Source organism: Neolamprologus brichardi, chromosome 7 (genome assembly GCF_056152115.1).
Source record: "Neolamprologus brichardi isolate AB-2024 chromosome 7, ASM5615211v1, whole genome shotgun sequence".
Classification (NCBI taxonomy): Eukaryota; Metazoa; Chordata; class Actinopteri; order Cichliformes; family Cichlidae; genus Neolamprologus; species Neolamprologus brichardi.
The window spans coordinates 21,108,435-21,215,874 of record NC_142110.1 but is presented as its reverse complement, the minus strand read 5'-3'; the positions used below and the strand labels follow the sequence as shown (position 1 = coordinate 21,215,874).

Below are 107,440 nucleotides of genomic sequence, written 5' to 3'. Positions count from 1 at the left end.
TTACATGACTGGAAAGAGAGCTGCAACTTCACTGGTAACACAAAACCGCATGTATAGAATCAGTAAAATCTGCAAAAAAAAAAATTTCCTCTTCCTGGTTTCTTATCTTCTTTTTTTGCATATTTGTAATACATATTTCAGATCATCAAACAAATTTTAATAATAGACAAAGATAACCCGAGTAATTGCAAAGTGCAGTTTTTGAATGATGATTTCATTTCTTGGAGGAAAAAACTCTTTCCAGACCTACCTGGCCCTGTGTGAAAAAGTAATTGTCACCTTGTTAAATCGAGAATTTACTGAGATTAACCATGTTTTTCGGAAGGCCGAGTCATTTTCATTACATCTCTCAAAAACATCTTGATGGTCCCACAAGACTTTTAGGAAAATTTTCTAACGTCTGATCTGACAAAAGCTGAATTTCTTTGAAAGGTTTGCAACCGGTTACTTCGGGCATAAAACTAACACAGCATTTCATAAAAAGATTACACAAACAGTCAAACATGGTGGCGTTAGTGTGATGGTCTAGGACGTGGATGGCATGCTGTAACTGATGGAACCATGAATCCTGCTCTCTACCAGAAAACTCAGGAGGAGAACTTTTGACCTGAAGTCCTTGAGTTACACAGCAGGACAATAATCCAAAAAACACCAGCAAGTCCACCTCTGAATGGGTTAAAAAGTTTCTCATTCTTTTCTTTACTTCTCTTCTTTATAACACAATGTTTTTTTGTAGGTCGGCAGTTCACAGCCTCACTTTATAGTGCAAGGACCCTACATAATTAGAGAGAGAACCCCAGTGATCCCTAAGGAAGCACTTGGCAACAGTGGTGAGGAAGAAATCCCTTTTAGCAGGAAGAAACCTCCAACATGAAGGTGTAGGAATAAATTAATATATAAATAAATATAAATAAATATATTGTGAGTGAAAAAAGGGCAGTGGAGAAGGAGCGCTCAGTGCATCATGGAAAGTCTCGTCTTCCCACCTATAGAGGTCTGTGCAACTATAATTTTCCCCTTATAAAATGTAATATGAGCTTAAAATCCCATTGGGCAAACTCATCTGAGTGCTGACTAATGATGTACTGTTTCTGACAGCTCCAGAGTAGCTACCAGATGGAGCACAATGTCACATTATTTTGCAAAAAAGATACTGTAAATATTCATGCTGAATTCCCAACTCCAGAAATGTGTTAATGTTAATAAGTCAAAGATTCCACGTAAACAAAGAAACAAACTAACACTTATTATTTTGTGCTTTTAGTCCCAGTCATTTAAACCAACCTTGTCAGATACAACAAACATATAATATGAACTTCAAATCTTGACGGTAAAACAGGCGACTGAAGGCATTTTTGGAGTGAAGTGGCAAGAACTCTCAGACACTTCTAAAAACTCAGTTGCCTCTTTTATTAAAGAGATGCAAAAACATCCCATCATACCCCCGCCTTCCTCTCCTCACCCCTGCTTCTCATCATTAGCGCCGGCGCTTAGCAGAAACTCCAGAGAGACGCGTCTCTGTGTCTGATGCAGCGCTGAGGCAACAAGATTAAAGACCGAGCTGGGCCACAAGATAAGACCAGTCACACTGGAGCAAAGGCTTCCAAGCAAGCCTCTGTCATTCCACCTTCACTTATGCCACAGCTACACATTTAAAAGAGTCAACCGTTCACGGAGACATAAGAAGACATGGAGACATTTGTAAAGTTTTGGAAAATGCATTGAGGGTGTAAAAGAGAAATAGATGCGAGGTAGAAATGAAGAAAATAGTTTTCATGTGACTTGCTCCCCGGGTGCGTCATGTGGAGGAAGTGTTGGAACAAACAGACAGAGTTGAGTTGTGGTCACTTAATCTATCTGACCTTGTTTGCTTCACCACCCTTTCAAATCTGTTTCTCAAGTGATCTTTGGTGTGAAAAATAACCACCTGAACTACAAAGTCCAGGGAAAAAGGAAGGACAAGAAGAAGTAGTATTAATGGAAGCATATGATTATCATTGCTGAGGCAGTTAGATTGAAAAAAACCCCCCCAATCTGTATGAATTATGAAGAACAAAAGGGCGATGACCAGATTGTCAGACAGAAAGAATTAATAGCTGGTGAATTGATCCTTTTTTTTAAATGAAAGAATCTGTGTTATCTCCATATTTGTGCACTTTCTGGCAGGAGCAGGTAATATAGCTGCTGTCACTACATTGCTCATTTAGCATCATGACGGCCATCATCCTGGTCTCATGACAAAATGAAATAGTCAATAAAATGCAATCTGTTTGTGTACATTTCTTTCATTGCAGTCAGCAGTATTCTGACACTGATAGATTTTGATTAAGGGAATGTTTCATGTCTGCACCGCACATGTTACACAGACTCTGAGCGGACGCCTCGCCACGGGGATCGTGGCCTGTTACGTCCCTCTGCAGCCTCTAATCTGCTCAGTGTGTTCAGCTGTGGATAAAAGCATACCTGAGGCAAGCTTCCCAGGGAGCTCACTTGTCTTTGCCTTGGTGGCATCAGCCACTTTAGCCAACCTGGTTTTCCATTTTAAGATAAAACCTCTTCTCACCCATACTCTAGTATTCATCTCCTTGTTTATGTTGCGGCTTTTGAGCCGGGTTGTAACATGGCCAAAAACAATACGACTTCAATTCCAGAAAGTTGGAATGCTGTGTAACATATAAACAAAAACAGAATGATTTGGAGATCTCACAACCCCATATTTTATCCACAATAGAACAGAGAAAACATATTGAATGTTTAAACTAAGAAATTTTAATATTCTTTTGAAAAAAATATTCACTCATTTTAAATTTAATGGCTGCAACAGGTCTGAAAAAAATGGGGCAACAAAAGGCTGGGAAGACTTTAAATATCTCATTAGCTACAGTACAGGGTATCATAAAAATCTGGAGAAGTCTCTGTGAGCAAGGGGCAAGGCTTAAAATCAATACTGAATGACTGTGATCTTTGAGGACTCGGACACGATTCTGTCATGGAAATCACTGCAATCACTTTAAAGGCCAGCATCTCAGGTGGTAAGAGGGTACACGGCACATCTGGAAAGGCATCATATATGCTGAAAAGTCTATACGGGTTTTAGAGCAATATATGCTTCCATCCATCATGTTTTTCTCAGGCATATTTTAGCAATACAGTGCTACACCGCCTACAAAATCTATTACTGCAGCATGGCTTTGTATTTAAAACGTCAAAATGCTAAACTGGTCTGCCTGCAGTCCACATCTTTTACCAAACTGAAAACATCTGGCACACCATGAAACAAAAAATAAGACGAAGAAGACCCAGGACTGACTCAGGCAAGAATGGGACAACATTGCTCTCCCGGAAATCCAACATCTAGTTTTCTCAGTTCCCAGACATTTACGCACTGTTGCTAAAAAACAAAACAAAAGAGGGGATGCCACAGTTAAAAAAAAACCCCCCAAAACAACAACAACTAGCTGGTGAACAGAGAGCATTTTTCCATTCAGTAGTTCGCACACAGAACTCAAGTAGACCCACAATGAGTGATAGTGTAGTTCTGTAACTGTTGGATGTGTGATTAAGTAACTTTTTTTTTTACTCCTAACAAGTCTGTTTTCCCCAGACTGATACTGTTGGTTTAAACTTTCCTCTTTACATCTTTTACTTGAACTCTCTTTCCTCGTGTGATGGACTAAGGCTGAACGTTTTCCCCCAGAAAGGCTTCTTTCATGCTAAAAGCTTAAGGAAAAGAAAACGGGTTGACTAAAACAAATGCACCCATTCACAAAGGTTGGAGTCAATGGCCTGACTGTTTGAATAGGACAGTTAGATCAGTTATCTGAAAATATGAATGTGAAGTGACTGTGTTCAATTTCCTTTATTAATCAGGGTTTTCAAATCTTCTGCGTTAATAATAACTTTGCATTTGTTTTATTTAAACAACATTTCAATGAAGCTCAGTAGCTAGTTTACTGTTCACCGTGCACTACTAACATACAAAACTTTCTGCTAAAAAAACCATTTGAAAACTGCTACAAGACACTTCCCCTGAGCAGGTGCACGACACATAAGCCTATGGCCCAGGCCAAGAACGCTTCAGCCTTAGCACAGGGAAAATGTGTCACAGCCTCACCAGTGGTTGGAGGCCTTGGCGTGGACTACAGTCGTGTCCTTGGGGTGGATATGGAGAGAAAGTGGCACAACATCAAAAGACAAAAAGCAAATCTGTCTTTGTCCTTCACGGCTGCCAGGGATTAAAAGGTTGTCCTTTGAACAGTTGGACTCGCAAGGACTTACACAGCAGCACTGCTTCTGTTCCCATTCCTCAACGCCAAGACTGTGAGGACGAGTCCATGCCAGTCCTGCTTTTTGACCTGGTATCCGCTCAAAGAATGAATTTCCTCCTCAGTGCACCACAATGCACCGGGAAGCAAGGGCCAGGGCGCGCGCCTGCTGTGATGTTAATTTAATGACGAGCTGCTGTTCAGATGGCAGGTCCAAACAGCTGAATAAAGCAATTGTTGTCTTTTTGCTCCATTTTGTAAAGACTGGGGGGGCCCTCCGCCTCAAGGGGTGCTCTCTCCATTTTGGTGCCCAGAAGGGAGCAGCTCTTCTGGGCACCAAACAGTAGATCCTCTGTGAGTACACTGGAGTACAGCACTGCAAAGAAAATAAAAAGTTCCCCTCCTCTTCGCTGCTTGTTTATTGAAAGAGGCTCATTTGGATTTTTTTCCCCCCCACAATAAGCCTTTACACTAATTAGTTAATTAATCTTAAGTGAAATTCCACCAAGCCAACTGCTGAAATGTGACATAACAAACAACATTCAGATAATCAGACAGATTTAAGCTAGCTTGCAATCTAGTTGTAAATAATTATGAGAAACAGCAACATTATAAGTTAGAGATTTGACCAACAGTAATATTTATATAGTAAGTTATTTTCATGACTTTGTTAAAGGGTTAAAAGGTTGTAACCAATTCCTTTAATGAGTAATGCATAACTTTCTAACACAGTAGATATCCATTTTCATGTTATAAACAATTAACCCATCAATTGTCTCTTCGGTGTCTGGTGTTAATTGCAAAGCAAAGTGTTAATTGGTAAAAAGTAATTACAGCTACACCACAAGTTTTTAGAATTCACTAAATTTCATGCAAATCTAATTTATTGTCATGGTGACACAAAAAAAAATGCCAATAGTAGTAGAGGAATATACAGAGATTAACTTACTAAAAACAATTTATTCCCATTATTGTCAGAATTACTTATTGTGATCAGATTAGACATGTAATCTTCCCATCTCTGGAAAACCGACAATGAGCCAGCTAAACATTAGCTGCTTAAAAGCTAACATTACAAAATCACACTTTTCCCTTTGATAAACAGTTTTATTACAGTCTCACATCATATTAGAATTTATTCTCTTAGTGTCCGAATGCAGCAATGTTAGATGCACTTCAAAGAAAGTTTCAGGAACATGGGCTAACAGCAGCTAACAACGTCAGCAGCTAACCTCTGTTACAGCAGCTAACAGAGGCTAACAGCACTCACCAATAGAAAAGTTAAGGATATCCTCAACAATTCACCTTAGTGTTACTATCATCAGACAAAAGCAACTTTCTTTGACTCATACTGGACTCCATTTACAAAATTTTACAGCTTCCTTCAGAGTAAATAGATGTGGACTGACAGCATACTCTTGTTACAGATGAATGGCAGCTAGAGTTGTCTGTCCTATAGTAGCCACGTTAGCTAGGATTATGGACTTGAATTGAGAGACATAAGAAAACAGAACTCAGTTTAATGCAATCTGCCATCTACTCACTCTATTAGTGAGATTTTCACACCACCAAGAGTTAGATTACACTACCATAATGAAAAACTCCCTTGCAGTTAAGTAGTACATTTTGCTTATACGGTCAAAAGGGAGTGTAGCCTACTGTACACTTACCCTAAATCTACTAAATTTAACTAACTACATAGTGACTTGATATTTGTTGCATTTCCTGCACAAAATAACCAGCAACAAGCTTGTTAATACCCCTCTGAGTGACTTGATGACTTTAGCTTTAGCTAAAAGCTAAAGGGGCTTTGAAGCTGTAGGACAGGGATCCTTCTTCTTCCTCTTCTCCCTCATAGAGTCTCTTCACCAATGGTGTCTGCCAGCCTTTAAGGAAACTTAAAGGCTGGCAGACACTTCTTATCAGCCTGGCACAAAATATGAATACTTAACTGTAACTTTGCATTCAACAATCATATCCAAAGAGGACCACCTGTGGCTCCATCATGCTGGCAAAATGCTAACTCAAGGTTTTAAAATAATGTCATGGCTGTCATAAACGGTCAATAGTTTTTTTTTTTCACAACCCTAACAACCACAAAGCTTTGTCTTATGGACACTTGTACTGCATCTTTAAAACACCAGTGAATAGGAAAGCTGTGTCCAAAGGTACAGCTTTGTAACATCATGACTCAGCTAATTATGATAGAACAACTCTCGATTTAACAGAAAACACACATTTGTGCTGTTTTATTCACCCCTGGCAGATGGTGCTGACTAGCCTTCCGCTTTGGTGGTGTAAAAGGGTGTAACATTCAGCACCTTAACTCACACGTATTGGATATGAACACTGAGGGAGGATAGAAAAGGTCAAGTTCAACCAAGTGCGTGCATGCCGGTGGTTGGGTGTGGGGTGCGGGCGGCGAAGGGAGGGGAGGGGTGCTGTCACATTAAATTACCTAGTGTGCTTTTGTGCCGCTGACATCCTCAGTGACTCTCATCTTGTGATATATTTAGTCACGCTTAAGTCTCAATAAATGGCTTTCTCAGCGACACGCATGTATTTCAGCACGAACTCGGTCGGCACAGAGAGGAGAGGACAGGAACAAAAATGATGACACCGATAATAAAGAAAACCATTTATATTTCTGCCACTTGACTAACAGTCTCGCCCAGAGGCGAGGACGAGATTGCACCGGTGCTGTGGTCTGTGGTAAATAATAAATCGCCTTTAATTTCTGGCTTTGTTTCCAAACTTTCTTGCAGGCATTAATTTTTTACCAGGAAACATTTGGAGAAGCTTTCGGAACTGTTTCGCATTTGGTTGCGTTCACAGTGTCTGTGTCACTTTGATGTTAGAGTAATTTGCATGGAAGCTTGTACCAATTTGACAAATCTTTCTTAAAGTTGCATTCAAGAACACTCAGATGATTGAGAGCTACTGCTAAGCAGGACTTTTTTTCTGTCTAGATCCAGTTTATTTCACAGCTTGCTTGTCACAGCACTAATGTTTACTATTTATCTCCATGGTTTGACAGGATATTTTTTTTGTAGCAGACACTTAAATTGAGCACTACCCAAAAGAGTAATGTAAATAAATTTAGCATTTCGTGGAGCACTGCCAGGATTGAACATCTATTTTGTTTATTCTGATGCAGTTTGATCCTCCAAAACTGTGACTGAACAGCAATTTTTTTTTTTAAAAAAAGAAAAGAAGTGCTAACCAAAGTGTTCCCCTGATTATTTTGGGCAGAGCATCAGTAATACAGCTGTTCCCTGGAATCCTGGCAACAGTCACAAGATTTAATGTTTTAATAGGATTCAAAACACATGTCCCATTGGAAATGTTTTCGAGATTCTTCTTGTGAGAGACAGACGATGCTGACAGTCATTAGAAAAATTATTCTGTCATAACGCCACCCTTTCAGTTGTACATCATCAACAATAAAACAAATATTTCTTACATCAAATGAAAGTGCAGTTCACTTCCAAAGAAAAAGATTCAAGAAGATTCCTGCAGTGAATTAGTTTGCACCACAAGCAGCCAAGTACTGCGTGGTACCTTTGGAGCTAAAAATGCAGAGAAAACTGCAGTTCCTCTGGTGGCCACTGGTCGTTTCTTGGTTTTATCAAATAGTTTCCATCACTGTGCTTTACTTTGGTTACAGTCCGCACTTTTATTAGTCTGTTACTTCGACTTATTTAGCAGATCCGTGGACTCAAACTGTTTTGTTGTAGCTTGCTAACCAGGGGTTGACAGCCATAGATAGTGACATAGCCACCGCCTGGACAGTGTTGGGAAGGTTACTTTTAAAATGTATTCCATTACAGGATACAGAATACATGCCCCAAAATGTATTCTGTAACGTATTCCGTTACGTTACTCAATGAGAGTAACGTATTCTGAATACTTTGGATTACTTAATATATTATTATGCTGTTTACAACTACATGAATGTACTATTGCTGTGATTTATTACTGTTACTGAAGGTCCGCGGCTCCGAACCGTAGTAAAGGGACCTCTGGCTAATATGGTGGGTTCTGTGTCAGGCTCGTAGCCGAAAACTAGCTTTACTTTGTTGTCTGGGTCAACTTGCTAGCGAGAGACGGAGAGAGGCGTTGAAAGCCTGCTCCAACGGAACTTATTGTTTTTGGAGGAAAACACGAAAATGGTGTACAGTCGAGTCTTAATAGCTTACTTACAACTGGGCTCGTCAGGCACTCTTCTTGGCTGCAGTGGCTATTATTATATTTACATGCTTCCAGCTCCTGTTTTTGCTAGATGACAGCTCGTACTTTTCCTCTTTCTCCCTCCCTCGCTCACAGACACATAACGGGTATGGCAGTCCATTCTCCCTGCAGCACGGACTACACTGCCTATGATGCTACATTCTTTAGAGCTATACCTGTAGCATTCTGCCAATTAGCTTAGCACAACAACAACAAAAAGGCCTCTCTCACCCAGGAAACACGCAGAGAGAGAGCGTCACCCTGTAACCATGGCAACCGTAACGCTGCCGCCTGGAACAACAGAACGTAGCTGTCAAACAAAACCCAAACAGGCCTGACCCGCCACAATATGAAACAGGGAAGTACCGCAGTGTAATCCATTTATTTCAACAAAGTAACTGTATTCTAAATACCACCCTTTTAAACGGTAACTGTAACGGAATACAGTTACTCATATTTTGTATTTTAAATACGTAACGGCGGTACATGTATTCCGTTACTCCCCAACACTGCGCCTGGATTATCCAACTTTCAGACACTTAGACTGATCAAAATTTATGAAAAGGACTTAATGTTTTGTTGAATATAAAGACAAATGAGTGAGCCCATAAATCTGATCAGGAAAGAACTTGGAAGCGTGACGGCCATTTTTTTTAGGATGTAGGATTTTGTAACTACAGGTGCTGCCTTTTGGTGGCTATTACAAAAATACAGTGACCTTCTTGGCTTCAGCACCTTTTCTTAAAAAAGAAAAAAAAGTTAAAACAACTTGTTGGGAGTTTGTCTGTTAAGCACAGGAGCTCGCAGCGGTTATGCAAGAGTGCCGGACTCGGCTAATCCTTTTATGGAGGAGAGAGGAGCCTGCAGGGTAGAGCTTTCTCATCATTGAGACAAATCAGCCTATTAAGCAGATGTCTCAGCTGTGCATCCGCCGCCATACACAAAAATCCTCTTGCATACACAACATCCACCCGCAAAGTCACACAGACATATGGTCTGTGTGAAAAAAGTGATGAGTGCTTTGTGTTATTAATAGCAGCTCTGATTCGCGCTTCTTATTCTTTGAATCTGCCAAGGCCTCAAACCTTATAACTCAATCCAAAAATACTTCACCTATAACAAAAAGGTTTGGATAATCTATCTGTATGCAGCAATACCACAGGTCTTGTACACAGGGAAAACCGCCATCATGGAGACTGTGCTCCACTAAAATGTTCCCTCTCGCTGAAAGAGTAAAAAAAAAAAGCATTTTTAGACAATTAAAAGCCTCTCCACATACAAAAGAGACAAGCAGAAACGTATGAGGTCACTCTGAGCGAGTTAATTGCTCTGCATTGTGAGCGCCAAGGCTGCCAAGCACAGAGCACAATACAATCTCTGTGGCTGTGATAATAGGTTTGCTCTCAAGTCAGAAGTTGTGGAAGCGCTCATATTAGAGAGCTGTTGAAAGTTCAGGAGTGTAGCACTATATGGAAGTAATCACGCAGAAGAGCTTGGGTGGGTGGGTGGGGGTGTCCATTCCCCCCTCAGCTGGTGCTGCCTTTGAGGATCTCATTGTTAGAGCTGTTAGTGGGAGGCATGGAGGGCTCTGTTGGCATGTGTCAGCCTCACTCCTTGTCAGGGCCTCAACGCTATGGCAGCAAAGTGGGTGAAAGCTGAGTGTGTTTGTGTGTGTGAGTCTGAGTGGAAATGTTGTGAAAGGATCTGAAAGGGTTAGGGTACATTAAGTTTGGGGAGAGGCTTCGGGGCATTTTCAGTGATTTCTGTACAGTATGTGAGACCACCCACAGAGGCCTTTTCACCTAGAAGAACTCAGTGACCCGTACCTGAACTCGTCCTGGGTCCTTTTGTTTCTACTGTTCCTTGCCGGCTGTAAAGACAAGTCCTGCCTGCTAAACTTCAGCACCCTTCAGGGGTGAGACCAATACAAGTTCTGGGTACTTTCATTGCTTGCGATTTTCCAAAAGGATGTGTCATCATATTTAAATATTAGCAGCCTCTCTGTGGTTGTGTAAAAATAAGCCAATCACATGGCAGCATGTAGAGATGTTCAAGATAACCTTAGCACCAGAATTGGAAAGAAAGGAGATTTAAGCTAATTGTTGGTGCGAGGCGAGCTACTCTTAAATATTCCAGAAGCTTCTGATCTCCTGGGATTTTCCCACACAACCATCTTTAGAGTTCACAGAGAAGGGTGAGAAAAAGAGCAAATGTCCAGTGAGCAGAAGTTCTGTGGGAAAAAAATGCCAGGCTGATGCCAGATGTCAGAGGAAAATGGCCAGACTCAGCTAACTACTCATCACAATCAAGGTATGCATGTGAGCAGGTGCTAGTGAAGCACATCGGGTTGATCAGATAACTCATATGACATAAAGGTAATGCAAGGCCAGGGTTTGAAGATCAGCATCTCTGAGCGCCTCTCAAAGCCTGAAGCAGATGGGCCGCAAAGTCACACCAGGCACAAAGGGGGTCAAACTTACTACTAGCAAGGAGTAACTAATGAAGTGACCAGTGTATACTTTTGCTGCACTCCCTCTAATCTATCATATGAGCTAACACCAAATTGGACATCCACGCAGGAGCAGCAAATATTTTTTATCCAGTCAGTGGATTTGTATTTAAATCCACTGATCTTAACATGTTGCATTTTAGGGTCTAACAGTTTCTTTTTTTGTATTCTTCAGAGTTCATTGGATACCCGGCAGCATTGTGTAAAATGAATTCTGCCAGGTGACAATAATAAATAATATAAAATAAAAATGGTCATTTGATCTCCATAACAAAGAAATAACAAAGTATTCCTGTTGCTATTTTCTGCTTCTTAAATTCCTGCTCCTCTCAATTTCATGGTAACCTGAATGTTTGGCTTTTTAAATTTCAATCACTTAGGATTCTGTGTAATATCAGTTTCCAAACAACTGAGTACACCAGTATGAATCTTGTCAAATACAGACCTCAATCTTGTGAGTTTATCGTTTAACCTAAAATGTCTTTTCTCAGTAAAAGTGAGGCTCAAAGTCTAACACCTACTTCCTACTACATCCATCCTGCAAATTAACACAACACAGATAAATCAAAAGACATAAAACTCGACTTCATCTGTGAGGCTGCATAATAATTGTCCTTGTATACTCAACACAAGTGACCCCGGGATGCTGGTGGACAGGGTGAGGTCTCCCTCTGCAGGATTTTAGGAGAACTGACAGTTTCATGATGGTATTCTTAAACTATCCCATTGTGCTAATAATCATGCTAATACATCCTTAGAAAGACATTGTTATCTTGGCAGATGCAATTTAAAACAGCTTTCTTGCTCACTGTATAAAAGCACGCTGAAAGTCTGTGGAGACCTTCAGCCCTATTAACATATCATTTTCCCAGCACTTCCCAGAAGAGCATGGCAGTGGATTATAAAGATTCAATTAGCTACACAGTGCGACCTGGATGGGATAATAGAAGGGTAAATTAGCCAGTTTAAAAATAATTTAATTATTATTAAGTTAATTTGTTGGCTAAAATCTAAAACAGCCTATTATGAGACAGTGAGCTTCTTAGCTGCTGGATCTTTCAAAGAATCAGAGCATGACTCCCACCTGATCCACTCAGAAGTACATTACAAATGAGCTGAACCCATCTTTAGTTTAAGGAAGCCATGCAATTTTTCCTTTTTTCTTCATACCATCAAAATTTGAACATTTTAAGCACTCACTGTACAGCCTGCCACATTTAATATACGTCATTTTTCCAGCATTTTCTAACCCTCAGAACTTTTGTACAGGAGACAGTCACATGGAAGTGGACACAATTCAAAACCAAAGCCTTGCTCTCAAAGCAAAACATTTCTTTAGCCAACTTTAAGCTTCAAAAAAAGAAAAACTTTAAAATGTGCATTGTGTGTAAATGTTAATACCATGTAGGATAGATGCCCTGTGAGAATAAGTCACAGCATTTGAAAGGTCTAACTTTTCAAGCTTACTTCAATATCAGGCTCATCACATGCAGGTCAGGTTTTAACACTTGAATTTAGCTTTTTGCCTAATGGAGAAACAATTATGTTTACATATTCTGGATAATAGTTTGGACATTTCAGTGTGATGAAAGAACATATTTAGAGACTTTTCTGTTTGAGGTGCACTCTGCACTCTGATAGCGTTAAGTTCTTCGTCCACATGTATTCTCTTTCATAACGGGTCAGGAATACGTAACTTAAAAGGTAAAACTTCTTCTGCCTTTTTAAGATGCTGTGCAAAAAAAGGTCAGCTGATCTTACATAAGAAGATCCTGCTTTAGTTAGTGGTGTTTAAAGTGCTTCATTGAAATAGACTGAAAAGTTCCTGCAGCACATTCAGCAGCTGCAACGATCCTGATTTACACGGTGTAGGTACAAAACCTGCGACAGCTTCTCCTCCTCCAACACCGAGCTGCCCTGGTTATCCCTCATAGGTCAGTAACAAAAGTTCAAATGTGTGTGAACATAAAGATCATATACGCATACAAACTAATGCAGATGGGCTGTATTTGATTAAGGCGAGCTTTGATTCCAGGCAGTGTTTATATAGAAATAAAAAACTCCAGAGCACTGAGGAGCAACTGGCTGACTTGATTTGTTCAGCCAACTCAAAGGCAAACTGGGGGAGTTTGTAATTTTTGCTGTAGAAATCATTCTTCTTGGTCTTTTTTGTTTTACTTCTTACGGTGCAATACAGGTGATAACGTATTCAGAGCACGGGCTGTAAAGAAGTACTGAATTTTATGAACTTCCATAATATTTCCCACCAATAAAACTGCAAACCAGAGACTGAAAGATGAGAGGAAAGTTTGGAAAAAAAATAAATCACTCAACACAATAAAGATCTCTGTAGGCTACAAATGTCATTTTTATTATTACTTTAAATAATGTCTAAATAAAGGGACTAAAGACATGCTCATGTGACTTCTTCCATTATCAAAAATATGGTGTGGGGTGATGTTTGCAGCAGAAATCTATCCAGGGAGGAAAGCGTGCATCACAATGTGAGACTGTGGCGGAGTCCACTGAACTTTAAAATGAGTCCCACCATCACCACGCACAGTGTCGGCTGTCAAAAATCGGGGGCAGTGATTTTATTGAAAACAAATGTGACACTCAGAAAAGAAAAGATGTTTTTGTTTCAAATAAATGGAAAGACCTGGATACATTTCTACTCCCCTCCCCCACCCCCCATGTTTAACTACAGAAATTAAAAAGCAAAAGACATAAAGGAACACACAAAGGGGGCAAAAACAGCTATTTTAGAATAGACTCCCTTTGGTAAAAACGGTAATAAATGGTCTTGCATTTATCTTTTTCATATACATACTAACTTTAGCCATTTATCACTAAAGTCCACAGTAAGCTTGGAAAGTATTACTAGCACAACAACACAGATCTGTCATAAAAAAGTCTGGAGACTATATACACAGTGTATTTACAACATGAGGGCATGAGCAAGATGTGCATGTGTGTGTTTGTGTGTTTGTATTTGAGTGTGTTAAAGCTGGTGTATTGGCGGAGGGCATCTTAAAAAGGTTGACTTCCAGGGCGGCGAGGATTGTGTGTGTTAATAGAACTATATATAATATATATACACAACACATACACTGGAATACATGTCAGTATCTGACATTCACGAGCTATACAATTTTACAGTCTGAGACCAAACAGTGTTGTGAGGCCCCTTCATTTTTTTTTCTTTTTTTAAAACATTAGATGTAACAGTGCTTTTTTTCTACGTTAACCCGACAACGCGGTTTGGAGCCCAGGCACCGTTTCTAATAGTGCTGCCATGTGTTTTGGAAAAGAAACTGTAACCCTCTTTCCATCTGCTTGATGAGACATGATTGTGATTTGGCCGTAACACAGGAATGTCTGAACCAGATCTCTCAGACTTTACTGAGCTCCCCCCAAACCTTCAATCTGGGGAACAAAATTTCTGAACAGTTTCCCCCTTTTTTTCTAAATAAGTGCACTTGTCCATCATATTGTTCTCAGTGAATACTACAGAATAACACTTTCATAAATAAATCCCTGTGTATTTGATTTTGATGGAACTCAATTACTTGGATGGCTTCAGACTGTCTAAGGCTGAATTGAAACTCAGCCGTGATAAAGTAAAAAAAGCACCACACTCTCTTTTCTTATGTCGCTAAGCTCTGTCGTAAAGGCTTGAGGAAGTTTGTGACGTGGCTCCGAGTGCTGGTAAGAGCTCAGGTCTGCGACTGGAACATGACCATTCCTAAGTTTTGGCACCGAAGGCCCTGGGGAAAAATAAATTTAAAAACAAACAAAAAAAATGGGCCCAGCTAAAAACGCTGGTTAAAAAAAAAAAAGAAAAAAAAAAAAAGATTTCAGTAATCCTGCCGCCCCGGTCTCAACACACACGGCAGCTAGCTTAATTGTGCTCCCATGTCCGCTTTAAAAACACATTGACGACCCTTCGTCTCTACCTCTATTCCTGTTTGATATCAGACCTAAACCCCCCAAAAGTCAGTCTGCTTCCGTTTGTCCTCGTGGGTCTGGCTGGCTACGGTGCCTTGCTAGGTGTGCTGTATTTCACACGGTACTTGTTGATGTTCATGAAGTGAAGGACCTCTGGGTTACGGGTGGTGCTGCAGGGCAGTAGGCCTTCACGTCCCTCGCCCATCAGCCACTTGTTGGTCTCGGCGCTCATGTCGCGGGTGACGTGCTCTTTGACCCACGCCTCCACCCAGGCCTGGAAGCGTTTGTGTAGTCGCGTGCTCACCCTCTCGTGTGACTGAGGAAAAACAAGACTGATGTCACGAAACAGATTTTCTACTCACTGAACACAGAAACCTTAAACTAAGCCTAAGCCTTCCGCCCTCACTGACATCTTACAGAGCCAAGACTTGAAACAGAATGAATGAGAGGTCAAAGGTCACTCACTTTCCTCCCTTATGATAAATACAGGAACGCTGTAACCAAGAAATATTTCTGGCATAACAGCTAAATAACAATACTAGCTGGTAAATACCTGGTGAGCTCGCAGCAGGGCAGTGCGTCGGTACATGTAATCCTCAGACTTAAAGACGTAGACCATCTTGTATGAGTTTAGTTTGAACATGCACTCCATTTTCTCCTTATCCAGCGATTTCTTGCCACCCTCGCAGGCCTCCTTGTCCAGCTGCTCTCGGCCCTTCTGGTACTTCCTGATCCGTCTCAGATTCCTGGTTTAGACAAACGTGATGAAAGTGACTCATGACATCGAGCAGGAATATGTCAGGACAAGTCAATTAGGGTTGCTGTAATCATAAGCCCCCTGTTTGAATTTTACAGGGTGTGGCCCATCAGAGAGCGATGAAATGTGGAAAACGCACCTGGGAAGAAAAACTGGCTTCTGAGCGAGGTGTTCCCTCAGCTCAGGAGTTGTGGAATCTGGGTTTAAGTAGCGTCCCACATAATCAGACCAACGCTGCAAACAGAAAACAAGTACAAAACCCAAGTTTAACACACACACATTATGATTGTGAAAACACGAGCACTGCGCCAGTATTACCACAGGTTTGGCAACAGGTTCTTACTAGTATTTCCACACACTGGTTATCTTGATTACAGGCATTTAAATGACTAGTTTAAGTGAACTGAACTGTGTGTAATAAAATGCCACATTTCAGCAGTGTGGGAATAAAAGAAGAGCTGCTACTGCCATACAAATACTGTTATCAGTGTGAGTATTTAAACAACATTTGTGCAGCATTGTTGCCATTTTACAGTTGATTAGACATCACAGAGCCTGTTTATTTAAAGGGGACCTATTAAACATATATACATCATTTATATAATAGCCATGTTTTGTTTTTTTTAAATCCTTAATGTGAAGAAAAAACCCCCAAAAGATTAGATGGATTATTGGCTTAAAAATAGTTCCTGATGCTAATGGACCTTGACACTCGAGATTTACCGTTGTTTCTCTTACCTCGGCCTCCATGGGCTCGTCTGAATTCTCTTCCTCTGTGTCGAGCAGCTCTACCGTGAGCTGCACTTGTCCTCGGTTTCTCAAAAACATCACCTGAGAAAGCAACAGGACGGACAGTTTAAGACACTTTTCAAACGAAAAATAAGGACTCTTATGTCAACACAGAGGGAACACCAACGATCCCCTTTAAACCAGCACTCTGTGACAGTGGAGAGAAACAAGAAGGCTAAGCAGCGAAGAGAAAGTAAGGAGAGAAAGGAACATAGTCAGAAAGAGATGGGCTGATCTGATATTTGGATTTCGGCTAAAAACTGGCAAGTAGTTGGACTCAGTGTAGTGACAACAGACCATAGTCTATGATATTCTCTATCCAAGAGTAAGAAATAATTTAATGTGTCAGATTAAAAAAAATATCCTGAGGGCTCAGATTACAGGAAATACTGTAACATTTCACTCTTTTATTCCAGTTTTTAGATTTACTGAGCTTCAGATTTTTGAACACATTATAAAAAGAGTGGAAATGGATGTGTTCAGTGGAAGTTTCCATCTCTCTTTCGTAACAAGTCAGTTTGCAGTCAAAGTAAACAGGATGAATGGGTTTTAGGTATTCAACTAAAGCCAGTTGGGTAATTTCTGTTTTTAACAAAATGGGATAAATATTTAATTAAAGTGAAGCTTTAATGAAAGTGAAGTTGAAAGTAAAGCAAAAAGCAAATCTGCTCGCTGGTGACAGGTGGCTTTAGCAGCTTTAGTCAATGGAAGCAATAAATGAGTGCAAATGGTGAGGGAAAGACTGAACGATACTGCTTGTGTTTTAAAATGTGGAGATCATTTATTGACAGTGAACGCACCCAAAATACATAAAAAAGGGAACTCTCCAGTTAGTAAAAGTAGGACGTTCTTCACAGCAACAAATTAAGTTTGACATCTGGGCTGTGCAGGAAATTAAAATTAAAATTACTTTTAAGTACCTCTTCTAAACTTTAAATGAGCTAATTTCCATATTTCCAAAGCTTTAGCAAAAGGTTTAATCTGCCGTCATGCCATGGCTAGGTTTGAGAGCGAGCGGTAACTTTATTTACCTTAAAGCAGTTCTCGTCAGACATGAGCTGCTCGGCTTTCCGCTGATAGATCGTCTCTGCGGAGCTCCTGGAGGACTGTGTGGACAAGCTTCCTCCAGTGGCTCCGCTGGTGCTCTCTGCCAGGTAGAGGTCTGTTACCTGGACGCAGATCTCATCACTCACAATGTGCTGGAGCTGAAGGAAAGAGAGTTAGTGACTGGCTGGTAAACAACTACAGCAGCTCTTTCCTTGAGAAAACAGGCCAATACCTGTCGGACGATGCTTTGGATGAGCTTGTCCATCGTGAATGCGATGTAAGCGTGAATGGTGAACATTTCCCTCAGAGAGTCCTCGTACTGAGATGCTTCCATGTTGCCATCCAGCAAATTCCGAACCATCTCCAAGAAAGCAGAGTAGTAATCTTCCACCTCGATGTCCACTGGAGAGAAGAAATATTTAATAAAAACAGATCACTAAGTGGAACAGCATGAGGGGAAAAAACATTTCCACTTTTTGTTACAAAAACTACTGGTGAGTTTTTCTCAATGTATCTACATGTTACTGACATTTCACTGTTCCTACAGTCACAGCACTGACTTTAACATTTTACATGTTATATTTAAAGCTCTTCATGGCCTAGAGATATACTGGAAATGCAGTCCCTGCAACCAGAGCACAGCCTGCAGACTGTTTCCACCTCAAGCTAAAAGAAGGTGACCGAGAGATGCAGTCGTGGTCTGACTTGCCTGATAAACGGCAACTTGTTTCGTCAGTATCTTCTCTCAAATCACTTTTAAAGACTTCACGCCAAACTCTTGATACGACACTTAGGTCTTGTCATGCGTCTTCCATTTTAAAACATTATGCCAAGTGTTCTAAGATGTTTTCGTTTAATCTGGTTTTATCGTGTTTGCGGTGCGTTTAAGCACTTTACGAAGATAGCATTGATAGGACCTTTACAAACAGACATGGTACAAAAGTAACACAAAATCGGGGTATATGGGGTATATTGTTACTCACTGGGCTCCTTCAGTCTTAGCTGGATGGCTGGATTGTCATTTTTCTCCTTCTTGAGCCCCAGGACTTCCCTCTCCCAGTCCCGCTCTCTGACCTCCTCTTCGATCTGCCGCTCCGCCTGCTCGTACAGCCGCAGCAGACGTGAGCAGAGTGTCTGGTGAAGCCGCAGGAAGACATACCAGTTGTTGTTGACGAGGAAGAGGTTGTAGGCATCGTCGCAGCCGCGCAGCTTCTGCGCTGCCGTGTTGCTGAACAGCAGCTTGGACTTTGAGGGACTCCCGCTGCCCGGGACACCGTTGTGCTTTTTAGAAGCTCCTTCCTCCAGTTCCATCTCCTCTTCCTCCTCCTCCTCCTCTACATCTGAAAGCTCGCCCCGCTGAGAAAACAGCATGTCAGGGATGAAGTGATAGATGATCTGTTTGATTTTGTATTTGTCCTCCTTCTGAATGCTGGTCTGCCGCTTCACATGGTGGATGATGAGGGCTGCTGCGTCCTCGAGGATTTGGCTGTCCTCGTAGGACAGTGTCAGGTGGGGGCCTGTGACTGGTGTGGTGGTCTCCTCAGAGCCCTGCTCCTGACGCTGCAGAGCAAAAAAACAAAACTTCAGTAAAATATTTTTTTCTAAAGCAGTGTATAGTAAACCTTTATGCTTGCCAAGTGCTGAAAATGATCACAGAAAGAAAGAAAATGACCTCATCATAGATGCTTTCGATTTCATTGAGCAAGGACTTCGATCGAAGCACTTTGGTGTCATTTTGCTTGAAGTTAATGCCTTGATGGTCGAGAGACTTAAGGTAATACTTCTCGTTCTGCTCCCTCCAGATCTTGTTGAAGCCTCGCTGGGCTTCCCGCCACTCTTCCTCTTTTGTCTTTAACCTGTTTGAAAAGAAAAGTAATGTAAGAACTCCAAATCTGAATGACAATTGAAACAACAATCTGCATCTTTCAGCGCGTGACACAGAGGGAGGTGCCAGATCATTCTGTTTCACTTAATCCATTTTTGGATTAACCACTCCAACATGATATTTCTGCTCCCTTCCTTGTGTGGATTACTGTGTTTATAAATTGTGGGCCAACTCACAGAATGGATTCATGTTATTTTAATCTTCTAACCTCCACAGAGACCAAGCAACTGTGAAGAGTTAAAGACATACAGTAAATGATTCGGGCCTTGATTCAAGCTGTACCTTTTCAAAACGATGGGGACAGAAACAGCAGGGTTTTTCTTCAAGCCGTCAATGATGTCGGGCGCTTTGTCTCCGTATATCCTCTGGATGGCCTTGCGGTGAATGACCTCTGAGGAGCCACCCAGCATGTTGTCCAAGCGGAACTTGGCCTGTTCCTCCGCGGACATGCGGGACAACTTCCGCTGCACCGTCTCCAAGACTCTGATGGTAGCCAGATTGGTCTCTAATACAACATCCAGCTGTTTGAGAACAAGAGAGATGTTTTCAGTATAGCCAGTCAGTCATTATTCCAATTTAACTTCAAAATTGGAAAATTTCTGGAAAGGCAAAATAGCATCTACCACAATGTTTTTCCCCCTTCATGGATATCATCTTTTTGTTGTCATCATTAACACAAGTTACACGTATTAGCTCACCTCAAAACGTTCATCTTCACACCTGTAGATGTGCTCCTCATACTGAGTCTTCTTGGAGCTGACAAAAGTGGAGTCTTCAGACCAAGAGGGGAAGGAGACCCAAGTGTCGTTTAAGACCTGGACACAGCGGGAAAAAACACAAAAATTAATACAGACGTCAACTCAAACTACATTCATGAGGATGAGGTTGACTGTTAGCATTAAGCAAAAACGGATCCAACAAACTACAAAAATATGAAATTAACTTTGTTTTTTGCGAATCCAATTTTTTCTATACAATCTTCCAATATCACTCTATAAAGTATTAAAAAGATTTTTTTCTTATTTTCTGACAGCGTGGCATATTATATTCATATACATTATATCTACCAAGGGAAGAATTTTCAGCTCAGGTACAAGTTATCCCTGTGAGCCTAAAGGTTAAACTCAATGAGAGCAGAAAAGCTAAATAAGGGCTCTAATGCACACAGCTCAGGCTGTGAGTACAGAAGCCCCTCCCCTTCCTACTGTACAAATCCTGTTTGCAAGTGCGAACCAATCAACCAGGAAGAAATGACAAGTGAGTTTCAACAGCTACTTTCAGAAATGATAAACAAGATAAATCTAAATCAAAGCAGAAAAAAGGACAACTGCTGTTAAAGAACAACACAGTAGCTTTATGAGCGCCTGGATGTCCGCTCCTCTCTCACCTCTTTACAAAGTGGAGTTCTGCCTGTACACTTGGGCTGCTGGTAGCTTTTAGGCAGGGCTCTGTAACTGGAGCCTAGTCTCTTACAGGAAGCATAATCAATCTCCATGGCGATGCCCTCGGTAGCCCGCTCCTTGGGGTATGTTTCAATGTGGGACATTTCACGATACCCCAGGAAGTTTTTGAACCAGTTGAATAGCTCAGGGAATTTTCTGTTTAACAGAAAGATATAAAAAAAACAAAAAAAACAAAACAACCAAAAAATAAAATAAATAAATCTATCAAATTTACTGCAAAAGTTTTATTTTACGTGATCCGAGTTACTCACCCTAAAAACGGCAGCACCAGCTGCACCAGTTCAGCTCTGGAAATCACCTCCTGGTTAAAGATGACCAGACATCGCAAGAAGTTGTCGTAGGCCTCTGCACTTCGCAAGGCTTTGCGCACCTAAAATATAAAAATCTGCTGAAGTCTTGTGGCATAGGTCAAGTTTTTGAGAACAACAAGAACCACCAACACAAAGCCTGTGTTCTTCGGATAAACTAGCAAATAAAGTTAAGTTGCTCTGTGATTATGTTACACATTGTTTGGACAGGAGTGCAGAGGGGGAATAGTGCATATATTGGAACAAAGGCCGGAGAATATGGAGCTAACATGCAGGAGGAAAAGAGGAAGAATATAGAGAAGATTCATGGATGTAGTGAAGGAGGACATGCAGTGGGTTCGTGTGACAAAAGAGGAAGCTAGGGACAGGGTGGGATGGAGGAAGACGATCCACTTTTTAATTCCCCTTTCCTCTTATTCAAACTAAAAAACAAAATATAAACTCACCTTCTCAAAGAACAGAGATTCTGTGCCGACTCCATGCTTGCTGGCCTCTGCCACTGAGGAATCTTTCAAGTTCAGTAACTTCGGCTTCTTCTGCAGCATTCCCAAAACGACATTCAAGACACAGGTTCAATAATTTAAAAACCAAAACTTTCAAACACTTCACATAAAACATGGAAATAAAACCAAATTGGGCTTAGCAGTATGAGACTGCATGTACCTTGATAGGGGGCGTGGCCCCTGGCGTGGGATGGCGACGGATCTGGCAGCCGTTCTGATTGGGCCTCTGTTTGTTGTTGAGCTGAAGCTTTTTGGCAGTGCCACCGTGGTCGTTTCGTACAGACTCGGCCTTCTCAGCAGTGGTCTTATTTAATAGCTATGACGAATACAAAACACAGATTAAGACACGAGCGCATCAACATGACAGATCACAGACTATGGGGGGAACATTATTCTGAGAGGCTGATTTTAATGAATAAACATTACCTTTGTGTTTAAGGTGTCTCTAATAAATCTGAACTCATGAGTAGAATATGGTACATTAAATATATGGATTTTCTCACCACTGAACTGTTGGCATCAGGGAGAAACTGCCCAAACTCAGAGAGTAGATCCTCCTGATTCTTGAAGAGCCTGGCCACCTGAGCATAAACCTCCTGTTCAGTCAGAGCTGGTGTGTAGTTTCCTCCAGCCTCCTTCGCATTACGCTGCTCCTTCTGTGGGTGGAGGAACACAAACAAATTGAGTGATTAAAAGTCACTCTACTGGGCTTTTTTAATATTTTTCCTGTCATATATCTCATTACATGAATTGTGGCCGCTTCTGTGTACTCCATAGTAGAAGCCAGGCTAAATGACCAAGAGCAGCACTAACAAAAAACAGTAGCTTTTCCATACATTTTGACATTGCATGCAGGAACAGTACAGAGCTACAGCAAAAACAGTTGGAAATCAGCATAAAAGGTCCTCTTTAAAAGCTAATTTTAATGTAAATTCAAAATTTAAGCTCAGAAACACTTTAGAACTTCACTTTGGCTTTCATTTTGAGACACTGGCCTGGTAAGTATGGAGGATCTCCAGGAAGGCTTTGTAAATGTCAGGCTGGCCCTGGAAGCGGTTTTTGATCTTGTTGACGTAGTTGATGGCATGGTTGAATTCCACTGGCTGGTTGTTCTGCATGGGTGGGCCGGTGGGGGTCCCGCTGAGTGGTGGATGGAGCTGCATAGGTGGCGAGCGGGGAGAGGTGTAGGCAGGGATGGACGGATTGCTCTGGCTGCTTGGTGTTAACGCCTGGGGCTGAGGAGGCTGAAACAGGAAAGATTTTAAGTGTACTGAAACACATGCTTCACAGTAAAAATAAAAAAATGAAAACCCCACACAATATTCAGTTTCTACTCCACCACATTTTATTCTCACCTTGCTGGTCTTGGCAGGCGTGGGCTGTGTTAGAAGGGGCGGAGCAGTGGTGGTTGCAGAAGAGGGAAGCGGAGGCGGAGGTTGGGGAGCAGCTCCCGATATGGGGATGTTCTGGACTGAAATGCCATGTGGGGTGATGTGGTGGATCTGACCCGGTGTTGTCACATTGACTAGGTCATTGGTCTGGACCTCGATCTTGTAGCCCGGAGGCAAGAAAGTGTTGAAGCCCATGATGAGGTCAGGGTGACCTTTGAAGAGTTGTGACACTCTGCTGATCACTCCGGGAGTGTCAATACTGGAAACGCAAAAGCAGAAAGAATTTGAAAATTCAGTTATACCTGGGGAGATATCGAGTACATTTAAAACCTGGCAACATCTGAGGCATCAAGAGCAGTGTGTACTCTTAGGACTTTAAATTAAACCATATAAATGCATCTCTGTAGGTGCTAACTGTACAAGACTTGTTGCTTGTGGAAAAAATGCCAGCTCGTTTTATGTTGAAGGGGGAAAAGTAAAATAAACGACTGGTCAAAAACGTTTAATGTCTAGGTCCACGTTAGTGCCACGAATCATTTCGTCTACACAACATTTTATTGTTGTTGTTTACTTCGCTACGCGGCGGCCGCAGCGGCTGGCGAAAGTGCCAACCTAGCATGAAACAAGCTAACTCGAACAAAACTAAGCTATCTTAAGCTAAGCTATGCTAAGCAGCAGACTCGGAGGTACTTCACCCCTGAAATACCATTACCTTCTGTTTGTATGTTTGCAAAAGTGTTTGTTGCTTTTCTTCTACTTAACTGCAAACCGTGTCCAAACTCAAGTGACATGACTGAAAAGATCCGCTGACGCTTATTCTAGTTCGCTCAGGAACTTTTCCTCTCAATTTGTTCGCTCAGAGACGCAGTTTAGAAGCGAGAATGTCGCTGCTGTTGTTTAACACGTGTCGCGAAGCTTTTTATTGCAATTGTGCTCAATTGTGCTAATATAAGGCGTCGTCCTCAGCTCGTTAAAAAATATTATCATAATTTCACTCCAGTGCGACCGTCCGTGAGGTTATTGGATTCAGTATGGAGCCGCTACCATTCACGATGAACCGAAAAAAACTAATGTAAATAAATTAGATAAATAACCCCAATACTTTTTCCCACTGTGTTTAACTGCTCACTTTAATTGTACGCTAATACGATTCAAGCAAAAACCTGCATTGAATATTCGTCTGCTCCTGTAGGTAACACGATCAAATTTAAAATTTGCGCTAGAAAGTCGGTCAACTTTTAAGGGATCAATCTTTAATCAAAACCGTGGCCTCACCTTTGGGATTTGAACTCTTTCATTATGTCTAAAAAGTCGTTGTAGACCTGTGGCTGGTTGCCAAACTGCAGCTTCACTTGATCCAAGTAAGACAAAGCGTCTTCCACCTTAGGGAGAGAGAGAGAGAGAGGGAGAGAGGAAAGTCAGCTTTATGTGCCATGGTTTTTTTTCCAAAACACTGGTACCTGCATCCGCTATAAACTGAACTGAATTTCACAACTGATGTGTGATCTGCCTAAAAAGGGCAGATTTTCTCTACTACCACACATTTTAAATGTTTCAGTCTAAGGCATAATGAACCATCACTATGAATGGATCTTATTTGTTTTTACCATCACAGTGCAAATAAATAAAAGCTGTGTTTAAACTACCAAAAAACAACAAACTAAAAAACAAATGACTTAAAAATAAACTCATTTCCAGAGAAGTTCTAATAATGTAGCTTTGTTAATTTCCCCAAACCTCTTTAGCATTTTCAACTGTAAAAGTAAAATTAGATTTACAGACCTTGAGTCTCTGGAACTGCTGCTGGCCCTGTGCAGAGGCCTGAGGAGCAACTGTATGGGTGTGCCCTGACATCACCGAGGGCCCGTGGGACTGCACTGCCGGGCTGTGGTGGTGGGAGCCCCCATGGACAGCTGGGCTTGGAGTGTGCCCATGCCCGCCACTGTTCTGGGCCACTGTGGGAACCTGGGAAATCAGAGAGGTTTTATTAAAAGTATAGCAAATAGTACCATGTGAAAGTGACACATAGTGCCTTAAAATTAGACTGAGTTTTATTTAGGTAGTGCCAAATCACAACAACAGTCCCCTCAAGGCGATATAAACTGAGACACATAGACAGAATGTGCACAGCTGACAGGTGGGGAAGCCTGGAGCATGAGTTGTGAGTGCTTAGTAAAGAAAAGTTGCTATGTCCTCACTAAATGATAACTCTTCAAACAAAACGATCAAATAAATCTTGAGTGGGCCAACACGGTGTACCTGATATCCTTGTGGGACGGAGTACTGGACGCCTGCTGTGGGCTGCATGTTGTCAGACACGGCCTCGTACACAGCCGGAGCTGGAGCAGGGGCCAGGACACGATGCTGGAAAGCCTCCGCGTTGCCACCGAGGCGCCGCTGCGGGGACGCAAAAACCGTTTCCGGATCCTCCCCACGCCGCTTCATTATGTACGCATACTCGGGAGAGCTGCGAGATCTGTAAATACACAGCAACATATGGAGCCCATTTTAAACTGGCAGACCTCTGAGAAGTTATCTCAATCTATTACACCAAACTCACAATTTCATTCAAGAATTTGTGGGAATATATATTTTTTTGCTTGTACTGTGAATTTATAGACAAACAAACACACACACAGTGAACCACTTTTCTTGTTTGGCTGTGGCAGAAAATGATTGCATAACCATCTTCACAGTACGCAGATTTATTGAAACGTCTGATGCTTTCAGCACCAAAAAGAAGCCTCTACGTTTATCAAGGTCAATAAAATGTGACCATATTGATTCATTAACATGTGATTTGACTACTTTAACAGCATTTTTTTCTCATTAGAAACTATATCCAACTTTTATGCATGAATATGGAGCTTCCTGAACAGCTGTTCGGCCATGTGCACGTTTGGAGAATTCAAGAAAAGCTGGCAGGCAAAGGTGAACTACACACAGGATACAGCACCTGGGAGTCTTGAGTCCCCACTTCTTCTTTCTTTCTTTTTTTTTTTTTTGGGGGGGGGGGGGGGGGGGTCTTTTTGTTGTTTTGCATTGTGCACTTCTGCACCAGTGTTATCTGTACCCTCCCTCTTGCCCGCCGCAGCAAGAATGCCACAAAGTTACGTTTACTGCAGTTCCCATGTGAGGACGGGGCACATATTTTGTATTTAGTGAAGTTTCTATTTTGATTTTATTATGTGTGGGGGAAGCCTGGTTACTGATGTATGAATTTCCTTCTGATTAATAAAATTATAGAAGTTTTTTTTTCTTAAGTTAGTTTTACAATTATTCCTGTCCATATTTAGATTAAAAACATAACACATTTTAGCCAGTATTTTTCAAAGGGAAGAAGACAACTGTACAGGAGTATGGTAAAAATTAAAAAATGGTGTTTACCACTCCAGCAGTGCACATAAAAAACTGGCTAAAACAAGGACTTTAATCACAAATAATGTAGCGGATGAAGCTACAAAATGTGTGTACCATAATAATTTAATCATGGGTAATTCACTACTTTCTAATATTGCTCCGTGTACTTGCACTTTATTTAAGTACTTGCATGTTTTGCTGCTTTCAGCTTCTACTTTAGTGTATTTTGGATGGAAATACTAAACTTTAATTTTCGTCAGAGTTCTAGTTTCTTATTTTCTCATTATTTTGCAGTTTTCAAATGTATACATAATATACACAGGTAGCATTAGCTGTAATAATACGGCAGAATACAGGCAATTAAATCAGCTGCTACATTAAAGTAATAGCCACGTTAATGACTCGATGAATATGATTTAATTATACCCCCCCCCCCTCCCCTCCCTCAGCTACACGCAGGCGTTACTGATACACGTTTGGTTGAGCCAAAGTGTATTGTGTATTTTTCTGTATTTCTGGCTACGCCGCTGACAAAAATACATTTCTACGAGAACTTGTGGCTTGTCGCGGATCCCCTCTGCCTTGTCTTATCTGTCCCGTGTCTCTACGTGCTACATGGATGACAACGTTAGCATGAACTGAATGTACGACTCGCGCTCCGAGCAGCCAATGAGACACGCAGCCTACGTCACTGACAAACAGGTGCTGTGGGAACGTGGAAGTCGGTCTGCCATTCACAACTTCCTCAAGACGATGGCAACTCTCGGGCACTCGAAGGAATGGCGTACTTAAAAAAAGATAAAAGCGCTAAAGTCAGGCAGCTAATAAAATTCTACACGCGCGTGTCGAGCAAAAGTAACACAATGATAAACACGAGTGCTCGTGCGCTGCTGCTTCTGACGCTTCCTCTCTGCTCCCACCAGCAGCTGAGTTCCACCGTGCCAGCAAACGAGTCGTTCCGCACGGCCAAAGAAAGCCAGCCTGTGGTATTTACAGACAGAAGCGCAGTGTAGTAACGTTACAGTCCTCCAATATGAAAACGCGGTTGTGTCTATTACACGGTAACAGCCCCACAACCGCGGTTCTCCCGTCCCGTTTACAGGCCTTTACAAGCAGCGACCTCGAGTTACGCTTTCCCCACGCCCGCCATTTAGAGCGTGGCGCAGGAGTTCAGCGCGTTTACGCTCCATTTTCCAGCAGGTAAGAGCCAAGAGCAACTCGTACGCAAGGCACCCTGCTGAACGGTCAGGCTAAAATAAATGTATACTGTTTATTTTAATTAACTTTGCTGGGAACTTGTTCTGTCGACGGGAGTTGTTTGCTGTCTGCTAGCAGCTAGCTAATGTAAACAACATGAGTAGCCTGACACCGATCGCTGTCCGGGGCTAGGAGAAGGAAGCACATGCAGCTAAGCCATTAGCGATCTGGTGGGCTCTCGCTGAAACGGCGAATATTTGCTAACGATTTGCCACACTGATGGCTTTAGATCGACTTATGAGTGAACGGCATACAAAGAAGCATCGATCATCTACGTGATCTTGTTAAAACGTCTTCTGACCGGAGGGAGTTAGCTTGCCAACACTAGCTTGCTGAATGAACTCACCCCTCTCTCCCAAATAGCAAGCAGAAGTTCGGTGGTGATGGTACGATAATCCGTTCGCTTGTGGTGAAAGGCTACACCACTGACTGGAGAAGACAGAAACTCGGTGTATCTGCAAAAAGCAATTAATCTATGGCGTATTACTTGAAATAAACAATTCAAGCTACAAAGTGAGAATCTCCCCTACAAACGAAAACAATCTCCGTTCGGTTAGCTGGGGTGGGCGGGGCTTTCACCCTGGAGTGAAAAGCGGTCCTCCTTTTAGGAGCTATTGGTCAGCCTGTTCGAAGAACCCGGACAAGGGCGGGGCGACGAGTTTGGTTGTGAAATTGAACTGTCAATCAAAGATTTCTCGAGCAGTTACCAAGCACACCCTTTTGACTTGAAGCGCGATAATGCCAGCACAGAGCGGAGAGGCTCAGCTGCAGTATAAATGGGGAAAGCATAATAGCACCATGTTTAGAGACGAACGTAGAAAGCACAGCCCGTCCATTATTAAAGTATAACACGGTAACGGAGGTGTTAGATAAGGCGCCACATGAGTTTCATCAAGAGGAATAAGCATGTTACTGACCAGGGAAAAGTTTAAAGAGCATTTGAGAGTTTTTTTTTTTTATCTTGCTTTGAAGATGAATTTGAACATTAATATACAGACGGCAGTTACTGGGTTTTAAATAGCATCCACTGGTGATGTCAAACATAAGACCTGGAGGCCAGAATTGGCCCAGCCAAGACTCCAATCCTGCCCACTGGCCAGCTTTGAGAAGGAATGCATAGATTTTGAACTTTTAACTGTATTTTCATACGTTTTACAGGTTTTCCAACTATACCCATCACCTCCAGTTCCATTACTACTAAGCTAAAGTAATTAACTAATAGATAAACAGTTATATTACAGAAAAGTTCCCGTTTCTCCACTATGTACTGTAACAATTCTGTTTTGTTTTTTTGGATTCTGTTACATTGAGTCCATGGGGGTACAAGTACATTTTCTGTAAATTCATGAAAACATATTTTATAATTACAGGACAGTCTGGTCAAGGAATTGGCAGAACCTTTTCTGTATTTTATGTAAAAAATGTTTTTACTCATCCCACCCACTTATGATCAAAGTGTACAGTATGTTGTCTTCAGTGTAAAATGTGATTGACACCACTGGTTTAAATTGTAAGTCTTGTTCTTTTAACCTCATAACAACAGCGACACATCCACATATATTCCATGTCATTTACTGCACAACTGATGGATGTTCAATAAATAATAACTACTTAATAAATAAAGCACAAGTGTGATTATTGATATTTCTTTGTTTTTTGACTCAATGGACATAGTCACGGAATGATTGGTGCTCTATGGTATGGCTCTTCTAAGATGAAGTTTAATTGAAGTTTAGTTCACAGCACACACAAGGCATCAGCATCACATCATACCACATTGCAGCTTTTCTACATGCAAGATAATCTGCAGAATTTTAATGCAAAATATAATGTTTAGATGCAGGGTTCCTTTGGCGGTATTGTGTAAGAGTAGATTTACAGTTCAACTTCCCACAAAAAATGTTTCAAGGGGTTGTTTTACAAAAAATAAAAAGTTAGGACTTTTCTGCTGCAGCGGCTGCCATTGTCCAGCAACTATGCATTTAAAATGCTGTGATGGTTGGAGCTACCATAATATAAACATAAATAAATAAATATTTGGAATTTTCGGTCTTTCTGGTTTCTATTTTAAATTAGTTTTTGCATCTATGTATTAATTCTTTTTTTCTGCCCTGCTGTTTGCAATACTGCATTTTCCCTATTAACGTTCATTAAGTAATCTATCCATCCACCCAATCTTGAAAAACAATTAACTACTTCCTGGAGTTTTGAGGCACGTGACTTTTGTGGGCGGGCTATGCCATTAAGGCTTGTGTCCCTCCCACAGTAAGGGGGCGGGGAAGTGTGTGTGTGTGTGTGTGTGTGTGGGGGGGGGGGGGGGGGGGGGGCACTGCAGCCAATCGCTGCACGGATCCCGCATTACAAATCCCCTAAAAAGGTGGAACTTCCGAAATAAACCCTCGCCCACGACAGGCGGAGCTGCAACAGCAGCCCGGGATTCCTCCCTCCAGCCCAGGCAGAGGATTCAGCTGCGACCGTCGGCTGCAGCACACACATACACACGCACAGCTTCACTATCCCGAGTTGGTTTCCTCCCCCCCCCCCGTTATAATTACACCCATCTCCACGAACGCTCCAAGCCGAACACAGACGAACAAAAAGCGTGACATTAAAGTGCTCCCCTTTAAGTTCCCATCTGGATGAAACGCGGAGACAGCCCCAGCACCGAGGCGCACAGCTAGCAGGACCAGCCAGCCCCTCTGCACCGCGCACTCGCTCGGTCGACGCTGGCTGCGGAGTCCACAAACAAAAGGGTTCGCGGCACTAAAACACTCACTCACCGCTCACTCGCGGTTTGTTTTACGCGAGTACCGGTGGACTGGGAGATTCAGTGGGGCCTCGGCGGGCAGCACGGCGGCTTTTATGGACAGAAAGAGCCGATCCGGTCGTCCTTACTAAACAATGCCAAAGTCAAACGAAACGAGAACTACGGCGGAGCTGTGTGGCAATACCGGAGCCACGCCATTCTCCGCTTCCCCCCCTCTCCCTCTCTCGGGTCCGGCAGACGGGACCACCGCGCGTATTGCAGCTCTTTGTTTACTTCACTAGTCGGGAGTAAAAATGTCTAACCTGTCTCACCACAACAACTACACCCCCTCCCCTCCTTCCCCCTGCCGATCCATTACACGCTCACACAACGCTGCAGACAAAAATGCTTCGACTCGCAGACAGAGGGGATGCCTCAGATGGTGTCCACACAGCCCCGGGAGGCTGTTTACTGGCCGACATAATGCCATCCCGCACATTTAAGCAGCCAACACCTTATGAAGCTGGCTATTCTGCTGCCGTTTACTCTCGAAACAAGAGCCTCGCAATTCATTTACGCGCACAAAATATTAAGAATGTTAAAAAAAAGCCACCACTGACACCAGACCGCCCTCAGATCCTTCGCAACAATCACACGCATCGTAACGCAGCGACACTCTTGATATTATTTAGTTTAAGCAGCCGTTACATACCCAGTAAAAAGACTCCTTACTCCGGATTCGTGTTTGTAACAAAATAGTTGGACACGCCCCCTCTCCACTGGCATTGGCGCAAACTGGAAGACACGTCACTCTGCGTTTGAATATGACCCGCTAAAAACCGAGGTAGCAGCGCAGGGAAACAGCCTCTTCTCCAGCACGCACAAAACCTACAGTTCCGATACTGGTGGAGGATTACCGAGGGCGGCGGTTGGGGTGTCAAGCTCATTTTACACCGCGGGCCACACGAAGCTCTACCAGTGAAAGTCGGCTTTCTGTCAGTGTGAAGAACTGGACTTAATCACGGAGATATTTGAAGGAAGGAGAAAGAAATGCAGTGTCAACAATGCTCCTCTGGATTTCTGTATGATAAAGAAATGCTGCTTAAACTGTAAGAAATAAATGTGTGAAATTACTAAACAGTTCTGTAATTAAGCTTATTGCGCAGACTGTTCTGTAATTATAAAGGAAAAAATATTTTTTGTTTTAATACTGTCTACAATCACAATGCCTTTGTAGATAGTGAAAACAGCAACCCTCCTCTTATTTAATTTTCTGGTTATGGGGGAGCTCTTTATCAACAGGAAAGCTGTAACGCTTGTGAAAATACAGTTAAAACTCTCAAATTTATGTCCTCCTTCACATTTTCCAAAGTCGTCCTGACTAATCCTGCATTAGTTATTTCTGCACTTTGTAAGCCCCGTATCAATGCTATATAAATAAAGAGATCATATTGTCTCTACGATTGTATTTGTGGCAAGAAGCTACGTTTTTTAAAAGCTATGTTTGCTATTAGTTATTACCAATAAATGCGCAGGGAGAAAATCTGGGTCACTCTGAGGGATCGTTGCTATTTTTGGATAAAAAAAACAACAACTGATAAAATAACTGTGTTCAATTGGGTAAAGATTTGGTCACTGCTTAATTCACATGATTTTTCATATAGACTTAATAGACAGTTTTTTTTAGATACACTTGTTGAGAAACTGGACATGGTCAAGTTCAAACTGACATAATGGGGAAGAGAAGTGATTTAAGTGACTTTGGACGTGTCATGGATGGGCTGGTCCCAGTATTTTAGAGACTGCGGATCTTCTGGGATTTTCTCCATACACATACTAGCAAAGTGTAACTTTATGAGCTTCTTCAATAATGTATTCAGATACTTGACTTGCTTTAAAAAAATTAAGAGTGCTTTTTGAAGCTTCTGATAAATTACAACCAAACTTAAATATCAGTTTGCTCAAACTTGTGCGATTTGTTGCTTACAATGTAGAGGTCTCAAAAACTCGTATCAAATGATACATTTGGTATCAGAGGATTATACGATTGATTTATTACAGCAAAATGCAGCTGGTGGTTAGAGGCTCATCACTCTCTACAAATATGAAACTAGAGAAGTTGGGTATTGATAGTGATGAAAAAAAAATATCCCCAGAGCTTACAGGTGGATGCAGGCATGGTGAAGAGGTTGAAAGAACTTAAGCAGACCAAGAGATTGGAAGGGTTTTTGGTGTGAATTGAGAAGAGTGAGGCATGCTGGTGTGCACGATGCAATGCAGGTTGAGTTTTCTGCTTAAACTAGCCTGCAGGTTTTGCTCCAGTTAATGTACAGCAAGAAATTTTTTCCTCAAGAAGCTGAGCGCAGTGAACGGGAACCAAGTCAATAAAGTTGCCTTATGGGTTTGACAACAGCCGCATACCATTAAATCTGCAGCTTTCAAATCATTATTTAAAATCAGAAAAACTGATTCATGCGCACGATGTAAGAGACATCTTTTATTCCTAGCTTTACTTTGATAATTGTCATGTTTTCATTTATGTCATTGCATTAAGTACAAGACTGAAGCTGCGTTTGTCGACACAATGATACCATATTCAGTGAAGAACAGTAAAAGTGCAGCTTTGAAAGCCAAGAAACACACCGCCTGTACAAAGACACAGGTTGGCATAGGTTTTATTTTATTTAATACAGTATAACTTTAATCACTAGTCATACGAATGATAAACAGGTTATAACAGAACAAATATAAAATTAATGTAGATAATTGTATAATCCTAGCTAATCGTATGAAAACAGCTGTTGAATAATAGAAAAATAAAATAGCGCACATTTGTGTTCATCATTGAAAGGAAAAGTCTACAAAAAAAAAAAAAGTACACACAAGGATGGCAGACAGAAAAAAAACCCCAAACTTCACTACAAGCAAATTCAATATGAATTCTGTAGCAAAGAACAACCCCCCTCCCCCCTTCCCTGCCCCCAACGCATAAACATAACAGTTTTTGTACATGTACTCAATAATAATAATAATAATGGCAAGATACTGGGACCAAATGAAAGCACAGATTACATCCACAGTCTGGAGAACTGAAAGCAACAATAATAATGAAAATTATACTTAAGTTTATGATGCTCACATGGCCCAGAAGGACTTCATAAGGTGTAGGCACAGATTTGTGCTTAGTTCAACTATTCTACCCTCACTGTCTGGTTTTCCCAGTAAAAATCAGCTCGGTTTGTCCCAGTAAAGCACTATGCAGATTTGTATTCATTTTACAGTAAATGGTTTATATTTAAGCGTCACTAAATTTACAATAACAATCAAGTTATCCCAGCATCACGTGTAGAGCAAAAGAATTAAGTTTTTCCTCCTCCAATCCCGTTGCCATAACGACCAATCTCAGAGAATGTTGGGAATAGTTATTTCAAAGTGCTGAGACATGTTTTTGTTTTTTTAAAGAAAAAAGTATTGCACTACTCATGAGGTCTTAACTGATGTACAGATGCATGCTTAAATGGCATAGTAACTGCAGCATGGGCTGCTCTAAGCAAGTGTGTGAGGATGCATGTGGGGGGCTTAGGAATACATTCCCACAATAACGAAAGCTCAATGGCCCACCTCACTATAAGCGAAGCTGCCATGACTCCATATTTAGCAGAAAGGGTCCTTCTGCTAAATATCAAAGGGGGGGGGGGGAGACAAGAAAAAAAAAAAAGGCACGATCATGGACTGAAATGAATAATGCCATTTGGGATTTGAGAGGATTCATTTTGGATGTGCTTTACTTATTTGGGCTGGAGGAGAATACATTGATGAAACTGCTTCTATCCTGACTGTGGTTTCACTTCGTGTTTGGTATGACACTCCTGAGACTATGAAAAAGTAGCTCGTACCATCCATTGCTGTTTTCACCTACAACGTCTGCAGCCAAATTGGTCATTAGTCGGTCTTCAGCCTGCCGGCTCCCAATTAGAAAGTCGGTGAAAAAGCATAATCAGTTTTCCCGCTGCATTTACCTAAAGCACGCTCTGCATGCCTAAACCGCAGTTCCAGTGGTATAAGCACCCCCCCCCCCCCCCCCCCTCCCCTCAGGTCTACACGTGAGAAAGGACAGTGGTGGAAAAATATCCCAATCTGACTCTCCCAAAGCTCAAACATTTATCACGACACACTGTTACTCAACATAGACACGCTTCCAAAGTGAACAGCCATGGTAATGGTTCAAGCAATTTTACCCCAATTTTTCCCAACCGCACTGAGAACAATTTGTCCAAGAACACATGAAACAAGATAGCAGCCACAGTTCAGTCTCATCCGAGGTGGCATTTATTATGGCAAAGAAACACTTATGAAACACTACAGCAGCAGTTAAGGAAAATGAAAGAGCAGTTTTTTGGACTGTGTCCATGTTAAAAGGTTCAATGGGATAAACTACTTTTGGAAAAAAAGAAAAAAAAGAAAAGAAAAGAAAAAAAAGATGATCTTGGACCCGATCTCACGCATGCAACACCACTGTGCTGCGCTGAGCAGTTTCTCCACAATGACGTGCATTTTTGGAGACATGTTCAGCAAATAAACAAAAACGTCACATTGCCAGAAACGTCATCATTAAAAACACTATGTCAACAATCAAGCCTTTTATCATCACAGTCTTGGTCTGCCAAAAAGCTATGGCCTAGTTTTTATTTTTTATCTTTTGTAAAGACAGCATCTGTGAGGAAGTTACAGTTCCTGGGCTAACTGATCACAAAACATGGCTTGGAGCTAACAGACTTGACTGCAGGAATCACAGGGCTCATGGACTGGTTTGGAAGGTCATGGCTGAAGCTCACTGATTGGCTGGGATGAGGCCCTGTCTTTGGGCATGTTCCAAAATGGCATTGTAGCAGAAGTAGTACTGGTCTGGGGTTTGAATGCTGAAGGCCCTCTGTGTTCTCATGCGGTGCACTGTCTGGCACACGTTAAGTGAGCCTACGTCCTGTAGCTGAGACAGACAGATGTCCAGGGCACAGAAGGTACCTGCCGACAACAGCGGGTTAGTGGCAACACTTTAAGATTACAGACAATGAAACGCTATCATGTTGGTTAAAAGCCTTATTCTCATACAGTCTGATAAACATACTCATTCAGGAAAACAGAATATTCAGGTTACTCTTTGCAGGATGTTGCTGTACCAAAAAAACCTCCTTGTGATTCTTTTGGCTGCTAGCAGATTGCTGCAGCGACTCACAGTCTGCATCATCATGCAAACTTCTCTGAAAATACTTTGGAACTGCTTGCTCAGTGGTAAGAAATTTTGAAGCCATGCAACGCAAACTAGAAACAGAAGGTTTCCCATCAGAGTAAAGGTTGTGGCTTAGCACTGGAGTCAACACCTTTCAAAAGGCATGACTTTTATTTTGGAGACAAACCCCCTCTGGATGAGTGTCTGCAGACAGGTAGGCAAACCAGGACCAACCGCAACAATCTGCTAGTTACCAAAGTAAGGAGAATTTTTGGTGCAGTACTTGCTGTGTGGCTAGTTCACATGCTAACAGCCAGCAACCAGTCTCAAACCACTCAGGGAATATAGATTTTGTTTGCGCAACCTGTGGTTGGTGATGGGTTGCTAAGACTGTGTGACTGAGGCCTTAAAGCACAAGCACACCCATTGTGTTGGTCACTTTACATGCATCTATTCATGTAAGCCATGAAGGCGCAGGTACCTGCTACAGTATTCTCACCACTAAAGCAATCTTGCATCTTTTCAAATGAAAAGATGCAAGATTGTTGCTCCATCTAGCTCTGTATAATCTGTGAACGTGAGCTTCTGGATAACTACATCATTAAAATAGTGGTAAAAACTGACAGGAACAACACTTGTGTTCAACCCAGCTGCAGCGACAGCGGACATGTCAGTTTGACATCAACTTTGCTGTTGGGTGCAGTTTGTGAGGCACTGCACGGTGGGTATCAAACGGCCCGAAGCCCTAGAAGAAGGTTTTTATCCCTGCATCTCACCTGTTCTCCCAATCCCTGCACTACAGTGGACCACCATTGGCGGTCCCAGCGGGTGGCCTGTCCACTGAGATCCCAGAGCCTTGACCATTTTTCTCTGTTGTCTCTTCACAGCTCCCAGGAAGTCAATCAGAGTCACTGCTGAGGTGGGGACGCCATAGTCAGGCCAGCTGAGGTACTGGAAATGACTCACTTGTCTCTGTTCACATGTCTGGATACACAAATAAAATTTTACAGGTTATACGCTTTATGATAGAAAATATGTACAACAGAAAATGCATTCTGCTTGTTGAAAACCGTTCAACTGAACCAGGGAGTGGAGTACTTTGAACATTTTGGGGAATGCAAAGAATATGATGAGGATATCAATCCCACTCGGTTACTGGTGCTTTTCAGGCAATGCCAGATTTTTTGGCTGCAACATTAAGCAAAATGTTTCTCACCTCAGTGTTGTGCAGTTCAAGAGTGGTGTGGTTGTAGTGGCTGTGGCGGTCCACCCTCTGGTTCACTACTGCTATGTGGCCATAGACCTCCTGTCCACCTTCCTCCAGAGGCCAGTACTGCCCACACTTTCTCCGACTGCCTTCGTCAGTCCTGCGACAGAGGGTCAGGACGTATTTGACAAAATTAACACCGATTCAACTTCTAAAAATCAAAACAGATACTTGTAGTTCATCAACTCCATTACCTGGTTGTCATGACAATAACAAGGACATTTTGTTCCCAAACCATCCTCCAGAAATCACCGTAGGTCCTGTCTAGTGGTCCTGCACAATACAAACACCAAAGTTGAAGCAAATCAAAATTACAGTGAGTAAAAATAAATAAAATTAAAATCTGATTCCAGCGTAATGAGTCATACTCATTTAACTGCATGGAGTAGCTCCTTAATGAGATACATTAACCCACAATAAAGACAAACATTCAGCTCATTATGTAAGATTGCCAAATAATTTTGGTGGTCTTAGCAGTCGTTTCTGAATTATTGAATTACAGCAGTGAAATGTCATCAGAAATCAGGATGACATGATCATTTCTGAAAATAAACAGATTAACCTTGGGCATTTATACAAATCAGTTTCGTGTCACTTCATTTTTTTAAAGTCTAATTCAGGTTATTCCAAAGAACTGGTCTTCATACAGTCAGCAACTGTTAGTCCCAGAAGTGAGCAAAGGTTTTCCCAGCATTCTCAGAGGTGACGGCGTATTTATGGACACAAGCTTAAGTAAAATACCACAGATGTCTTCAAGTGCACGGTCATTAGTGTTACTGTTCTTCCCACTGATCTTACAAATGTTCCTAGAAGCCTAGGGATTCCTGTAGTGAGAGAAGAAATGTTGCACTGCAAGTAAAGTTTTGTGCAAGGTTGGGTGGTGAGTGCGTTTTGGTACATGTTGCAAAACCATCAGAAACTGTGGTCGTATCAGTGCATGAGTGATTATTCTCACTCCCGGCTGTTCAAATACAATTCTACCTGAACTACAGTGTTAAAAAGAAATTAAGGAAGGAGGAACACACTGAAAACACACGAGATCTTAATGTGGGGGAAAAAACAACAACAACAACAACAACAACAACAACTCTGTACTGTGGTTAGGAATGAAAGGGTGCTACATCATTGGCTGGAAATGATAATCAATCTACAGAGGGCTGAATTGAGAGAAAAAAAAAAAAAAAAACCCAAACAAAAAAAGTGATACAGTTTTTGATACAGCAGCTCAAGAGTACTCAGTAGTTTGTATGGCCTCCATGTGATTCTATGCATGCCTGATGACATCAGGTACTCACAGTGTTGGGAAGGTTACTTTTAAAATGTATTCCATTACAGAATACATGCCCTAAAATGTATTCTGTAACGTATTCCGTTACGTTACTCAATGAGAGTAACGTATTCTGAATACTTTGGATTACTTAATATATTATCATGCATTTTACAACTACATGAATGTACTATTGCTGTGATTTATTACTGTTACTGAAGGTCCGCGGCTCCGAACCGTAGTAAAGGGACCTCTGCCTAATACGGGTTCTGTGTCAGGCTTGTAGCCGAAAAATAGCTTTACTTTGTTGTGTGGGTCAACTCTGCTTGCGAGAGACAGAGAGAGGCGTTGAACAGCTGCTCCAAAGGAACTTATTGTTTTTGGAGGAAAACACGAACAAAGTGTACAGTCGAGTCTTAATAGCTTACTTACAACTGGGCTCGTCAGGCACTCTTCTTGGCTGCAGTGGTTATTATTATATTTACATGCTTCCAGCTCCCGTTTTTGCTCGATGACAACTCGTAGTTTTCGACTCTCTTTTTTCTCCCACCTCACGCTCACAGACACATAACGAGTATGGCAGTCCATTCTCCCTGCAGCACGGACTACACTGCCCATGATGCTACATTCTGCCTATTAGCTTAGCACAACAACAACAACAACAACAAAAAGGCGCTCTCTCGCCCAGGAAACACGCAGAGTGAGAGCGTCATCCTGTAACCATGGCAACCGCAACGCTGCCGCCTGGAACTACAGAACGTAGCTGTCAAACAAAACCGAAACTGTCCCAACCCACCACAATATCAAACAGGAAAGTACCGCCGTGTAATCCATTTATTTCAACAAAGTAACTGTATTCTAAATACCACCTTTTTAAACGGTAACTGTAACGGAATACAGTTACTCATATTTTGTATTTTAAATACGTAACGGCGGTACATGTATTCCGTTACTCCCCAACACTGGGTACTCACTACCAAACCAGTCACGGTGAACGATATTACAGGCAGCACAACATTCTCCCAATCTTCTCCACACCCTTTCATGTTTGTCACACGTGTTCAGGGTGAACATGCCTTGATCTGTAAAAAGCATGGGGTGTGATGGACCTGCCAATTCTGATATTCTGTGGTAAATGCCAATCGGGTTCCACGGTGCTAGGCACCTGTCAGGCTCTTATATCGCCCTCATGATGTCTGTTTCTGATTGTTTGGTCAGACATGTTCACACCAGTGGCCTATGTGAGGTCATTTTTTAATCACCAAGGGGCAGATACCAGTTCTGATGGGTTAAAGGCCTTCTTCAGCCCTGTCCAGCTCTCCTAGAGTATCTAGCCGTCTCCTGGAATCATCTCTGTGCTATTGAGACTGTGCTGGGGGACACAAACCTTCTGGCAATGGCACACATTGATGTGGAATCCTGGAGGAGCTGGACAACCTGCGCAACCTCTGTAGGGTTCAGGTATCACCTCATGTTACCAGTAGTGACACTGACATAATGCTTTGAGCAGTGTACATACCTCCTAGTAACATTTTTCTCCTTGTACTTTTACGTGTTTATATAAAACCTTACTCCAGAAGAGTTCCATTAATCAGAAATCTGCAGTAACTTACTGTAGAGTAATTAGAAATACACATTTCAAAGTATTAACTTCTGTTATTATAATATTTATTTTATTGGGCAACAAACTGTCCACCTATATGCTTCAGTTACATTTATTGCCATTTATGACACAGCAGTGGTAGTAACAGTGCCCACTTAGGCTGATGACCAAATGTCCTCATTTAAAAAGGTTCCCTTGTAGTCACACACTTATTTGGCTGTAGGTTCCACTTAACATTACTGATGATATCAGTTTAGCTCATTAACAGGACTGTAAAACTGGCATAACACTGCAAAACAGTCCTTTTAAATAAACTAACTTGTCGTACCTTGAGTACCAATGTAGGCATTCTTCTGTTTGTAGCCGTCCATGAAACTCGCATTGATGTAGTCTGATCTCTGTGAGAGCAACAAAACTCGGTCACAAAAGGTCAACAGAATGCCAAACACATCATGTCAGTTCAATTGTTGGAGCATTAGAGACTTTAGAGGAGAAAATCCAACAGTTTGGTTACACGTTTGCTTTATAAGCTAGGTGGTAGGTGTCCAGCTGAGTACTGGGAGTGCAGTAGCCAGTTAGCTTGACAGCTAAGAGTGACCATGAATGGAACTGATCAAATGAAATGCACATTTTTTAAAACAGCATTTACCTCATTCTTTCTGGGTTTCAAACGAACTCTCGTCTGATCAAGGCACAACACGTCGCCGTAGCGATTCTTCTCCTGATTGTAGGCTGCTCTGTAGACAAAATAAACGTTTACTGCTGCCGCCCAATGCGGTTTACAATTACAATAACAGTCGACACACACTGAACTAAAGTTTTGGTTTTCTGGTCATGTGCTACTTAGTTACATGTGACATTGATGTGAGGTCTATAATTTATAGAAGACTTGAAGAATTTATAGAAAACTAGAGGCTAAGTATGCAAAATGAGGAAAAAGATGCAGTCACCAAGCACAGCTATACATTCCACTTTATGCCAATAAGGAACAAAACAAAACATTCTGAAAATATTAGAAAGGTCATCTATTGAAGTCGGGGTTAAAGGACATGCTGTGGAATAGATTACATTACAATGCTACTAATTTTTGTCCTTCCCAGAATGCACGCTGCACCTACAGCATAAAAAGATTACAGGTATTAATAAACTAATCTTTCTGGCAGCTCTGCTCAGCCAGACAGAATCAGATTTTAAAGTGAGCACTGAATGTGCGCCTGCTGCTCTAAACTCACTGTGCACAGTGGAAGGTTCCGGGTGGTGCTTCTTTGCGTAGCTCCTCATACTCCTGATGGATGCCCGAGCGCTGTAGCCTGCCGAGGTGCGTCAGCAGCTCCTGCGGGCGCATGGACTCTGGTCCGGGGACGTGAATGGAGGCATCTTCAAAGGGGATGCCCACCAATTCATCCACAGGGTCTATTCTGCCATTCTGGCCCGCCAGCAGCTGCTGGTTCCAGCTGTACGCGTCCAGAGGCAGCAGGCCACCAAGGTGCTGAGGCAGACAGTCTCTGGGGAGGTGCTGGCGCAGCTCGGCCATTTTTACCATCTGAACCTGGAGTTAGGAGAGACATAGACTGAGATGGATTTGTTTTTACCCCCAAAGAAAACGGCATAAAAAGGTCAAAGGCACTCTGCCCGTGAGTTTAACCTGTTAGCACTACCATATCTTGAAGGCAGACTACAATAACTGGATCTCATATAGGGTTTTGTGCACTTTACATAAATGTGAAAATGCTGCAGTCTTTCTACAGCTGGCATGCAAATACTTGTGTCATCTCACTCACTTAGGAACCTGCGTATGTAAAATTGACTTCATGATATGGAACCAATTAAAAAAAAATGCAACAGGATACCATTTGTTTTAAGCCTGCTTTATCTTAAATATCAGTTTTTCTCCTACTCTTGGCATAAAAATAAATACATCCCGTGCACAGTGGCTCTTAAGAAATCCATGCTAATAAAATAATGACTGGTAATAATGTAGGAGGTATCCTGACACCAGTGATTCAACATCTCAGGCATGTGTGAGGCAGCAGGATAAGCAGTTAAAGAATCTCATAATCACATGCACAGTTGGTACACTGAATCACTCACTGCCTGCCATTTGAGAAGGAAAAAAAAGCAAAAAAAAAAAAAGCTTTTGCCCTTCCCTTACTTAATAAATTATCATAAAAATGAAGCTGAAGAGCTACGTTGAGAAGTAGTCAAAACATTTACCCTCTCCCTCAGTTTCTCCTTGAGAAGCAGGCTGAGCAGATTGTAGGGCACTCGAAACCACACCGGGGCACCTACGATCAGCACCTTCTTCAGTCTGGCAGGGAACGCCCCCTGGTGGACAAAGATGGTAAATTACAGTAAACCAAATTCTTTGTTTAGAACTCACATTTTAAATTTTATGCTTATTATATTTATTAATATATTGTAAATTAAGGGGAAACCTCTCCTGTGTTTAGAGTGTAAACACAGGAAATAGTGCCAAGTTTATCTTATGGTACCTGTGCATCTAAGTATTAAGTACACAGTATGTGTACTGTATGTGACTGAGGACGACAGCTGCTCCAGAGAGATCAATATGTGGGCACAGAATACATCCCGCTGCTGCTGATGTGACCACATAATAGTCGGTGTTATTGACTCCAGCGGACATACTGCTACATGTTTAAAGTGTAACTCACTTAAATGCAGGCAACTGCAAAAATAAGTACCACTGCCACTGCATATGGATTAAGTAATACTTTAAAGGCTATCAACTCACACAGTGAGCCACTCATTTGCCTTTTTGGACATTTACTTAAATCCTGGAAGACAAAACATCTATAAATAAATCAGATTACTACTTTCTAAGATGGAAATAAATGTGCAGTTAGCCGTTACTCTAGCCCTGGAAAGGAATGAAGACTTTCAGCTCCTTTAGATCAGTGAAAGTACTGTTTACATCTGGTCCTGTGAATAATCCGAGCATGTGCATCTCATTTTTGATGTTTACAGCACCTATTCACTATACTGCACTGAAATCCCAAACCTTGAGCAAGTTGAGAATCTTCTTGCTGAGGTCCAGCTCAAAGTTTGTGTAGTTGGAGCCTGCCATGTCATAGATGAACACTAAGCCATTCCTCTGAGTCTCGAAGCTGTGACACAAAAACAAAAAGGAAAAATCCGGTTTTTGATATCTTCATTAGGTCATTTAACTACTACCCTGTGCTGTCAAGTGGAACTTATTCCCCACACAGCTGATAAACGAAGTTCCAGTAAGACTGTGTTTTCATGTACAAAATTTGATTCATAGGATTCCTTCAAAGAAAAGAAACGCTTACCGATATAAAGCGAGTGATGTGTTTTGTAAGATGTTTAAAGGCTACAATGCCACACTATGCAGTATTTCAAGGAAAAACAAATACCCAGTACTTTAGCCGACACTCTCCAAAAATTCAAAACAAAATGTGACCATTTTGTTGCAGCTTCATTCACTTAAATCCACGTTCCTCACCTTTCCACAGCCCGATCCAGGAGGTAGAAGAGGGCCTGAAGCACCACATGGTTGCCTGTCTTGTTGGGGTGATGCAGTTTGGCTGTGTACAAGGCGATGGAGGCCCCTGAAGGGTCTCGTACACTCTGAAAATACACAAGCACACAATACTGGCAGGTTATTATTCAGCAGAGCAAAAGCAGTTTGTCACAATTTTCCAGGCAACTGCTGCCCCCCCACCCTGTACTGAATTGGGGATTGTTTATTAGTACTGGGTTCATTCTGTATTGTTTATATGGAGTTATGAGCAAGGCGGCAGAAAATAAGCAAGATGGACACACACACACATAGAAATACCAGCCTTATTCTGAATATCTTTATATCTAGCATTGAAGTTTCTCAAATGCATGAATTATGATGCCATTCTTAGAAACCGTGTGGTTTTTGAATGAGTTTACTAGAGCTAAGTGTGACAACAACACCCAAACAGAAGTGCAAAAATGAAGAATGGAAAAAGAAAAATGACCACAGGGGGGCACTTTGGTTCACATGCTGGCTGCTGGCAGGTTGCCAGCTCAGAGAAAGGGCTGTCAACAGTTCAACAGAATGAACAATTGTTGTCATTACTGATGCCGCGGGTCTTGGATCTCTTCATTTTCTTCGTGGGGTAGAGACAGAATGCATTTTCTGAGCCAAAGCTGAACTGTGCTGAGAATGGGGGTGCCCGGGGAACCGAGGCTCTTCACTCGAGTGGGGCTGGTGACCAGAGATCCTCCGGAAAAAGCTCCTTTGTAAGTAAATAAGCCTGTATTCTCTGGCACGAGGGCTAAAAATACACCAGACAGGATGTGAAGCCCGCTGCCGAGGCTGGAGAACTCCGACGTCAGGCGAGAGGATGTGCAGCATCAATGCCACAGTGGCACGTCAGCGGGGAAGGAAAAAAGGGAAACGCGGGGAAATGGGAATGTGTGCGCGCGTGTGATCGCATGTGTGCGCGGTGGAAGTCGGCATCTTTAACGGTTACAATTTGGCTGACAAAAGGCCAGATTTATCTCGCACAGGAAACACACTTGGAAAGTCAACAAATAGCCTGCACCCCAAAAAGCACATCAGGATGAGGGCTTAGTTTTTGAACATTCAATCTAAGGAATGAAGTGAAGTCATTGTTATTGTTGTTAACGCAGCAGCATTAGAAACCTGATGAAAAGACACACACATGCACACTAAACGTCACTGGAATCACTGGGATGAGGTACATTGTAGAAATTGACTAAACATATACACGCACAATATTAATACACAACATTTCCATGTGGGCACGTTACACATTACACCTTGAATGAATCTAAAAATGTGGAGGATATTTCAGGAACGCACTTACCAACACAGTGAACTTTCCACTGAGCAGCTCGGACCGCAGAGGCTCCTCCTGAGGCTGAAGTCTGACAATTCCTTCTTTAAGACGCGTTTCCTGAAGAAAACAGATCACAGCAGGTGAAGGCAAGCTGTGGGGCAGCTCTAACAGGCCGTCACTTTGAGGTGAATTCCTTTCTGAACAATAGTGAATCACCTGCCGGGAGGATTCCTCTCTGCTAGCCCCCCCTTCCACTTTCTGTGGAAAGTCTTAAACTTCAGCTTAGGTGTGTCTTTTCTATTATAGTTGATCTTACAGACTTATTGTGAACAATATTAAACTAGAGATACTTTGAGTTCCCGCTGTTGAAATTGGCCAAATTAAAATGCCTTCTTTAGTTTTAAATGAAGCCTTTCTACAGATTGACGGGAACTGCTGCAGCTCACCGATTTCTCTGCAACCCTTTTATTCCCTTTTATTCCTTTTAAGACTGTAAGCACTCGGGTCTTAATGGTAACGGATGTACAGATTCAGACTTCACTAGACTGCCATTACTCCATGAAATACGTCAGAAGGAAACTGTAGAGTTACATATTCGAACACTCCCTTTCCACAAAAAGCATTCTTGGTTAAACCGTACAGCTTTCCTGAAGTGCTTACTTGCCACTCTAAAGAGGATTGAAGATTTATTTATTTATAATTATTTATATAGCACCAACAACAACAGTTGCTTCATGGACTTTATACTTTAAGGTAAACACTTTAATTATACAGAGAAAATCCCAACAATCCGACAAACCCCTATGAGCAAGCACTTGGCAACAGTGGGAAGGAAAAACTCCCTTTTAACAGAAGAAACCTCCAACAGAGACAGACTCAGGGAGGGGCGGCCATCTGCCACGACTTGATCCAGCTCCAACTATATAATTTATCAAAAGGGAAAGTTTTAAAGCCTAATCTTAAAAGTAGAGAGAGTCTCTTCCCCAAATGGGTCTGAAATCTGCAGGCTCTGCATCCCAGTCTACTTTTAAATATTCCAGGGACCACAAGTAAACCTGCAGGGTGAGAATGAAGTGCTCTATCGGGGTGATATGGTGCTACGATGTCTTTAAGATAAGATGGAGCCTGATTATTCAAAACCTTGCATGTGAGAAGGTGTTTTTGTTTTGTTTTTTTAATTTCAATGAGCCATTGAAGAGAAGCTAATATGGGATAAATATGCTCTCTCTGCTCCCTGTCAGTGCTCCCACTACAGCATTTTGGATCAAATGAAGGCTTTTTAGGACATCCTGATAAAATGATTTATAATAGTTAAAGTGAAGCGAAGTCCTGTTTAAAACTGGCAGTATAGTGTACTCACATGTCCACATACAATAACTATAGCTGCCAATGTTTCTTTCTGAACATTGCCCTTAGGAATAAAGTAACAGCTGTTCCAATAATTGAAAAGGGACATGAAACACTACACATGGCTAATATGCACCATCGAGCCTCGCTCTCAAAAACTGACATAGAAGTAACACTGTAAAGCTGGATTTCAGAAATAAGTGCGTAAAGTCCTAAAAACATGTTTAGCGCCATCTTCTGTCAGTACTGAACGTGACGTCATGTGGTTGGTTGGGTCTAATAGACTTAACTAACATTAAAATTAAAAATCAGCCTAAGGGGGATCACTTTTGTTCTGTTCCTGACCAATGATTGGCTGTTCGGCTAGCTGTTAGTCGTAATGCTACTGTTTTTAAATGAGGACTGTGTGGAGGAGAGCCTTCTCTGTGGTTTCACGATTTTTTCATGATGTTTTATCAAGGAAGTGGAGTAATCTGAGATGCTCCGATATTCTGAATGAATCCCGTCAGACGTCTTGACAAAACTGATGCTCACCAGCCTCCTTAATGTAACACTTGGCTAGCTTATCTGAAGCTGGTCTACTTGTGGTTAAATAGCTTTTAGTAAAAATCGATACGCATGTTTCTTTAAGAAAATATACCAATTTTGCACTCCGTCATATAACAATCTGTGGCCTCAGACCGTAAACACAGGGGGTGATCTGTGAGGCGATTTTTTTTTTAAACCGGATACTTGCAAGATGCTACATTTTCTATGACCCACAACTATTAAACTTTATAGATAGTAACCCTGACAGCAAAAAGACTTCGGAAAATTTGTCGTGTCCCCATAATTAAACCCCGGCTCATAACCCCCTGCATACTGCATTGCATTTCCTGTTTATTATTTAACATCATCACAGGGAAAAACATGTTTTTGTGCATTTTAAAACCTCACAGTAGCATCTCAATGTAAAATAGGAAATGAACAAGTGGCAAATTGATCCTTGAGGTTTATCATTTGCCACGTTCGCGGCACTAAACCAGGTTAGATTCTCCATTTTATGGCAACACTTAAAGCCGACCTCTCATTTCTCTAACCCTCCAAACAAACAGCGCACTGGAAACTTTCCCTCCAAGCCCCCTCCCTTCCCCCATTCTCCTAACGAATGACTTGTCCCCAGCCTCGTCCTGGTGCTGACGCAGCATTAAGCTGTGTTAAATGAGCTGCAGCGTGGTAGGGGAGACTAATCCTTCTTAAAGTCACACCGAAGGCGGTCATGAGCGAGCCAGCTACTCACTGGTGAAAGCTACCTTGATGACTGAAATGACTTTACAAGAAAAGGACAGTGCCACAACTACAATCATGAAGAAGTTAGAATTTGTGTGAAACTTGCCTGGCAACTTTTTGTTTGTCGATTTGATAAATGCCATTCTGCATGTTCACATTTGGAGCAGTATTGACATTTAGAGGGTAACCCCCCAAAAAACAAAACCTGCAGTGGGACCTGATGCCCTGAAAGTTTCACCTTTATCAGTTTCTGGCTTGATAGTCATTTCACCAGATGTCCTTTCTGTGACACGTAGTGTCAGGCGAGTCCTCAGATTCACCTAATCGTTTTCTCATTTTGACTCTTTGGTGATCTCTCGATATCCCCGCACCAGAAGATTATACAGCCAGCATGCTACAGATATACTTTTTTCCACTGCATTTCTCCCCAGGGAGGTGGCTAAGAGCACAACAAGCAAACAGGAAGCAAAAAAGGAGAAGATCAGCCATGTCTATTTGACATGAATAGCTGTCATTTGCCTTTTATGCTTCAAAAAGGCTCCAAAATACAAAAGACAAGATCACCCCCACCCCACCCCCACAAAGTAAACTTAAAAAAAGTCACGTGCCATCTAGTTCACTTGACCTCTAACACAAAGTAGTTACATCCAGCACTATTTTTGTGTTAACATGGTTTAGCATGCACGCCCAACATGTGAAACTTCATGTTCCTCCTTTAGACTGACTTCATAACCTCAGCTGACCAAACCAGCCCCTATTTTGATTCGCAACAAGCTTTCTGGAAAGCTTGAAAAGCCTGAATACCGCTTCTTGAAATATCCCCCGATGTAAAATTAAAAAAATTAAAAAATAAAATAAGTGCGTGAGTTGGTGTGTGTGTCAGGCCCCGAGGTTTGTGATGCATCTGCTCAGGCCATCTCTTGCTTGGCAACAGCCTCTGAGGAAATACGCTCAATGAAAAAGGGCCTTGTGCTGCCATTTCTGGGCACAGTGAAGACACCCCACACTCGTCAACCAAGAGGGACGCTTGTTGTCAACTGCAGCAGATTTTATAAAAACTACACAGAAACCCAGAATATAGCACTAAGTGTACATTTTCTTTGGAACAAGTCAGTAAGCTGTAGTTATACGTCAGAAGCAACGTGTTACAGATTCATAACAGTCTGCTGCTCTCAGTTAGAAATCTAAATTTAGAGCAGCTATTAACTGGAAACCATCTTTTCACCAAAACAACTGCAATAAGCTTGAGATGAGTCAGGGCTTCAATTTGTTTTCCTCCTTTAAAGGAGCTAAACCTAACCTAACGCAGGGGGCTTGTTTGGTTGCAGTTTGACCCTGGCTGACGGAGGCGCAGCGTCACATATCACTAAGGTGTTCTTTCACCTGCTTGTGACCTTAAGCAAAGCAGAGGAGCAGCCTTATAAAAACAGCACCCATCTGCACAGCCCACAGTGACAACACTAATCCAATCTCTGCCTTTAGCTGATCTCACCATTATACCATAAGGATGTGTGCCTTTTTCAAATGTGGGATAAATTAGTTTCAGGATTTTTTCTTTTTTTTTTTTTAATATACCCACACTTTGAGATTTTGGAGTAGTCAAAGTGCGAATTAAAACTTGCCAACCACTTAAATTGTGTTTCAGGTGAGATCTGGGGAAGGGTTTTTTTTGGTTTTGGTTTTTAATATTGCTGGGAGGGAGAGAAAAAAGGGGGAAAAAAAAAACAGTTATACTGAATGTTATCTATTGCGTTTAGGTGTTTCGAGCTCTAGCCACTCCCGTGTGTATGACACAGCAAACTCAGGTGAAATGAAAGATAACATTGTTCGGTTATGTAAATGAAATCAAAACCTTGCCAGGACAAAGCCAAGAACAGCCTTGTATCAATGCACCCATTTAACAAGCTTAAACATACATGGCAGGTATGTTTTACACAACCGTAGCACTGTTGATACTGAACTGTATGTAGGACCTGTTTAAACACTATGTACTAAAAAACAAACAAAACCCCTCCAAAACTTCCAGCTTTATATTCAGTGTATCCTCAGATTTAATGGGGACTTGTAAACTTAGCTGTAGGCTGAAATTACAGTAGACTCCTTTAACTGAAGGTGATGAATCCACAGCAGCAGAGGGAGGACAGAGCAAAGGGCTGATAATGACTGATGTGAGTTTTTCCATTGTATTCTTATGTCAGCATTATCATTTTATAATTTAAGTTTTTTTAAAAAAAAGTGTTCCACTGGGACGTTACAAACTTTAAACAGTAACTCTGTGGCAATGAAACTGTATTCCAATTCTGTAATCTTGGGGGAAAAAACAAAACAAAACACAATTTCCATTTGGATTATGGGAAAATTAGAAAGCAGAATAGAAATGTAAAGATCATATGCATACTTCCACATTTGTATGATCATTGTAATATTAGCACGCATGGCAGATTTTCCCTCGTGTTGTGGAAGCTTGAAGAAAAAAAAAAAAGCCAGGACACGCCGCAAGGATGGAAAACTGCCGTTTTAGGTCGCTGAGCTGTTGACCTTGAATATTTGTATTTGTTCCAGAGTGCTGCAGCAGCATCGTCGTCTCCTGACGCCCTTACCCTGTAACTGTGGAACAGCTCGATGGCTCGGAGGACGTCAAACTTGCGAGCCATGAGGAACTTGACGGCCAATTCCCTGGACAGCGGAGACACTCCATGCTGACTGGTCCACTTGTTGATTTCCTCCAGAAACTGCCTGGTAGCCTGAAACACACACAGATGTTGTCAGAAAACTCTGCTGTCCCAAAATCTGAGGGTCAAGCAGGAAGGAAGTGAAACTGGGGGTTTGAACTTGATACATCCTCAAAGGAAGTGCTATCTACGGCCCCAGAGATTATTTGATGCAATGTTATGGCCTGCTGCAGTGGGGGATATGCTGCTGTATATCCTTGAGAATGAAGTAAAGAATGTAGCAACAAGCAGAAAGAAAATGAAGTAAACATTTACACCAAAATGAACACAAAAGTGGAGTGACACAAGCAAATGGACACATGTACATTACGGGGAGACATTTGTTGCTCGAAATAAAACTCGCAGCCTGAAGCATGAGCGGGGGAAGATAACCGAATCCTGCAAACTGGTGTTTATGACATGAAGCTGCTTTAATGACAAGGCTGCACAGACTTTTAATAGTACTTGGCAGTGAAATTACTTGTTTAGCTGTGGAGCACCAGCTTTTAAAAAAAAAAAAAAACCACACAACCAAAAAAACCCCCACACAACACGGGTAAAGTCGTGTGTCCTGAGCTTGCTCGAACTGAAAGGTGTGTTTGCCTTGTTCAAAGAAATTGAACTGCGTGTCAGCATTATTCTTTCAAGAGAAGGTGATTAATTGGCCATCAAACTCTGCATCTGAGGTGAAGATGAGAATTGGTTTCTTAGGAAATCTGGCTGCAACTACAGGAAAGAACCTCTAATGGACCGAAACAGAATGGCAAGAAGCGTGAAAACAGCAACTGATGTTATGATTACTGGGGGTTATCTGGCATTAATGCCCAATATTTGCTCCCCTTTTGTGGTCTCTGCTAACAGTAAGGGAAACATCTGGCTCTTTAGCTCCCAAACACTCCATATTTTCATTAGCCTTTTGTTAACTTTGTCTATGTGCCACATGGTGCTGAGCAGGTACAGCCAGCTGAAAACTGCTGCAGCCAAAAATGACACCATGAGTGATGAAAATGAGCCAAAACACGAACGCTGCATGCTCCAACTCCATAAAGCTCTGCACAGCTGCAGGGAACTGCAAACTCACGCACTCCTCTGTGGGATCGTCACATGTGATACCTATAAATATGTTTTTATAACTTCCTTAAGTAACAAAGTTTTCTCCCTTTTAAAAAGTGTGCTTTCAGCATTGTGATACCTTTAATGTCTTGCTGGCTTCATGCTGCACTTGTAATTTAGAAAAATGTGTTTAACTTCGAGGCCTTCAGCTCATCTTGGAAGTAACTTCTGCATTTAGCCTGCAGTCATTCAGGGGCTTCCTGCCTCTCCCCTCTTATTATATACACTCCCTCAGCCCCCCCCTCCCCTCCCCTCCCACTCTCTGCGTTAGCGAGTCAGCACCAAGTGAATCCTTCAAAAAGGCGACAGGAGGAGGCAATGAAAGCTCACGCTTTCAGAAAACACAGGGTTCCGCTTCTCTGCTCAGGCACGGCAGCAGTGGGGCACGCTCGGGAGACAGGAAGTCAAGTTCAGGGAATCCGCGGCTCTTCAGGAATACAGAACGATCCCTGATGAGCGCCGAGCCTGAAGACAGGATGCCACTGTCTCCCCTCGGCAGAGCTGGTGCTTTCAAAAGCAGGAGGGCCTGCAGCTTTTGCTCTGTTCAAGAGGCCTTAGCATGCAAGGGATGAGGGATGATTGCACCTGACAGGGCTGAGGCCTGTTGACATCCGATTCTCATGGGAAAAAAATGTGGAAGGGAAGCGGGGGGAGGGTATAATGAGTTATGAGGTTTTCACTGTAGAGAAGATACAATGTGTCATAAAATGTGGGAATGGCCAGCAGAGAAGAGCAAGGAAAATAAAAATCCTGGAATGAGCCATTAAGATACACCTACTGCGATACTTCAGAATGTATGTACTTCATGGTACTTTCTTCTGAGCAGCTGAGGAAAAGCTGCCAACACAAAATTACTGCAAACTCATTAATGTATCCTACACAGAGATGCAAACAAAAAGGGGCCATTAAGGGTCCATTCCTCTAAATGTTTGCCCCGCCACATGCCTGCCTGGAATTCCTGCCACGGAAAAGTGACAACCGTGTCTGCAGATTTCTCTTGTGAATCCAGTATGCCAGATTTCAAACAACAGGGTCTAGGGTTTAGAGAGATGGAAAACAAACAAACAAAAATATCTGTCCATTATTGGTCCAACAACCAGAAAAAAGCAAAACCAAAAAGGTCCTGTTTTGGACCACGGAGCTAGGTCCAGTTTACCCAGCGCCCTTCACAGATCTGTGCGATACACAAGCAGTGGACTTCGGACTAGTTTGTTTTGTTAGATATACCTCCATTAAAAAATACAATCTAACATACATGTGATGCGCAAGTGGGCTTGACGAGCGTAGTCCTCAGTCAAAGCAAACGCATTTGACGCAACTCGCAACTTTAAAGAAAATGATCCAGATTCATAACATTTATTGGCTTCTTCCTCTGGCCTCCACCTCTCCAGCACATTTCATGACATTGAACGTGGGATGTTTCCTTTGCTTTGGCTCCGAGTACAGCTATTTCCTAATATTACAAAATTCTAGTCTACAAATCTAAAAGTACAACAGGTATTTAATATGGGCCTTGTGCTCTTTGTTGTTGCTGCAACGTTAAGCGTTTGCGCTCTTTTGTTGGCCAAAGACAGCTTCCTGTCAGAATACCTTCAGGTACACTCAGGTTTCCAAAAACTTCAGCGGTCTGACAGCTGCTCTTAGCCTTTTAAGGACAGCCTGCCAACTCCAGGTGGTGACCCTGCGTTCCAGTAGAAGCCAGTCTTGTGTGGCTTTTCTGCACTGGGGCCATATCTGCCAAGAGTGGAATGTGAGGATGAACCAGTTTGTTTTCATGATAGCGCACCGGATTGCTGTGGAAGACTCACTGCAGAGGAGTGACTTATTCAATTCCTGGAGGATGCATAAATATTTGGCTGACTTGCCCCACTTCTGAAATAACTGGAGATTTTATTTTTTCCTTGAAGTTCAATTATTTAAAAAAAAAAAAACAACAAACAAAAAAAACCAAAACAAAAAACAACACACCACCAAAAAACACACCACTTGATTCGAGCTTATGTGTCCTGCCATAGCCAGAGGGGTTTCTGTGAGCACAGAATGAGTTTGTATCTAGTCACAAGTCATCCTGACTGCAGAGAGAAACATTTTCTGGCCTGACGTTACATAATCCTGTTTTTGTTGTGAGTGTTGTTCGCTGGTTGTGGCGGACGATGACAGACGATAACTAATTGATCAGATTTGCTGTGGTTGCGACCTGCTGTGTTGGGAGTTAACAGATGAAGTTGTGATTGATTATTAGCGCTAAAAGCAAAGATCCAGTTGTACAAACATGTTACAACACCCCACCCTAAAGGGGTCACTGCTACAGGAAATCACTACAGGAAGATGTCTGCTATAGGGAGAAAGGGGCTATAATCAGCAGCAGTCAGGAGTTAACAGATTCAAGACACTAATGAACCATGATATCACTTTCACACCTTTATAATGCTGCACTTTGCATTGTGGAAATCATTACTGATAGCAGCATACTGGCAATGCATTCATTTAGTCAGCATTTCCACTTTGACAACTGAAAGTTGATTAACATACATTATCCTCTACACTCCTATTTTCTGTGTGATCCAAATGTCATGCCACTCGACTATTATTATAGTACATTCCCTTACATTCATTGACAACCTTTATTCTATGCTGCTTCAACCCACGTTCTTCTTAGACTAAGGCTCCTGCCACAACTGCCCACCATGCTACTAGCATGCATGTTGGAAAAGTAGTTCATCAATAATGACTAAATAATTTTGCAATTTGTCTCCAAGGAACAATGTCGTGGTAAGCTGCAATTACCATCCAATACTGCTATACTTTTTATGTCAAGGTAACTCCAGGGTGACTATTTTGAGCAACAATGTTGCCAATCAGTTATCGAGATCACTTTCTATTCATTTTTGTGAATAAAACATCTCAGTCACATCTTCCTTGTGTCTGAGTTAAGATCCATGTGCAAAGGTTTTGTTCTGTCCAGTCACCAGTAGAAAAACTGTATTTAGTAAACCAGGATCAAAAACTCTTAACTGGACAGAAAAACAAAGCACTGTTTGCATAAACTTTGCCTGATGAGGGTCTGAGGCCCAACATGTTATAAGTAAAACAAGTCAATTCTTTCTGTGCATGTTTACTTAAAATAAGCTTACAGTAAACAATAATATTTGCTCCATATTGATATAATGGCATCAGAAAGTTGCTGCAGATTTGTCGACTGCACAACCATTATGTGAAGGTGCTCTATTGGATTGAGATCTGGTGATTGTGGAGGTCACCTGAGTTCAGTGTCACATTCAAGATCCAAGTTTTGTGACATGCTCTGTTATCCTGCTGAAAGCAGCCATAAGGAGACAGGGATGGACATGGTCAGCAACAAAATCTAGGCAACTTAAGGTGTCTAAAGGATGCTCAGTTGCCATTAAGAGAACTAAGTGTGTCAGGAAAGTATCCCTCACACTATTATACAACCAGCCTGAAACGGTAATACAAGGGAGATGGCTCCATTTTTTCACATTCTTTATGCAAAATTTTTCCAATTTTTTATTGTCCAATTTTGGTGAACAAGTATCATCTACTTCAAAGTTTAACATGTTGTGGGTTCAGAGATTCTGTTCTGCACACTGTGGATGTAATAAGTGGTTATCAGACAAGCCAACTCACCCTCACCTCAAATTTCTTCTGTTGTCCAATTAGCCTCAATTTCCCCTTTCTTAACTGACAGTTGTGACACCCATGTGGTCCCCTGCCACTGTAGGCCATCTGCTCCAACGTTCAATATGTTGTGGCTTCGGAGATGCTCTTCTGCACACCTCTTGTTGTAACAAGTAGCTATTGAGTCACTGTCGCCTTCCCTGATGCTCACTTTGAACTGCAACAGGTTCTTATTGATCAGTTCTTCATGCCTAAAATGCACCGAGTTGCTGCCATATGGCTGATTAGAAACTCTTATTATCCAGCAGTTAAATGGTACATAATGAAGCACCTGATTAATGTGCAAACTGGAATTTTCACATGTACCACAATGCTTGGTTATAAGAACTGGTCCTGAATGTCTCAGTACTGACATCAATAATCAGTCCACTGTATTTATAATCCGAGAAGGATTCGTGGTGACTGTATCAGTGTGTCACCTTATATTTCATGGAAGGATTACTGAAAACAGTGCTGCAGGGGTGTCTGCAGTGACATGCTTACACTTTGATCTTAGGAAGAAGGCTGATGCATTTCTTCATCATTCCTCCTCCTCCTCCCCCCCCCCCCCCGGGGTTCATGGCTGCCCTTCACATGGGTTTTCCAGCATTTATTTGATTACAGATGCCATGCTAATCTATTTACAAATGTAGGACTGCTGTTGCCAAGCGCCTTCGATTCACTTCACTGAGTCCCATTTGGCACGAGTCAATACCAAAACAGGAAGTCAATAACGTCACTATCTCCCTATTCCCACTTTCCCTCACTCTGCTGCTTCCGGGGAGTAGACTCTACTCAACACACACACTCTGTAACTCATAAAGTCCCCCCACCCCCCCACCCAGAGTCTAGTGGAAATACTTTTAACAGCTGCCTTTAGAATGAAGTACCACTAGACCAGTGTATACTCCCAAGAGAACACACACACACACACGGCTGCAGATGTAATGAGGCCGTCCGGTACCCTAGCAGGGGCCCTGGCTCACACAGGAAATGGAGCAGGCAGATAAGGAGCTTTCTGCTGGCCAGATGATGAGGAGTCGGTGGAAAGAGAAAGCACGAGCATGACTGGCACCGAGAAGTAGTATATATGAGAAATCGAGCTTCTGCAAACTCATTGTTATTCCACCACAGTAACTGCACTGCTCTGCTGACGCTGGATTTTGAAATAATTGGGTAAGCTTAACAGCGAGATAACTTCAACTGGTTATGTTTAAAGCAGAAGCTGATGAAATCTTACATAATCTAATACGACAGCCATACATAAACCCCTACCTTCATGAATGAGTTAGACTGCTGTTGATTCAACTTGAATTTATTTTTAGAGGCAGCAGTCTGTGGTGCTTTTTTTTTTTTTTTTTTTTTTTTTAACTGAATTATATTGAGAAATGTCCTCTACTATCTCGAGTATCATCAGTGACATCGATGAGGTGGAAAAAAAATACCAGAAACTGTACGACAACCCATAGAGGATCAAACACTGATTTCTGAGAACAGATGGTTATTCTAACTTTACATTTAACACCCCCCCCGCCCCCCAAAAAAAACAAACAAAAAAACAAAAAAAAAAAAACAACAACAACAACAAACAAAAACACAACTAATCTTTAAATGTAAATAAATGTGGAATGCATTTGTTTGCAAATCATATAAACTCTGTATGTAATTGAGAAAAGCACAAAGACAGTTTTGGGTCTTTGCATTTCATGATGCATGACCTATCTGGACTGCAGGCAGGCCACCTTAGCAGCCAGTCTTACTACTCAATCGTACTGCTACAACATGTGCAGAATGTGAATGACATTACAGTTCTTGAGTAAACAAAGCAGTCCCAGAAAGAAGGGACAACCTGTGTGGCAGTAAGTGTTTAAAAACCTGTTTATAACATTCATGTCGCCTTCACTGATCTCCAAGTTACCAATGTCAGTGGTCATCGCAGGCTGTATGTTGACAAATTATCCAGATAGCAGCATCCATGACTTCCAAATCAAAATTCCAAATTTTCATTCATCCACGACAGTTTTTCCACTTTGACCTCAGTCCATCTTTTATGAGCTGGGATCCTGAGAAGCTGATAGCATTTCTGGATCTCTCACATTGTGTTTTAACTCACATTTGTGAATGCAGTTTTTTGTACGTCTCCTATAGCCCACGCAGAAATTTTTTTTTAACTCAGAAGAGCATTTGTTTTTAAATCCAGAGCCGCCCCAGGGCCCAAAAAAGAAAAATCAGGGCCGATAAATATTGGTTTTTGGCCTCGTGTGCAGGGATTTCTCTGGATTCTCTGAATCTGTTAATGATACCATGTACCACAGATAATGAGAAGCCTAAACTTTTACTTTGAGAAACATCCTAGTTAAACTGTTGCCCATGCGGTCTTTTGCAGAGCGCTGAGCCTCTTCCCATCTTCTGACTGAAAAGCCTCACAGGGATGTTCTTTTTTATACCCAATCATATTACAAACTAACCTAATTATTTCTGAGATGTTCTGCCAGATTCCTCCCCCCACAGTACACAGACTTTACAGTCTTTCGTGGCCCCAGTCTCAGTTTATCTGATCATTCATCTCTGTGCCATTTTCAATTACATTTCTATTTACATTTTTACACACATGCTATTTTTTCCTGGAAACAGCCAATAGCAAATAGCACATCACAAACACTTTAGTTATCAAATCTGAGTCAGAGGCTCACTCATGTTGAGCAAACTTTTCAAAATAAGTTAAATAACAGTTTGCGAGGAGAAAGAAGAAACATGCACGACACTGGTTCAGTCTCTTAACCACATAGAGGAAGTCAACTAAATCATCAAGCACTTAAAGCAGCATTTTTCACTACAGAAAGTGGAAAATCCTTTCTGTAAGCTAGAGCATGTAGTCAGGACTGGATCATGTGACCCTGAATCCTCCCTTTGTTATGCTGCAATAGGTGTAGGCTGCTGAGGGATTCCCATGATGCATTGAGTATTTCTTCTTCAGTCACCTTTCTCCCACACTGTGTGTTAATAGACCTCTCTGCATTGAATCATTACTTGTTATTAATCTCTGGCTCTCTTCCACAGCGTGCATTTTGTCCCATTTTCCTCCCCTCACCCCAGCTGGTCGCGGCAGATAGCCTCCCTTCTCAGAGCCTGGTTCTGCTCGAGGTTTCTTCCTTCCCACTGTCGCCAAAGTGCTTGCTCATAGGGAGTCATGACTGTTGTAGGGGCTACCTTACAATATAAAGCGCCCTGAGGTGATTTGGTGCTATATAAATAAAATTGGGGACAAAAAACAACAAACAATAAACATAAATATGTTCTTTTGAGCATCTACTGACATTTTTAAGTATGCACACAAAGCTTCCATTAAATGCATGTAAAATTATCCATCCATCCATTCTCTTTCACTTATACTTATTAGGGTTGTGGGGAGGCTGGAGTCTATCCCAGCTGCCATAGGGCGAGAGGTGGGCTACACCCTGGACAGGTTGCGAGACTGTCACATGACTAACACAGACAGACAACCATTCAGACCTATGAACAGTTAAGAATCACCACTTAACATAATCCCACTGACTGCATGTGTTTACAGTGTGGGAGGAAGCCAGAGTACCTGGAGAGAACCCACCTAGACACTGAGTGAGAAAAAAAAAAAATCATTATCAAAGAATATAGGCAAAATGGAAGCAACACTCCCTTTATAATTTTGTTGACCTTGACTACAGGTTCACTCTTGCCTGTTTGTTTTCCTCTCTGCTGTCTTCATTGTGCTCGCTTCTGTTCTCTCCGACTTTGTGCTGTTACCCAAAAGTTCAACTGTAACAGCGAAGCAGAACTTACAAACCAATGAAAGGCATAAACTGCTCCTCATTTATAACAATATTCACACTGACTACAGGCTGCTACTGGATGTAAACTTCCTTTCGACTTGCTCTCACCTGGATCTGGAGCTGTACTGTAGACAAACAATGAAGCGCAGAACCGGAATAGAAATCTTTAACAAACTAAAAAGTGCACAAATAAAGTACATCAGCTCCTTTGCTGGTATATCACTAGTTGCCAGCAGACTAGTGGCTTGAAAAGCTAAAATTAGCAAATAATCTCTGGTGATTTGGGCTACATTAGCTAAGGTAATCACTGATTTGTGTCATGAAATTACCCCTGCATATTCTTTCTGGTGCAGCAACTCAAGTCTTATCTAGAGTATTAATGACAAACCACACTGCTGAAGCAGCAACGCCTCTGTGAGAGGCTGAATCATCATGGCACCAAGAACATTGGGCAGTTTTCTTTAGGGGTGGTGTGATGAAATTTAGGGACGCTTGAGCACCCCTAAACAGAGTCGCCTATGTAAGATACCGATACCAGCATCGGCATCGATACCATCGATATTTCGATCTGCCCGCCTCTACCATTCATGCATAACTCTACTACTACACTCTGTTTATAGCTAGGTCTGTAAAAGATTCCCATCCTCATATGATTAAATACTTGAAAATCGCAGGAATATTCAACTCAAAAATCACAAGTCAAAAAAAGAGCAAACAAGCAAATCTTTACACTTGAGGACCTGTTCAGACATTACCTCAAACAAACAAAAACAAAGGCTGGCTGCTTATTTGTCCATCATCTAAGGGATTTATCAAGCAAATCCTTCTGCTCCAATAATCAAGAGTCTCATCATTCCTAGAATAAACGCTCCGTTCTTCGGGCTCCGAGTTCTTGAAGCCTAGAATGAGCCAATAGGCCAATTCCTGTTCTTGGAATAGTTTTCTCAGAATTCTCCCACTTCTCACTACTTCCAAGCCTCCAAGTAGAAAAACAGGCCAATAATGTCGAAAACGATATGATGACTAAAAGCTGGTGTTTAAGAGTGTGGGGACAGAGTTTGCACGGCTATTTTTACTTAAAGCAAACAACAAAGTACTCAAATATTTGAGAGAAACGCACTTCCTCCATCCTTAACTAAGAAAGTGCGGCGATATGTGCGTTAAAATGTGCTCGGATGGCACGGCATGAGCATGCATGACTCTTTACGCTGAGCCAAGTTTCTACTGTGTACATTTTGTGAAAGACCGGCCAGCGTTTCCGACTCTCGCGGCCAAGCAGTTTCCCGTCAATACACCGTGTTTAACTACGACACACGAAACAAACATGCCCCCCTTCCCTTCCATTTTCTAGGGGGGCGATAAAGACAAGCTCGGCCTGTGCTGCAGCCCATCAGCTCAGCCGCTGACAGTGATGCAAAGAGAGTAGTAATGCGCCAGAAATCGATACAATATTTCCGCTCCGCATTCAGGACCGTTTCGGAGCACAGCCACCATTTGCGCACTCGCAGTACACAGGGCAAAAAAGCCTCCAGGTAGAGTCTCGAGACTGAAAGATTTTTATTTATTTATTTATTGTTAGCCAACATAACCCAGAAACGAAGAAGTGTAAAACACACGGACTCTCAGGGCCTACCTGCTCTTCCTCCGCTGATAAAGTAGCTGCCATGATTCCCGTCAAATCTTTGACCACTTCTTTTTTTTTTTGTTTCCTTCCCGACACTGGTCCGTTTCATACAGCAGAGGATGGCGGTGATGTCGGTGTGTCTGTCCCTCGTGTGAAAAAACGGGGTTTGGAGGAGGAGGTGGAAGAGGGGGGGGGGGGGGTTGTCCCTCTCGCTCACAAACTTGAAGGCATCTAAAAACGCCACAGTTTTCAGCCAAGTGTGCTCGTTCCTGATACCGCCTGCGATCGCGAAGCACGCGGGCCAATTAGCATAAATCTGCCAGTCTACAAACTCGAGCGAGCCGCTGATGTGTCAGATTTCACCGAGAAGGAAATTAGAAATGGAAAAGGGAAGGAGGGGGGGAAAAGCACGGCGCTCGGAACAGCCTAGACGAGGACTCGCTTCATTCAGCTCGGGTTCAGACCGTGTTCAGCACACGTCGGACTGCGGCTGCCCGCTGCCTCCTCCATTCCATGTATCGCAAGTTTTGAAGCTGTGAACCTCGCCTTTATGCTGTGAGACGGTGACACGCGCACGACCCTGAGCACCGCGAGAGACAGCAGGCTTTTCTCTCTGCGTATTGCTGCGCCCCCCCTAGTGGATAAGTCGAGAACATGACGAAAGCACACTGACCTCCGCCTTCATTCATAAAAATAGAAAACTAACAGGGAAAAAACGCCACTTAGTATCGGTTAAACATAAAAGGATGCTTTACTTGAAAAAGAACACGTGAAAAGTGCGTTCAGTGATATGTATTATTATAATATGTTTCCTGTAAGTACAAAATTTGAACTCCGTTAATCTCAATTGAGCTAATTAAGTGAGTAGTTTTGACTAGGGAGGCTATATTTCAAGTAAAATTTATAGTTTTTCAGCATTTATCCTAAAGCACCTGAAACTTTCTATTTTTATAATATTACTACTAATTCTAGCAAGTTTGAATGAACATTTAATGTTTTCTAGAGTTGGGCGGATCAATCCAAATATTTATAGTATCAATAGCAATGCTGGCTTTACTTTTTCTATCCTCTAAGTTCGATATGCAGTCCACTGGTAAATTATTCTTTTGGAAATGGAAAAAAATAAACCTCAAACATGCACTATGGTACATTTAAACCACATAAGTTGACCCAAAGTGCATTAGAAACCTGTCTCTGTCACAGTTATGAACATACATGAACAGGTTGAATGTGTGTTTTGTTGTATTAACTAAATATACTTTCCACGATTCTAGTAACACGTGTGTGTTACTAGAATCTTAGTAACACACACCTTGTTGAGTGTGAGGAGTTAGCTAAAACTGATGGCTATTTTATGTAAGTGCTAGTGCAATTAAATTGTTAGCTTAGCATATTTTAGCGTACAAGGTAGAGATTTGTTAGCCCATCTTCTCTCCTATGGTAAGAAAAAACAATAATTTGAAAGTCTGGAGGCACTGCTCATTTCTTTATATTTTGCTTCCAAGGGTGCACATTTTCTTTTTTGTTGTTGTTGTTGTTATTTTTTTTAAGTAGTATTGAGCAATAGTTATCCAGGCTGCCAAGTGTTTCTTTGGACATTGGCTGGTTTCTCATTCATTTTCAGTCCAGTCATGCTGTTCATACATGTAACAGACAACTTAGCAAAGAACCAATTTTAATTTCTTTCTCAAGCCACTTTGTTACGAGCACCCTGTTGCAAAACCATACCAGTTGTGGTACCAGAGGACATAAGAAGAAATAGTTCTCCCCCCAAAAAACTAAACAAAACCCCAGACAAACAAACAAACAAACAAAAAAACCTATCCACAGCAGCAAAGACCCGAGACAGGATCTGGCTCTGTAGTTGATCCATCCACTGTTCATCGAAACCTTGTCAGAAATGGTCTCAGTGGATCGGTGGCTGCCAAGAAGCCATTCTTAAAAAGAGAAAATGTGAAGAATACTCTGAGGAAAATACTGAAAATTAGTGGCAACATGTCTTACGAAGAGATGATTCCAGATTTGAACATTAAAAATGGTCATCAATAAGCACAGAAGAGGTCATGTAGAGGTACAACAGTGACTTTCTATAGACATTTGTGAAACACGGTGGAGGCGCTCTCTTAGTTTGATGCTGCATTTTAGCCAGTGGTGTTGGACATCTTGTCAAAACTGATAGAATTATAAACTCAGAACAGTACTGTCAGATTGCAGTACCATCTGGAAACCATATGATTGGCATCAGCTTCATTTTTCAACATGAAAACGATCCCAAACACACTGTAAAAACATATCTGGATATTAAAAAACAAACGCACAAAAGAATGGAATGCCATCATGGATTGGCCTCCCCAGAGCCTCGACCACAACATTATTGAAGCAGTGTGTGATGATCTTAACAGAAAACAGAACAACAGACAGCCAATATCCAAAGAAGAGCTTTGAATGTCCGTCAAGGAGCCTGGAGAACTATTCCTGAACATACTTAAAGAAATGACAAGAAAGCTGCCTCAGAGAGTTTAAGCTGTGTTGAGGATAAAGGTGGCCATACCAAATATTGACCCTCAAGCTTGTTAGAATTGTACTTACTTTATATACTTTATAAATTCCTAGTATTCCATGGATGTTTGCACATAATTCAATAAACTGCTCCACCTATTCCCCATTTTTCTTGCAAAATATAAAGAAATAAGAGGTGGCTCAAGACTTTTGCACAGTGCTGCAGCTAATTTGTTTGTTGGACTCCAAGCTTTATTCCTGATTCAAGAACTTTAAATCCTATTAATGAAGGGTTAACATTCCTTTTATTCTTTCCGCCATTGAGCTGGCACTGCGACCTCAAACAGCTTTTTCTCAGTTAAAAACACAATTATTCCAATGAACACCAGAATCACCATTAGCCAGTAAGCACCATAGGTAGGACTAACAGCAATGTCATGGTGTTTGTTGAGGTTGTCAAGCTGTGCATTGCAACTTTCTTAAAGGTACATGCAATCTGAAGCACAATGTTATTGTAATTTTCAGCCACTGTAATCTGCATTCATAGTGTGCAGCTTTGTGCACATTTTTCATCAGCTTTGAGTCTACAGCACAGCTGCACTCCCCAAACCAGCAGTTCGCATTATTAATGCATTACATAAAGTGGGAAGACACAAATAATAATATGAGCAGGCCCATCCATAATAGTTGGTTGCACTTATAGCAGTTTAATTAGTCAAACTCTCAACTCTTGCTTCCTCCTTGCTACATTATAATCTAGTAGAGTTTACAGGAAATGCATGACATCATAAGAATTAGAAAATGCCCAAGAGCACGATAAAGTCACTGTAACATGAGCCACAGACACAATACAGGTCTCCCTTGGAATATTATGGGCTGCTCATATAGTTCAGCAGGGAGGTTATTTCGAGCGCAGCCAGGAGATTGCATATACCACAAAGCTATTGAAGGCAATCATTTCACGCCTTTGGGTGTTTTAACGAGACTGCAAAGGTAAAATGATGCAAAACAAAGTGAGAGGCCGGGCTTATCTCAACATAGGTAGATAGAGAAGGAAGGAAAGATGGCAGTGTTTGTCAACGTGCTTCTGTAGGCCATCAAATAAAGGAACACTAAAATGCACGATTATTCCCCCCACAATAAGCAAACCTTAAATATTGAAGCGTGAGAAAGTCTGGCTTGAAAACCAAAGGGAAAAGGGAGTGGACAACAATAGACTTCCTGTGAAACCAGCTGACATCATCCTTTGGGAAAATGTGATTGGTAAACCTTTAGCTCTTCCCCCTCATAGTGTCAATCTGACTAAAAGGAGAAAAAAAAAAGGACGCAGTAAACCTGTGACAAATGAAGATTTCAAGAGTTGAAAACATCAATAAAAGCTAGAGAGGAAGATGAGGTTCTCTACAATTGTTGCCAAAAAAAAAATCAGTTCGCTACAAGATTGAAGTTGTTTTACGTAATGCGGGTTAATGACACTTCAGGCTTTATACATCAAGTCTAAAATGGGTGCTAAATGGATTTCGCAAACACACAAACACACTTAGCCAAAGTCTGTGAACCCAGTGCTGCATGAAGCTGTATGATGTTAGTGCTATGCGTGCGAACTGAGGAGATTTAATGACCTGAAGAGCAGTTTACACTCTTTTACTAACGTGGCACACAGATGAAGTTTGCTCTCACTGATAATACTGTCAGACGTGCACAGAGAGAGAGAGATGTGCAGAAGAAACACAAATCTGCTTCACTCCTTAAACGTCTTGTAACAAGGTTTTCGTAAAGATCAGAGCATTTGTGTGTGCGTGTGTGTGTGTGTGTGGTGTGTGTGTGGTGTGTGTGTGAGTGTGGGGGGAAGACTGACAGCACTATGAAAAGTGTATCTGTGAATTGGCAGGTGCTCGGTTCCTGGAAAGTACTGCTGAGTCATATCGGAATTCTTGCAGTAACCACACATCTCGCTTTGCTCTGTTTGACATGTCTCTCAGTACAGAGGTGAAAGAGGAAGTATCTGACTGTACTCGATGAACTGCATTTGTCAATTTGCTCTGGATTACACAAGGCGTATTCTTTAGATTTTTGCAGAAACCTTTAACCACAGATGCAAGAAAACTGGGGAATTAACTCTGCAAACACTTGCAGAAATGTTGCTTTTTTGCAGATTTTCCAAATTATGGTTCATTAAAGAAAAAAAAAATTAACTGATTCATCGTCACAAACCACATCATGCTTTCCAGGACTTATCGTGTGTAAATGTGGTATGCTGAACTTCTTTCAGCTGCATTGTACACTTGGTGATCTACGTTTCCCAGAATCAGTCTAAAGTGTTGAAACGTGTTGTTTTCACCTGTCAATGTTCCACGTAGGTGGCGAGAACAATAGTGATACCGCTGTAAGAGCAAGACAAGGAGAAAATTATGTTCTTTTTCCAGGTATAGAAAATGTGAGTGTTGATACAAATACATGACAGTTATGCTGGTCTATGGAGGCATCAGAGGGTGGATCTAAAAGTGCCATTTTTATAAGATAATTCAAAAAAACAAAACTATAACATGCTGTTTAAAAAAAAAAAAAAGATTAGCATGCCCTGTTTCAAAGTCTATTTTTGTTACCAAAGTTTTATGCCCCAGTATCCTGTCCCCCTCCAGTTTAACGCTCACTTATCATGCATCATCTCTCCCATTATTTGGGTCAACCCACATCACTATGCCAATACAGAGCTGCAGGACATCTTTTTCAGGTTATGTTTTTCAGGCTGGGTAACACAGGATGGTAGAACTTTTAGAACATCTATAGTAACACAGGACCTTGAAAAGGAAGAGCTCTGGGTAGAAACATATGGCACAGGACCATTTTTCATGTCTCAGTGTTGCATCAGGAAGGGCATCCAATGAAAATACTTGGCCAAAATCAAAAATGAAGACATTTTTGGAGGCTTGAGTCCTGTTTACAATTGACATATAATTAATAGCATTTGATAAAAAGAACATCAAACCAAGAGTCAAGCATAGTAGTGGTAGTGTGATGATTTGGGTCTGCTTTGCTGCTTCAGGACCTGGATGACTTGCCAGGTTATCTTTGTCTAATATTAACATTTATTTGATGTTCTTTGATCCGAAGCATGTAAGTGCGACAAATATGGAAAAAAGAAAGCGGGAAGTGAGGCAAATTGATTTTTCACAGCACTGAACATGAGACTGGACACTAAAGGCCGGGTCGAGAGATCGAGTTGAAAAGGACGGGCAAGAAGGCTAGAGTAGTTTAAGGACAGAAACTGAAATTTGCTAACAAGTGAAGTTACTGTGTTGGGAAGATGGAGTACTTTGAGGAACCGATAAGTGTAGAAAATGAGAGTCTGAGAAAGACGGATGGAGGACAGTTAGTATATCATGAAGTGTAGAGGATTAGTGAATGAAAACATGAGGGCAGCTACAAAGAGGATGAAGTGGTGAAGTGAAGACATGAGGAAAAGAGTGCAGGCAGGATGTGGTGGGTGTAGACGAGTGTCAGGGGTGATTTTTGACAGGAGGATACAGTGAAAGGAAAGGTTTACAAAGGGGTAACGAAACTTGTTATGATGTGTGGTTTGGACACAAACTGACAAAAAAAAAAGAAAAAACAGAAGGCCGAGCTGAGTTGAAGAGTTGACCACAGAGACGATTCATGTAGGTAGTAAAGCAGGACATGCGAAGGGTCGGTATGTCAGAAAAGGAGGCTGGAGATAGAGGTTGCCACAGCAGATCTCCCCCTAAAAGAAGCAGCCAAAAAAAGATTAAATAATAATAGAGTTTACATTTTTCGTTTAAACATTTTACCAAAAATATGAACATTAATGTAGGCCTATAGTAACAGTCAGCAGAACGGCTGTGTGTTTAGAAACCACAACTTGGAGATGGTTACAGACTATGAAAAATGATCTGCCCATCAAGGAAGTGTAGCAGTATTTCATGGGCTAAGTCTTTTTTTTTGCTGGTGGAAACAGAGAAAAGGTCAGGGCATTACTAAAGTATACAAGCTCCACCCTCACTGAATCATGACTGTGGATGACTACTAATTAAGCAACCTTAAATTTAATTTACAGAGAAATTATAGACGAATAATTGAAAACAGAATCGAGGTACTTAAAAAAATATTATGGGAGCAAAGGGTGAAAGGTATTCTTTCTTGGAAAGACACTATCAACATCAGACAGCCTAGATGTGGTAACCTCAGGCAATCGTCTGTGGCGTGCCTGCTCAGAGGATGTGCTGGCACAGGTTGCTGAAACATAACCCCAACAGACACTTTCACGTCTTTTCCTGTTGACAGTTTCCACCCTCCTCTTCACGGTTACGCAAATGGCTCAGTAAGCCAAATGTGGCTCAGCTCACAGGAGATGCTCATGAATTCTGCTAATGAGTGCTCTCTCATTATTACGAGTCATACACTGAAACATCACCTACTCAACACCTATACTGACAGAGCAATCAAGTCTGAACTGTCTGCCTAGGGCTTTTAAACACAACACATTTTATGTATCCACATTAACATGCATGTATATTTTTTAAGGTTATCAATGATGCCAGCTTTTCAGTAAAGGACTTATATTACAATGAAATATGTCATGTTTAACTTGCACTAATATTTTGACAAAATGTCTCAAATCAAACTGATTTAGTCTTTTAACAAAACTGCAAAAATCCAGCAGTCTGTGGTAACAAAGTGAATAGCAAAGCAAAGGCCGATAAAAAACATTTATTTAGAATACACACAGTTTAAAACATTTCCTAAGCAATTTCAAATTCAACATTACATTGTAAAAACCCATGTCCCTGTTGCTGATAAGCACTAACTAACAGGATGTGACCAGTCAGCATTACCGCGCCTTCCAAATTGCTGAGTGTTCATTTTGCAGACTCTGTAGCGTTTGCTCAGCTAATGAGCGAACTGCTCCAAAAAAATTCTGCAATAAACTGACAACAGTAAGGATGAGATGCTTCTTTTGCAAGACCCTGCTCAAGTGAAAAAAAGGGTAGATCACAACCTTCACTGTGCTGCACTCTGGCCATTTATGCCAACATGTTTCTCATTCTATTCTAACTGCAGCTGCAGACGAATGATGTTAGGAATATGCATGTGGTGAAATACTGTGTGAGGAAAGTCTTTTCAAGCTGGTACAGCCTGTAAGTGTCAGAATGTATTTTTTACAGCACAGGTCCAGTAATCTGCACTCTGAGGACGTCCCGAGCAGTGCCGGTTTAAAATTAGCCATGCTTTGTAATTGGTCAGATCTGCAGAACCATTCAGAAGACATTCTAAAGAACCATATATGGGCTTTCACCACCATTTAGAATTTGCATCTCGTTAAGCCTCCCACTCAGATCTCCATATATGCTTCTCGTATTGGGGTCTGTTTCAAAGAGTCCAGAGTGTCCTCACTGCCCTGGTTTGGAGTGGACAGGTACTCTAACTCATAACCTCCGCTTCTGTTGGCCGGGCGGACTTCACTTGATGTTTTCTTATGTTCCAGGATCTGCTGTAGCTGATGGCTGGCATATTCCGGCTTCTTGGTGAGAGGTCCTGCAGGAACTTCTATACCCAGGATGTCAGTGACCATGTAAGGGCGAAGCCAGCCGACCAGAGGGGTGCTGCCAGGGGTGTAGTGGGTCTGCCGATGGTAGAAGAGGAGACCATCCACCTGCAACCGGAAAACCAGAATTAAGGCAAACATGAAACACATTTAAAGAATAACTGGAGATAAATAATTCACAGTCTGCTCTTACACTGAAGCTGTACTCTGCTGCCAGGGCTGCCTTTATTGATTCTGCTGTGCAGTCTGTGCTCTGGAGCCCCACAAACCGGAACTGTGGGACCAAACAAAAATCAGAGAACCACACTGCTAGCTCAAAACACAATTTGCCCTCCTGTCACATGTGAGAATTTGCCTTCCAGTGACGAATCTACTCAGTAAGTACTGAACCTGATTTAGCAGATTTGGCAGTTTCACACAAACACTTAAGAATGAATAGATGGACCTTGAACTCAAGCTCTCTCAGGCCTCCACAAACATCCACAACCTTAAAGATGTGTCTCTTTAGGGCACATTTAATACAAAAAATTGGGGGACTGATTTTCTTTTTTCTCCTTGGCCTGAGGAGTTCCGCATTTAAGTTTGAGATTTTATTAAAACCATGTGTGGAAATAATCAGCAAGGCACAACAAACACAATGCAGACAATGTGTGACTGTGTAAACACGTTGCAGTGTCCCAATTAACAAACAATAAACTTGGAGGCACAAGGAAAAAGGCTTTGATTTGTGTTGCTGGTACTCACAGGGTTGCGTTTGGTGATCTCCGATAGGTTGTCGGTCTCCTGGACTTTGGACTGGAGCCAAAAGAAACGGAACTCGGTCTGTTGACGAGAAATCAAGCAGTGAAAACAAAAAACTGCTTTTCACCTTCTGAGCCAATGAACTGGACAACATGGCAACACAACCCCCCCAACATAAGGCACATCTGTGTCCCAGACTCTGCTACTTATGCAATTAGACAAGCATTCCTGGATTGCTGCAAGATTAGAAGACAATCTTACTGGGCAGTCATAGACCGGGTGGCCTCTCCAGCACATGACGTCCAGAATGTAGTAAGTTCTGTCCACCTCGCTGTAAATGCAGTCCAAGATTGTGTAGTCTGCATGGAACACATTAAAAAAACAGAAGATTTAAACTCTTATTACAACTTCATTCTCAATGAATAAAATCAAATAAGAAGGTATAACTTCATATTACAAAGGACCAGATATTCACTGCTGTGAAAAAGTAGTTACTCTTTTCTTGATTTCTTGTTGATTATTTTGCGTATTTGACAGACTTACATGCTTCAGATCATCAAACAAAATATAATATCAGATAAAGATAACCTGAATAAATACAAAATGCAGATTTTAAATAACTATTTCATTTATTAAGGGATTTAAGTTATCCAACCTACCTGACCATCTGTGACCCAGTAATTACCCCCTAATCCTAACAGCTTGTGCAACAACTGCAGCCAACTGTTTGCAATAACTCATAATAATAATTTTGTCTCACTCTTCAAAATTGTTTTCATTCAGTCACATTGGGGTTTTTTAAGCATGAATGGTCTGTAAAGTCCAGACTTTGACTAGGCCACTCCAAAACTTTCATTTAGTTTGTTATTCAGCCAGTCAGAGGTGGACTTGCTGGTGTATGGATCATTGTACAGCTGCATAATCCAACGATTTTTTAGACTCCACTAATTACAGCAAGTTGTTCAAGTCCTGAAGCAGCAAAGCAGCCCCAGTACACTACCACCACCATGTTTGAGTGTTGGTCTGATGTTCTCTTTATGAAATCCAGTGTTAGTTTTACACCAGATGTAACAGGACTCAAACCTTTCATTCTGTCAGCCCACTGAATGTTTTCCCAAAAGTCTTGGGGGAATCACAAAGATATTTGGTCAGCAGTGGTTTTCTCCTTTGAACTGTTTGCTCGGGCTCTTTGTTACAGCTTGGTCAGGTTTTTAAACTTGTCTCTTTACTGTAAATGCCCCCCTTGAAATCAGGTTTTCTCAGTAATTTCCGCTTTGGTAGTTTTAATCTGAGTAAAAATCTCTTCACAAGAAATGCAGTGTTGCCTAAACTAACGGAAATATCTGAAACTCACTTTCCATAGTTTTTTTTTCTTAAATGATAACATCGTCTAATCTAATGGAAATCATCTGCACTTGTACTTCATACACAAAACTCCAGCCTGTCAACTACTTGCCTAATTCCATGTAGTGAGCTGTACCGATTGTCCCACTAATATAGGTGGAGTTGAAAAGGATGTGAAAAAGCTTTGTGATTGTCACATACAAAAAAAGCCTGGAAGCTGTTTCGATGAGGCTGAAATGAAATAAACTCACAGGTGAATGGGAGAACCCGCTGTTTGCGGATCACTTCCTCGTGTTGTTAAAATGCCTAAGTGGCCCATTATAGAGATCCAAATACACAGTCGGACCCACCTACCTTTTCCCATAGCAGAGTTGTGTCTGTTCCCACCAGGCAGCAGGGAGGGGAAACGGTTCACACAATAGCCACTTTTGGTGTACGCTGCAGTGGAACCCTTTAGAAGAAAACCAGAAACAATACAGGAGGGAAGAAACCACTGTTATCATTTCATTTACATGTCTCCACAATTCTGTCAATGTGAGCATTAAAGAGCAGGAGTTAGAAACGGCTTTAACAATGTTTATGTTCAACTGTTAAAAGGGAGAAAAATAACTAGAGTGTATTTTCCCCTCATGGTTGTCCTTATTCTCTCCATACATCAAAGGCAGCTATCAGACAAGTGCAGTGCATTTAGAGCTCCGCATGTAAGGTCAGCTCATTGAAATCTAATCATAGGAGATAATAATTTACATTCACTGGCCACTTTATTAGGTTTACACTGAGCACAGCTACACTGCTTCAATCTGATTGGAAGGGAACAATAGCTCAAATTATGACTCGCTACAACCAAAATATGCAGAAGAGCATCTCTTCCGGTCAGCATGATGTTGAGCCTTGAAGCAGAAGGGCTACAGCAGCAGAAGAAGTGTGATGAATCTCAATTTGTGCTGTCACATTCAGTCGATGGTGTAAACACGAAAGCACAGATTCATCCTGCTTTGTATCAAGGGCTCAGGCTGCTGATGGTGGTGTAATAGTGTGGGGGATATTTGTGGCATCTGAGCATTGTTTGAGACACCACAGTTGACCCTTTATAACTACAGCGTAAAGGCAGGTCTGACGGCAGTAGCAAGGTGACGTAAAAAAGCAGCGAGTGTATCATCACTAAATGTGTCACAATATTGCATTTCCTTGCAAAATGCCTATGATCAAATTAACTGCTCGCCTCTGTGCAATAAATGAGGCAAAGCTCTTCACATAAGTGGAGCAAGAACTTTTATGACTCATGTTGTCAGTTTTTAATTGTAATGTAGTTGTAATCAGTCATATAACACACAGAGAGGTAATCATATAGAGAAGGAGCTCAGTTTTCACAGCACAGTTTCACCAACAGTATGAGGACCACAGTCTTAATCAAGCATGAATACTTAGTCTCATTCACCCTTCCTCGGGACATGGAAAACATCTTCATCTTAACCTGGTAACCTTTTTTTGTTTGTTTTTGGTGCTGATTCAGGGAATTCATTGACAGCGAGCTCGAGCCGTGATATAATGAACAAGGAACCAGATGACTGTAGATGCACAGTCATTATGATTTTCTCCATGGTTGCATCAGAGGGTGTGTGGTTTCAGTAACACTAGTACAACACCAGCTTCTGGGGGCAGTAAGAGGGAAAATGGGTGCAGTCCAGTTTCCTTGAATGCTTGGATAACATGAATCTCATCCAAGCATTTGACAGCCTTGCCATTACTCATGAACATCAACATCATCAGGTAAATTGCATATTTAAGGCTAAATCACATAAATAGCTGAGGAAAAAAAAACCCTCAAGTGCACTTTTTCACAAGAGGCTACGATAGCTGCTTTCACTTCCCTAAATTGATGTCTTGGTGACGATATTGAAATTTCTACAGAGGATATAAGATCTTAAAGGGTTTGTCTGCGGTTGGGTTTTTGACTTTCTCGTTTCTCATGAATCAACAGAAGTCGTCCTGGGGATCACCGCTCCCCCTGCCTCCACGCAACTCGACTCCAATTTTACTCGTCAATTTGGAGTTCTGTCACAGCACGGTTCATTCTCAGAACACCTTCTATTCGACATACTTTTCCTCACTGCTGGTTAATGAACTGCATCTTATTTCAGATGGTCTTTGCAAAACAAAATAATAAAGATGAAACACTTAGTGTGCTGTAATCACACTCCTGATTTTTTTCTTTTGTTTTAAAATGCTTAGTTGGTACAGCAGTGCAATCCTGCTCCCTCTTTAAAGCTCAAACTCACTATTTATTTGAGCTCTGACTAAATCATGCTGGTCGTCAACAAGACTTATCTAAAGAGGTGTAAAAAGGCATCCACAGGTGAACCTGCAACCTGCTTTTCTCACTGCTCCTTTTTAGGGTTAAAAAGGCACATTTTAAAGTTCACTTACCAAGTTTTCTAAACTTATTGAGCAATAGTTTTAATGTATATTGGGGATCCCAATATATACCACACTAATATTGTTTATGACTTCTGCTCTCCTTCTCCAATTTTTTTACAGCCTTGGTACAGCCAGGATTATATGCACAGCAGCAGAAGAACACAAGGGAAGAAAGAAGGGACAGAAAGAAAAACTTTGGATATTAATAATGAATATCAGGTATTTTATCTCCTCTGCACCTCTGAAGCTCCTGCTTTAAAACTCGCCCTGCTTTTTTATTGTTGGCAATAAGGATTGGACTTGATAAGAACTCAGTGATTCCAATTCTCTTATCGCTTCTCATTGGCTCAGTTTTGGCAGTTCCCACCATCGGTAAGCAGCATAAAGAAATTACATTCATGCAAATTAATTGCATGCTGTGGGTCAAATGTTTGTGCATGTTTGTTAAAGATATTTCCCCTCTTTGGTGTGATCAGTGTTGGAGTCATTACTCAAAAAAGTCATCATTAAACATATAACACAGAACGCCTTTCTTAAAATGCAGTACATTATTTAACTACTCCCAGGAAAAACAAATTTATTATACTGCAGGTTGCATTACTTTCACGCTACTCTGTAAAATAGCTGAAACACCGTTTCATGATCACTATTTAACAATATGAACCTGAGGCTACAACCACACACACCAACACAAATCCCTAATGAGGACACATCTCTAAGATCTTTCTCTTAGTACAATACAAAGCTGACCACACAGAGCGAAGATGAAGAAAAAAGTCATCACTACAGTGACTCTGCTTTAGAAACTGGAACAGGTAGCAAGAGAGGCTGCAGCCTGACTGCTCATCTGCTCGTTACCTGTTGAAGTTCAGGGTCTGGCTGCTGGGGTCGGCATTTGCTCAGCTTTCACTCTGGGTTCTTGGCTAGCTTAGCGTTAGCATACTGTCTGTGAAGATGCTTGCAAAGAACCGAAGTTGTGTAAGCAGCATAATGCAGTTGTTTCTATCCTTGGTGCAGTTTGCACTTTACCTTTATCTTGTCCTTTTGGGCAATAAAAATAATATGTCTATATCCATGCCATGGACTGCGTTGCTATTTCCCTCCTCTGACACATGAACTGAAATCAGCTGTGAGTGCAAGAACTGATAAGCAGGATCGATATGCAGACAAACAATTCCAAGGAATTGGACTACTGGGAAAGGGTTCTACAAGAATTGGTTCTCGATTCCCATCCCTAGTTGGCAAGTTAAATGAATGACAATGCAAACACAACACAGTCAGCTCAACTTGCAAATTGGGTGATGATAGATGGATGACCTGTGCCGATGACCTACTTGAGCTCAAAATCAGCACGCTGCCACAAGTTTAAAGAGGAAAACCACCAAAAAACGCTCAAGAAGATCCCTTCTGATTATTTTGTAGGTATTTTTTTTAGCTTTTAAACCAAATTCTTCGCTTTATTTTTTCACTTTCTAAATGGAGAAAAGTGGTATAAGGATGACACATATTAAAAACCTCCGTGTTGCTTTTTTTAATCATTTCTGGAGCACACAGTCATCTTTCTAATTTAATCTACTGATTCTAATCTATTGACTGTGACTCTTTATCGCAGCTCGAGGAAAATTCTCTCAAACTGTTTGCCCACATTATTAAGATATTGGGCAGTGTAGCTCTGACAAGGTGGCTCATTTCAAACACAGACACAATCCACATCGTCCTCTGCAATACCACAAAGGCAGCGTTGAAATAAAAAGCAACAGATGCAAAGTACAACAATCCTCTCCAAACACACTCACTTTAGCACTGCACTCAAACTGCAGGAAATACTGACTGCTGCTTTTCAAAGACTGATACAACTTTTGATCAGGACTGGAAGATGACAATCTGATGATTCAAACATTCAGAAATCAGTAAGCCTTCTGTTTCAGTCATCGCTGTGAATAGTGACTACAAAAAAGGAATGTTTAAAAAGATGACTTTAAAGTTACTCGCTAGATTCTGAAATTCAGAAACAGGCATCAACATGGAGGCAAAGAAAAGAGGAACGGCTCCTACCTTAGATGCAACAATCAGAGATCTTTTGCCCACAGGGGAGACCACCATCAGCCAATCAGTGTCCAGCTCTGATGGTATATCCACTAGCCACTCTGATAGCATGAGCTGAGGAGGAAAGGGGACATGTCACCTTCATCAAAACTTTATTTAAGCCTACAAGAATGACAATGACAATGAACACAACAGTGTGAGTTATTACAGAGTTTCATGTTTGGTGACCAGGAGCCCCACTTTATAATAGACTGTCATGCCACATTTTAGCTAGCTTTAGTATTCAGAAGTTAGTACACCAAAAAAGACACTTTTCTTTCAGACTCGGAAATAAAAACTTTCCCACACAAACAAACTCTTTGTTCCATGCTTTGTTTGTTGGGATCTGGCTGCTCTATTCTCCAGACCGGAGTTGTAACTTTAGGACTCAAGCGCCCTCTGCTGGAAAAGACAGGAATACAACAAAACTTCACACAGCAATGTCCATGCATCAAACACTGACCTGGTTTGCATAATGTTTTGGCAGCTTCCTCCTCTCGATCTCCATCTCCTCCTCTTCTGTGTTGCCATCTTGTGCTCGTTCTCCATCCTCCTGTTTCTCCATATCTTCCTCCCCATCACTGTCTGCCCCCGTCCAATCCCCATCAGCCAGACGCCGTGCATGGTTGACATAGTTTAACCTTTTACTAAAATAAGAAATGGAAAAAGAGTCACTGAGATGCTTTCGCATGGTGCAGTGTAAACATATAGTGTTTTACACCTGTTTAGCTTAAGAAGAAGAAAAGCCGTTCATGGTTTGGCTCTTTCCTACATCTCTGACCTCTTACAACCCTATTCAGCTCCCAGGTCCCTCTGGTGAGCTGATCAGATGCTTCGAAGTGTCCCACGCTTCACATTTACCAAAACAAGCCTTATAAATACATCTGAGTTGAGTTGGGGCTGTGATGGTATGGGGGATATTTGTTGACACGCTCCTTCCCCCTTAGTGCCAACTGATGCATGTAAAACGCCACAGCTTGCCCGAGTGTTCTTGATGAATATGTTCATCCCTTTATGGCCACAGTTTACTCATTTTCTGATGACACAGTGCAAGGTAACACATCATGTCATAAAGAATCATCTCAAACTGGTTTCTTGAGCATGACGAGTTCACTGTACTCAAATGACCTTCACAGTGGTGAAGAGGATTTGTCTCCTGGACAAAGCCGACACATCTGGAGCAACTGTGTGACACAATCATGTTAGTGTAGAGCATCTCTGAGGACTGTTTGCAGTACCGTGTTGAATCTGTGCCATGAGGAATTAAAGCAGTTCGGAATATCAAAGAGGGTCCAGGAAATATGTACCTAATAAACTGTCAGGTAAGACTATGTAGATGTTAAATAATGAGCTGGATGATTACCTTTTTTGCCAATCAAGAAAACGCTGCCGTCGCTCACTCTGCTCCAGCACACTGTACTTGCTTTTGTACTGGGCCAGCCGAGGGTGGGGGCAGGCTGTACTGTTGGGCTCCTTGGACACAGCAAAGCTGGCCGAGAGGGCTTGGGTCAGGTCATCCATGAGGGCACTGAAAATCAACACCCCAGTACTTATTTTATATTACAAGGAAGAGTGGTTAATAGGTCTGAGAATTAAGACTACAGGCAACCCAGTGCCTTATCTGTTTCTGTGTGCTAGAGCTCTTGTACAGGTTAGCTTGAAAGATTAACAATATGTACTTCAACGTAGTCATTATATTCTAATGCTCAGTGTTTGTTGAGATGCACCAGTGTTTATGTGCTTTTAATTTACTGCAGATATCTTCTGACAGTTTGGTTGCGCATTTAAATTTAAGCCATATTGAATGATTCAGGCCTATCAGCATGTGTTCAAAGATAGTGTGATAAAGAGTGGAAAGAGTTTCGATGTCTCGATTTCCCTTGAAAAAGGGACACATCTACCTATCTCTGAATGTTCATTTAAATTACAATGTTGGATTGTAGCAACTTATTTAAACTATATGAAATAATATGACTAGTGTCCCACTTTCGATTTATGGTCACGATTGTTTTGCCCTTTGGCACATTATTTGGCCTCAGCATAAAAGTAAAGTTAAAGTAAATTAAAACATTTTTCTACAGCACCTTTCAAGGCAAATATCAAAAAGTGCTTCATAACAAAATGCCAAAAATATAACAACAAAAAGTTACCCATAAGCAAGTTTGTAAAGACGAATTTGTAGCTGCTTTTTAAAAATATCACCAGACCACAGATCTCAGTCCAACTCCCCACCACACAGTGGCAGATTTAGTTGACTTCACACATAACACTATATCTTTAACGTATTTATAATTAAAGTTTGAGGATTTCGTTTCTAAATTAAACTCTTATTTTTCCAAAGCCCATGAGTAATCGTTTTACATATTCATGATCTTAATAATGACGTGACTACTTATGAATACTTCTTCATAATCTGTACATCCTTAATAATTCATCAGCTAATTTCTACATATTAAGTATGTCATGGCTGATTATTTGACCTTTATAAACCAGCTTTAGTAGCAATGTTAACATCCAGTCCAATTTGCCCCCCACGATCACCGAGAGCTTAGGATCATCCTTTTATGTACTCTAAATCAAATATCGTCTATAGAAAGTGCGGGTACAAGTGACTTTGCTTGTACATCATTTACACACTTAACTAGGACAAACATGTGCTGATTGACGGGATTTTTTATTTTATTTTAAGCTTAATATTGCACAGGCAATACCAATATAATCAAGCACCAAACGCCCTAGTCTAGTGGGGCATCTGTCCAGATTGTACTTCGCGGAAAAAGGCCAGAAAAGCCTCCTATTACGGACTACTACAACTGGCCAGTCACATAGCTTAGCTGCTAGCATTGCATCGCGCTAAACCTGCTAGCACGCTGTGGTTGCTAACTATGCAAGCAGTTAGGAACTTTGACCCTAGCGCGTTTTGCAACAAAAACGTGCTTTCGTACAAACTATAAACAAATACTGGACTCAAACGCAGTAAACTTTATGAGATGTTAGTTTTCACAAAGCTAGCGTAAACAGATACCTTGGACATTCAGGGAGGATGCTGCCGAAACGTCACGCTGTCATCATTTTTGCCGGGTGGCGTTTTTCAGTTGGCCGACAAAAAAGCTCAACCTAACCCGGAGTTTGTTTTTTCACACGATAGAAATGATATCGTACACTTATGTGGAACTATTACAAAAAACAAAACACTCTCAAAGTTATCCTAGCAAATCTGACGGTGCTAAGCGTGTTAAATAAATAAAGTAGGGTAAAAACAACAACGTTTAAATGTAGGGAAGTTAAAAAGTATAAAGGAAGCCACATAAACATGTACTGTATATAAATTCAGTTTAAACGCAGCACTTAAATGAGACTATTACGGCTACATTGTTGCTCGGTTGGATAGTCTAACACCTTATGTCTAAGAATTTGTTGAAGCTTTGAAATATATATCATATCAGCGTTATTGTGGTAGCCAATAGGAAGTAAGTTTCCTAAATTATAAAGACTATATTTAATAGTAGTAATAATAGTAGTACTAATAATACACTAAATCGTAATTATGGCCAACATTAAGCTTAACTATAGCGTAAAGTATAATTTATTATTCTTTTTTATACTTTTTAAAATTTAAGTTGGCTTTCTGAGTTCATAGTTTTGTCATTATTTTCAGAAACCTGGTATTTATTTTCATTATTCAAGAAAAAATATACAAGAATAAACAAAACAAAACCCCCCAAAACAAATAAACTAACTCGAAAATACAAAACTATAATATGCCTGGTAAACCACGACATAAATTGTGCTTGGATGTTGTAATCTTCTGTGTATGTAATGCTCCTTCCCTCCTGGAGGGGGCGGCATCGAGCCTGCTCCGCCTCTTCCAAACAATATAAAGGAGCTGATGAAAAAAAAGGCGAAGTTGCCTTCAATTGTCTGACCGCACGTCATGGAAAGAGTTACTTTGTTGCCGCTCGCAAAGGAATAAACTCCAAGAAATAGCAGCGGCTCGTGGCGTGTGCTAATACTTCGTGGGCGCGGATTGTTTTTGGCTGTTTTCTGCTTTGTTGCTTTTGCTGAAACCAAAAAGGATCGACTGAAGATGCGCAGGAACCTGTTTACAAGGAACACGCAGCAAGTTTCAGTGTGAGGGAATGCGGCGTTTAAAAATGTACAGGGATACCATTACTCATCCATCTGTTTTTCCTTCACACCGGGCCACTTTGTCCTGGAAGTAGTCCCATCACGGATGGTTTTAAAGCTCGGTAATGAGACACAATTGTACAATAAGTTAACAGCGAGGCTGAAGCCCACTTTGAGAGGATTTTAAAACGACCGTCGGCGCTTTTGGAGGAGCTCTTCGGTGAAAACACTTTGGTTTTGAACCTGTTGTGTTTGTGATGAGAAAGGAGGCACGGGGTCCTTCTGTATTGAGAGGCCTATTGTGTTACAGATCTTTTGTAGGTTAAAGTTCTTGTTAGACCTGCTAGTATAATGCAATAATAGATCAACAGCCTCAATGGGCTGAGTATACTAATTGTTACCCTAGGCCTGTTTCAGACTTTTTATTTTTGGCAGATAGAAGTAATAGTTTTATGTAACTTTTGACAAGCTCTGTGTTTATTTAGTGTCAGATCATTAAATTTACATAGGTCATATTGTGCTGTGGCACACACGATCGAACAGCTGCGATGCCATTTGATATGAGTTTAAATATTACAGTGAGCTAGTGTCAAATGTTTCCAATGTGGCATGCACCGAGACAGCAGCATCGATATAATCTAAGCACTATGTGCATGTAGATTTCTCTGGTTTCGCAGCCACGGGAGTAATCAAAGATGTCAGTGAAAGCCAAAGCCCTCTATACTTTTTTAAGCGAAAACAATGGGGAGATTAGCATCCAGGAGAATGAGGACCTGATTATCTTTGACGAGAACTCAGTGGACGGCTGGTTTCAGGGGGAGAACAGCCGAGGAGAGAGGGGTATCTTCCCTGCATCTTATGTGGAAATTATACGCAGTCGCTCCAACTCTAATGTTACCGACTGCTCCATAAGCCCAGCGGGCTCTTTAGGAAAGGACTTCTCCACTCCAAACACCTCGCTCCATTATCCACAGAATGATTATGATGATGACGATTATGATGACTGGGATGACTGGGATGACAGGTCCACTGTTGTGGATGATGCTGATCACACCAGGAATCCTGGAGCCAATGGACATGCCCCTGAGAACCCGATGACCAACAATCCCAATGTGCACTATCGACCCAAGCCGGCATCCAGACAAGATAGCATCACCAGTTCTAGGAAGGGCAGTATGGTGGGCAGGAACTTGAACAGATTTTCCAGCTTTGTCCGCTCAGGGGTAGAAGCATTTGTGTTGGGTGATGTCCCCATGATGGCAAAGATAGCTGAGACTTACTCCATTGACATGGGTCCCCTGGGGCCCCGGTGGAAGGAGAATCCAAAGCCTTTCTCCTGCTCCATTGAGGATCCCACCAAACAGACAAAGTTCAAGGGCATCAAGACCTACATTTCATACCGGGTGACACCAAGTCACACAGGGCGTCCCGTCTACAGACGTTACAAACACTTTGACTGGCTGTACAACCGCCTGCTTCACAAGTTCACTGTGATCTCTGTGCCTCACCTGCCCGAGAAGCAGGCCACGGGGCGGTTCGAGGAAGACTTCATTGAGAAGCGCAAGAGGCGACTGATACTGTGGATGAACCACATGACCAGTCACCCAGTCCTTTCCCAATATGAAGGCTTTGAGCACTTTCTCATGTGTGCCGATGACAAGCAGTGGAAATTGGGCAAGAGAAGGGCGGAGAAGGACGAGATGGTGGGCGCGCATTTCATGCTAACCCTTCAAATCCCCAAAGAGCACCAGGACCTTCAGGACGTCGAGGAACGGGTCGACAACTTCAAGGCCTTTGCCAGGAAGATGGACGACAGCGTGATGCAGCTCACACACGTCGCCTCGGAGCTGGTGCGCAAACACCTGGGTGGATTCAGGAAAGAGTTCCAGCGTCTTGGAAATGCCTTCCAGTCTATCAGCCACGCATTCACGTTGGACCCTCCTTATAGGTCAGATGGACTCAACAATGCCATCTCCCATACTGGCCGCACCTATGAGAACATTGGAGAGCTGTTTGCAGAGCAACCTAAGTATGACCTCTTCCACATGCTGGATAAGTTGTCGCTCTATCAAGGCCTGCTCGCCAACTTCCCTGACATCATTCATCTACAAAAAGGTGAGCCTGAGAAATTTTAACGTGTCAGAGAATTTTCTGATGAATCTGTGCACGAAAAAAAAAGCAAAACAAATGCCACAGGAGTCAAAAATCGTAACGATAATTGCATCCATATGCTGGATGCAATTATTAATACGGTTGTTCAAACAAACAAAGCCACACACTGGGCCACATAATCAGCTTTTCTGACATGTCATTTACAATTTTAATTTATCAGAAAGCTGTGCTGAAGGGTAAAGGATTAATTGGTTCAAGATGTCATTTTGTTAACCTAAATTTTGTGATTTATCCATCAGTAATCAGAGAGCCAGCATCAGCTGCAACAAAAAAGCGTTTCATTTTGCTAACTGTTAGGAATAATAAACAAAGTGTCTGCTAATAGGAACATAGTGAGCTGATAGCTCACAATCATGTTTTGTTGCTCAAGCCGTGCAGTTTATTTTGTTATGGATGGCAGACGAGGGCAGGCCTTCCATAGCTCCACTCCCCTCATGACAGAGACAGACATGCAGATACGCAATACCTAAGCCCAAGATTAAATCATAGTGTTAACCTGTTATATTTTTCACTTTTTTGACAGATGCAGTAATAAGAATCGTTTTAGTAATTTTATGTGGAAAAATGCCAGATATTCTTCAGTTTGAGTTTCTTAATTGAGATGATTTACCGCTTCTTTTTTTTTTCATCAGTGAAAAAATAAAAACAACAGATTAGTGTAATACTTTAATGGTACAACAGTCAGCCATGTTTACTTGGTTGTCATTGACAAGAAGTGGTCTTTGTAGTCAGTGTAGTCACTATAAGAGGCATGTTATCTGGTAGGTTGTCAAGCTAGTATTACAGTATTTTGGTTCGTTCTCCAGGTTTTAACTAACAAATTAGTGCTGACACACACACACACACACTTTTTTATCTCTTAGTTAAGACATTGAATTGATATAACGCTTTCCCTAGCCTACCCTAACCCTAACCATCAAAAATGAACGCCTAACCCTCAACCGTCGTTGTAATTTACGTCTTCAGGAATAGTTCTCCAGACTTCTTGAAGCATATTCAAAACAGTTCTTTGCATGTTGCCTACCTTTTTCTCTCAAACTACTTCAGTATAGCTGAGGTGTGTTTAGTGTGTTTGGGATTGTTGACATGCTGAAAAATGAATTAATTGCTAATTATATGCTTTTAAATGGCGACTCAAACTCTAATGGTCCTTTGGTGTGTTTGCATTTCCTTTGGTTTTGACAAGATACCTAACACCACTGGCTAAAACACAGCTACAAACCATTACAGAGCCTCTGCCGTGTTTTACAGATGGCTTTCTGTTATGTGTCTCTCTTTAATCAGAGATTTCAAATCTGGTTTCATCCCTCCATAAAACCTGTTCCCACGGACTTTCAGTTCAGTTTTAATTTGGCATACCTTTGCTTTTTCTCAATGTGTTCCTTCCTTAAAAATGGTTGGTGCACATACTATTTTTTCACAGTACTGTATGCACTAGTATATAGTTTTTAGTATATTATTGCTTCTGTTGAAAATGTGAAATACACATTACCCTTTGCACAAGTTTTCAAAAACGATGCCTTTGGATATTAGCATAGAAGTGTGCAACGAGTACATTTATTGACCTGAAATCATGAAATGCACCATTGTTTTTTAACTGTGCTGCTCCTTATTTGCATATGCAATTTTCTGCTTGTGATGCCTAATTTTCTTAATCCTACATGGAGTTCTGGTAAACTTGGAGCTTGTAAAGTTTTACGCCCGAGCAGAGCACAGATAAATCAGCATTCTGTGTCAGCTCTCAAATAAACAACACATCAACCAATTGGAGTTTGTTCAGGAGGAAGGAAGGGGCTGCTACCAGTGAGGAAGGAGGAACGCTGTTGGTAAATGTTATTATCTCCCTTCAAACAGCTGGTGCGTATTATCGCAGAGGTCATTCGTGTTACAATACAGCTAGTTACACGAAAGCACTCCACCCAGGAACAAAAGAGAAAATGTGAGCCATCTGAATGAAATTAAAGGGCCAGTCCACCAAGACTCCCCAAAAAACAAACAAACAAACAAAAAAACCACAGGGAATCTTTCAACCTCAGAGTATCAGGTCATGCAGATGGTTTCAGTGTTATGTATCGAGATTGGTTGGCCTCTGATATTGAAATTTATAATCCATTCACCTCCACTATATGACATTAGAGTAAACAGAATAAATAGAAGATAACCGTGTTTACCCCAAAGAATCAAAGTTGTTAGGCCTGGCGTTCATTTGCTCTTTTGATACTATAAGTTCATGTGGAATACCTGAATGGGGGTGATTGACCATTTCAGGTAAGATGTTTTTGTTTAGCACTCAACATTAAGCCTGGATTATTTAAACCACACTGTTTCCAACAGATTCAGATTTTATTTGTGTTTGTGGCATCCGTGCATACCCATGTGTGTTCATCTACGTATGTACAGCTCCTGCAGGGTGAAGGCTTGCCTAAGTTTTTAAATAATACCTTTTGAAAAGGCAAATAATATCACTAAACGCTACATGACAATAATGAAACAATATAATGCTGCTTCTTTAGTGAGACTCTTGCGGAACAAATGCCAGTGTTACCATCCTGTTCTACAGCTGTAGATGCAGTAGTAAGTAGTACAGTAGTTCCTCTACTCTTTTGCAGGATCATTGAGCTCGTGTAGCAGCACATGTGCCAGTTCCCTAATGGGTAAAGTTCCCCTCCAGCTTTCAGCAGACCTTCGACTACCAGACATCTGAGTATGCACACTCAGGGGATAGGATCCTCTCTGTAGAAGAAGCTAATTTATAACATGACCACTACAACAGAAACCTGGCAACCAGCTTGCCTGTAGGCCGGGGGTAGCTGGTCAGCAGTGACTAACCTTTCAAAATAAAAGCGAGGAGCCTGTCGACTCGCAAATGGATTGTGGGTAGGTGTCGCTGACAAACAAAATTATATGTTAAAATGATTTGCCTTGTATCCTTGGGCTGCTGCTGCTGATATAACTGGGCTGCCCACCCCAGTAAAGTCGGCGTGTGAGGAAACACTGATGTAATAAAAGCATGATGTTGGAATCTACATAAAAAGTTTGATTTGGCAGCAGTGTCTACAAATAGTTCTCACCCCTAGCCAGGAGGTGATAAATACTGTAGGAAACTGTATTTTGTTCAGGCAGAGACCCTTTCCCCTCTGCTGAGTCTTCCCTGCCGGTCCACATAACTCCCCTTGATATGACTTGTGTTGTGCTGAACCAGATACAGCTGTGGCAACAGTCGGAACACAGAGATCTGAGGTCGACCTTTTCCGGTACACTCCTCCTTCATCCCTTATGGCTTTTTCTTTATTCCCTGCCTGCCTTCGCTGAGGTCTACAGGAGCTGATTTTTTTTTAACTGTGATCCATGTCAGGATGTGAACGCCAGGAATTTTAACTGGTGGTGGGCAAGCGAGCCACGCGGGTTGTGTGAGGAGAAGGTTTTGGGCAGTGTCAGGAAAATCTGAGGGTGTGCTCCATTTGTGTTTTCATCCAAATTGAACAGACATTCACTTTTGGTTTCTGCCTTGAAATCAGTCTGCAGCCAAAGCTGCCACACATGCTTCAATGATGTTTCACTATTCTCTTTACATCTTTTTCCCCTTGTCCCACATCTGCCCATATCAGAACTCTTTGACTGGGAAGTTTCCTTGGCTTAGATACAAGAGAAGGTAAATCTATCCTGGTTTCAAATGCTTGATCTCCTAACGGTGCATACGCTGTGCTTTAAACATCTGCCAAAACAAATCCCTTAGTTAGACCTTGATCTCATTTGAATACAATTGAAAGTCTTGATGTGAAGAGTAAATAACATTGCATTGTTGGACAATAAAGACCTTCAGAGGGTTTTGTGTGAGGCGGATCTAAGCACTCCCAGCTACAGTTGGGATGCCTTTTACAATCACTTGTTTGTTAGTCATCCTGGCCTCTGAAATTCACCTCGCTCCTTCATTTTGAATGATTGGAGTCATTGTGCTCCCTCAGCGTTCATCAGGTCTTAAATATTACATGTATGATTTATTTATTTATTTATTTTTGTCCAGTGTCTGTGAGAATTTGGGTAGAGATCATGTTCTGTAGATTCTGTACCTGGCGACAATCACTGCACTGATCTTACACACAAGACAGCTCTTCAGGGGTTGAATACGTATAAAAAGAAAACACAATAGAGTGAAACCAACGCGCTCCACTGCGAGGGTATCGGACCAGATGATCTGGTCACATGTTGTGTAAGATGAGATCAGGGGTGTTGGCTCTGCATGAAATCGGGATCTGCATCACCCGAGAATGACATGTAGAGCAAATTAAGGCCACGATCACCGTTTAGTTGTAAAACTGAGCTGTTCAGTTTGTATTTTTAGTTTCTTTTTTTTTTTTTTTAAAAGGAGTGGACTTTTTGTCTTTTTGCTACTTTAGCAGCTGCTTGTAGTTGGATAAAACCTGCTGTGATCCACACCACATCATTATGCAGTTTGAGAATGAACTAGCTACCCTGGGACACCTTTAGCAGGCCAGACTTTTAATATGGACAAGAGGTTAGTTGTCCTCCATATGGCAACGCATAACAAAACCACATGCAGGCTCTTGCATGCGCATTTTTGAATGAAAAGATATTTTGCTTTCCAGCTCCGGGGAAATGTGTGTGCCAAATGCCCTATTGATTTGAGCAGATAACACACAGCCATCTAACTTTTAGTTCTAGTACTTATAAGACAACCACACAGCTCTTTGGTTAATTTCTAAAGACTTGACCAGGAGCGCGTACGGCGTTAATATGATCTGACAAATCTGTCGAGGATTAAGATTCCATATGTTGGTGAAAGCCCAAAGGCAAAGGCAGCGTTTTCTGCAGGTGCGCAAACAGCAGTCTGTGCAATTAGCCTTGCATTTCGTTAGCATAGAGTGGACAAGTTATGGCAGTTGTAATTTGGCCGATTATAGTTCCCTTTTCTGACTGTAGTGACTCTGGAGAGCAAAGGTGTTTTGCTGCTGTTGGCTCACTCATAAATCTTGACAAAGGCTAGCGCCTTGGCTTCACACACAGCTTATCCACATGCTTCTGCATTCCTGTCTGTGCTGGCCCAGTGCAATGTTGTTTCACACTAAAGGAGATCACAGATGTCTCAGAGTCCTCAGTTTTTACCAGTGCCGCCTCCTTTCTTCTCCTAGAGAAGCACAAATTCTGCAGCCTTAGTCTAAAAAAAGGCACAAGTTACAAGTAAAATGAGCTTATATGGAAAAAATTGGCACAGTGTTTAACAGCACACAGCGTGACCGCTAACCGTGAGCGTAATGGCAATGAAGTTTGAAACCTCTCTGTCAAAAAGTGATAATTATGCTTTAAAGATATTCCATAATTCAGAATACCAAAGAGGGTGTGCTGGCGAGGCTGGCTTCTCAAGTTTAAACTTGGCGTGTTAGTGTGTAGCTACAAAGGCTGAGTCTTCTGCTTCGGCACATTGATCAGCATAAGTTTACTGCAAATGTGCCATAATCAAGTTTCAACTTGGCAGGCAGACACTGGTGTTAGAGTTATAAATTTAGAGTAAATGTTACTTACGACTGATCTAGAAATTGCACCAGTCGAATATCCCAGTAAGACTGGCCAGTGTCCCAGCGTGCACTCCACCAAAACACTGAAAAGCTCACCTAGATGCAACCATTTTATTGGCATCTGTACTTTTCCTGCTGTGGCACATGGAAAACGACACAACTGGTTACACTGTCAAGCATGGGTAAGAGCCGATTGAATTGTAGAGCTATAACATATGTGCAGTGTTTTCTGTTTTAATTAATTAAATTTTTTTTTTAAGTCTGGTAAACTATTGATGGTGCTGGGCAAGTTGCACGGGAACTGTAACAATACTTTCCCCCCTCCTTAGTCGTAAGTTATAATATTTGCTTTTTGCTCTGTTTATGACCAGTTCCACTTCACTGGAGTAATAATTTACCCCACAAGCGGAGTCAACTTTTAGTCAAACTTCCACTCTTTAGACCTGACAGGCAGAAAAACTTCCTCATATCTACTTCACTTAATTTTAGTTAAGTGAATTTAGTTCCCGTTGCTTAGCCAGAGTGCGCACATTGGCGGTAGCTTCACTATTAGATCCTGTGTTGTTTATAACTTACTGCTGCTCTGCCATATCAGAGAGAGAGAAATGATTTTTAAATGTTTTATTATTGCAACAGCTTAAACTTGAAAATAGGATGACAGTGTTCTTTATAGGGTTTCAACCTGGAAACAAGGGGTGGCCCACTGTTATGTTGGCTAGTGTGAAATTGGCTTACTGTTCCCATTTACTATTTTTGATAAACTAAGAACAAGACGAAGGTTTTTATTTAATACTGGGGCTTTCCCATAGCATATTGTCAAGGATAACTGGTATACATTTTACTGTGATGTCACTGTATAGCTTTTTTTTTTTTTTTTTTTTATTAAAAAAAAATTATGCAAGCCCAGAAATGTTTGACATTGAGAGCTGTGTGTCATCCTCCAATGATGATTTAGTAAAACTGGAACTACTTCAACAATCTCCAGCACATCGCAATGCTTTCCAAAATATGCAAGAAAACTGTCTCTGCTAAAGGTGGAAATACCAAACATGTTTAACCGCTTGAGTCATAAACATATTGTAGAGTACAATGAGGCTTTGATGGAAGAGTTGCTAGCAGTTAAGATGTATGACCCAAAAGCACACAAGTATCTCAACCGACATTGGCTGAAAGACTAGCTAGAGTACTAGCTAGTACTGTTGCTAGCAGCTATTGATATATGACCCAAAAGTAGGGCTGCTCGATTATGGCAAAAATGATAATCAATGAAATTGAGATCTCGATTGTCAAAAAATAATATAAAATGGTGTGCAAATACTGATAACCGTGCAAATGTTTGCAATATAAAAAATAAATAAAAAATGTAAACATTAGTATTTAGTGAACTTCAAACTACTGCATAATATTTATGCATACAAATAACCAAACATCAAGGCAAGCTGTGTAGCCACACAATGCACAATTGCATCAAACTGACATTGAGGTATGTCAACTAAAGTTGCTGCCTGAACAAAAATAAAATTAAACACTGAAAGTTGTACCTTTTATAAGAAATAAATAAAAACTAGTAGGCCCGAGTCCCATACAATCTCAAAATGGCTCAACAAAACATGGTTCCTGCAACCTTTCAAAGGTTTTTAGCCAAAAACACCAGCCTATTGACATGATCAGGCTTCAGGGATGCACGCAGGCAGTTGACAACATTTCCACCAGTGCGGAAGACCCTTTCTGATGAGGCACTTGTGGCTGGGATGCAAAGATATTTCTTTGCGAGGATGGAGAGTCGTGGGAAGAGGTTCTGTGATAGCTTCCACCACCCCGTGCTGTGCTGTGAGGGGCCTTAAAGAAGCTGCTTAGGCCCTTTTTCCTCTTCTTTTGGTTTGATGCACCATCATCAGCAACCTCCGTGTTACCAACGGGTGTCCCCATCACTGCAGCCTCCTTTAATGGGACAAATATAAAATCACAGCAACACAGAATGACGAACCAGTTTTATCTGTCTCGGGTTTGGCATTCTAAAATACAATCCTTAAATAATTACTATAAATAATGATGGATGGATGGATAGATGTTTAGTATCTTTATAAATACCATGATGGACTTCATTTCCATTGTCAGTCTGGCTTTTATTGTCTCTTGGCTGACCTCCCTTACATATCTCAGTTTGAACCTTGGGTCCAGGACAGTGGCCATGTCAAGCAACTCTTGTGTTGGTGAGTCACCATACTTTTTATTTAGGTACTCCAGTATTCTCCTCTTGATGCATTTTGAGAGGTCTGTGTCATCATCTTGCTCAGCCAAGATTGAGTTGTTAAATATGTGGAATGTTGGTTTTATTAAAGACACACTCACATATTTCTCTCCAGAAAGTGCATCAGTGAATTCAACCAGAGGTCCCAGGGTCTTGTTGATGGCCTCAAGGACATCAATGTCCTGCCATGAGGGGATGAGGTGCCTGGTTCCTTTGTCTTGGGAGAGGACATGGGCAATGGCCTTCTGCTGCTCAAGGACTCTGGAAACCATGGCCTGCCTAGGTCCCCATCTGGTTGGACATTCAGTCTTTAAAGAGCGGTCTGGCAGTTTGAGGTCTATCTGTGCCTTTTTCAGCTCTCTCTTTTTTTCCAACTGAATGAAAAGGTGCTGACCACTTTTTTGCAGACCCCCACTGCACGCTCAATCCTGTGATCTTTCATGGCTCTTTCTATAAAAACATAAAAAATATAAACAAGCATTATCAGGATGATGATTGTCATTTCCTTGAGTGTGAATGAATAAGAAAAAGTGATGGTAGCTTATTTATGTGTATGTATAATTCATAGAAAATGTGTATGACTGTGAGAATGAATAAAAGTATCTCTGAATTTAAATAATTTTTTATATATTCATTCGAAGCATTATGTTGTATACTTATTGAAAGAAAATCACATTATGCATCATATTCAGTAGGAATTAGGCCTACTCACCTATGGCCAAATGTAATCTGTGCCCAAAGCACTGGAGCCTCATCCAGCCATTCAGTTCTGCAGCCAGTATGACATTTGCTGCGTTGTCTGTGGTTATACAGACGGGTTTACTCTCCTCCAGATCCCACGTAGCCAGTGCTTGTTTCAGACCTGCAGCTATGTTCTGCCCTGTGTGGTCTCCTGGGAAAAATGATGTCTGGAGACATTTCGTTTTCATGTTGAAATCCATGTCAATGAAATGTACCGTGAGGCTCAAATATGGCTCCATGGTGCGGCTTGACCACAAGTCCGTTGTGGTGGCAAAATATTGGGCTGTAGCCACTTCCTTTGCGACACCATCATGACACTCATCATATAAAGCAGGAATCGCCACTCGACTAAAATAGTGACGAGATGGCAAGTTATACCGTTTGTCCAAAGTGTTGATTAGTTTCTTAAAGCCGGGGGTGTCCACTGTGTTAATTGAGCAGTGGTCTTTGGCGAGGAAAAACGTTACCACGTTTGTTATCTCCTTGTGTCTCTGGGAGCTGATGGGATATTTAGTCGCATTGTACAGGGTAGCGTGAATGGAGGTCTGTGAGGATGAAGTAGGTGTTGTTGAGGGTTTTTCTCTATGCTCCTTCATTGTTTGATCGTATGTCACTTTGTGAGCGGTCTTCTAATGATTGAATAAATTTGTAGTGTTGCCCTGTGGTGCAGCTACAACACCGTAGCAAAGTTTACACACTATATCGACTTGATCCACGTCTGACTCCGCGAACCCATAATGTTTCCACACCACTGAAGTAGTTTTACCTCGCTTTTCAACCAACGGCATTCTTTCTTTAGCAGCCATTATCCTCTCCTCTCCAAATAACGTCTGCTTAGCTTTCCTCAGGTACTCTTAATTGATGTGACGCGTGTTCGAAACGCAGAGAAGTGCGCTCGATTTGCCACCTCGCGAGAGTAAAGCACGAGGGAGGTGCTAATAATCGGCTCAGTCATTTTTAATGATCGTTGAAAGCCCAGATCGTAATCGTGATTAAAATTTGATTGATTGAGCAGCCCTACCCAAAAGCACACAAATAACAACCAAGCTTGGCTGAAAGACTAGCTAGAGCACTAGCTAGTTGCTCTCCAAATGGAAGAGCAAATGGTGTATTGTGTGTAATACTGTTTAATATTTAATGTGTAATATTGGGTGTCAGAAATATCATTATCACACATTTCTGTGATATTTATTTTAGGCTTCTACCCGGTGCTGTTTTTACCTGTTCATCTGATATCACCTATGTCCATAAATCTAGTTAGGCTGAGTCATTGTTTGCACTGCTGTATCTGAAGGAGGCTAAACATGATTTGGTGCTCCCACTGGCAAATATAACCAATACTTTCTCTTCATGCTGGAAGTGCCCAATGACTCTGTCTCCTTCCTCTCCCTTTCTTTTTGCAGAGTTAGAGATCGGAAATTCCGTCAGCCCAAGTTAACTCGTCTAGATCTAGGTATTGGTTTGCCAATGTATTTTATTAGCCTGCTGTTACTGTTTCAATATACTCCACTTGGGAGAAAAACAAAAGGAAAAATGATTGACAAATGTTATAGCTTTATACTGTTTTACCTGATATCCTTCTAATTATGGTAGGCTTCATTCTTTGATGATTTGGTCATTCTCTTACAGGCTGTCAGTGGGAGATAAACTCCCTTTGTCTGTCTATTTCTCTGTTGTGACTCGTTGTGCGTTGGCCTAGGTGTGTCTCTGCAAACACATCTATGGCGCTAACACGTCTTGAGTGCACCGTCTTGCTGTGCGTTACATTTCACAACAGACAACTGCTCTGACCTCATTCTCCAAATATCAGCCAAGGTTCATGTGTGAAATCTACTACTGCATGTATGACAACAAAAGTATACAATCTGTGGCTTATTATATTGATTTCTTTTTCACATTCTGCAACTGACTACAACTTCGGGTGGTGGGGTGGCTGCAGCTCAGGAGGTAGAGCAGGTTGGTGGTTCAGGCTACGTCCACACTAATGTGTTTTTGTTTGAAAACGCATAGTTTTCTCTCTGTTTTGGCCTCCCGTCCACACTGAGATGGCGTTTTTCCCAAGGGAAAACGCAGTGTTTTGAAAACGATCTCGAAAATGCATACATTTCAAAACAGAGCTGTCCCGTCGCAGTGTGGACACTCGAAAACACAGACTTTCGAAAATGATGACGCATTTTAGTCATGTGATGCATGTGACCAATTAAAGATAGTGGGGGGCATTATATAGCAGTTGTTTTGTTTGCTCTCAATTTTGACAGCCCTATTAAAGATTAATACCAGTTTGTACATGCTCCAGATTGCTTTTCTTCAAATTATTTAATTCTCACTTTCTTTTGCAACTTTGTACTTTTGTGTTACTCGCAGCAACAACTCCACCTCATTGTTAGTCCATTTAAAAAAACTCAGTGCTTTTCTTCTACCTTTTGCTGCCACGTTTCAATGAGTAAAGTAAATAAACGGCAGACAGAAATGAGACAGGCCGAATCTTCTTGTGTTTCATGCATGCACAGTAGTGGAACCTAAACGTTTTCGGCCGATTCAATGTGGACGCGCAACTCTGTGAAAACGACTGAAAACGCTAGTGTGGTGGACGCAGAGGGTTTTCAGACTAAAATGCCGTTTTCAAATCTATCCAGGCTAGTGTGGACGTAGTCACAGTCACTGGCTCTCTGATACATCTATCGGAGTGTGAACATGCGTGAATATTTGCCATAAATAGGGCTGCCACGATTAGTCGACTAGTCACGATTACGTCGACTATCAAAATCGTTTGAAGCTTTGTAAGATCCCCAAAACACGCAGGAATAAGTAGTAGGATTTAAGAATGTAATAACGGACTGAAACAGAAGATGGCAGCACTGCATGTACAAGGATGCCAGCTGCCGTTAAACCCCGAAGAAGAAGAAGAGCAGTGTCCGGTATCGTAGCTGTGTCCAAATTCAGGAACCGCATCCTCCTGTGCCTGCATTTGAAGACTCCAACAAATGCGGCCCACAAATGCATCCTTCATTTCCCCAGATTTGAAGGATGGGTCGGGTGTATACTTCGTGGCCCAACCTATCCCAGAATTCATAGCGCGGCCCTGCTACGTTTCCAGCAATGGCGGCAGCTAGTTAGTTTTAATATTACTCTTATTATTCTTTCTGGGTCACAAAATAAACGTTTAACATATTTTCAGGCGAGAATGTAGCTGTGTAAACTTGAAATATCTGCTCGATAGCTAGCCGGGGTTCAAGGCTCACTAGAGCCCGTGAGAACACCGGACTCCCGGCAAATCGTTTTCAAACCCACCGCCGTCTTTCGCTACTCAGGTTAAACATGATATATAAGTCACTTAGATAACTTAAAAATGTTATTGTTTGGCTTTTTTCAGTATTTTATTTGTTCCTGAGTAAATCGGTTTGGCTGAGATTAAAGTTATAGTTTTTACACAGCTGAATAAACGTCAAGCAGACAACTGATTATCAGAAGTGAGATGCTTGAGAATATACTCCGGTGTCCCGTTATATTTTAGATGGCAAGGAGCAGACGGCTGAGTTTATTAAACTTCACCGAAACAATCTGCAAATTTCATTAAAATTTAATAAACTATCATCTTGTCTTTATTTTTAGTTAGCACATACCTTAAACACTTAAAGCTGTAAGCTAATTATAGTTATATAAGAGCAGATGCATGCTGGTGCAGTAAGCTGTACGTTTTACGTCCAATGGATGCATGATCTGATTAGTCGACTAATCGCAAAAATAATCGGTGACTAGTCGACTATCAAAATAATTGTTTGTGGCAGCCCTAGCCGGAAACACAGAAAACTTAAGCATAGAAAAAAGTGCTTGTATGACTGGGTGAACGAGGAATGGTGTAAAACGCAGACAGATTGTCAGCATGTTGCCGTCAGTCTGAATGAGTCTGTATCAATGTCGAGCAAAACCTGAGGGGGCTTGACTCAACTTGAACAGTATGCTGGTTATAACTCTAGAGAGCTGGGGGGTTGACGAGCAGAAATGTGATAATTAAGTATGAATTTATGTTTAAGAGCAACAGATATGTGATTTTTGACCATTTATCACAGTTAATTGCTCAATTATAAGAAACAGATGGCAGATTGCAGACTGACTCCATCTTATCTCATTTTGCAGGAGAATAAATAAATAACTGAAGTAAGATAACTTTGTCTTATTGGATAAAAGGACTGAACAGTAGAGGTGGGAATCACCATACATCCCACGATACGATATTATCACAATACTTAACGCACGATATGATATTATTGCAATTTTTTAAAATATTTTGCAATATTCAGATTCTGTACATAAAGGTAAACTTTATCAATATTCATTTTATCTAATATCAAAGTCTCACACTCAGTCTTTCTCTCATTTCAGTTTTATTGTTGACAAACTGAACGGTTTGTATTACAGTCTAGTCCAACTTAACTGAATGCAACCATCTGGTACAATTATAGCTATTCTGAACTATGCAATTTATGAAAACTATGCAGCCCATTCAGCAACTGAAGAATTTGAAAGTAAATTAAAACAAAATATAATTTTACATTGAATAAAAAAAGTTTTAAACTTAATTAAAATAAAACATGTCTTAAATTAAAATAAGTAAACTGTAATGTTTATTGCTGCCATAAAAAAAGTTAAACACATTTGGACAGTGAAGGAATGTCAGGATTCTTGCTCAGAAAAAGGATCAACATGCTCTGAAGTCAGAGCATGTTCCAGTCCACAAAAACCTTTTTTGTAACAAAATATCGATTTCCGCTGTCCCTGTATCGATACATTATTAGCAAACAAAATATCACGATACTACACAGTATCAATTTTTTCCCCCACCCCTACTGAACAGCTGTTGACAGCTTTTAACTTTGAGCACATAATTTGCTTTTGAGGTGATAAAATGCGATATATGATTTATATGATATTACAATACTCAACATGTCACAAAATGTGAAATTAACAAAAAGTATTGCAATATCCTTGTATCGTGGGCTGTCTGATGATTCTCACCCAATAACTACCATAATCTGCTAGTTGATATTTTACTTGGTGTGACCTAAAACTATCAATTGAGCCCCTGAAGTCATCAACAAAGTGTTCACTAAGGTCCTAAAGATGCCAAAGTTTGAGGGTCATTTGAAGCCTGAGGAGCTGACCCCTACTATCCTTTAAAAAGAATTTAGTTTTAAGACATTTCCAAAGTTAACAATGGACTGTGGTGGTTTCCAGGTTTTTGTTTTGTTAGTATGTCTAAGCTTTAATTGGTGCTGACTAAGGTAGGCAGTCCACAAAGCAGGGATGAATTTATTTTGACCACGGGAACAACCTTAAAGTCATACTGGCCAGACATTCTTCATCAGAACTGCATGTCTTACTTTTTCTTTCTTTCTTTCTTTCTTTCTTTCTTGTAAATTTCAGCTGCCTTTGCCATTGCAACACTTCCAAGTAGACAAAAGTAAACACTCCATTTATTCCACAGAAGAAGAGCTGACACTATTATATATTCATTTGATGTCACAACCAGAAACACAACAGAATGCCTTAAAACCCAGAGGGATTTCAAGGCAACCCGACTCTTGTCTCACAAATCTTAGTAATAAATAGTTATACAAAGGAGCCGTGATGTCACAGTTAATGCTAGCTGCTCATTAGTTTTGCTTGATATGCGATGACAGCACTGATGCTGTTGTTGTTGGAACTTTTGTGAGGTAGTTTGAACAGCTAAGTTGTAACAAGGCCAGACATTTTGCTCCAGTTGGCAACTGGAAATGCCAAATATTTTCATCCTCGTCCAGTCCAACTTTTGATTTCACGTCGACATACAGATGTCGGAAACCCGACTTGAAAAGAATTGAAATAAATCCCTTTGAAGGGGAGCGTTGTGACTTAACACCCCACCCCCACCCAGCGAGAAGCATAAGTGTACATATCTTTCTTAATATACGAGTACATCATGCTAGCATAAATGTTTGGCACGAGGGTGGATTTATAACTCTGTCTGTGTAAATATGAAATATATAGTCGTTTAAGATTAGAGTCTCTCTAAACATTAAAAAGAAGAACAGCTGTTGAACACATCAGGGCATGGCTTCAATTAAGAGATTCAGTTTGCGCTTTGGAGCTGTTGGAAGTCTTTTGTTGTAGTTCTGCGAGTGTAAGTGTTGTTGTCATGGTTGAAAACTTATTATCCAGGGTGCAGAGGAATTTTGGACTATCACTCATTCTGTTTTATTTTAAAATTGTTCCTCATCCTCAAAGTACTGAAAAATTTGAGACGTTTGCTTTTTGTGTCTGTGTCCATGCAGCCGCTGCATTGACTTTAAAGATAACATTTCTGAGATGGATAAAAGTTGGTTGTGAGCACATTCCAGCTCAGGTCATTAACTCCAGCTCAGTTTTATCTGTGTATCTGATTGGCTGCTGTAAACACTATTACATTTCCTGCTAACTCAGCAGAGGTTTTTTCTTCATGTTTGTCTATCCTCGATGCTTTTAAGGCCAACTTTAAACGCTGGCAGATAACGCAGAGTCCTTTTGACCCTGTTAGACATTCTTGAAGAAATGTCTCTTCTCTTTTTCTTCTCTATTTTCAGCTTTTCTGCACATGATGTTCCCTTCCCTTCCTTTCCTGTTTTTTTTCTCCCCCTCTGTTCCTGTACTCTCCTCCATTAAGACTAAATGTCAGTGTTTATCTTTGTCTTCAGATTTCTGTGCTTTATTACCTTGTTTGAATAAAAATCATAAGTGCTTCTACAGGCATGTTCTGGACTGAATCAGCTTAAAGGCTTTTAATAGCAACAGACTTGGAGCTGAATAGATAATAGTTGTTTTTTGTGATGTCATTGAAATATAGAGTTATGGTAAAACACGTTAGCATAAGTATTTGTAGTAATTTGAGTCTGTATCCAGTTTTCTGTAATGCATCCATGATGAAACAAAATACAGCCCTGATAACAAAGTATTAAGGGGGAAAAGGAAATGGCACAGTATACAGGAAGTGGCCCTAGCATATTGAAGACTTGCTAGCGCACTAGGTTTTAGGTTGCTGAGCAGTTAATCAACTAGACACTTTCGGGTGTAACTATAGATGGTATAAAACATGAACATAGCTTCCTGGTTAGAAAAAAAAAGCTAATGTGAAAGTGCCTTTTGACCACCTGATGGCGATAGCTGTGGTGAAAAAAAGGCTTCCACATATATAGAAGTCTATGGGAAAATAGCTTTCTGTTTTTAACTTTGTAAACACTTACTGGGTTGGTGGTCACATTAAGTTTTATTGTATAAACTTTGGTCATATATTTCAAAATGGAGGATTACCTGTGGTATGCTGATTGGTGAAGGCATTTGTTAGCCAATGAATATGTGATTTCGCAGTACAGCATTATATTGCGTTTTTGTTGTTGTTTTTTTTAAAACAAGATGGCGATGGTAAAAATGCTAATCTCTCAAGGCTGCACTATCAATGGGCTAACGACTAACTAACAAACAAAGCTAACAAAGAGAGCAACTGTATTGATAGAGATGATGGAGGCTAGCATAGCTCGCAGCAACTAGTAGAACACATAAACATTAAAGAAACTAAAACATAGTACACAGCACTACTGGTATATTTTCTTTTTTTCCAGGCAGTATGAAGACGGACATGTGTAGCTTCCAGTTCTGAAAAGTGAGATCAGTGAGGGAACGTCTTAACGTCTGCATTCTAGTTAATGGCCACCAGAGGGCTGATCTTTGCGCTTGTAAAGAGACTTCTGGTGTCCTCGGCTCCTGATGACTTTATTGATTTATTGAGTATATTTTTAAAAAAGTCCAAGAGTCACTTGTCACATGTGGTTTCAAAACCCATGGGTGGCAACCACAACGCAACTTTACAAATGAAAGGTGGCATGATTATATAAAAGAAAGGCCCCATCCTTCTATTCTAACATCTGTGGCCATTCCTCGTCACAAGCATGTGATGACACTGTTTGTGTAATTACACAAGTTCCACAGTGCACTTTGTTTTTTTTTTTTGTTTTTTTTGCCGTTTGCGTTCTCAAAGCTGAGAGGCCAACAAAGAACAAATATGTCATGAGTTCACTGCGGTGCTTGACACAGACGTCAGCCCTTTTACACACACACACACACACACACACACACACACACACACACACACACACACACACACACACACACACACACACACACACACACACACACACACACACACACAGCCCATTACTAATGGTCAGTGTTTTGTGGTGACAAGCCTCACTTGTCCTCAGTTTAGAAATATTTCTGTTTACCTCTGTCCAGTATGAATAACACAGACTAATCTTATTCAGGCACGTTAGTCTTTCCGGTGTTTGAAATCTTTCAAACAGTATTTCCAGATTTGTTTGTTTTACTGTTCGCCGAAGATTCATTTTGATTACGCAGACTCAGAATGGCTTTCTTGTTGGTATTTAAACTTTTAAGGCTTATTGACGACTACTCTAGTACCACATACAGTGTTATACAAGTCAGTCAGTTCAGCGACTGCAGCACATTTTTATGGATTTTAAAATGTCATGTCGTCACCTGCAAGATATTTTTCCTTTTACTTTTCAGAGAGAGAGTAATTAGCCAATTCTGAGTCCTAAAGGGAAAGTGGGTGTATTGTGTGTTTTGTGGTTTTCATTGCAGTAGTGATGTCATTACATACTGGAGACTGCACATTTCACATGTTAGCCCAGTACAGTTTAACTAACACGCACACATGCACACGCACACATGCACATGCACACAGCTCTAGAGAACTGCGAAGAATTTCTTTAAAAAGGCGAGGTCAAATTAAACCTTACTTTTAATAGTTCTTGAGGAAGTGCTGATTTTGTAATAACAGGGTCATTTTTGTTCAGCTCACTGCCGCTCTACTTAGTGCTGGTAGGGTGGGGGAAAAAAGCTAATTATTGTTTCAGAAAAGTGTTCACAACTCCATCAATTAGCTGCAAAAGCTGGCTATTCCACTGGTTTTCACACCCCACCTCTTATTCCTCTCCAGTGACCGCATAGTTGTGGTACATCTGTGACTGGCAGTTTATTACTTGGTGACTATTCAAGTGTTTGAAAATCATGGTCATCCAACATATATTCGATATAATGATATATATCAGATGACGATATAAAAACGTCTATCGGTTCTCTCTTTCTCTTATATTTTATATAACCACACTACGGTTATGTTCCACATAAACCTTTCACAATAAAGCTCAAGATCCTGTTAAGACTTTTCAAAATAAACTGAATCACGCGAAAGAGCAGATTATTTACGGATGAGAAGTAAAAAAGAGCCACCAGGTGCTAATAAATAAACCTTAGATTCAAACGTTCGAACAGGCTTTTCCCCGCAGCATGACGTGTAATAAATACTCACAAAGAAAATGGTGGCCGTTACAACTTATGTCTAAAAATGTATAGTTTCATGCATCGGTTAAAACACTCGACTCCAGCTACATGATGCGCAGCTGGAAACACTTCCCGCAAGTCGAGATTCACAGAATTTACAGAAAATGTTACATTTTTGTGATTTATATCGTTATCGGGACGATAGAATTCTTATATCGGGATATGGGATTTTGGGCCCTAACATGGGTCACACGTTAGTGCACTGCTTAGTATTGGCGACAGGCCAAGTGTCACCTCTGTGTCACTCTGGATTCCTCTCACAGTCCAAAGACATGCGTGTCAGGTTACCCAGCTATAGGTTTGAATATAAATGTGAATGGCTGCTTATCTCTATGTGTTAGCCCTGTGATATAGCAACGTGTCCAGGGTGCGCCCTGCCTTTTGCTCTGTGACATAGGGATGGGCCCCTTTCATCACTATTGTACAGTCAAATGTTAATAATATAAAGCTTTCTATACTATTCCAAGAGTCACATACCTTTTTATATAAAGCTTTTCTACTCAACTTGAGCACTCAAAGCGCTTTATACAACAAGCCTCATTCACCCATTCATGCACACGTTCACACAAGCACTTTTTCCTGGTCAAAGTTCTTTCTATCTGATATTTACATGCATTGACACTCTGGTGAATGCGTCGGGAGCAACTGGGATTCAGTATGTAGTTCAAGAATAGTTTGGTATGGAGACTGGAGCAGCTAGTGATCAAAACACCAGCCTTTCAATTGCTACATGACCTGAGGTACTGAGCTACACCCTAAAGATAACGAATTCTCAGGTCTAGTGTCGGTCCTGTGACGTGTGTTTGTGGCAGTAGTGAGAATGACTTCATTCCTAACTAGGGATACACCAACTGAGCTATTTCCACTTCCAATCCAACACCATTACCCTGGCTGTGGGTAAGTATCTCCCAATACTGAGGTTGTTGCTGTGGTGTGGCTAAGTAAACACGGAGCAGCATAGAACTGAACTGAATGAATCAGCTTATTGTCACCAATTGCATCGCTTATTGTGTCCGATCCAACTTTTTGGGTCAGTATTGGAACGACATCTGATCCATTATCAGACTGATGCATCCCTACTTGTATTTTATCCCAAACCAAAATCTCTTCCCAAATCAAAACAAGTTGTTTTGATGCCTAAACCTAACCCTAACCAAAGAGGGTGTAAGTAGCTGGTTTCTCATGCTCTCTTTAAAATGTGTTTAAGGCGTCTGTTAGAATTTTATAAAAGCCATTCACATAGTGTTTAGAGATCACAGTTATGATTCATGTGCAACAATTTACATAGTATAGTTCTACATTTCTCGCTACCCAGACAAGCTGATTCATTCTATATATGACCAACACGTAGTGCAGCTGTGCAGCAAACCAATAAACTTTGTCTTTAGATTTATACACACTGTCCATATCTAAAGAGGCTCCACTTCAGTTTAAAGATGACTACACTTCAGGATTTAACAGCAGGGCTGATTTAAATCTAATGTGACCGGAATCCAGATGACACAGAGTTAAAATTAGACACTTGCCTAAAAAGTGCTGCGTTTTAATGTCTGGATCATAAAGAAATCTGCAGTCTCTGGAGAAAAATACCAATGACAGTGCTTAATAAGGACACAGTAATAGTGAAGTATACAATCAAAACATGCTGTAAACACGGACTTTCCGCTCTCAGTGAAGACGTGCGTGTCCCGAATTTGCCCTGCAGTGACCCCAGGCTAAGCGAGAGGCTGTGGGAATGAGGAATGTAGCAATGTCTATTATCTCAACTGTCTTCACTCATTTCCTCTTCATTTTAAACCTCAAATGTATAATTGCATTTATCAAAAACTGTGCGACCTGACCGCACAGGCATTCACGCTATAAAATATTTTCCAAGACAATAGAAGTAGCGTGATGGCAGCAGCAGTGGATCACAGCAGGACGTTGCATAATCCTTTTTACTTGTGGCGATTCAGTCAAAGCTGCTGGAAGTGCTGCTACAATATGGACGACAAGCATTTAATCGCTTACATGAACGCAAACAAACCAACCATCTTCAGCGAGTTATTCTATTCACCCAACTCCTTTTGCTAAGGAAGAATGATTTTATGCTGCTGAATTTAAGTTTTCTTGTTGTCAGCTGCCTCTCGTTTTTTGTTTCCTCCTTTCTTTCACTCACTCTGTCCAAAGCCTTCTCCAACCCCTTGTGGAGCTCTAATATCTCTCCAACACACGCCCATTAATCTGTCACATGTGAAACACTGTGGTAGCTGGTCTGGTTAGGCAAGATAAACAAATCTAGCAACTTTCCAGACCACTGATTGTATATCAGTGAGCATATGTAAAACCTACAGGGAAACGGTACGACACTTGGAAACTAGTTCAGTTTTACTTCTAGCCTGATGCACTTCTTTTTCATTTTGTTCGTGGATTTCGTGGCTTTAAATATTCTTGTGTTTAGCTGTAAGCAAGATCCTCTTTGTGGCGAGATTGTGCATCAGCTGTGCCAAGAATTTCAAGAGAGGAATTGTTTTTTGTTGCTTTGGAAAGCTAAGCAGCAGCATTTTACTATATAGTTTTGCATGAAGTCAGAGAGGACGTTTAGCTGCAAGGTAGAGCACGTCAAGCTGTTGTGGGATTCTTTATGATTTCAGTCTCACACACACACACACACACACACACACACACACACACACACACACACACACAGACACACAGAACTATGAGTGCCTTTCCTTTATGTCCTGCAGACATGCTTTCTTGTGCTGCACATTTTCCTCTCATGTGGAAAACAGAATACATAAATGTAGGTCAGAGCTACAGACTGCAGTCCACATGCCTCTTCTGCTGGAACCGGCTCCAGCTGCTATTCATGCTTTCCCACACTTCTGCCAGGAGTTTCGAATGAAATGCCGTGTAGCATGACCTCAGATTTACAGTTAATGGATGAGTGTCAGGCAAGTACTTACAAAGCAGAACACCTAGCTTGTCCAGACTAGTCCTGCTTCCTGATTTTGAGCTCAGGCTTTTTGAGGCTGATGGTCTGATGGGAAATGCAGCAATGGCGACGTGCCATCCGACTGCCATGTTCGGCAATTGGAAAGTTACTTCATAGCAGTCTGGGTGAATGTGGTCCCGACTAGCAGTAGGCACACTGAAAGTAGACGTTTGGTATGCAGTGAAACAAGAAGTGATTGTGTGGTTTCCTCCGTGCGCTACCCTATAAAGCGTATAGCTTACAGTAGTTAATGTCTGGGGAGAAGGTTACAATGTTTATCTTGAGATATTAAAATCAGCATAGCAATATAGCATGTTGTACTATAATGGCGAGTAATAAACGTCTGTGACTGTTTCTGTGCTGTATTTATCTTTTATTACAGCATATGGGGGTTTTTTTTGGTTTAAAAAAAAAAGACCACAGACAATTTAATTGGGAGGTGAAAGGGGTTGGCATTTAAGGATTTAGCAAATGAGACAAAAACAAGGTGTTTAGCATGCAGTAGTGTTCTTTTATTTGCTTGGTTTATCATTTTAGATTTCTGCATCCACCCAAAAACAATAGAGGTACTGGGAAATATGTTGCATGTTTTAAATAAGTCACTCTGCATAATTCTACTAGCACTTTCACGTTTCACCCAGAGCTATAAAGTGATTCCTAAGAAACTATTGAGCTGTTTTCTGCAGACTCTCCAGAGCAACCAGAGCTTAATTGTCTTACTATAATAGTGTGTGTGAGTGTGTGTGTGTGTGTGTGTGTGTGTGTATATGTCTGCATGTTGTGCACCAAAAACAGTAATTCTTCACCCTTAATATACATAAAGCAATCATTTTGAGTAGAACGCAACTAAAATAAAAAACACAACAGAAACAAAAGCCAAAAGGTTTATTTTATCCAACTCCTCTGCTTATCCAACTCAGGGTATCATTTTACATTGTACTTGTGTAACACAATTACAAATTTACATGTAAATTAGGGGCAGGGATAGCTCAGTAGGTAGAGTGGTGGCCCCATGATTGGAAGGTCGGGGGTTCGACTCCACTGAACGGTTACCCTGAGGTACCCCTGAGCAAGGTACCGTCCCTACACACTGATCCCCGGGCGCTGCATTGGTGGCTGCCCACTGCTTCACTGGGTGAATGGGTTAAATGCAGAGGAGCAATTTCCCTATGGGGACTAACACATACACATTAAAGTAACTAATTCAGTTAAAGTCAGTATTTTATTTTTTTTGAGACATCGTCACACATGCAGCAATTATTAATATCTGTGTGTGTTTGTGTGGTGGTTTTCTTCCTTTTAAAATAAGATTTATTATAAATCCCCATTTTGATTGATCAGCCATATTGATCATCGCTCTAAATTGAATGTCAAGTTCAGCGTAATGAAAGCTTGTTATGTGGCGGTCACCAAAATTTCCCCCTGTAATGGAATTTTGTTGGAGACACTATTAAATACAGAGTAAAACATTTGAAAAAGTGCATCATCTTTGAGGTTTTTGTGTCATTCGCTATTCTGAACAAAAAAATGCAGTTCTCAGAAGCTCGGGGAGTAAAATCAAAACAAACGTGCATTGCCCCACACGCCACAGAGTTAATGAGAACCTATTGGCATTTTTTTTTCTTGACACAGGTGCCTTTGCCAAGGTGAAGGAGAGCCAGCGGATGAGTGACGAAGGGAAAATGGACCAGGACGAGGCTGACGGCATTAGGAAACGCTGCCGGACTGTGGGCTTTGCCCTCCAAGCGGAAATGAGCCACTTCCATCAGCGACGGGAGGTGGACTTCAAAGACATGATGCAGGCCTACCTCAGGGAGCAGATAGCCTTTTACCAGCGTGTTGTCCAGCAACTGGAGCGCACCCTGCGCATGTACGACTGTCTGTAAAGACACCGGACTGCTTTCTGGGTCAGGATGTCAAGAGAGAAAAGGGAATGCACACACACAAAGGGGAAAAAGGAAAGGGAGATTCAAGTCTTGACTCTTTCATCAATGGTTCAGTTTAAAAACAAAACAACACATTTGCAGATGAATGAAGCGTGGGTTTACTGGAAAGACATGCAAAGCCAGTCACTCTTTCACTTTGATAGATTCAAAATTTATGTTTTATTATTATTTTTTTGTGTGTGTTTTTTCTTTTTAAGACCTACTGTATCTTTTATTTCTGAAATACACAGCACACAGCATATTGTTTATTTGACATAATTTAATGTGTTGGTTACATTAAAGTAAGAGTATAGGTTTCATATTCATAGCGGATCTATAGTAGAAACGGGTTCTGTTTTTAAAGTCGTCCCTTTTCTCTTGAGTGTTGTGTAGCGTGGCCTCCACCGGTGATTGAAGTCACATCCAGTGTAAAATGTTTAAACTTTTAGCTGAACTTTCAACAACTTTCATTAAACTATCCAGAATGTCCTCATCAGTACTTCCTGGCCAAAGAAGTGCACTGTACGCTCAAGAGGAATTAGCCCTGTCGATTGCTCGCGTGGCTCAGGCGTTTCATACTTCACGTTAGTTACTTTAAAGAAAAAGACAAATGGCTGTCTAAACTTTGCACCATGTGAAAAATGTACTGATACCGTGTAATTTTGTGAGTCCTTTTTTTGTTTTCTCCGTGACGTTTGTGCCTTTAAGGGGGACCGTTGTCTGTCGTCTGCAGTGTGGCTTGTGTTTTACGGGGCGAATTGTTGGAATGAGCTCAGTTACGAGACAAGTTTGCACATGTTCCTTTTTTTATTATACTGTTAGGTCATCCTGGGTGTGTTTGTGTTGTGTGGGTTAAGGAATGTAACGCTGTGCAGATCAATTCCCTTGTCCTTGATGGACAAAACTATGTTTCTTTATATGTAGCAGCAGGTGTATCTGTAAGTTTCATATGAAAAGTGTTCAGGTAGTTTAAGTGGAGCAACTTGTAATCATATAGTTAAAAGGAGACCACATTCCTCCCATTGTATTACCAGAGTTTTGTGTTCATATTAAGCATTTTACAACACTGAATGCTCACAAAATAATACTTAGTCTCTTTCCTAAAGCCATAGCAAAGAAATGCATTAATTCACTTCCTTGGCATTAGTTGGATGAGGAGATTATTAGCACACTGGGCCTTACTGCACTCCCTCAGTTAAGAAATATGCAGTTTTAGCTTCTAAGCAAACTTCCAGCTGATTGGCTGTCCCTAATTAACAAGATTTTACCAGCAGGTGGGCGGGGCTTCTGTACTCATACACAATTAGTAGTGTGATACTTTTTTGGTGTCAATCTGATAGAAGAAAATACAGGGCCAATATATTTCCAATACCAAATACCTTTAACCTATAAAGGTATGAATTTGCAAATTTTGAATACATTTTAATTACCACTACCACTACTTTGATTACTGTGATTATAACTACTTTCCACAGTAATTACTTGATACAACAAAACACATCCCTTCAAAATACATGATCCTTTCATGTATTTTGAAACTTTTTTTTTGAGACCTGAAATGTTAATGTTCCTGTCTCTAAAGCACTTTTGGGTCAACATCTGTTGTTTAAATGTGCTTTAGGCTATAAATAAAATAATCGGGAACCTGGTAGCCTGGTTCTGTCCCATTGATGATTAAAATGAATTTCTACATTCCCATAAATTAAAACTGTTGAAAAACTGATGTGGAAACACCCTAGTTTCTGATTTTTATTAGTTGTTTTGTTGTTACCTCTTGAACAGGTAGCCCATCAAATTGCCTCCTGTAAAACCAACTTGTCCTTAACCCTTGTTTTTGTACTTATTAAGCAAACCAGATGCAATGTGCTGAATATAGATTATTGCAGTGCTGGCAGATTTTCTTTTCTTTAGTCATAGCTAGGCTAGCTGTTTTCCTTCTTTTCCAGTCTTTGTGCTAAGCTAAACCAGGTGCCAGCTGGAGCTTCTCATGTAACTGACTTGACCAGAGAGTGGAACTGATCCTCTCATTCGACTTACAAATCAAATATGTGTTTCTTATTTTCCCAACAAAAAACCGTTACTTTAACAGCAACTGGCTGTGAGGGCTAGAGGTCCACTTCTGGTTTAACAAGAGAACATTTTCATGGCAACTTGCGGTTTAGACGAGACTATCTTTAGCATTACCTCGAGGGAATGTTTTCTGACTCTGCTTTGGGATTGAACAGGGGTCGATCTAGCGGTGGTGTGTTTGGGTGACAAGTGGAATGAATTCATTTTTCATGAAAATCTGCTGCAAATTTCAGTCTTTTAGAATCTTATTATGAGTGTCCTTTAACAAAAACAAAAAAACACTGACTCGGCATGCAGGTTTCCTGGCAAATGAATGCTCTGGTGTGTGTTTGTGTGTGTGTGTGTGTGTGTGTTTGTGACTCAGATACCGGTACTTTTCAGTCCACAACTGCAGCCTTCGACTGCCTGTTGTTGTCTAATTTTGAACAAATTTTTGCGTTTCATACGTAAATTGTATTTTCTTTTCTTTATTTTTTTTAAACTTCTGTCAGAATCTACAGTCACGACAGACCAAAGATGTGTTAGATTTTTCTACTGGTGCACTCGGTTTCGTTGTGAAATGATAAATGCTCTCTGGTTTTCTTATTCAGTCTGTTTCAAATATTTGGAAAGACCAAAAAAAAACAAAGCAAAAGAGAAACATTCCACAAAGAAATGATCATGGACACCAAAAGGTTGGTGCAGGATTTGGGGAATACAAAGACATGCAAGGCAAAAAAAAGAAGCCATCTTTATGTTCCAAAGCTGCACGATAAGTTAAATGAAAGACATTTCGCACAGATGACTGTTTCTTAATACGGATGTTTGACTTTGTGAGTTGTAGGAGCTCTGTGCTTTAGCTTCTTCCTCTGAAATACCAGATGGTGATTTTTCAGTAAGGAATGTGTCACTTGATTAAGGGGAAGAGGACGTATAAATCTTAATAAAAAGTCATGATGGTAATGGCTGTCTTGTTTTTGTCGTCCATTCAGAAGTCACGCCCTGCACTAACATTATTCTGCACGTATTTCATCTCCACTATTTAGCTGTTGCGTTTCTATTTATTCACAATGACCTCCTTTTTAAAAAAGCTGATAACTAAAGCCTGCATTGCTTGTCCTGTCTTCCTCCTCTCAGACCCCAACCGGATGGCCGCCCCTCCCTGAGCCTGGTTCTGCTGGAGGTTTCTTCCTGTTAAAAGGGTGTTTTTCTTTCCCACTGTTGCCAAGTGCTTGCTCATAGGGTGTGTTTTGATTGTTGGGATTTTTTCCATATTTTTATAGGCTCTTTTTTTTTTATTGTGTCCACTCCGTGCATCAGAATATTGGTGATAACAGGATGTGATAATACATGCAAACAGTTTTCCCCCAAAAGTAACCAAAACAAGCACTGCC

At 41.2% G+C, this 107,440-nt stretch overlaps 4 protein-coding genes across 5 annotated transcripts; 1 reads left to right on the top strand and 3 right to left on the bottom strand.

The window, feature by feature from the left end:
- Nucleotides 1-13,355: 13,355 nt before the first annotated feature.
- On the bottom strand, nucleotides 13,356-31,244 carry sin3aa (SIN3 transcription regulator family member Aa). Of its 2 annotated transcripts, none has more exons than XM_006782438.3 (21): nucleotides 31,171-31,244; nucleotides 25,355-25,571; nucleotides 24,878-25,060; nucleotides 24,371-24,477; nucleotides 23,060-23,354; nucleotides 22,700-22,948; nucleotides 22,208-22,360; nucleotides 21,865-22,020; nucleotides 21,648-21,737; nucleotides 21,145-21,263; nucleotides 20,818-21,028; nucleotides 20,129-20,245; nucleotides 19,713-19,951; nucleotides 19,218-19,401; nucleotides 18,529-19,105; nucleotides 17,778-17,947; nucleotides 17,530-17,703; nucleotides 16,448-16,540; nucleotides 15,849-15,943; nucleotides 15,506-15,698; nucleotides 13,356-15,268 (listed from the first exon to the last, which is right to left on the bottom strand). In XM_006782438.3, the coding sequence occupies exons 1-21, from the start codon at nucleotides 31,242-31,244 to the stop codon at nucleotides 15,038-15,040; spliced, it is 3,927 nt and encodes a 1,308-aa protein (XP_006782501.2). In that variant the 3' UTR covers nucleotides 13,356-15,037. The 2 variants fall into 2 exon arrangements, with proteins under 2 accessions (XP_006782501.2, XP_006782502.1); XM_006782439.3 differs by lacking the exon at nucleotides 31,171-31,244 and adding an exon at nucleotides 28,059-28,402.
- A 3,299-nt stretch (nucleotides 31,245-34,543) lies between these two features.
- On the bottom strand, nucleotides 34,544-60,766 carry ptpn9a (protein tyrosine phosphatase non-receptor type 9a). The gene is made up of 13 exons (XM_035915930.2): nucleotides 60,197-60,766; nucleotides 49,856-49,999; nucleotides 44,667-44,756; nucleotides 43,307-43,431; nucleotides 42,842-42,947; nucleotides 42,037-42,147; nucleotides 41,055-41,371; nucleotides 40,472-40,559; nucleotides 40,151-40,220; nucleotides 37,147-37,225; nucleotides 36,902-37,052; nucleotides 36,462-36,669; nucleotides 34,544-35,480 (listed from the first exon to the last, which is right to left on the bottom strand). The coding sequence occupies exons 1-13, from the start codon at nucleotides 60,227-60,229 to the stop codon at nucleotides 35,290-35,292; spliced, it is 1,713 nt and encodes a 570-aa protein (XP_035771823.1). The 5' UTR covers nucleotides 60,230-60,766; the 3' UTR covers nucleotides 34,544-35,289.
- A 6,638-nt stretch (nucleotides 60,767-67,404) lies between these two features.
- Nucleotides 67,405-78,007, bottom strand: snupn (snurportin 1). Its single transcript, XM_006782440.3, has 9 exons — nucleotides 77,863-78,007; nucleotides 76,201-76,365; nucleotides 75,301-75,484; nucleotides 74,808-74,912; nucleotides 70,689-70,785; nucleotides 69,252-69,349; nucleotides 68,994-69,071; nucleotides 68,443-68,523; nucleotides 67,405-68,357 (listed from the first exon to the last, which is right to left on the bottom strand). Exons 2-9 carry the CDS (start codon nucleotides 76,356-76,358, stop codon nucleotides 68,037-68,039), a joined length of 1,122 nt encoding a protein of 373 aa, XP_006782503.1. The 5' UTR covers nucleotides 76,359-76,365; nucleotides 77,863-78,007; the 3' UTR covers nucleotides 67,405-68,036.
- Nucleotides 78,008-78,734: 727 nt separating this feature from the next.
- On the top strand, nucleotides 78,735-107,009 carry snx33 (sorting nexin 33). Its single transcript, XM_006782441.3, has 2 exons — nucleotides 78,735-81,080; nucleotides 103,705-107,009. Exons 1-2 carry the CDS (start codon nucleotides 79,661-79,663, stop codon nucleotides 103,956-103,958), a joined length of 1,674 nt encoding a protein of 557 aa, XP_006782504.1. The 5' UTR covers nucleotides 78,735-79,660; the 3' UTR covers nucleotides 103,959-107,009.
- Nucleotides 107,010-107,440: the final 431 nt, after the last annotated feature.

Coding starts and splice junctions, on each gene's coding strand:
- sin3aa (XM_006782438.3), bottom strand. CDS start 31,244: ATGCCAGTGGAGAGGGGGCGTGTCCAACTATTTTGTTACAAACACGAA. Junction 22,021..22,207: donor CTGATGCCAACAGTTCAGTG/GTGAGAAAATCC, acceptor TATTCGTCATAG/CTATTAAATAAGACCACTGC. Junction 15,699..15,848: donor AAGCCAGTTTTTCTTCCCAG/GTGCGTTTTCCA, acceptor TGTCTAAACCAG/GAATCTGAGACGGATCAGGA.
- ptpn9a (XM_035915930.2), bottom strand. CDS start 60,229: ATGGCAGCTACTTTATCAGCGGAGGAAGAGCAG. Junction 44,757..49,855: donor AGCTGTTCCACAGTTACAGG/GTAAGGGCGTCA, acceptor TGTTTTCTTCAG/GAAACGCGTCTTAAAGAAGG. Junction 40,560..41,054: donor GGAACCTTCCACTGTGCACA/GTGAGTTTAGAG, acceptor TTTTGTCTACAG/AGCAGCCTACAATCAGGAGA.
- snupn (XM_006782440.3), bottom strand. CDS start 76,358: ATGGATGACCTGACCCAAGCCCTCTCGGCCAGCTTTGCTGTGTCCAAG. Junction 75,485..76,200: donor TTTCTTGATTGGCAAAAAAG/GTAATCATCCAG, acceptor TTCTTATTTTAG/TAAAAGGTTAAACTATGTCA. Junction 74,913..75,300: donor CAAAACATTATGCAAACCAG/GTCAGTGTTTGA, acceptor TTTCCTCCTCAG/CTCATGCTATCAGAGTGGCT.
- snx33 (XM_006782441.3), top strand. CDS start 79,661: ATGTCAGTGAAAGCCAAAGCCCTCTATACTTTTTTAAGCGAAAACAAT. Junction 81,081..103,704: donor CATCATTCATCTACAAAAAG/GTGAGCCTGAGA, acceptor TTCTTGACACAG/GTGCCTTTGCCAAGGTGAAG.